Source organism: Bos grunniens, chromosome 7, assembly GCF_055505025.1.
Source record: "Bos grunniens cultivar Pamir isolate PY7600 chromosome 7, Bosgru_T2T1.0, whole genome shotgun sequence".
NCBI classification, from domain to species: Eukaryota; Metazoa; Chordata; class Mammalia; order Artiodactyla; family Bovidae; genus Bos; species Bos grunniens.
Genome location: NC_141171.1, coordinates 60,027,760 through 60,171,938, shown reverse-complemented (window position 1 = coordinate 60,171,938; position 144,179 = coordinate 60,027,760). Strand labels below are relative to the sequence as shown.

The 144,179-nt window shown below is 40.6% G+C and overlaps 1 protein-coding gene and 1 long non-coding RNA gene across 2 annotated transcripts in view; one reads left to right on the top strand and one right to left on the bottom strand.

The window, feature by feature from the left end:
- Window positions 1-978, bottom strand: part of ADRB2 (adrenoceptor beta 2) — a 2,038-nt gene extending 1,060 nt beyond the window's left edge. Inside the window, exon 1 of the mRNA XM_086412336.1 lies at window positions 1-978. This exon is cut by the window's left edge and continues 1,060 nt beyond it. Coding sequence (XP_086268462.1) covers window positions 1-747 — 747 coding nt within the window. The 5' untranslated portion in view covers window positions 748-978.
- Window positions 979-84,333: 83,355 nt separating this feature from the next.
- LOC147369643 (uncharacterized) lies at window positions 84,334-124,063 on the top strand. Its single transcript, XR_015167671.1, has 2 exons — window positions 84,334-84,508; window positions 123,590-124,063. It is a non-coding gene; the product is annotated as an uncharacterized LOC147369643 (long non-coding RNA).
- Window positions 124,064-144,179: the final 20,116 nt, after the last annotated feature.

Here is a 144,179-nt window from a genome sequence, read left to right as displayed (position 1 = left end):
CTCCACTTGACTGACGTTTTGGGCATGGAAGCGGCCCTCAGATTTGTCGATCTTCTGGAGCTGCCTTTTGGCCACCTGGAACACCCTGGAGTAGACGAAGACCATGACCACCAGGGGAAGGTAGAAGGACACAATGGAGGAGGCAATGGCATAGGGTTGGTTCGTGAAGAAGTCACAGCAGGTTTCCTTAGCATAGCAGTTGATGGCTTCCTTGTGGCTGGCCCGGTACCAGTGCATCTGAATGGGTAAGAAGGAGGTAAGGCCAGACACGATCCACACCATCAAAATGACCACCCGGGCCTTATTCTTGGTCAGCAGGCACTGATACTTGAAGGGTGACGTGATGGCTAAGTAGCGATCCACAGCGATCACGCACAAGGTCTCAATGCTGGCCGTGACGCATAACACGTCAATGGAAGTCCAAAACTCACACCAGAAGTTGCCAAAAGTCCACATTTTCATGAGGATGTGGCAGGCCCCAAAAGGCACCACTGCCAGGCCCATGACCAGGTCAGCACAGGCCAGGGAGGTGATGAAGTAGTTGGTGACCGTCTGGAGACGCTCAAACTTGGCAATGGCTGTGATGACTAGCACGTTTCCAAACACGATGGCCAGGACAATAAGCGACATGAGGATGCCCATGCCCACAACCCAGGCCTCGTCCCGTTCCAGCGTGACGTTTTGGTCCGGCGCGTGGCTTGTGTTGGGCGCCAGCAAAAAGACGCTGCGGTTCCCGGGCTGCCCCATGGCGCGCAGGCTGGCAGGTGAGCGCACAGGCTGCCGGCGCACCAGCCGCCCTCAGCGAGCGGACCTCCGGCGGGGCGCTGCGGGCAGCAAGCGAGCACCTGGAAGACTCATTCAGCGGCCGTGGGTGGGTGTGGGTGTGGTAGGGGTGCGTGGTGCACTCAGCTCCGGGGCTACTCTGGGCTCGCAGTGCCTGTCAGTTCAGCCAGTTCCAGCTTGCGCTCTGGAGAAGCCGTCTCTGAGTGCGCGCTGTCCGTTATGTGCCCAGGACTTTAGGGGAACTGCCCTCCCCGTGACGTGCTACAACTTTCAACCAATAGAACGCGGGAAGCCCCAAAGGGGCGAGGCCCACGCCCTCTCCCGCCCCTTCCCTCCCTTCTCCTGCCTGCTCCTGGGGCTGGCCCGGGCGGGACCCAACTGCTCTAGGAGGGCGGGTCGGCCACCATTCCCTCGGGGCTCTCTCGGCTGGCCCCGGAGGCTGAAGCCGGCTCTGGCGAGCGTACCAGCCAACTAGAAGGTGCCAGTTCTTTCGTGACTGCTACCTGTCTGCCTGGGGCGCCTGTGCGGCTTGGTCTCAGGGTAGATGGCAATACTCCGGCACTCCCTCGCATTCGGAAATAGATGATCGTGCCCACCGAGACACGCACAGGCAGGCGCACTGTACCCCGACATACATGCTTAGACTTATACGGAACCACAGCCACAGACACTCAGACACACCCATCCAGCGCACTAACGAGCGCGCAGGCACAGAAGCCGACTGGCACAAAGTCACCCCTGTCCAACACAAAAGACATGGCCAGGAGCAAACCAGGAGCACCCGGAAGCATAAAGACACGGACATACAGACAAAAAAAGTAAACAAATAGCATACAAACGCCCACTTGGAGGCAAGCAGTGTGCCACAGAGAAGGACTTCCCCATCTGGATATTCCAAACTCTTTACCCTTGCCCCCTGGACATCCACTCCATCTTCCCCAGTACACAGGACTCATGGTATATTCCCTTTCAGACATTTGGCAAGACCACAGGTGGTGACTTTAGCAGCAGCCAATTTCCTCAGCATGCTTGCTGTCCAGTACTTTTGGTGCCCTCCTTGGGAATTTGCAGGGGTTGAGACCTAATTTTACTCTTGGGATTTCATTTGGAGCTGGGGTATACATGTATGTGCTTGAGGATAGGAAGAGAACGTTGTATGCTTTAATTCTTAATTCTAGGGAGTGTGGCATCGTTCCTTCCTTCTCCGTTAAAATGAGAATATGTTGAAAATGAAATAATTTTCAAGTTCAACTTCTTCAATAATCCCTTTGCAACTAGAAAAAATCTTCTGTTCGGTAGTTTGTTGATCTGTTGGGCTGAGCCATATGAAATTGCCACTTTTCTGTGGTATCTGACTTTAAATAGATGACAATTTCATATGGCTCAGATTATTAAGAAGGTGTTAACATTAAGAAATGTTTTGAAACCACAGAAAGCAAAAGATAACTTCTCTTAAAAAACTAGAGTCTTTGTCCATGAAATACTATCCTTTGCATGTGGCATATGAATTTACTGTTTAAAAAATTAATTTTCAGGGTTTGATTTCCCATGTATCATTTGTGTCTTTGAAACATGGAAAGTATTTTATGCAGTGTAACTGAACATATTTTCTAGATTACATAATAACATAACAATGGTTAACATTTATGGAACGTTCTGCTATGTGCTTTTAATGCATTATTCCATTTAATCCTTCCCACAGTCCCATGGTGTGTGTTGTTAGGGTGGGGTGGGGTATAACTATTTTTAGCTTAATTCACAAATGGGTCTCAAAGAAGAAAATAGCTTGCCCATGGGCACAAGACCAGGCAGTGCCAGAAGCAGAAGCTGAACTCAGTTCTGTTTGACTCTAAAATCCATCTTTTAATCCTTTCAATGTACCGTGTCACCACAGTGCAGAAAGGAATAGAGGATGGGGAAGAAGGACCACAACTGGAATTGGAATACCAGGTTTCAAATTCTCATCTTAGAACTTTCTAGCTCATATTCCTTAGGCAAATAAAAAATGTGGAGCCTAATTTCCCCTATGTCTAAATGAGGAATTAAGTCACTTCCATTGTGCTGAATGAGAATCAGATGATATAATGACAAATGTAATTATGATTTGCACTTATAAATGCCACACAAATAAAGGTTATACATAAATTTATATAAATTACTTAGTAGTTTAGAAGATATTGTTCATATTCTCTAATAGAACACTAAAATGCTTTAGGACAAAAGTAACATGGGCATTTACACAAGAAGTATAACTCAGAAACAAAATTTAAACTACATGCTCTTTTTAACTTTCTTCACTAGCAGAAATTGTTTTTGCATGACAGATGCCTTAAAATAACAAATATTTCCCATAAAAGCCACACATATTAATTAAGAATCTATTATGTTCACATAGTTTTCAAAATATACCCACCCCATATTTGTGTTTTCCAAAATTGGCTCTGGTATGATGCATTTTAGGAAGAGGCAGTGTGCATTATGCAATTATGCAATATTTCTTTAAATATATATCTACCCCAAATTGTGAAACTGGGCCATTTAAAGCCTCCTTCCTGTTTGTGAAGCTATGAAATAAATAAGCATATTGTTTAACCTTCTTATAACAATAAAGGAACAAAGAAAGCCCTTATAGGACAAACATTAATTGATCATTTAGATATACATGTAAGTCACTTAAAATTTTAACATTGATTATTTTGGGAAGCACCTTTTAAAAAACCCACAAACACTAAATCCAGAAGGGAGGCTGCTATGTCAACAAAGTTCCAGGCCTTTGCCTCATCAGCTTTGCCAAGCGGGCACCCCTCTCAATCTCTTCCCCTTTCTTTTTCTTATATCACTGTGGCTGATAGAAATTTCAAAATGTCTTCATGCCAGGAGTCTTTTACCTGACCTCCTTTTTTAGAATTGTAAGATTAAAGACAGAATGGAAAAGAGTTTAATAGATCATTTATTCTCTCCACGCTTCCAGTTTGAAAATTAGGAAAGTGTCTGGTCGAAGGTGACAGGGAAGACTGGGAGTCCAGGTCTGTTCCTGGTCTCACGTGTTTTCACCGCCCAACATTGTAGCTTCATTTCCCAGTGGAGGAGTGTGACTAGCACTGCTTACTGGGCTTGTGGTCTTAGAGTGTTAATGTTTTAGTTGAACTGGAAAGTTCTAAATGTACCTTTGTTAGATGTAAGGAAAAGCAGGCTCTTTTATGGTGATTGATAGTGTCTAACTACATATTTTATCAATCCCTTACAACTCTGATTTGTCATTTCCTGCCTGCCAAACAGGAAAAAAAAGTCACATTTTGATTTACCAAACAAATGTTTAAAGAGAGTAAGGCTCTGTGAGCCAAGGAATGCTCTCACATGAATATCTGGATGCCTTAGGAAACTCTTAGACTGGTCTTGGCTTAGGCAAGATTATTTCCATCTTTTAAAACATTTATTTTTATTGTTGAGGTGTAATTGATATATAACACATCAGTTTCAAGTGTACAATGTAATGATTCAGTAGTTGTATTCATTGTGAAGTGATCACCTCAGTAAGTCTTGTTACCATCCATCACCATGCATTAAAAGTTAACTTTTAAGATTTGCTCTCTTGGCAACTTTCAAGTATGCTCTACAATATTACTGACTGCAGTCCCCATGCTATACGTTACATCCCCATGACTTATTTATTTTATAATTAAATGTTTGTACCTCTTGACCCCCTTCCCCTGTTTTACCCTTTCCCTATCACCCTTCCACTCTGGCAAACACCATTTTGTTCTCTGTATCTATGACTTCTGTTTTGTTTTCTTTTGTTGTTCACTTGTATTATTTTTTAGATTTCACGTGCAAATGAAATCATATGCATTTGTCTTTGTCTGACATTTCATTTAGCATCATTCCCTTAAGGTTCATCCACATTGCTGTAAATGGCAAGATTTCATTCTTTTTTATGATGTAGTGGTATTCCATTTATGTGTGTGTATCAGATCTCCTTTATCTACTCATCTATCAGTGTATATTTATGTTGCTTTCTTATCTTGGCTGTTGTAAATAATGCTGTAAAGAACATGGGGGTACACACATCTTTTTGATTTAGTGTTTTTGTTTTCTTCAGACAGACACCCAGAAGTGGAATAATTGCATCATATGTTAGATCTACTTTTAATTTTTTGAGGAACTCAACCCCATACTGTTTTTCATAGTGGTTGCACCAATTTACATTTCCTCCAACAGTGCGTGAGAGTTCCCTTTGGTCCACATCCTTACCAACGCTTTTTTTGTTTTTGGTAATGGCTATTCTAACTGATGTTAGGTGATAGCTCATTGTGGTTTTGATTTGCCTTTCCCTGGTGATTAGTGATGTTGAGCTTCTTTTCATGTGTCTGTTGACTCTCTGTATGCTTTCTTTAGAAAAATGTATACTCAGATCCTCTGCTCATTTTTTGAAATCAAATTGTTTGCTTGTTTACTATTGAATTTTATGAGTTTTTAATATATTTTGGATATTAATCTCTTATCAGATATATGATTTGAAAATATTTTCTCCCATTCAGTAGGTTGCCTTTCCATTCTGTTGATTGTTTCATTTGCTGTGCAGAAGCTTTTTAGTTTGATGTAGTCCCACTTGCTTGGTTTTCATTTTATTGCCTCTCTTTTGGATTCAGATTCACAGATTTTTTGCTAAGATCACTGTCAAGTAGCTTACCACTTATGTTTTCTTCTAGGAGGTTTATACAAAGTAGATACAGAAGGAATGTACTTCAGCCTAACCAAGGGCACATATAACAAGCTCACAACAAACATACTACATGGTGAAAGGTTGAAAGTTCTTCCTCTAAAATCAGGGACAAGATGGCAAAGATGTCCGTTCTTTGGGTAATATGGTCATTTTAATGATATGAATTCTTCCACTCCATAAGCACAGAATATTTTTCCATTTCTTTGTGTCTTCTTGAATTTCTGTTATCATTGACATCATTTTTGGTGTACAGGTCTTTCTTTCACCCCCTTGGTCAAATTTATTCCCAGGCATGTTATTCTTTTTGATGCAGTTGTGAATGGGGTTTTCTTAATTCCTCTTTCTGATAGTTTGTTGTTAAAGATATAGAAATGCAATTAATTGTTCTAACAATGACATGACTTTATGTAGAAAACCTTAAAGATGCTACCCAAAACCTGTTAGAACAATTGAATTCAGTAAGGTGGCAGGGTACAAAATAACATACAAAAATTAATTGCGTTTCTATATCCTTAACAACAAACTATCAGAAAATGATGTCAATGATGACAGAAATTCAAGAAGACACAAGGAAATGGAAATGCAATTCCTGTCAAGATCCCAACGGGATTTTTCATAGAAATAGAACAAACAATCCTAAAATGTGTTTGGAACCACAAAGACCCCAAATAGACAAAGCAATCTTGAGGAAGAAGAATAGATTGGAAGTCATCAAGCTCTCTGGTTTCAAGCTATATTACAAAGCTGTAGTAATCAAAACAAACACATAATTAATGGGACAGGGTAGAAGACCCAGAAATAAACCCTTGCATATATGGTCAATTAATTTACAACAAAAGAGGCAATAATATTCAGTGGAGGAGAGAACAGCTTATTCAATAAACAGCATTAGGAAAACTGGACAGACACATGCAAAAGAATAAAACTAGACCACAATGATACACCATATGCAAGAATTAACTTAAAATGGAGGAAAGACTTGAATGTTTCCTAGAAGAAAACAGATGGTAAGCTACTTGACATCAGTCTTTTTTTCTTTTTTAAAAAATTTATTTATAATTGGGGGATGTGCTCAGTTGCTTCAGTCGTGTCTGACTCTTTGTGATCTATCAACTCTTTGTGATCTATCTATCAAACCCACCAGGTTCCTCTGTCCATGGGGATTCTCCAGGCAAGAATACTGGAGTAGGTTGCCATGCCCTCCTCCAGGAGATCTTCCCAACTGGAGGATAATTGCTTACAATATTTTTGACCTCCATCTTGAAGACTTTTTCCATCTTTATGATCCTCTAAACTGAGAAAATCTATAGTTTTTTTTTTTAATGATGATCTCAAATGTTTGTCTTTAGTATGATCTCTGTATGGTATTACCTCATTAAGTTTACAGTAAATGAGACTAAATGCATGCAAGCTTAGCATATTGCCTTGGAAAAGAGATAGCTATTATTGAAATCTTATCTTTGAATCAAAATGTATTTAAAGAATGTATGTCTTATCAGATCACATTGTGAAAGGCCACTTTGAATATAAATAATGAGTAATTTATTTTTAATTTGAATTTTTGTGAAAAAGACTTTTGAAAGGAATAAAACTTGATTCCTTAGTAAGAAAAATGATGATGAAAATGACTTTCATCATTGAGTTATATAGCTGGATGGGATGTTAGTGACTTTTGAATGAAGCATCTCTTAGCCTAGGTAGCTCCTTACATAGTGCATCTGCCAAAATTCTTTGACAGCTATCTCTAATGAAAGCAAGCACACCAGTTCTTTTCATTGGTGTACGTTTCTCCAACTATCCAGATATTGAACTGAAATCCATCTTCTGATAATTTCTACCCATGGATCTTAAGTCTGCCCCCTTGAGGGCACTTGAACAAGTCTACTCTCTCTTTCAAGATTGTCCTTGAGATTTTGGTAGAATCCCTTCGAGTTCACCTGAGTCTTCTACTCTTTAGGTTAAATATTTCTGTTCCTTTGGGTCTAGAGTCTTCTTCACCATCAGATATCTTACTAGTCATACTTGGGCTTGTCAGTGTCTCAATATCAATACCTAGAGTGATCCTAGAGCAAGTCATCAAACAATCAATTTACAATTACCTTGGCAACCATAAAGCAAGCAGAGCAAACAGCAAAGCTTTCAGAGCAGCTAACTGTATCAGATTAATGTAATTTCCTGCTATACCGGTGTTTTATGAGATACATGCTAATAAATTCTCTGCATCTCAGGGGGACTGAACAAAAAGAGACGGCATTAAATTAAAACAGGAGGAACTTCAGATGGTCATATGAAGGACTTCTTGGCCGGAGGTCAGTCAGTCATCCAAAGGGGCTAGCCTCTAGCAGCTTTCCTCCATTGGGGTTTTATAAGAGAATTAAATCCCACAGAAAAGTGTTTGAGTGCCTGTTCCTCCCAGTTTTCCCAAGGGTGGTACATAAGTATTACCCTCCTAAGACCTTGCAGTGTAACAGCTGCTTTAGGGAATGGGGCTTAATTTCCCTTACTGAATCCGACCAGAATTTCTGGGAGTCTCCTTTAGATCTGGGAATGAACAAGGGTGTGATGGTAAGTGAAAGTCATCATCAGTTTGATGCAGAGGAGAGGGCATGAATTGGGCATAAGGAGACCTAGGTTCTGGTCCCAGGACAACTATAATACTATCAGTCAGTCAGTCAGTTCAGTTGCTCAGTCGTGTCTGACTCTTTGCAACCCCATGAACTGCTGCACACCAGGCCCCTATCCATCACCAACTCCCAGAGTTTACTCAAATTCATGTCCATTGAGTCGGTGATGCCATCCAACCATCTCATCCTCTGTTGTCCCCTTCTCCTTCCAAGTTCAATCTTTCCCAGCATCAGGGTCTTTTCCAGTGAGTCAGTTCTTCTCATCAGGTGGCCAAAGTATTGGAGTGTCAGCTTCAGGATCAGTTCTTCCAATGAATATTCAGGACTGATTTCCTTTAGGATGGACTGGTTGGATCTCCTTGCAGTCCAAGGGACTCTCAAGAGTCCAACACCACAGTTCAAAAGCATCAATTCTTTGGCACTCAGATTTCTTTATAGTCCAACTCTCACATCCATACATGACTACTGGAAAAACCATAGCTTTGGCTAGATGGACCTTTGTCAGCAAAGTAATGTCTCTGCTTTTTAATATGCTGTCTAGTTTGGTCATAACTTTTCTTCCAAGGAGCAAGTGTCTTTTAATTTCATGGCTGCAGTCACCATTTGCAGTGATTTTTGGAGCCTTCCAAAATAAAGTCTGTCATTCTTTCCACTGTTTCCCCATCTATTTGCCATGAAGTGATGGGACCGGATGCCATGATCTTAGTTTTCTGAATGTTGAGCTTTAAGCCAACCTTTTCACTCTCCTCTTTCACTTTCATCAAGAGGCTCTTTAGTTCTTTTTCGGTTTTTGCCATAAGGATGGTATCATCTGCATATCTGAGGTTATTGTTATTTCTTCCAGCAGTCTTGATTCCAGATTGTGGTTCATCCAGTTCAGCATTTCTCATGATGTACACTGCATGTAAGTTAAATAAGCAGAGTGACGATATACAGCCTTGACGTATTCTTTTCCTGATTTGGAACCAATCTGTTGTTCCATGTCCAGTTCTAACTGCTGCTTCTTGACCTGCATACAGATTTCTCAGGAGGCAGGTCAGGTGGTCTGGTATTCCCATCTCTTGAAGAATTTTCCACAGTTATGATCCATACAGTCAAAGGTTTTGGCATAGTCAATACCACAGATATAGATGTTTTTCAGAACTCTCTTGCTTTTTCGATGATCCAACAGATGATGGCAAGTTGAATCTAGTTCCTCTGCCTTTTCTAAATCCAGCTTGAAAACATCTGGAATTTCTCAGTTCATGTACTATTGAAGCCTGGCTTGGATAATTTTGAACATTACTTTGCTAGTGTGTGAGATGAGTGCAATTGTGTCATAGTTTGGGCATTCTTTGGCATTGCCTTTCTTTGGGGTTGGATAGCTTTAAAAAAGTCACCTTTCTTAGAGCTGTAGTCTTTGGCCATTAAATGGGAGGTAGGGATAGATGACATCTAAGGGCCTTCCTATTCTGAACTGAACAAGCCTGTAGTGGGAAGGAAGCACATTGAGGGCCATTGAGGAGATGAGTTCCTGCTCTGAAGAGCTACCAAAGAGTTGGCAAGCAAAAACTGTCACTACCCCACAAAGCAACTTGGCTATGTTTGTTTGGTTTCTTTTTGGCATATTTCACCATTGAGATTCCTGCTATTCTGAGTAGGAGGTGTACTATTACTTACTGAATACTTTTTTTTTGATGCTGACTTATTTCTAAAACTCAAATACATTTATTTTTAAAGAAAATTTTGTACTATTGTCACAACTGCACATGGAAAACCAGTGTCACCAGCCATAAATAGAAGGTAACCATGAACACAGAGCAATGTTAATAAATTCTAGCTAGATTTTGTTGCCTTCCAAGTTCTAAGCCTGAAGCCTGCTTTCATTTTACTGAAAAGTAAGATTAGCAAGTTCCAGGGAGAACTTAATGGTGTTCTAACATTCAGTAGGACCTTCTCCATATTTTAAAAGATCGAAAGAAAATTGAAAAGGGTAAAAATAATTCCTACACTGTTATTAAGTGTAGCGTTACTGAAGTGTTTAAAATAATTCCTTAGTATACCTTTGGTGTCTCAGCCCTAGGCCACACTAATGGAACACACAGCTGTCGTGCAAAGAACCTGGCCTTTGGAGCCAAGTGGACCTGGATTCCAGTCCTGATTCTGCCCTTAACAGAGTGCTGCACGTAATATACTTGAGGTCTCTGGACCTCAGAATGTTTGTGTATAAAATAAGTATAAAATCTCTTGGCTGACTGTTAAGGGAATAGAAAGAATGTATGAAAAACTGGGTTTGGAAAGGGAGGGAGAGAACCAAGAGACCAGACAACAGAAGAAATCAGCCCAAGTTGGATTCTGGAGATTGAGGAGATGAATCAAAGGAGTGGGGGCCATTGCTAAGCAGAGGTGAGGAGAGCAGCTTAGCCTAAGTGTTTGTAGGATAGGAAGAAGTGATGAATTTCAATATAGCCATATTGAGTTGGAGGTTTTGGTTGGACATCAAAATGAAAGTTAAAATGTTTAGGGACTTCCCTGATGGTCCGGTGGTTAAGACTTTGCACTTCCAATGCAGGTGGTGTAGGTTTGATTCCTGGTCGGAACAAAGATCCCACATGCCACATGGTCAAAAGAAAAATAATAATGTTTGAAAGATGAGTAGATTTGGGGTAATGTGTCTGTTGGTGGTTGTCATTATAGTGTAAGCATTCCCTGAATAGTGGTGCTCTCAGAGGATGCTTTTGATGGTTAAAGGAAATAATACATTTAAGGAACTTAGCGCAGTGCTTCAGAAAAAGTGTTTATCATTGTCATCATCATCATTGTTGTCCTTATTGTCATCTTACATTTTCTAGTGCAGTTTCAATTTCACGACATATTTCTCTAAGGGCAGTCGTTTAAATGAATAAATAAATTTATCCAACATGGAAAAAATCCTTTGTACATATCAAACTACTAATAGTGGTAACTTTTGGAGTGAATAGTTGGAAGAAGTCTCAGGTTGGATTTCCTAGCAGCAGCTGCTGAGATGAGGGTTTGTGTGCAAGTAATTGATGAAGGATGGGCTCCCAAGAGAAACCAGTCAGGGAGTGGCAGAAGCAAAGCCAGTCAGTGATGGTTTCAGACAGAAGCCCAAGCATGACTTGATCCTGTGAGACACTCTAGAGCATCTCTGGAGCCAACTGTTTGGTTTGAAGCCCTGCTTCTTCCAATTCTTAGCTGTCAAACTCCAGGCAAGTTACTTAATCTCCCTGTGTCTCGACTTCCTCATCTGTAGATTGGGCCTACTGATAACAATATCTTACAACCCCTTGCAGGTGTTTAGAGGAACAAATACGTTAATATCTGAAAAATGGTTAGAACTGCCCTGCTACATAGTAAGTGCTGAATTAATTATTAACATTAAACCTAGAAAAGCCATGGAAAGATCTGTTAGCCACAGCACTCAGGAAACCTCTCACAGGAAAGAGATTGTGCATGAAGTCTCTTGGGCTGAAGACCCCCTAACTGCAAATGGCCCAGCACTGGAGCCCAAGGAAAGAAAGTGAAATTGTGTGCCCTGCAGGAAAGTGGAGATGAAATGATTGGAGGGATCAAGAAGTATCTACTAGAAGAGAGGAAGGCAAGACGTAGGGGTGACAGTGAAACCGTGGGCGAAGGTAAAGCCAACTGTAGCTGGGGAGGATGGGCAAAGAAGGAGAAATGCCTTCAGGAGCTTAAAAGGGAGCAGGGCTGGCCTCCCGCCAAAGGTGCCTTTTGCTGGTGCCACAGGGGAAAAGACTTCACTGGTTCAAGAGGAGGAGGTGCAGGTACTCAGTGGAGTCTGGTCACTGTGGGGTGGTGAAACACATGCTGGCCCAGAGGAAGAGAGTCTAGCCTCACATTGTACAGTTGCCCCTCACTGGGCCTCAGTTTCCTCATCTGTAAAATGGGAAGGTTGAGTCAAGCGATCTCTTCCTAGTCATTTATTTGGTGATTGTGAAGGGATCTGAAAGGCAGCAGGCATAGGTTTCATTTATTATGTGTGTACTCTACATACCAGGAGCTGGCCATAGGCACCTTACATACATACTCTCAACTTTTATCTCATCTCATAGAGCATTATGAGGTGGCACACTTATTCCCATTTCACAGATGAGAAAACTAAGATTTAAAGAAATTAAGCAGCCTGCCACAGATTACACCATAGGTAGATGGAGGACTAGAAGTTCTTCTGACCCAGCTCTGTCTGATCAAAAGCCTGATTCTGAACGACTTAACTCATATTTCAGACTCAGTGAAAGGACTGCATATTCAGGCTGCTGAGGTAGAACCACCCTGGTTGTCAGGGTCTCTGAGCTAGATTCTACCATACCGCTGCAGGCTGCAATGAAGAGGCAGCACTGTCCTATCGCAGTAGGGAGACTGGTTGGACGTTATCTGCGCTGAGCCTCTGGGCTTCATCCAGCCTCTTTCCTCCACTCATGGCAGCCTCTTTTGACTACTATACTTCCTTCCCTTCTCCCCTCATCTCCTGCATGGTCCCCACTGCCAGCACCACTCACACATTTATTCATACTTTGTCAGCTTCCTCCAGGAAGACTTGCTAACTCTGAGAGCAGGATAGATGTCTCTAGTATTTGCTTTTGCATCTCCCCAAACAGTAGCACCTATCCTATATTAGCATCATTCCTCATTGCTTTCTAATACTAATTTATCCATCTTTGTATCCCCAATATCCCAACACAGGGTCCAGAATACAGAGGGCAGATACCTTACATATATGCGTGTGTGTGCATGCATACACACACACACACAGGCCCATTTACTTAGACATCCTTAAAGTATCAGATCAGATCAGATCAGATCAGTCGCTCAGTCGTGTCCGACTCTTTGCGACCCCATGAATCGCAGCACGCCAGGCCTCCCTGTCCCTCACCAACTCCCGGAGTTCACTCAGACTCACAACCATCGAGTCAGTGATGCCATCCAGCCATCTCATCCTCTGTCGTCCCCTTCTCCTCCTGCCCCCAATCCCTCCGAGCATCACAGTCTTTTCCAATGAGTCAACTCTTCGCACGAGGTGGCCAAAGAGCTGGAGTTTCAGCTTTAGCATCATTCCTTCCAAAGAAATCCCAGGGCTGATCTCCTTCAGAATGGACTGGTTGGATCTCTTTGCAGTCCAAGGGACTCTCAAGAGTCTTCTCCAACACCACAGTTCAAAAGCATCAATTCTTAGGCGCTCAGCCTTCTTCACAGTCCAACTCTCACATCCCTACATGACCAGAGGAAAAACCATAGCCTTGACTAGACAAACCTTTGTGGTAAAGTAATGTCTCTGCTTTTGAATATGCTATCTAGGTTGGTGATAACTTTCCTTCCAAGGAGTAAGCGTCTTTTAATTTCATGGCTGCAGTCACCATCTGTAGTGATTTTGGAGCCCCCCAAAATAAAGTTTGACCCTGTTTCCACTGTTTCCCCATCTATTTCCCATGAAGTGATGGGACCGGATGCCATGATCTTCGTTTTCTGAATGTTGAGCTTTAAGCCAACTTTTTCACTCTCCACTTTCACTTTCATCAAGAGGCTTTTGAGTTCCTCTTCACTTTCTGCCATAAGGGTGGTGTCATCTGCATATCTGAGGTTATTGATATTTCTCCCGGCAATCTTGATTCCAGCTTGTGTTTCTTCCAGTCCAGCATTTCTCATGATGTACTCTGCATATAAGTTAAATAAACAGGGTGACAATATACAGCCTTGACGAACTCCTTTTCCTGTTTGGAACCAGTCTGTATAGGTTTGGAGAATATAAAGAAATGAAAGAGGCAAGGTTCTTGCAATTAAGAAACTTACAGGGTAGTAGTGGATGTTAGTATGTAAGCTTCATTTCCATGTAGTTGAAGTAAATGCTATGAGCTAGGAACTTGCTATTATGAATAGAAGAGGACTAATTCAGCTCTCCATCACCCCAGATAAACACTGGGGAGAAGGCATGGGGAAGTCTTCCAAAAGAGCAGAGAGCATTGGGTAATAGAGTCTTTAGCCAAGGGACTAATAAGATTTTTTAAAAAAGAAAATATATTGATACAGCTGTTTCGAGAGTAATTTGGTAGAATTTATTAAAATGTATATATCCCTTCACCTAGCAGTTCTGTTGCTGGAAATTTGTTTCTTAAATGTCAGGTGTTTATGTAAAGATACTGTTTCACTTGTGATGAAAATGAAACTAATTGTTCAGAAAGGGAAAATCGTTCACTGAATTAAAAGAAACATATTATGAATTGTAGTTATTAAAAAGAATGAAGTAACCAAAACTTGCAGACTCAGAAAGTTGTTCGTGCTTTATCACTGAGGTGTAAAAGCAAATTATATGAAATGATTGCATTTTTCTCATGTTAAAGACATGCATATGGGAGTTTTGGTGGCTGCCTTACTATAACTGCAGGTACTGCTGAAAGCTCTGGGGGACACAGTTAGCTGCCTCCCAAAGATTTACTGTAACACAGTGAAGTTAAGTAGGAAAATTATGATATGATGGACTGTGTGACAAAGGCTACCAAAAAGGTATAAAGGAGATCTGAAATCAACAGAGGGCTGGTCTTGTTCGTTATGTGGATGAAGATAAAGAGAAATTATAATGTATCATTCAGTTGGTGACCATGGAGCTTGGCTTGAGGATGGATGTGATTTGGGTCACCAGGGAGCAGAAAGAGAGAATACCATAGAGGAGAGATGATGTGAATGAATGTGGAAGTGGGAAACCTTGAACTATGTTTGAGGAACATATTGCAGGAGAATAGCTTTTGCAGGACAGCTGATAACACCTGATATATCAGGAGAGGAACAGTAAGATGTGAGTCAGGCTATGTATTTTGAAAACCCCTGAATGCTGGGATAAGCAGTTGAGGTTTAAGAGAAATTAAAGAAGGAGGCAGGCAGGCCATGAAAAGGTAAAATCTAGAAAAAGAAGTTGATAGTGGGATAAATGAGGCTATTTCACAGAAATTTGCCTAGCAGTGCTGTGCCCAAGGAGCAGATAAGGAAAGAAACCCCGGCACTGCTCCTGTGGGTCTTAGGGTAACAGATCTTTGTTTCCATATTTGTAAAGCAATTTTACTCCTCTCCCACCTGCCCTCAGACCCTGGTGGTGAGATCAAATGCACTATGTGTATGCAGTTGTGGGGCTGGGTGCCTGCAAAGGGCTGATTTTCTATAGAGGATTGTGATTAACACTGCGAGAAAATACAGGACAGACCTCACAAGCAGAGAATTCAGGTTGACACAGGGAGAGGGACGTGTGACAAGCTGCGGGAGCATATGGTGTGGTCATCTGGGCAATGAGGGAGGAAAGGAAGTGAGTAGATTGACATGCAAAATCCAGAAACAAGAGCAAAAACCGTTTTTTATCTCCCACGCTGCAAAATTGAGTGCTTTGCAAAAACTCGGGGTTGGAACCAGACTCAGGTAGACACTGTTATTGTCTCATTGAAATTTAAAATGCACATATCTTTTGACTCAGCAATTGCACTGCTAGGAATCTAGAAATTTCTCTTGGAGATATACGCACATGGATATGCAAAGGATATATATAAAGAATATTTTTTGCAGTGTTGTTTAGCATAATTAAAAAAGCTGCCAAACTGGAAATAAACTAAATGTTTGTAAAAAGAAAATGGCTTAATAAATTTGTATGCTGACATTCAATGGATTATTATGCAAACATGGATGTTTGTAGCAGCCGTGTTCATATATGCCAAACTTGGAAGCAACCAAGATGTCCTTCAGTAGGTAAGTGGGATAAATATACTGTGGTACATTTAGACAAAGGAATATTATTCAGCACTAAAAAGAAATTAGCTATTAAGCCATGAAAAGACATGGAAGAAACATAATGCATACTACTAAGTGAAAGAAGCCAATTTGAAAAGGCTACCTATAACTCCAATTCTATGACATTCTGGAAAAGGCAAAATTGTGGAGACAGTAAAAAGATCAGTGGTTCCTGGGGTGAAGGGTGAGAGAAAGATGAATAGGCAGAACTCAGGATTTTTAGGACAGTGGAATTAGTCCATATGTTACTACAAGTTGGATACATGTCATTCTACATTTTTCAGAGTCCTTAGAATGAACTGTGTAAGAGTGAAACCTAAACTGTGGATTTTGGGTGATGATGCTTTATCAGTGTAGCTTTATCAGCTATTAACAAATGTAGCACTTGGTTGGGGGAGGCTGTGCGTGTGTGGGGCTGGGGGCACATAAGAAATCTTTGTGCTTTCCTCTCAATTTTGCTATGAACCTAAAATTGCTCTAGAAAAAAACTCTTATCACATAGAGGTAGCTCTGTACCAGCTGATATGAAGCAATATCCAAAATATATCATAAAGCAAAAAAGCCAATAGAACAACAGCGTAACATGTCCCCATTTATATAAGCAAACTATCATATGTGGCATCTTCCCCAAACACAAATATATATCAGTAAGGAGATGTGTAAATTGATTAAACAAATTAGGGTAACTTTACAGTGGACTTTTATGCTGCAGTTCGAAAGGATGGGATAGATAAATGTGATAAAGATTTCTAAGATATTAAATGAAAAGAGTTGAAACAAAACAGTATGTGTATCACCTTTTTGTATATATAACGTATATTTCTATTTTCACAAACATTTTTGGAAAAACACTTAGAAACAATTACGCTTACTCCTTGGAAGGAAAGTTATGACCAACCTAGATAGCATATTCAAAAGCAGAGACATCACTTTGCCAACAAAGGTCCATCTAGTCAAGGCTATGGTTTTTCCAGTGGTCATGTATTGATGTAAGAGTTGGACTGTGAAGAAAGCTGAGCGCCGAAGAATTGATGCTTTTGAACTGTGGTGTTGGAAAAGACTCTTGAGAGTCCCTTGGACTGCAAGGAGATCCAACCAGTCCATTCTGAAGGAGATCAGCCCTGGGTGTTCTTTGGAAGGAATGATACTAAAGCTGAAACTCCAGTACTTTGGCCACCTCATGCGAAGAGTTGACTCATTGGAAAAGACTCTGATGCTGGGAGGGATTGGGGGCAGGAGGAGAAGGGGACGACAGAGGATGAGATGGCTGGATGGCATCACCGACTTGATGGACATGAGTTTGAGTGAACTCTGGGAGATGGTGATGCACAGGGACGCCTGGTGTGTTGCGATTCATGGGTCGCAGAGTCAGACATGACTGAGTGGCTGAACTGAACTCAACTGAAGTATATAGAGGGCCAGGGACTGGGAGATGGGGCTGGTGGGGAAGGTGGGATGTATAATTTTGCTTTCATTTTTTTACTCATTTGCTCTATTTGAATTTCATTCTGAGTACTATTAAAAAGTGAGTGTGTGTGTATGTTAGTCGCTCAGTTGCCTCCGACTCTTTGCTGTCCTATGGGCTATAGCTGGCCAGGCTCCTGTGTCCATGGGATTCTCCAAGCAAGAAAACTGGAATGGGTAGCCATTCCCTTCTCCAGGGGATCTTCCCAACCCAGGGATCGAACTCGGGTCTTCCTCATTGTGGGCAGATTCTTTGCTGTCTGAGCCACCAGGGAAGTCCCATTTTAAATGTGTAGTTTTTTTAAAAAATGTAATACCCACAGAATTCTGGTATATATTGTCATGGCCATAAGAGTCTGTCCCTTTGACTAACTTTTGTTGGTGAAGAAATTGAGATGCAATTTAAGCAAAAGTTAGTGTATTCTCTGTAATTTTGGACACTGAGGGTGGGTGTGGGGAGGGGAGGTACAATAGATAACATCAAAGGAGTAAAAGTAGAAATGATTAGAATTTTTTAGTAACTTCTTTAGAGGGGAAGAGGAAGGATGTGAGAAGAAACCAGGAAATGAAAATAAAGATGGCAAAAAAATTTGAACTAATGAGGAAGCAAAAAGAGAGAAGACAAGGCTTGTTAAAGCAGTTTCTGGGGCTGGCCTGTCTTCTATTTGGAGGGTACATGAGTGTGTATCTGGGGCTTCCCTGGTAGCTTAGCTGATAAAGAATCCAACTGCAATGCAGGAGACCCCAGTTAGATTCCTGGGTCAGGAAGATCCACTGCAGAGGGAATAGGCTACCCAGTTTAGTATTCTTGGGTTTTCCTGGTGGCTCAGCTGGTAAAGAATCTGCCTGCAATGTGGGAGACCTGGGTTCGATCCCAGGGTTGGGAAGATTCCTGTGGAGAAGGGAACGGCTATCCACTCCAGTATTGTGGCTTGGAGAATTCCATGGACTGTATAGTCCGTGGGGTTGCAAAGAGTCTGACACTACTAAGTGACCTTCACTCACACTCACTGAGTATGTATCTCTACTGATGTGGCCATTTTTGACAGTATGATGAGTTAACAGGACTATGAACCATTCCACCTTGCAATGGGAGTGCCCTCAGGATGGCCTAGCTCCGTGGAGCCCCCGCTTCAGTAGAGGACCTTCAGAGGCAGCCACAGACACAGGGAGGTGGTGGGAGGTCCTGTGTCCCCACCCCAACCAGTGCTGCTCCCCTTGTAGTTGCTTTTCTATATCCTGCCTCTGCAGAGCTTCCTTGGTAGCTCAGATGGCAAAAAAGCTGCCTGCAGTACAGGAGACCCAGATTCAATCTCTGCCTTGGGAAGATCCGCTGGAGAAGGGAATGGCTACCCACTCCAGTATTCTTGCCTGAAGAATTCCATGAACAGAGAAGCCTTTTGGGCCACAGTCTATGGGGTCACAAAGAGTTGGACACGGCTGAGCGACTAACATTTTCACTTTTTTCCTTCATCCTGCCTCTGCATACAATTAGATTTGTACAAACCTTCCATTGCTAAAAAGATATCCATTAAAAAGCTATTCCAATCCTCTTATAGTATGAGTGGGGAGACTGAGACTTATGATAAGAAAGAAAGTTGAGAAACATTGCAAAGATGGAGGAATGGGTTGGAAGCTAGGGCTTCTGATTCTCAATCTTCCTTCTCACTTTTTATTCTTATGTTTTAGTTGAGACTGAACAGGAGAGGAACAGGCATGTAGGCTAGCTTAAATTTCAGTGGCTTAAGTTGAAAATGAATATTCCTAGGGGAAGGGAAAAAAAAAAAAACAGAACTAGACTCACAAAGACAGAGAAAAAAAATCAGAATGACAGAGGAGAGTAGACAAAGAAGGGTAACTTAAGCCTAAATATGTTTGAGGATGAATTGGACCATAAAGTGGAAACTTACAGAATTGAACAGCAGGGATTAAAAAATATGTTAGCTGGTGCAACCAACAAGTATGTTTTGATTACCCACTCTGGCCCAGTTTCTTTTTATAGCTGATATAATGATGAATAAATCAGCTGCAGTTCCTGTACTCAATGAATTTGCTGTCTAGTGTACAGCTTGGCAGTTTGCACAAAACAAGACCATGGGTTCATTTATGTAAGCTTTCATTTGACATATCCTTGTGACCTACTGATTATTTGCAAAGAGCTGCAAAGTCTGCTGTGTGTCTGGCATAAAAAAGATATTGGCTTCAGCCTCTATGAAGTCCCTTGTCAAGAGAAACTAGCCCTTAAGGGTGGCTGGAGAGACCTAAGGCATTACTTACTGGTTATGGTTACCACGGGAAAGTGGAGGAGGGCCTGGGTAAACAGAGCAGCTAGGAGAGCAAACCAGAGTGTTGCTAAGAGGAAAGGCAAGGAGGAACAACAGAGGCTCCTGCCTGGCTGTGGAGATGACAGGCTGATGGGCTAAGTGGGAGAAGGAGCCAGTTGGTGCCCACCCAGCTCAGAGGAAGCAGTACAGATTCTCAGACACTCAGAATCCTAGAGCCACCTGGCTCTCACTGCATAGAGGAGGAGCCTGAGGCCTTTGGCGGGAAGGAGCTTGTCTATGTTGCATAGCAAGTCAGAGGCCATACTGGGAGCAGAACGCAGGGTTTTCCTTATTGCTCCATCCTGCCCCTGAAAGAATGTCTCGAGGCTTAAAATGCAGGATGTTTTGGGGTCATGTAGACCTGGGTCTGCATCCTACTTCTCCCACTTGCTGCTGGCTTTGTGATCTTGGCAGCTTTCTTTCTTGGCTTCAGTCCCTTCATCTGTACAGTAGTATTGTGGTGTTTTATCTCCAACACAGTCATCATTGATTCCTTCCCTCCTTTATCCACATGCATTGCCCCATCAGAAGATGGGCTTTATTCTTTCATCCCTTTGAATCTGGTCTGACTTGTGACTGCTGTGACCAATGGATACATTAGCAGTGACACTGCGGCATATTGGGGGCTAGTCATCATAAAGACTGGCAACTTCTGTCTATCTCTCCTGAATGACTTACTCTGGAGGAAAACCTCTGCTCTATAACTGCCTGGAGATCTCATGTGAAGAGGCAGTCCAAGCTAACTACGAGGTAGAGAAGCCCCTTGGAGAGATATGCCTCTTGCTCTTCCAGCCATTCTAGCTCAGCCCCAGCCACCAGCTGGCTTAAAATGCATGACAAGCCCCTAGGAAGATCCACCCAGCTGAACCCCGTTCATAGTCAAGAGAGGGGATGATAAAATGATTGCTGTTTAAGCCAGAGTTTGGCAGAGTTTGTTACACAGCAGTGGTTAAGGGCACATGTACTTTCTGAGGCTATTGTGTAGACTCATGAGACAGTTATTTAGAACAGGGTCTAGGACGTGTGAAACGAACTGAATTTTTATTTTAACTAAAAGCAAACAACAGATCCTAAGCACCCCCATCAGTTTCTTATGGAAAGTGTGTCCACCCCTAATGGATGCATCTACAGACTGCATAGAACAAACCTTGTCTTTCTTCCACTCAACAGCCCTGTGGACCTTTGAAGACAGCCCCCATGTCCCTCGTCGGTGCTCCCACCACACTGGCCTCCTCAGTCCTTCCTGTGAGTTAGGTGTTTGCACGTGCTGTTCTAGAAGCCTATAAGCCTTTCCTCCCCTATGTTTTTATCACTAGCGCTTACTCAACTCTTAGTTCTCAGATGAATCATCATTTCCTATGGAAGTACAGGTCCCCACCCTCTGGGACACACCCTCAGAACACTATACCCTCCTCCTTCCCATCACCTGTTGTTTGTGAGATTATTCAATCAATATCTTTCCAGAAGACTCCCTTAAGCACAACATCAATTTTATTTGTTTTTGCTTATCACTGTTGCCCCAAAACACCAGCACCAGCTAAAACCCTGACACAGGCAGATGCTCAGTAAATACTTTTTTGTCGACAAACCAGCCAATTACCATTTCCTTTGTGCCTTTTCTTCAGACTAAGCATCCCCAGTCCCTTGAAGGTACAGGACTTGGTCTGACTTTGTTCCTCCTTTCTTCTCTTGACCTCTGATCCAGACCACTCAGCCCACGTGCCCTTCCCTTTCTGCTACCTTCTCAGCTCTTCCCTCAACCCCACTAATGGGTGGCTTACATAGTCGTTTTGCTATTTTGGGAGGAGGCGTCTCTAATACTAAGCAGTTCCTCCTCTACAGTCGTCTGTTATCAAACAAGGCGTTTCCTTCCTCAAACTTGAACAGTGGTTCCCCGGGGCTCTAGGCAAAACTGCAACACTGGTGCCCCTCTTAGCATCCCAACCCCTCCCTGCCTCAGTTCTCTCGAAACTACCGACCATCCCCCCAGTTTCCACTGCTCCAGTAAAGGCACCAGTCATTACTCACCTGGAATATTGTCTTTCTAATACCTCTAGTTTCTTCCCATTCCAATCTCTCCTTCATACCAGCTGCCTCAGAAATTTTCTGTTCCAGTTACTTCCCTGGCTAAGAACTTCAATGTACCCACCTCTACTCTCTTTGTCTTTAGCAGAGGTTTCAAACTGAAAACCATAGACCACATTTGACCTGCATATGTCTTTGGTTTGGCTTATAGAGTTAACACATTATTTAGGCACTAACGTTTGAAAATTGGGGGCTTCCACATATTTATACACTCAACTTCTCTGGCAATATAGAAGAATGAGCTGGAGCTAAGTAGCCCTTGGGGCACATGGTCTGGAGTTGCCACAGCCGATACCACTCCCCAACAGTCCCTTCCTTTCAGGCCAGTGTTCTGCTGCCATTTATCATCACACTTGTAATGGTGTTTCACTTGATATCCCACCTTTGAGGTTTCTATAGGCCTTTGCATTGCCACCTGGCTTACAAGAATTTTTGATTCTTGAATCTGTTAAGAAGTATCAATAGAGAAGAGGAAAAAGAATAAAGAACACTGTCACCGGTCAGACCCTCCTGGTCCAGTAGCATTTGTAATTTACAGAGAAATATTAATTTTGTGTATACAGGGGTGACATTATAATTAATTTTTATTTTCTTCTCTGTGCATTCCTATGGTTCCCAAGTTTTCTGCACTAAACATTCATCCTTTTTGTAAAGCTAGAATAAAGTAAATGATCTACCTACAGAATTTTACCTATGTCTATAAAATCTAGAGTATTTAGCTCTGTGTTATAGAGTTACACTATAGGCTTTATTGGGGCTTCCCTGGTAGCTCAGTTGATAAGAAATCTGCCTGCAATGCAGGAGACCCGGGGTTGATTCCTGGGTCAGGAAGATCCCCTGGAGAAGGGATAGGCTACCCACTCCAGTATTCTTGGACTTGCCTGGTGGCTCAGATGGTAAAGAATCCACCTGCTATACAGGAGACCTGGGTTCAATCCCTGGGTTGGGAAGATCCCCTGGAGGAGGGCATGGCAACTCACTCCAGTATTCTTGCCTGGAGAATCCCCATGGATAGAGCCTGGCAGGCTGCAGTCCATGGGGTTGCAAAGAGTCGGACACAACTAAGCACGGTACAGTATAGGCTTTGTTATCTAAGTAGATCATTTCTTATCACACAATACTATTTAATTCATAAACTAAATTTAAACCACCTTTTTACTTCTTACAGTTTCACTTTTTTGGGTCATTGTTTTATTGAAGTAAAAAGCATACATGTAAGTGCAAAAATCGTAAGTATACTTAGTACAGTTTTACAAATGCACTTTAATGCTTTATGTGTTTTTTTTTAAACAACTATACTTTTATAAACAGTACCCACAGTGAGCAGACTCTTCCACACAGTTTAGCTCATTTGATCCTTACGATCATGAGAGGCAGGCAGAATTGCAGGCAAGGAAAATAAGGCTCACAGGAGGCAAAAATAAATGCCTTGCTTTAGGTCTCCTGACTAGTGTGTGGCTGTGCTGAGACTTGAACTGAATCTTCTACATCATGGTTGAACTCCCAGCAAGACCATGCATGGGAGGCAAAGAGCAAGGCCAGGCCAAGAGGACTGGAGAAATATTGTTACTGTGGATCAGACACATAGTAGACTTAGGCTTTGTGTGCACAGATACGCTTGCCATTTTTACTTGCCTCCTCCCACTTGCTCCTCCCTACCCTGACCTCCCCACCCTGCATTTCAGTTACTTGATCACTTAACTAAATGGGAAACGTTCCCTTTAATGGCTATTTTGGGATCAGTTTGTCTAAGAGAGTCACCATATTGGAGAAATGCAGCCCTAGCTTCCTTCCTCTGCCTTCTTTGGATCATGTAAACAGTAGCTGCAGAATGGGAAAAAGGAAATGTCATATTTATGTGATGGCTAAAGCCTGAGATTGGATCCTCTAGAGTAACAACATCATTCAGAAACCCCCAAGAACTCCCTGGTGCTTCTGCTGTCAAATCCCTGCTCATACTTAGAAAGTCCCTAGGGGATCATCAAGTTCCTTCCCCCTTCCATGGGTGGGCAGCCTGAAGCTCAGCAGAGGGAAGCTGCTTGCCAAAGGACACAGTCAACTTGTGACAGAGCTGGGATTTGAAACCTGTTGGCAGGAAATCTTTCGTAATTATGTGAAATCAGTTTATCTTTATATCAGGTTCTTGGTTTGTGCTTTTTATGTATCCATTGGCTCTCAGTTCCTATCCCACCTTCTTATCCCTGCTCTGTGATGCTGGGGCTAGGAGTCTGCAAACTACATTGCCTGGATACCTTGTTGGGTATCTTGATGTTTTCGTCTGACAGCAGTGGACAGTCATGGCTGTATCTCCAGCAACCTTTGCTGCCGCTACTGCTGCTAAGTCGCTTCAGTCGTGTCCGACTCTGTGCGACCCCATAGAGGGCAGCCCACCAGGCTCCCCCGTCCCTGGGATTCTCCAGGCAAGAACACTGGAGTGGGTTGCCATTTCCTTCTCCAGTGCATGAAAGTGAAAAGTGAAAGTGAAGTCACTCAGTCGTGTCTGACTCTTAGCGACCCCACGGACTGCAGCCCACCAGGCTCCTCCATCCATGGGATTTTCCAGGCAAGAGTACTGGAGTGGGGTGCCACTGCCTTCTCCAGCAACCTTCAGCACATCCTGTATCTATCACCCATGGTGTTGTCCAAATCAGAGGTCCAAGCTACAGCCACAGAGATTAAGCCATGCCTGACACCCTCCTCTAACTCTGAGTTTTTGGTAACATTTCCATTTCCCTTCTATTCCCTCAGCCCTATTGGTAGTAGCTGCTTCTTGCAGTCATTAATATCTGAATTTTCTCTGCATTCTCTTTTTGCCTTATGTTTCTTCCAAAAACTGTGCAACTAAGTTCCTATGTTAAATACCTTTTATTGGAAATAACTATCATGGATACCTATCTTCAAACTAAATTTGAACTGACATGCTGCTTTAAAAATTTTGCTTTCTATTTTTTTTTTTTTTTTGCAAATTTCTTCCTCTAAACATCCACAGAAACAAAATAGGTGATGCCCAGAATCTGGAAAGAGATCTTAACATTCATTAATTCAACAAAAAATTGTGGTCTAAGAAATAATTTTAGGGAATTTTTGTTGAGAAGATTCTTGAAGTCTGTGGTGAGACAAGCAGTAAACAGGCAAGAACAGTGCAAAGAGATAAAGTTTGTGGGAGGCAAAAGCACAGGGACTCTAGAAGAATATGAAAAACACTCTACTATGATTGATGGATTTGCAAAACATTAGGAGGAATCCTCCAAGAAAGCACTATCTAACTGAAACTTGGGGGATGAGTAAGAGCTTGCCAAACAAATTGGTGACTACTGTAGTTTGTTGGAAAAGATATTATGGGCAAAAATAGTAAAAGAACATGGCAGAGCCTGTTATAGATTGAATTTTTTCTCCCTAAAATTTATATGTTGAAGTTCCAATCTCCCAATGTGACCGTATTTGGAAATAGGATTGCTGTAGATGCAAGTAGTTAAATTAAAATGAGGTCATACTGGAATAAGGTAGATCCCTACAATATGAATGCTTAGTCACTCAGTCATGTCCAATTCTTTGCGACCCCATGAACAGTAGCCCACCAGGCTCCTCTGTCCATGGGATTCTCCAGGCAAGAATACTGGAGTGGGTTGCCATTTCCTTCTCCAAAAAATATATAGCATATCAAATACAAAAATAACAGGGTGATTTAAGAGTAGGTTACATATTACAGAAATAAAAGATAAGTAACCACGAAGACATAGTAAAAGAAACCACATGACCATATGGAAGCACAGAAAGAAAAAGACTGAGAGGGGAAAAAAAAAGCAGTCTTATTCGCTTGTGGGAAAATATTAAGCCTCTGGACACACATGTAATAGGAGTAAGAAAAGGAAAAAATGCAGACAGAAATTAAAAAAAAAAATTCTCACAAATTTTCCACACTTGAGGAAATTTTAGACCTATACATCCAAGAATGTAAAAGAAAAAAAAAAGGCAAGAAGGACAAACAAAAAGAAAATTGCACTAAAACATATCAAAATCCAATTGCTGAGCACCAATGATAAAGAAAAATCTGGAAAGAAGCCAGAATAAAGATATATATATATATATACACACACAAAACAATTAGATAAACCCCAGAGCCTGTATCAGAAATTAGACATGAAAATGGGACAGCACCATGAAAATACCAAAGGGCAAATATTAAGGTGAAACTAAAATGCTGTCTCCATCAAGGGAGAGAAGGGGCCAAGATGGCAGAGTGGAAAGACCCTGAGCGATGTGGTGTCCTTATAAAAAGGGAGAAATTTGCAGACAGCAAAAATGCCATGAAAAGATGAAGGCAGATATCGAGGTGATGTATTGGTAAGCCAAGGAATGACAGAATGCCAGAAAACCACCAGAATTTAGGAGAGAGGCCTGGGACAGATTCTCCCTCCCAGCTCTAGGGAGGGACCAATATCTTGATCTTGCCAACATCTTGGCGACACCTTGCCAACATCTTGATCTTGGACTTCTAGCCTCCAGAACTGTGAGGCAAAAATTTCTGTTGCTTAAGCCACTGAGTCCATGGTGCTTTGTTATGGCAACCCTTTCGAACTAATATAGATTCTAATCTTGAAGAGTATTATAAGGTTTGTTAGAAATACTATATATTTAACAGAGCCTGTTCTAAGTGCTTTATAGGAGTTAGCTCATTTAAACTTCATGACAACTCAAAGATGTAGGTAGTATTATTACCTCATTTTGACAAATAGAGGGTTTAAGATTACACAGTTAGTAAGTGATATTATGAGGCTGGACTTTGAATTCAGGCTGAGAAGGAATATCTAACCTGCTATGTAATACCATCACCCTGTGAAAAGTTAAATTTTCACCTGGAGAACAACGCCTATGATAGAGATTTTTAAAGTCAGATTTATTGAGATGTAGTTTACACACAGTAAAATTTACTCTCTTTAGGTGTGCAGCTCTATGAATTTTGGCAAATGCATGTGAATTTGCAACCACCACCATTGTGAGTGATGTAGCCACCATTCGGGGGACTTCAGGAGGACAGTAGCATGATAACATTTCCATTTTAGAAACACAGCCCTGGCCACCGTGTGGAGAATGAATTGGAGGAGGGTGAGCATGGAGGCAGAGACGTAGGATGCTGATGGCCTGGACATGAGCAATGGTGGTGAACATGGACAGAAATAAATGAATGTTAGAGACCTGTAAGAGGGAGAATCTGTGGACCTCGAAGACCATTTCTTGGATCAAATGCAATCTGAATGACCCCAGATCATCTGCAATCTTTCAGTAAAGATATTTTTAACCCAATTGACTAACATACCATCCATTGTTTCTCCTTTTCTGTAACCTACTCTGGCCAGGAGTCTCTAAAATAGGCTTAAAACAATGAATATTTATGATTAAACCTGAGCAAATTATATAATTTGAGACCACATAATACTAAAATTATGGTGGCTCAGACGGTAAAGCGTCTGTCTACAATGTGGGAGACCTGGGTTCGATCCCTGGGTTGGGAAGTTCCCTGGAGAAGGAAATGGCAACCCACTCCAGTACTATTGCCTGGAAAATCCCGTGGACAGAGGAGCCTGGTGTCCATGGGGTTGCAAAGAGACGGACACGACTGAATGACTTCACTTTCAATACTAAAATTAAATTATGAAGCTGGATTCAGGATGAAAGATTTATTGACAGAGAGCACAGGCGTAAACCAAGCTTCCATATGCATCTAATTTAAATTTGAGGCATTTTCAATAGTTTGTCACTTTCAATCTATCCTTACTTTATTTTCTTCATGGGCTTATCTTTTTCTGAAACTTTCAACTTTTTAATTCTGTCTTCCTCACCTTCTCAACATGCCTAAAATACAAGCTCCATGAATATAGGAATTTTGTTTATATTGGTTATTGTTACATTCTCAGTGTCTGGAATGGTGCCTGGCACATAACGGACATGCAATAAATATTTGTGGAATTAATGAATAAAGCTGTGGCTCACTAAGAAATATCTCAACATCCAGTCATTTGGATTTGCAGATGAGGTAATTAGGGCCTGCTGCTGCTGCCGCTAAGTCGCTTCAGTCGTGTCCGACTCTGTGCGACCCCATGGACTGCAGCCTACCAGGCTTCTCCATCCCTGGGATTCTCCAGGCAAGAACACTGGAGTGGGTTGCCATTTCCTTCTCCAATGCATGAAAGTGAAAAGTGAAAGTAAAGTTGCTTAGTCGTGTCCGACTCTTAGCGACCCCATGGACTGCAGTCCACCAGGCTCCTCCATCCATGGGATTTTCCAGGCAAGAGTACTGGAGTGGGGTGCCATTGCCTTCTCTGGAATTAGGGCCTTGGGAGATGCAAAGATATGTTTGAGGTTCCAAGCAGGTTCATGGCTGGCCCAGATGTCCCCTAAGTTCCCTGATTCCTGGCTAAGACCTCTTTCCACTGCTTTATATGACCTCACAGGCCTGTTCAGTCACACAAACCTGTTCAGCTCACAGCAGAGCGGGTTAAGAACATGGACCTCAAAACCCAAACTTTGGTTTAAATCTAAACTCTACCACTTGGGGAGTTGTTTTACATCTCTGGATTTGTCTTCCTCGCCTGTAAGTCAGGGAAAAAAATAAAACCTACCTAGTAGCATTGCTGTGAGCCTTAAATGTGATAATTCAATTGAAGTGCTTTCAGCAGGTAGCCTGGAATAAATAAATTCCCCCTAAATATTAGATATTTCTATTCTTATAGGAGAACCACCCATGGGCATCATATCTTTCCTAACTTCTGGTGAACTGGAATAATTTCTCACTTAACTTTTAAGCTGTCAATGACAGCAGAGTACTAGAAGATATGTTAATGTAATGATGAAAGAAAAAGGATTCCACCAAATGTAAGGGAGACATGCATATGGAGAGAACTAGTCCCTTCTTCAATGAAATCTGATTTTCCTCATCTGTAGAGTGGAGAGCTGAACTCCATAATATCTATGACATGTGTCTGGCATCCTATGATTCATATCCTGAAAATGGAATGAGATTAAATGGTTCATGCTTAATATGAGTGTGAAGTTGAAGGAAGATAACCTGGTATTTCAACCTTTTCTTTTTTTCCCCCCTAACAATAGTGGATTGTTTTGAAATTCATTTCTTTCTTAATTAATAGTCACCACATGTCAAGGACGTGCTGAGCCCTGTGATGAACCTGAGAATGACTTTGTCTATGAGAATCTGAAAGGAGGGTTTGTCCCATTCCCTGCAGGGACAAGGGTGCTTCTGGGCCAAATGCTGTCCAAACCACTGTATTAGTTTCCCTGAACTGTCATAAACTGGGTGTCTTAAAATAACAAAAATTCATTGTCTCACAGTTTGGGAGGCTGGAAGCCCAAGATCAAAGGGGTTAATTCCTTCTGAGTACTTTGAGGACGAATTTGCTCCTCTTTCCTCTCAGCTTGGTGGCAATCTCTGGCATCCCTTGGCTTGTAGATACTTCATCCTGATCTCTGCCTTCATCATCATATGATGTTTCCCCAGTGTGTGTGTTTGTTTCTGTGTCCAAATTTCCTTTTTTCATAAGGATGCCAGTCATACCCAGTTAGGATCTGTCCTAATGACCTTAACCATAACTTTCTCATTGGCAAAGACCTGGTTTCTAAATAAGGTCCCATTCACAGGTACTGGGGATTAGGACTTCAACTTCTTATGTGGTGGACACAATTCAAGCCATAACAAGCACCCTTCCAGCCTTAAATAGCAACCCTGAGCCTTTCCTGCAGAGTCCAAAATATGTTTTCTTGGCTTTGACTTCCCATGGAATTAGGCTCTCAGCTCCTGAAAACTGTGAGCCCATGTGTACAACCCAAGATTCTATTTGTGTTTCTGGCAGTCACCTCTCATCATGGGCTCATGTTGAGCTTGTGGTCAATTAAAATGTAGGCCTATATTTCTTTCATACTAGTTGACAAACCAGTTCATCACACCCAGGGCTTTAACAGCTGATTTATGAAATTAAGTACCAAACTTTACAAATTGCTAAACAGTTAATCTTTGAAGGGCTCAAGCTAGTATCATGAGAAATTAAGTTATTAACAACTTTAGGTCCAGAAACAATTTCTTTAGTTGCTGGTTTCCTGTGGCCCCAGGACCCAGTTAGAGGTCTATTCTGTCTAAGCAATTGGTCCCATTAATCATAAGCCTGTAGCTCCTTATGAGCAATATGTCCCAACACTGAAGACTTGTAAGGTCTCTTCAGACCCAGGTGGAGGTCCCCAGACAGGGCTGGAATGAGGGTGGGGTGAATGAGGCATTTGCCTCGGGCACAAGTTAATGCAAACATATCCACGATGAGCAAAATCCAAATTTTAAATAAAGACCAGAATTAGAGTGAGGTGAGTGAAGTGAATCATGCAAAAGCAAGGTCGGATACTATCTTGATTTAAAATATAAACATTTTGTTCCTTTTAAATGTTCTGTATTAATTTTGATTTTTAAAAAATATTGCATAAAAATATTATCTTAGTGTTCCATTAAAAGGTGCCCTTTAGGTGAGTGCCTCATCCAACCCACCCTGGTCCTGGCTTTTGGTCCTGGTGTGGATTCTGTTGGGGGAGAGTAGAGTCTGGGATCAGCCTTATAACTGGAAATCAGGATTCCTGGGTCATATCAAGTTCTACTATCAATTTATTGTGTATCATTGAGTAAGTTACTTCCTCTTGCTGTGTCTCAGTTTCTTCAACTGCTAAATTATGTGTATAGACTATGATTTTTAGGTACAAACTAATCACAAGAATCTGTGATGTTAACTAGAGTTGTGACTAGGGATTGGGAGACTCTTCTCTGAGCCTGTGCTATTAACTGACTGTGTAACCTTGGGCAAGTCACTTCCCAATCAGACACAGACTTTCTTCTCTAAACTAGCTAGGGTGTAGTTGAAATGATGGGCAAAGCTCTTTTGAGCTCTGTATCTCTCTGATCCTTTTTCTGCTTAAATGTAAACAAGAATATCCAAACACCACAAGATACCAGCAACTAAGCACCAGTTATAAACAACTGTATTTTATCAAATGGACTGACTCAAGAACAAAGTTTATATATATAAACTTTGGCAAGATATATTTGGCAAGATATCAAGAAACTTCTCTACAAGGAAAGAGAATTCAGTGTCAAACAGGCAATATCTAAGTATTGTTTAATTTTGAAACACCCTCATTAGAAACTTGAGCTAGTGTGTTTTGCTGTTGAAGAGGAAAGTACAGATCAGGGTACTGTATTTTTGTTGACATGTTGTCATTTCATGCAGTGATGTAGAGAGGGCCCTCATGGAAGCTCAGTGTGAGTGCTGAGTAACCTTGAGAAAGGCTCCTGACTTCTGAGAAATTCTTTTAATTTGTTGAATACGGACAGCAAGACCTGCTCATGGGGGTGGCCACAGAAATCAAGTAGGGTCTAGGTATAGGAGAAAGTGCAGTGTAAGCTAAAGAGTTCACAAAAGTTATGAAATCTCAGTCAAAATTGCCATAGAACAATTTGAAAATGTAAATCAAAGATGTTTAAAATGACTCAGTAACTCAACCTCCAGGTATTATGTCTGTGAAACTAATTAAGAATAAAGATAAGATATCGTTGCTGTGTCTTTATTGCAGCACCTTTATAATGAAACAAACTAGCAAAAATGAGCTTTCTAAATTAATAATAGAGGGTTGATTGAGCATTGGTTGTAATAGCTCCATTTGATGGAATGTGTTGAAAATGACTTCATGGAAGCCCATTCATTGCCCTGCATAGATACTCAGAACATACTGTTGAGTAAAAATTACAAAGTAGTGTATATAGTCTAAGCACATTTTTGTAAAAATAGGTATGGGTTGTTTCTGGATGGTGATATGATAAGCTTTATTTTTTTCCCCTTTTTTGGATTTTAGCTACATTTTCTGATTTTTCTACAATGAATATATATGACATAACTTTTTAAAGGCTATCCTCAAAAAGATATGTTCAAGAGATTGTTCTTTTGAAAGTAGTATTGATCACATGTTAAAACAATTTAATAAATATCAGAGATATTTTATAATTTTTTAAGGAAATGATAATAGTGTGAGATCTTGATCTAGATTATGTTCATAGACCAGATTTTCCTGCTCTATATTTTTTTTGCCGAGTCCTCTGCATATACTCATTCACTCATTCATTCATCTTGCCAACATGTATTGAACACTTATAATGGTCTGGAGAGTGGGCTAAATAACAGTTACTGCTGCATACAGTTAAGGTTTCATAATGATTGACTTGCCTTTTTGTTCTATTCTTTCTCAATTTCCCCAATAGAAACTTCGGTAATCTCCAGAGCTCCTAGGCTTGGAGCCCTCATTCATTCCATTCTACGTCCACTGTGTCATAGCTGCCACAGCTGACCACCTCTAGCTCCCTAATAGCCTCTCCTGCCAAATGCCACTCCCATCAAGTCCCTGATTTTAGTCCTTCTTCACTTTCACAACCATATCTTGATGCAAGCACCGTGCATCTCCTTTTCCAGTCATCTAATCTAGCAACCTCCAAGATTTTTGTGATCAGACATACATCCTTATCCGTAACATTCAAACCCAATGTGTGTATTTATAAATCATATGTGCTACTTACAACCCATGTATTAAGCATTAGAATATTATCTTCTTTTATGGGTTTTTGAAACAGTATAAAACTGACATGATATTTTTTCTTCCCACATTCCAGTGGATCATCTTGCAAACTCTGTGGAATGTTTGGAGACCTTGCTCTACCTATAGTTCTAAACAGGACACCAAAAGTGACCTTCTCATGTTTTTATTTGTTATGAGCTCTGGTAAGTTTCCATTAGCCTTATATTAACCCAAAATGCCCAGCCCCTGGATTCAAGGTCTGTTACTCATTATATCCCTTCAAATAGGTCTTAGCTGGTTTTAAGCTGAAGTTGTTACCCTTTGGTTTTCCAGTGCATGTTTTATGTGAAGAGTCCTGCGGTTGAATTAGGTCATAGAACCCTGCCAACTTCGGTCTTGTTGCAGTCCTTATGTAAATGAGCACCCTGAAGATTCTAAGAAAGCTCTAGTGAAAAGGAAAACGGAGCATTTCTCAGGCTGACCCTACCATTTACTGTGTAACATTTATTCACACACCTTGAAACTACTGTTAGCATAAGATTCTTTGGGAAATACTAAGTTACACTGCTTACTGGCTTCTGCCTGCATCACTACATGTATTTGCCATCACAAAATATGGCTTCCTCCTTCTTGTGTCTTTTCTGCACTGGGATCCATGATCTGAGATCATCTCAGATGGATCATGACAAGCACAAAACTTTATTATTATTTTAGAAATCACCTGGTCTTTCATGGACAGCTCTGTCCATGAAACAATCAGTAACAATCAGTTATACAGTAGCCTTTAAAAAAATAAATTTGTTTATTTATGGCTGCACTGGGTCTTTGTTATCACACATGGGCTTTCTCTAATTGTGGTGAGCAGGGGCTACTCTCTAGTTGCAGTGAGTTGCAGGGTTTCTCATTGCCGAGGCTTCTCTAGTTGAAAAGCATAGGCTCCTGGGCAAGTGGGCTCAGTAGTTGTGGCTTGTGGGGTCTAAGCATGGGCTCAGTAGTTGTGTATATGAGTTAAGTTGTCCCGTGGCATGTGGTATCTTCCTGGACTAGGGATCAAACTCATGTCCCCTGAATTGGCAGGTAGACCACAAGGAAAGTCCGAGTAGTCTTTTAAAAGTGTAGATTGCATGGTCTTCCTCTGCTCAGAACCCTTCAATGGCTTTCCAAACCGTACAGAAGAGAATAGAGCCTCCCTGGAGCCCAGTGATCTGCCCCATCTGCTTCTCCAACCTGATTTTCATCCCCTTCTTACGTCTTTCCAGTCACACTGGCTTTCCCTCAAGGATGCCAGTTTACTCTTGTTTGGGGGGTCTTTGCACTTGCTCTCCCCTACACCTGGGATGCTTACATTCCCCACATGGCTCACTCCCTCTTTTTGCCCAGGATTCTCTCGCAGATCATCTTTGCAGTGACGTCATCCTAGACCTATGGACCTCAAGCCCTAGTCCCTCCATTGGCTACTTTCTGGCTCCATGTACTGCTGCTTTTTCTCCATAGTTTTGCCACTACCTCTGTTGTGCCATACTATCATTATTTATTTCTTGTCTTCCTCTCCCACAAGAATGTAAGACCCAAAATGGAAGAGACTTTGCTTCCCTTCTTCATCACTCTATCCCCAGAGCCTGGAAGAAAGGTTGGCACATGGTAGGAATTCAAGAAATATTTATGGGATAAGTGAATAAATAAAAATGCTTAGTCAAGGTTCAAATGGTCATTTGCATGGTTTAGTGAAATGACTGGTCCTCTTATTTATGTTTCTCTCCCACACAGCTAATTGTTTTAATAGATAGGACTGCCTGAGCATTTTTATTTTTTCACTTAGCTCAGTAACCGAACTGCTAGACTATACATTTGGGAAGAAAGGGATGGTATTTTATTTATCATTCCATAGCCCACTGACACAAAGCAAAGGCACATAAACTTGATTCCTCCTAGTTCTGATTAGCACAACTCACTAAAACTTTGAGGTACTTAACTTTCTTTGGAGTATTTCAGTTTGATAGTAATGAAAGCTTTATTATGTTTACTATTATTATTTTTAAAGGTGAAATGCTATTTTAACCTTCAGCATGCCAACTTTGTTCCTTATGAAGAATCTATAGTCTCCATGGCTCCTAAATATAGGTGTAGGTGTTCTTTACTGTTGTTTGTATTGAATTTTAGGCATTTTCTGGTTTGCAGGCAGTGGGACAAAGGTACTGAGGCTAGAAAACCATAGACTACATAGTCACTTGACTTACTGAAGCATCTGCAGTCATTTTTAGGATTCTGTTGATCTTGAGTGAGTCTTGGGGGAAAAAAGGAGATGAGAGGCCTTAATAAACACTGAGTTGAATTAATTGGTAGATTGAAATGTGCCCAGCCCTAATATTCATTTCTGCTGTGATAGTGAACCACGTTTACAAAATGGATATAATGGGTGTATACTTGCTGCATATGGCTATTATGAAGATTAAATGAACAATGCACATAAGATGTTGGGCACATAGATACTATTCTTTCATTTTATTTTATTTTTCCTGCACTTATTCCATTGCCTAGCACATAATAAGGATGGAGAAAACGTTAGCTATTATTCAGATGCTTCCTTTTTCCTAAAGCTTGCAGATAGATCCTTTACCAATCAATCAGTGCATATTTTAAGAAACTTTTCCTGTGTTTGGCACTCTATAAGGCATTGTCAGAGGGTATGTAGACATATGAGATATGTACTTGAGATGATTTTAAGTCAGTGAATAAGCATAAATGTATAATCATATCATTTGAAAACTGGGAAGACTTGAACATGGACTCTAAATGATGAGACACCTGGACAAGTCTTGCTCTGAAGGATAAATACTACCTGACATACAGGGAGAGGAGAGGGCTCTCCAAGGATGGAGAATATGGAGAGAAAAGGGGCAAGATCAAAAAGGGAGCGATGTGGTGATGAAAGAAAGGAGATTGATAGCCAGGAGGATTGTGAGATGTTCAAGGAGAGAAAAGCCAGGGAGGCAACATGGGAAGAATCATGGGGACTTGGTGACCATGAATGTGTAAAGTAGAGGCAAAGGACAAAGATGGATTGTCAGGGTTCAGCCTGGGCTACCAGCAGGGGGTCGTGGTGTCTGTAACAGAGATGGGGGTCCAAAAGGAGGAGTGAGTGTGAGTAGGAGAGGAAGTAAATGATGCTGAGAAGAAGGAGAGTAGAACTGGGACTAGGTTCCTTCAGGAAGGTGGAAAGGATTGAAGAAATGGATGGTTTGGCTTGAGAAAAGAAAAAGAGAGAGAATGCTTCTCCAGAGACTGAAAGAAGGATGGGGGAAGAGTAATACCAATGATTGAGTTAGATATGCATAAAAGTACATTGATACTAGTTATCAGATTATGTGCCCTTGTCAAGTATTATCTCCTTTAATGTTCATAATGGTTCTGTAAGACAGATTCTTTGAGGTTTACATAAAAACCAAGTAATAAAGTTTGCTTGTCCAGGGTCACACAACACCTAAGAACAAAGTCTAAATTTTGGTTCAGGATCAGACTCTAGAACCCACTCGCCAAACCTTTTGCTGAAGGCTGTCCAAGGACAGGGAGGGCTGTGATACATGCAGGGGTGAGGCTGGAGTTAACTGAGGAATAAGTCATAAGCTGAGAGAAGAACTGGAAAGTGGGTTTGGGGGTAAAGGAGAGAGCAGAGTACTGCAGGGTGAGTTGTGGTTTGAAGGATAGAGGTCCATAAAAAGCACTGTGGGAAAATATATGGAGTAGAAAAATGAGAAAGAAAAAGGAGACCTAACTCAGAGCAGCACATTTGAGATGAAGCCTGGAGACACACAGGAAGGCTTTTATCCTCATCTCTAGGGCAGTCTTTTAGAGTTTGGGAAAGGGGTTTTCAGACTCTCTTCTGTAGACTGAGCATTGCTCTTTCCTGAGTGGGGAACTCTGAGATCTGGATCTGCTTAGGGTTCAGTAAGGTTGTGACTCCATGAAAGCAGGGTCCTCAGTGGACCTGAGAGGCAGAAGAGATACAGGTTCAAACTCAGCTCCTCCCCTTACTGGCTGTGGAGCCAGGGGCCAGGAATCCTCATGCCTCAGTTTCTATAACAACCAGCACCCACTTCAGAAGAGCATTGTTAGAATTAAGTAAAGTTTCTAATGTAGGGCTGCTGCAATTTCCCTAACATATACATTAGCATCCTGAAAACTATAAATAGCTATACAAAATAAAGAGAAAATGACAAACCATGGCTACTTGTTATTGGTTTAAACAGAATTATGTTCCAAAAACTTGATATAAGCCATAGAACTTTAGCATTATGTAGATAGTTTATTAGTATTATTACTTGCTATGAGCCAATGAATGATTTTAAATTAATACTAGACCCAGCTCATTAGGTTAGCTTTTGGCTTGTTCTTTTCCCATCTCTGTCATTCTCTTATTCACTTTTCACTGAATGACACTTAGCAATTTATACAAAGTGCTTTTTGCTTACATTATTTCATTTTTAAAGCAAACCCATCAAGTAGATGAGTTTATTACTCCTATATTATAGATGAGGAAAACTTCAACCACATAAAAGAGGTAATATGTTCAAGGCCACATGGGTTTTCTATCTCCAAAATCTTTTTTATGTGAAATATAGTCTGCTAACACCCATCAAAGAACTGCTGTGTTGATAAAATAAGAGAGGTGATTATGCCTTGATCATGTGAAAGTGCTATAGTAGGGTGTGGGGTTTGGGAAGCAAGGGTGGAGGACAGAGGAAACCAGGATGACAAGTCTTGGAATCCTGACTCTACTCACTTGGGCAACTCACCTAACCTCTTCAAAACTCCATTTCCGGTTACTTATAATCTCTGCCCCTTAGCTTCTGAAAACATAGAAGAATCATTTTAACTCATGGAGTTGTTATGAGAATTAAAATATGTTGTGCATCTGAGCACTGATCCTAGCTTCAGTTCAGTTCAGTCACTCAGTTGTGTCTGACTCTTTGCAACCCCGTGAATTGCAGCACGCCAGGCCTCCCTGTCCATCACCAACTCCCAGAGTTCATCCAAACTCATGTCTATCGAGTCAGTGATGCCATCCAGCCGTCTCATCCTCTGTCGTCCCCTTCTCCTCCTGCCCCCAATCCCTCCCAGCATCAGAGTCTTTTCCAATGAGTCAACTCTTCGCATGAAGTGGCCAAAGTATTGGAGTTTCAGCTTTAGCATCAGTCCTTCCGAAGAACACCCAGGACTGATCTTCTTTAGAATGGACTGGTGGGATCTCCTTGCAGTCCAAGGGACTCTCAAGAGTCTTCTACAACATCACAGTTCAAAAGCATCAATTCTTCGGTGCTCAGCTTTCTTCACAGTCCAACTCTCACATCCATACATGACCACAGGAAAAACCATAGCCTTGACTAGACGGACCTTTGTTGGCAAAGTAATGTCTCTGCTTTTGAATATGCTATCTAGGTTGGTCATAACTTTCCTTCCAAGGAGTAAGCTTCTTTTAATTTCATGGCTGCAATCACCATCTGCAGTGATTTTGGAGCCCCCAAAAATAACGTCTGACACTGTTTCCACTGTTTCCCCATCTATTTCCCATGAAATGATGGGACCAGATGCCATGATCTTAGTTTTCTGAATGTTGAGCTTTAAGCCAACCTTTTCATTCTCCTCTTTCACTTTCATCAAGAGGCTTTTTAATTCCTCTTCACTTTCTGCCATAAGGGTGGTGTCATCTGCATATCTGAGGTTATTGATATTTCTCCCGGCAATCTTGATTCCAGCTTGTGCTTCTTCCAGCCCAGCATTTCTCATGATGTACTCTGCATAGAAGTTAAATAAGCAGGGTGACAATATACAGCCTTGACATACTCCTTTTCCTATTTGGAACCAATCTGTTGTTCCATGTCCAGTTCTAACTGTTGCTTCCTGACCTGCATACAGGTTTCTCAAGAGTCAGGTCAGGTGGTCTGGTATTCCCATTTCTTTCAGAATTTTCCACAATTTATTGTGATCCACACAGTCAAAGGCTTTGGCATAGTCAATAAAGCAGAAATAGATGTTTTTCTGGAACTCTCTTGCTTTTTCTATGATCCAGTGGATGTTGGCAATTTGATCTCTGGTTCCTCTGCCTTTTCTAAAACCAGCTTGAACATCAGGAAGTTCATGGTTCACGTATTGCTGAAGCCTGGCTTGGAGAATTTTGAGCATTACTTTACTAGCGTGTGAGATGAGTGCAATTGTGCAGTAGTTTGAGCATTCTTTGGCATTGCCTTTCTTTGGGATTGGAATGAAAACTGATCTTTTCCAGTCCTGTGGCCACTGCTGAGTTTTCCAAATTTGCTGGCATATGAGTGCAGCACTTTCACAGCTTCATCTTTCAGGATTTGAGATAGCTCAACTGGAATGCCATCACCTCCACTAGCTTTGTTTGTAGTGATGCTTTCTAAGGCCCACTTGACTTCATATTCCAGGATGTCTGGCTCTAGGTGAGTGATCACACCATCATGATTACTTGGTCGTGAAGCTCTTTTTTGTACAGTTCTTCTGTGTATTTTTGCCACCTCTTAATATCTTCTGCTTCTGTTAGGTCCATACCATTTCTGTCCTTTATCGAGCCCATCTTTGCATGAAATGTTCCCTTGGTATCTCTAATTTTCTGGAAGACATCTCTAGTCTTTCCCATTCTGTTGTTTTCCTCTATTTCTTTTCATTGATCTCTGAGGAAGGCTTTCTTATCTCTCCTTGCTATTCTTTGGAACTATGCATTCAGATGCTTATATCTTTCCTTTTCTCCTTTGCTTTTCACTTTTCTTCTTTTCACAGCTATTTGTAAGGCCTCCCCAGACAGCCATTTTTGCTTTTTTGCATTTCTTTTCCCTGGGGATGGTCTTGATCCCTGTCTCCTGTACAATGTCACGAACCTCCGTCCATAGTTCATCAGGCACTCTATCTATCAGATCTAGTCCCTTAAGTCTATTTCTCACTTCCACTGTATAATCATAAGGAATTTTATTTAGGTTGATCCTAGCTTAAGATCAGTGAATTAATTATGAATTCCTTCTTTTGTATCATATAGTCTTTCTGGTTCACAAACCAACTGTTTATCTTTAATGCAAGGACAATGTCCTTGCATTGGCAAGGACGACCTCTTGCCAGCTTGTTGTAGATCTAGTAAAATCCCTAAAATCTTTAGGAGCTGGATCTAGTGTTTAGAAAGCAGAGTCTGAGTCACAAAGTCCATTTCCAAAGTGAGTCACTTTGTAGCTAGCGTTTTGCCTCAGTAAGAGTCAGCTGGGGAGGAAAGGAGACCCATCAGTGGGGTAGGGGTTAGGGATGGGACTTCTGCTCTCCATAGAGAGCAGCTCTGTAAAGACCAAGTGGTGTTTCACTGGACAAATTATTTCAGTTTATCATTGCTTCCATTGTTTCCATGTTCCTAGCTCCTTTCTTGTTACTTCGCAAAAACTTGCCCTTGGAAAAACATCAGTTGTACTTGCTATGTGCCCCTTGGCCAGTCTCTTTTCCTCTCTGTGCCTCACTCTCATCTGTTAAGTGATGGGATTGTGTTTGATACCCCTAAGATTCATTCCTCTGTTGCATTCAGACCCTCTGGGGTAGGGGGTTGGAGACTCAGGTGTGTTCTTCCTGTGCCAAGGAGAAAGCATGACACCATCAGCACACCCATATTTTCCTGGACCCTGACACATCCTGTAATTTCTGACTGGCTCCCAGGGCGCCTCATGCCAGACAGTTATTTTCCATCCTCCCTACAACTCTGCCATTCTCTGACATGAGGAAAATGGTGCTGGTGCTAGAGACATGTAGAATTTTAAGGGGACCAAATACCTCAAGGCCCACTTGCTTCTTTAAGCCCCCAGGTAATAGCTCAGGAGCCACAGGGATGGCTTCAACAGCAAACAAAACCGTTCATCAGGAGCCACTTTCCATTTATGGCTGGTTGTTGTGGTTACCAAACAGATGGACATACATGGAATTGTATTTTTCCCCTCTCTCTCTCAAGTTTTTAATAGTGAGGTGGGGCTATCGTGGGATTAGCTTAGAGCTGTGAGTCACTGGGTACAGGGCATGTTCTTATTTGCCTTAGTGTTTTATTATTATTATTGAATTGTGTGAGGCCCCGTGGGTACTGAGCCCTAGCTCCACCACTTCTCCAGATGGTCTTCATGTTCCCATATGCATCACGAGTGTGATGAGGAATAGCTATGTAGACATTCAGTACTGGAAGACACGCCTGTTGAAGTTAGGCCAGAATTCTGCATACCTGGCAAGTTTGCAGGGTTATAATAATTGAAAAGATTGGATAATTTTCAGAATGGGGAAAATGGAGAGAACATTGAATAGAGAACCAGGAGTTCAAGCTCAATTATTAACCATTGTATAAATCATGGTCAATGATTTCATGGCTTTAAGAGAGCAGAGTGATTGGGACAGACGGAGAAAATAAAGTTTGTCTAGTTTGCCAGAAACAGTTAATTGATTGTTGTTGTCTGATGTGGCATGCTAAGAACTATGTGGCATGATTTGGGCTCCAGGGTAGAAGACTCTGAGCACTCGGGCTCTGTGTGCAGATAGATGAATTCAGTTAACAATGTTCACGTCTGGTTCTAGGAACAAGAGTGTCAGGGAAGGCGGGTGTTTGTCATTCAGGTACTAGATGGTCTCTAAAGTTCCCTTTAGCTCCAAACACTTCATAATTAGAAACTAAAGAAAATAAACTTGTCCTAAATCTGTCACCACTTCAATTTTCTCAGTGGGACTTGATCACCAGCGCATCTAATTGTCAAATATAGCTACATTATAGGAAAAGTCAGTGTTCTGGGATTTTTGTTAAATACACAACACACGTTAGATTTGATTCTAAATAAGAACTATAAGAATTTCAAGTCATTATAAAAAGTCCTCTCTAATTCTCAAGATGACTGAGCATAGAATGGGTGAACAGTGTGTGCAGTTTCAGAAATTCAGAAGTGTGTTCTCAATATTTACTGTTTAGTATTATAAACCTCAAAAAAGCAACCTTACCACCTCCTCTTCCCTGACACCCCTTTCACATCTTGACTCATATTTGGGGCATGTGTTTAGAAGGGGTAAGAAATATTGCCAGTCGTAAAGCTGAGGCAGCTTTTTGAGAAGAGTAAATGATGTTTGGATGCAGAGTGCAGTTGCTGGCTTGACAGAAAGTGATGTAGGAGTCTTTGGTAAACACAAGCTCTAATAAACCAACTAGATTTTTGGGCTGCTAAAAAGCTGAGCTAACCTTAAGCTAAATTAATAGAAGTACAATCAGTGTAAAATGTCTCATACTCTAGCCTAACAGGTCTGCTGCTGCTGCTGCTAAGTCGCTTCAGTCGTGTCCGACTCTGTGCGACCTCAGAGACAGCAGCCCACCAGGCTCCCCTGTCCCTGGGATTCTCCAGGCAAGAACACTGGAGTGGGTTGCCATTTCCTTCTCCAATGCATGAAAGGGAAAAGTGAAAGTGAAGTCGCTCAGTCATGTCCGACCCTCAGCGACCCCATGGACTGCAGCCTACCAGGCTCCTCCGTCCATGGGATTTTCCAGGCAAGAGTACTGGAGTGGGCTGCCATCGCCTTCTCTGCCTAACAGGTCTACATATGGACAATTACATTCACACCTGAGCATCCCATGATCAGGATGGTAAGATACCAGCTGTGATTACACACAATTAGAAAGTCACAGAGAACTGGGGAACCAGAGTTTTATTTGGGTTCCCTCTGGGTGTCTCCCATCTCAGCTGTCACTGCTCAGCCTCATTTCCTCCTTCTACAGTTAGGGTTCCTCCATAGTGACATAGGCCAGGTTTTCTGGGAAAACAGACTCTAAGATGGAGATTTGTTTGTAGTGTTTTTCAAAACAACAGCTCTGCAAAAATGAAGGAAGTGGGGCTGGGTTAAGGGAAAAGTTGGGCTGCAGTGCTTTCACAGCAAAGGCCTTAGCCCACTTACCACTTAGGGGCTCCGAAAGCTGGGGAAGTTCTTTAGGGTTGTCAGGATTGAAGCACAGGAGCCAAGTCTTTATACTCTGTATTAGCCAGTCACTGGATATAGGCTGGTTGCACTTGGAGAGGGTGTATCACGCTTAAGAGGACATATCCTGAGTTCCCTTAGCTCAGAGGAAATGCTCAGCTGTAAGCCTCCAGCAGGTAACTCTCACAGCATTAGGGGAAGTAAATGCAATGTGTCAACCCTAAATCTGGTAGCATGTCTGCTGGGCCATCACAGCATCCACTACAATGAGGCCAAACACGTGGCCACCAGTAGCCCTAGATTTATATTTTCACAAAGCTATGACAGACCTAGACAGCATATTTAAAAACAGAAACATCACTTTGCCAACAAAGGTCTATATAGTAAAAGCTATGATTTTTCCAGTTGTCATGTACAGGTGTGAGAGTTGGACCCTAAAAAAGACTGATTGCCAAAGAATGGATGCTTTTGAATTGTGGTGCTGGAGAAGACTCTTGAGAGTCCCTTGGACTGCAAAGAGATAAAATCAGTCAAAACTAAAGGAAATAAATCCTGAATATTCATTGGAAGGACTGATGCTGATACATTGGCCACTCGATGTGAAGAGCTAACTCACTGGAAAAGACCCTGAATCTGGGAAAGATTGAAGGCAAAAGGAGAAGGGGGCAAAAGGGAGCAGAAGGGGGTAGAAGAAGAGATGATTAGATAGCATCACTGACTCAATGGGCATGAATTTGAATAAACTCTTGGATCTAGTGGGGGACAGAGGAGCCTGGTATGCTACAGTCCAAGGAGTTGCAGAGTCGGACATGTCTTAGTGACTGAACAACATAAGCCCTGTGACTTCAGAGAAAATAGTCTCAATCTTGGCTTTAGCTTTTAAAAGTCTTGGAGAAGTACCCTGAATGGATTGGCTTGAGTCACCAGCTGTGGCCAGTAGTTGAGGAATTATGACTGATTTTTGAACGTGGTTGACCATTGTGGCAAAGTGGATGGAACTGGTTAGCAAAAGGAAGAGTGACAGCATACTGTGGGAGCAGTCAGCTTTGTCACGTTGCTTGTCCAGAAGGAGGGAGCTCATTGGTTCTGCATAGGATTAGACGGAAAGTTAATTCTCTGTTGTGTGTGTGTGTTAGTCGCCTAGTCATGTCAGACTCTGCAACCCAAAGGACTGTAGTCCACCAGGCTCCTCTATACATGGAATTCTGCAGGCAAAAATACTAGAGTGGGCTGCCATTTCCTTCTCCAGGGGATCTTCCTGACCCAGGGATCGAACCCAGGATTCGATCTGGGTTGCAAGCAGATTCTTTACCATCTGAGCTACAGGGACATCCCCAATTCTCTGTTAGTAACTAAACATGTTCTCTTGGGAATTTCCCAGCTGTCCAATGGTTAGGACTTCATGCTTTCACTGCTGAGGGCCTGGGTTCAATCCCTGGTCAAGGGAACTGAGCTTTATCTGTGGGCCCATAACTAGAAACATTCCAGCAAAGCTTTATGTCTCTTTCTACTATTCTGTAGAATTTTTATTTTATTTTTTTGTATTTGGATCATATCAGAATTAAATGAAGACCCTTAAAATGATACTAATTGTTGGACTCTGTTATTAGAAGTTCTGATTCAGTATGTCCGGAGTGAAGACTCCATTCCAGGACTCTTAAGTTTTAAAATCTGCCTATTTGATTTTCATATGCTGCCAGGTTTGGAAATCTGAGATATGAAGCAGATATTAACAAACCTGCTCTGGTTGAATTGTTTGTGTAGTTGAAGCACCAGAGGAAGATGTGGGAGGCAGGTAGAAACAAATAAACTGAGTTTGCTTATTCACCCTGTTACCGTATTCTCATAAAGGTGGTAGCTAAGCCAGCTATGTGGGACAGAATTTAAAATCCACTAGTCTAAAATGATCTTAGTCAAAAAAGGTCTTAATGACCCAGATAACCATGATGGTGTGAACACTCACCTAGAGTCAGACATCCTGGAGTCTGAAGTCAAGTGGGCCTTAGAAAGCATCACTACGAACAAAGCTAGTGGAGGTGATGGAATTCCAGCTGAGCTGTTTCAAATCCTGAAAGATGATGCTGTGAAAGTGATGCACCCAATATGCCAGCAAATTTGAAAAACTCAGCAGTGGCCACAAGACTGGAAAAGGTCATTTTTCATTCCAACCCCAAAAAAGGAAATGCCAAAGAATGCTCAAACTACCACACAGTTGCACTCATCTCACACGCTAGCAAAGTAATGCTCAAAATTATCCAAGTCAGGCTTCAACAGTATGTGAACTGAGAAATTCCAGATGTTCAAGCTGGTTTTAGAAAAGGCAGAGGAACCAGAAATCAAACTGCCAACATCCGTTGGATCATAGAAAAAGCAAGAGAGTTCCAGAAAAACATCTACTTCTGCTTTATTGACTACAACAAAACCTCTGACTGTGTGGATCACAACAAACAGTGGAAAATTCTTAAAGAGATGGGAATACCAGACCACCTTACCCACCTCCTGAGAAATCTGTATGCAGGTCAAGAAACAACAGTTAAAACCAGACATGGAACAATGGACTGCTTCCAAATAGGGAAAGAAGTACATCAAGCCTGTATATTGCCACCCTGCTTATTTAACTTATATGTAGAATACATCATGTTAAATTCCAGGCTGGATGAAGCATAAGCTGGAATCAAGATTGCTGGGAGAAATATCAATAACCTCAGATGTGCAGTTGACACCACCCTTATGGCAGAAAGAGAAGAGGAACTGAAGAGCCTCATGGTGAAAGTGAAAGAGGAGAGTGAAACAGTTGGCTTAAAGCTCAACATTCAGAAAACAAAAATCATGTCATCCAGTCCCATCACTTCAAGGCAAATAGATGGGGAAACAATGAAAACAGTGACAGAGTTTATTTTCTTGAGCTCCAAAATCACTGCAGATGGTGATTGCAGCCGTGAAATTAAAAGACACTTGCTCCTTGGAAGAAAAGCTGTGACAAACCTAGTGAAAATGAAATCACTCAATCATGTCTGACTCTTTGTGACCCCATGGACTGCAGCCTACCAGGCTCCTCCATCCATGGGATTTTCCAGGCAAGAGTACTGGAGTGGGTTGCCATTGCCTTCTCTAGGGCATCTTCCTGACCCAGGGATCGAACCTGGGTCTCTCACATTGTAGGCAGATGCTTTACCCTCTGAGCCACCAGGGAAGCCTAGACAGCATATTAAAAAGCAGAGACATTACTTAGTTGACAAAGTTCTGTCTAGTCAAGGCTATGAATTTTCTAGTAGTCATGTATGGATGTGAGAGTTGGACTGTAAAGAAAGCTGAGTGCTGAAGACTTGATGCTTTTGAACTGTGGTGGTAGAGAAGACTCTTGAGAGTCCCTTGGACTGCAAGGAGATCCAACCAGTCCATCCTAAAGGAAATCAGTCCTGAATATTCATTGGGAGGACTGATGCTGAAGCTGAAACCCCAATACTTGGGCCACCTGATATGAAGAACTGACTCATGTGAAAAGACTCTGATGCTGGGAAAGATTGAAGGCAGGAGAAGAAGGGGACGACCGAGGATGAGATGGTTGGATGGCTCACTGACTCAATGGACATGTGTTTGAGCAAGACCCGGGCATTAGTGATGGACAAGGAAGCCTGGCGTGCTGCTGTCCATGGGGTCACAAAGAGTTGGACATAACTGAGTAACTGAACTGAACTGAGTCTAAAATTGTCGACTCTCTTCCAGCTCTAAAAACTCATTGAGCCCATGGATATTCAAGGTAAAATAAAGCAATATCTTTGCTTTTTGTTCTTTACTGTTTCAGATATTTTCAGGCATTTCTGAACTGAGGTTTATTTGGTTAAAAGAAGTTTGTTAGATCTGTGTTATTTATGAATGTTTCCTTAGCCTTGCATATAGCACAGCTAATGTGGGCACAAGAGTAAAAAAATGAGTTACATTTGGAAGTTGTAGAGGTATGCTAAATCTTCTGATTTAGCAGAGGGGATAATTTGGAAATGGCCAAAGATAATTTTCCATCTTTAAAAAAAGTTTATGCTTATGTAATACTAGGAAATTAAAAACAAAAACAAAAACAAAACCCTCTTTTTAAACTATTAAGCTATTGACTCCTTGTCTTTCTTATCTCTGTTTTCTTCGTGTCATTATCAAGGTGCACATGGAGATTTTATTTGGCTCCACATGGGTTTATGCAATCTATTGTTTTATTTTTTTCCACTTGGCATTATTTTATATATGCATCTTTATGGCCTTGTAGTTCTTTCTTTAATGGTTGTGAGGTACTTCTTTGTTTTAATGTCCCATAGTAGACTTTATCTGACTCTAATTTGTCGTTATGCATTTGAGTGGCTTCCATTTTGTCATGGTGCGTTGTGTTGCCATGTACCATCTGGTACTCACCCTCACCTGTAACTGCCCCACCTCGAGAATTCCTGGCTCTGAAACTCCTTTCCCTGACTACAAATTCTCTCTGTTCTCTATTGCTATTTAAGGCTTTTCACTTTAGTATGTAAGGATTGCTCAAGAAATGACAGCTATTATAGTAATGACTATGATGATAATTATGATTATTGAATTCAGGGTCAGTGTCTTATTCATCATTATCCAATTCACTACCTAAAAGTATCTGACTCATAGACATCATCCCAAAGTTATTTGCTCAATGAATGAATGATTTTAATGTTATTTTTTATCGAATGTTCTTCCACATGTTAAATAACAATTCATTTTACCTTTTCAGTTCAGTTCAGTTCAGTCGCTCAGTCGTGTCCTACTCTTTGCGACCCCATGAATCGCAGCACGCCAGGCCTCCCTGTCCGTCACCAACTCCCGGAGTTCACTCAGACTCACGTCCATCGAGTCAGTGATGCCATCCAGCCATCTCATCCTCTGGCGTCCCCTTCTCCTCCTGCCCCCAATCCCTCCCAGCATCAGAGTCTTTTCCAATGAGTCAACTCTTTGCATGAGGTGGCCAAAGTACTGGAGTTTCAGCTTTAGCATCATTCCTTCCAAAGAAATCCCAGGGCTGATTGCCTTCAGAATTACCTTTTACCTTTTTTTAATTTAAAAATATCACATTAAATTCCTGGAGGACAGAAAACACATCTTATTTTTCTGTTTATTCCTAATACCAGGATGCTTTCTGTCAAAGTTTGATAGAGAATTTTATCAAAAGTATTTTTGATGGCTTCTGTTCTTCTTTACTATGCTAGTAGATTTCTTTGAATTTTTCCAGATTTGTTTTGGTAAGATAAATTGTATTTAACCACAGAGAATAATTTTTTTTACTATATGGATGAATTTTACTTGCATAGATTCAATTTAAAATAGTTTCATAATAAAACAAAATGTTTATAAAAGTTTTCTGTTACTTATGAACAGAGAATTTTTTAAATGAAAATTTGAAAAATATCCTGTAATACCAACTGTCTGTCTGTAATATCACTAACAGTTCATTCCGTTTTTTCCCCAATTTTCTCTTGGTTCTTTAGTAAATTTACACCTTGTTGTTTCTTTTTGATCATTTTCTGTCATTTTTAGTTTTGTAAAGGCTCAAATGTGCCACTGACAATTCAAAATTCAAATATATTAGCATGACACTGAATAATACTAACTTCTTAAGGTACTTTTTCCTTTTTCCTTAAGAAGTAGGGAGATAATAGTAGTAATGCATATGTACATACATATGTACATACATAATGCATATATACATACAAAAATGTATGTATTTTTAAAATTCAAGCTATTAGTTTTTAATGAGAAAAAATCCTCTGCCCCACATATTTGTATCTTATTAATAGCTTCAACTCCCAGAGCCAACCACTTTCAACCCTTTTAACTGTAACCTCTATTATCTTTCTCAATATTTCTGAATAACCTAGTTATGCTGCAATTAGTTTTTCAAGTAATTTACATGTGTTTTGTGCGTGTGTGTGTGTGTGTGTACACTCAGTTGCTGAGTTGTGTCCAATTCTTTGTGATTCCATGGACTATAGCCTACCAGGCTACTCTGTCCATGAGCTGCAGTCCATGAGGTCGAAAAAGAGTCAGAGACGACTTAGACACTAAACAATAAAAACAAAATGTGTTTTGGTTTCACCCTATTCTCACTCTCACAAATCCTGGGGCCTAGTTCCTGGGTGGCTGGCTTTACCGCTGCCCTCTCCTTCCAAGATTTTGTTGGCATTTTATGTTGGAGACTGTCTTCTTGTCTCTTCTTTTTGACTTTCTTTGTTGACTTACTACTTTAAAAAAAAATGTCTTGTTCTATCTCTGTAGTAGATGTCAGGAGGAAATAGAGATAAATGGTATTTACAACCTGCCATGCTTAACTAGTAGTCTCTATTAACTTTTCAAAGAATTCAGTTAACTGATAAGTTAGTTAATTATGATAGATAAACTAGTCTCAGTGCTCAAAATTCAAAAGGTATAAAAAATTTTAGAGTGAAAGCATTCCTTTTACCATTGCCTCTGGCCAACCAATTCTCTGCAACCAATATCAGTGGTTTCTTGGACAGCCTTCAGAGATACATTATGCATGTATTGTGCAAATATACACATGTGGTTATGTTTATTTAATCCCTCTATACACAGAATTCTGCACACTGTTTTGTTACCTTCACTTAGCAATATGTCTTGGAGAATATTTTTAATCATTATATAAACAGCTTTTTCATTTTTTAGTGGCTACATAATATACCATGATTTATTTAAGTAGTTCCTCTGTTAATGTTCACTCATATATTTTCTAATATTTTGCCCTCATGACCAATGCTGCAGTAATTTACCTTGTTTTTTTGGTCATTTTGTAAGTATGTTATTTGATTTGTAGGATAAATTCCCAGAAATGTAGTTGCTGTGTCAAAATAAACCCATTTGTCACTTTGTTAGAATCTGCTAAATATCCCTCCAAATAAATTGTTCAACTCACGCTGTTCATCTTGGCAAAGTGGTGGCTCAGACAATAAAGAATCTGCCAGCAATGCAGGAGATCCCGGTTCAATCCCTGGGTTGGGAAGATTCCCTGGAGAAGGGAATGGCTACCCACTCCAGTATTCTTGCCTAGAGAATTTCATGGGCAGAAGAGCCTGGCAGGCTGCAGTTCATGGGGTCACAAAGAGTCAGGCATGATGGAACAACTAACACTTTCACTTTCTTTCACTGTGGGTAATGTGGATCATCTTTTCATATAATCAAGAGCTTTTGAATTTCCTTTTCTGTGAATATTTCATCTATTCTTTCCCTACTTTTGTAAGGAGTGTTGTTCTTTATCATTTATCATATATATGTTAGGGAAATGTGATTGATCATATGAATTACATTTTCCCAATGTGTCATTTGTCTTTTAATTTTGTTCATAGTTTATTTTGCTGTCTAGACATTTTTAAGTTTTATGTAGTCAAATTGTTCAAATACCAAGCCACAAAGGATTTTTTATAGACCGTGAAACCCAGTGGAATTTGCATCTTGGGTTTTAGATGTGTTGGGTACCAGAGGCCATTTTATTTCTCCCATTTCCCGCTATGGGAATGGGAATGTCTATCCTAAACTCATCCCTGCATTTTGGGAGCGGATCTAGTTGCATAAGATTACAGATAGACAGAAATTTTGTCCCTGGATGGATGAAACCCAGAGTCTCAGTCATGGTTGATTTAAATAATTTAGGTCATGAGATTTAGAGCTTTTTGAGTTGATAGTATTTGGATGAGATTTGAGATGAGTTGATGGAATGGATTAAGACTTTAGAAGATGTTGGGATGGTGTGACTATATCTTGCACATGTGATGGACATGAATTTTGAGGAGCCAGAAGGTAGATTGCGATGGGTTGAATAGTGTCTCTCCCAGATTCATGTCCACCTGGAACCTCAGAATATGACTTTATTTGGAATAAGGGTCTTTTCAGAGGTAATTAAGGTGAAGGTTGAAATGAGATCATACTGGATTAAAGTAAGCCCCAAATCCAACCCAGGGATTGAACTCCATGTCTCCAAGAGATAGAAAAGGAGACACAGAGAAGAAAGTGATGTGAAAATGGACGCAGAGCTTGGAGTGTTGCATCTGTAAGTCATGGGACACCAAAGATTGCTGACAATCACCAGAAGCTAGGAAAGTGGTATGGAACACTACCCTTAGACCCCAGGAGAAGTCAATCCTGCCAGCACCTTGATATTTTAGACTTCTGCCCTCTTGAGCTATGAAAGAATAAAGTTATGTTACTTTAAGCCACCCCGTTTGTGGTAGCTTGTTATGGCAGCCCAAGAAAATGAGTAAATTCTTATTTAGAATATAGAGCTGGGTTTCCCTAGTGGCTTAGTGGTAAAAAATCTGCCTGCCAATGCAGGAGATGTGGGCTCAATCCCTGGGTTGGGAAGATCCCTTGGCAAAAGAAATGACAACCCACTCCAGTATTCCTGGCTGGGAAATCCCATTGACAGAGGAGCTTGGAGGGCTAAAATCCATGGGCTGGCAAATGAGTTGGAAATGACTTAGCGACTAAACAAAAACAAAGAGCTGGCACTGTATGGAAACACTGAGGGATGGCGTTTAAAGTCAAGGTAATTTGTAGTTTCAGTCATTCAAAAAATATTTACTCCCTAAAGATTTGAACTCCTCTTTGGTGTATATCTTCTAAATACTGGGATAAATCATGTGTGTGTGTTTGTGTGTGTGTGCGTGTATGTATAACAGTATACTCACATCCTGAGATGCCCAGGTTGAGAAGGGCAAAAAGATGCGATGAAAGGCAAAAAGATGAGATGGTGAGTCTTAGGAAATACCATAATGAGGGCAAGACTGAAAGAAGAGTTGAGGAAGGAAACAGAGGAGTCTTTGGGGACACAGAGGGAAATTGATGGATCTTTATCACTGAGGCCAGGAGGGGAATGGTTGGTGGTGGAAACTGCAGAAGGAGCCATTTGAATTGGGAAGCATTTTGGATTAGACAGTTGAGGTCATAGATGACTTAAAAGAATGGTAAGGGCCTTTAATGTGTTAAAGTGTCATTTATCTGAAATCTCAGAACTAATATCTTCCTCACAGGTTATTGTCTTTTATTATCTGTTAATTCATTGCCCAAAACCTAAGCCAATATTGCTCCAGTACAGGGGTACAGTGAGAAACAAGAGGACATGGTCTCTGTCCTCTTGGAGCTTAAATTGCATTCAAAGAAATAAGTATTAACCAATAAAATTATGGAAAGTATTGTTTTATTTCACCTGCAGCAAGTGTTATGAAGGAAAGTGTGTTGGAAACATACGAAAGACTGTTCTCAGTCATGTCTTGCTCTTTGCAGCCCTATGGACTGTAGCCACCAGGCTTCTCTGACCATGGGATTTCCCAGGCAAGAACACTGAAGTGGATTACCATTTCCTTCCCCAGGGGATCTTCACAACCCAGGGACTGAACCCATGTCTCCTGCATTGGCAGGCAGATTCTTTACCACTGAGCCACCTAGGAAGCTGAAACAAGGCCAACCTCGCCTAATTTTCTGGGGGAACTAAATGAAGTAGCTTTGTCATGAGAGCATGTAGTTAAGATGTACCAGCTGATACTAAAAGAAATCTAACATTTTTGCTTTAAAGCTGAAGAAACTTAGGCCCAGAAAAGTTTAGCGATTTGCAATGTGTTGTTAGAAAAGCTAGGATTATAATTTATATTTCATTCCTAGTTAGTGTTCTTCTCTATACTATACTAACTCCCATAAAATACTCACACACACACACACACATACATGCACACATGCAAGTGTGAATCTATATCTATGTCTCTATATACACATATATGATGTATAATTTATGTTATTAAAAAGTAAAATTTGTGAAATGTGAGTGAATTTAAATTTTGGATTGCACCCATACATGAAGAAAACATTGTATATAATCCCAGCTCTTTCTTAAAATAATTTTTATTATTTTTTAGCTACACTGTGTGACATGCAAGATCTTTATTCCCCAACCAGGGATTGAACCCATGCCCCATGCAGCAGAAGCATGGAGTCTTAACCACTGGACTGCCAGGGAAGTCCCAATCCCAGCTCTTTACCTATATTGTCATAGGTTACCCAGATTCTTCCTAGAAATGGATGAGTTATATATCATTAACTATAGAGTGTTTCTTTCATTTGTGGCATGGGGATTCTCAGCTCCTGAGCCTTTAGGAAATGCTTCATTGATGCTGTTACTGTTGTTGGGGATGTCTGTGTCACAGGCTTCCCTGTAGAGCTGGAGAGGATTTTTGTGGTGAGAATGTTTTATTTACTTGACATCCCTCACCCTTGGTAACTCACATGACTCAATTGCCGGGATATCAGTTAAGACTCTCCACAGGCCAGCCAGGGCCTCCTCATGCTCAGCAACGAGGTAGCTCTCAGTAGCATTTGCAGCCTCTCCTCTGAGTTGGGGCCACTCGGGAAATCCATGTTTATGTGTACAGACAGTGCATTCTCTTCACTATCATGCCCTCCTGGATACCGTGTTGAAAAGAAGATTGCAAAACAGCAGGCTTAATTTTCCCAATAATGTTATCACTGATTCTTTGTTGCTAAACAAGGTTTCTACATCAAACCAGTCAAGAGAAGGACCAACAGTAGGTCTAAAAAGCAAAGATACAGCTATTCATCACCACTAGAATGTTATGCTTACTTTCAAATCTAGGAAAGAAGTCATAAATACATTGTGTCCGTTGATTATTACCTGGGACATCTTTTGCTATAAATAATATATGCTGGACATGAAATTTTACCTATGTCATTCAGTTCAGTTCAGTTCAGTTGCTCAGTCATGTCTGACTCTTTGCGACTCCATGGACTGCAGCATGACAGGCCTCCCTGTCCATCACCATCTCCTGGAGTTAATTCAAACTCATGTCCATCGAGTCGGTGATGCCATCCAGCCATTTCATACTCTGTCATCCCCTTTTCCTCCTGCCCCCAATTCCTTCCAGCATCAGAGTCTTTTCCAATGAGTCAACTCTTTGCATGAGGTGGCCAAAGTACTGGAGTTTCAGCTTTAGCATCATTCCTTCCAAAGAAATCCCAGGGCTGATCTCCTTTAGAATGGACTGGTTGGATCTCCTTGCAGGCCAAGGGACTCTCAAGAGTCTTCTCCAACACCACAGTTCAAAAGCATCAATTCTTCGGCGCTCAGCTTTCTTCACAGTCCAACTCTCACATCCATACATGACCACTGGAAAAACCATAGCCTTGACTAGATGGACCTTTGTTGGCTACATAGTGTCTCTGTTTTTCAATATGCTATCTAGGTTGGTCATAACTTTCCTTCCAAGGAGTAAGCGTCTTTTAATTTCATGGCTGCAGTCACCATCTGCAGTGATTTTGGAGCCCCCCAAAATAAAGTCTGACACTGTTTCCACTGTTTCCTCATCTATTTCCCATGTAGTGATGGGACTAGATGCCATGATCTTCGTTTTCTGAATGTTGAGCTTTAGGTCAACTTTTTCACTCTCCTCTTTCACTTTCATCAAGAGGCTTTTGAGTTCCTTTTCGCTTTCTGCCATAAGGGTGGTGTCATCTGCATATCTGAGGTTATTGATCTTTCTCCCAGCAATCTTGATTCCAGCTTGTGATTCTTCCAGTCCAGCGTTTCTCATGATGTACTCTGCATAGAAGTTAAATAAGCAGGGTAACAATATACAGCCTTGACGTACTCCTTTTCCTATTTGGAACCAGTCATTAGGCTGACAATATTTTTCTTACTGTGGAAAGGCAGAAAGCAAATGAATTTTGAGACCAGGTGTATTGAGTATGAATTTTGGCTTTATTAACTTCTAGCCCGGAGAAGGCAATGGCACTCCACTCCAGTACTCTTGCCTGGAAAATCCCATGGATGGAAGAGCCTGGAAAGCTGAGGTCCATGGGGTCGCTGAGGGTCGGACACGACTGAGCAACTTCACTTTCACTTTTCACTTTAATGCATTGGAGAAGGAAATGGCAACCCACTCCAGTGTTCTTGCCTGGAGAATCCCAGGGATGGGGGAGCCTGGTGGGCTGCCATCTATGGGTTCGCACAGAGTCGGACACGACTGAAGTGACTTAGCAGCAGTAGCAGCAACTTCTAGCCAGATCACTTGGAAAAGTTACATACTGTCTTCTGAGACTTCTTTTCTTCTTCTGTATACTGGGAATGATTTCTGCATTGAAGGCATATTATGAAGATTAAAGAAAGTAAAGAACATAAAACACCTATCATAGTGCCTAATATTGTTGACATTCAACAAATATTAATTTGCTTAAGTCTGCATTTTCCCTTAATTTTTCAAATATAGAAGATCTGGAAGATAGTTTGAATGACTCAGATCTCTGACATAAACTACTTTGATAATTTTGAATGTTGTGGGAAAAATAGTTTGAAACATACTAAGCCAGTTGTTTTTTTATTTCAAGCTACCCCTACTAGTTTCTAGACTTTGTATAGCCTATGATTAAATAATACAAAATATGATAGGAAACTGTTGATTTGCACAAAGGAAAAAACTGTTAATTTCCTTATGAGAGGGAAAATATTTCTTAAATATGGGTTTTACATGTAAAGAGCTAAGCCAGGAAAATCACCGCATAGATTTTATGTCAACCATGAATTAGAAGAATGAAGATGAGAAATAAGAGCAACTCCTGGGGATGAGTGGTATATTAAAACCTGGATTGAGGGTGGGAGACATATGGAAACACCCCAGAAGATTTGGGGGATACCCTGAAACAGGTAATAGATGCAAGGAAGTAGCATGGGAAGGATATAACCTTCATATTTGGCAAGATGCATGGCACTTCTATCCAGGTGGCAGAAGAGTATAGAGAAGCAATGCCAAATGGAGATGCCTAGATGAGGGGGTTGGGTATGGGAGGAACCCTGATGATTTCAACTTGGTGAGTGTTTCCTGGAGCCCCAGAGAGAAGCGTTAAACAGCTGAGTGCTTTGACAGACCAGAGGGACTGTGGTTGAACAGTTTACTTGACATCCCTCACCCCTGGTAACTCTCATGACTCAATTGCCAGGATGTCAGTTATAACTCTCTCTACAAGCCAGCCAGGGTCCTAGGTGGCAGGGGTTTGGCTGAGAAGGTCGTAGATCTTATCTCATGATCAGATCCGTAGTCAACGGACATCTATAGTGGATGCCAGTGCCTTGCCCTCAAATCCAGTTTGAGGAATCACGTTCAGCTGAAAGCAGTGGAGGGTGCCCAGAATCTGGGTCAAAAAGATCACTTAAGTTCTGGATTCCAGCCTCCAGTTTTGATATTCCTCACTCCCTAACCCTAAGATGCTATGCTTGCTCCCCTTCCCCATGCACTGCCGATGCCTCCAAGATGCCACTTCAGGACAGAAGGCAAGTGGAGAACCTTGAGTGGGGTGAAATAGTCCTGGTATGGAAATTGAATTATATTGATACATTGTTTCAGCTTTCAAAAGCAGAGACATTACTTTGCCAACAAAGGTCCATCTAGTCAAGGCTATGGTTTTTCCTGTGGTCATGTATGGATGTGAGAGTTGGACTGTGAAGAAGAATTGATGCTTTTGAACTGTGGTGTTGGAGAAGACTCTTGAGAGTCCCTTGGACTGCAAGGAGATCCAACCAGTCCATTCTGAAGGAGATCAGTCCTGGGTGTTCTTTGGAAGGACTGATGCTAAAGCTGAAACTCCAGTACTTTGGCCACCTCATGCGAAAAGTTGACTCATTGGAAAAGACTCTGATGCTGGGAGGGATTGGGGGCAGGAGGAGAAGGGGACGCCAGAGGATGAGATGGCTGGATGGCATCACTGACTCGATGGACGTGAGTCTGAGTGAACTCTGGGAGTTGGTGAGGGATAGGGATTCTGGGCACCCTCCGCTGCTTTCAGCTGAAGGTGATTCCTCAAACTGGATTTGAGGGCAAGACACTGGCATCCACTATAGATGTCCGTTGACTATGGATCTGATCATGAGATAAGATCTACGACCTTCTCAGCCAAACCCCTGCCACCTAGACGTGCTGCGATTCATGGGGTCACAAAAAGTCGGACACGACTGAGGGACTGAACTGAACTGAACTGACTGAAGTTCAAATTTAACTAAATTTCTGAAAATATTTTTTAGAGAGGAGGATGATTTAGAAAGAAAATTAAATTCTGTTAGAAAAATAAAGAAATATCCATTCCTGGACATTTGATTTTTTGAGTACGATTTTTGTACCTGATCCAAACACAGGACTTCATCCCTTCTAAGCTGATCAGCAGGAAGAGGACATCCAAACCCTTCATTAGTATAGCACATAGCATCTTTTTTGCTTACTTGCCTGTCTCCCTACTAACATGAAGGAACCTGAGGCCAGAACTGTATGCTGTTCATTTTCACCAGTTTGGATAGAACTTGGTATATGACAGGTGCTCAATAAATATTTGTACAGTCATTTAGCATAACTGGTTTTATTTTTGACACATGAAATGTGCTTTTTCTAAAATAACTGTTAGGAATCTTTTGCATGGTCTAACTGTACACAAAAGCATCTGTAAACAAATACATTAAAATTAAACCAGAGGCCTATTTGAGAAAGGCTGGAATGAATGGAGCAAAGTGACCATCTTGGGTGAGCAGTGAAGTTTCTAGAAATCAGAGTGCTTTTAATAGAACAAGATTGCATACTGCTACGTTAAACTTGAAAAAAGCATTTAAGCTGTGTTAAGCCAGATGTCATCTGATACTAGATTTTAATATAGACCAGAATTGTCGGAACTAGCAAGCATAAAATATCTAATTATTAAAATTCAGAAGTTCTGTTTGCTAAATATAAGTGCTTTACAAAATACAGTAGGCAAACAGCTGGTGGAACACATCTTTTTGCTTTGGGTGAAGTAATATCTGAGTGTAAGAGGTGAGCTGATTTGAGGAACAATGTAGAGACACCACTGAGTGACTGAGCATACACACACATGAAGTAAAGAAGAGTACAGGTGGTATGCTGCTGCTGCTGCTGCTAAGTCGCTTCAGTCGTGTCCAACTCTGTGCGACCCCATAGACGGCAGCCCACCAGGCTCCCCCATCCCTGGGATTCTCCAGGCAAGAACACTGGAGTGGGTTGCCATTTCCTTCTCCAATGCATGAAAGTGAAAATAAAAGTGAAGTTGCTCAGTCGTGTCCGACTCTTAGCAACCCCATGGACTGCAGCCCACCCAGGCTCCTCCAGCCATGGGATTTTCCAAGCAAGAGTACTGGGGTGGGGTGCCATTGCCTTATCCGACAGGTGGTATAGTTATGGCAAAAAGCACATCGTTAGTACTGAGATCACAGAGCTTTGGCATACACAACATTAACAGTTTTTATTAAAAAATTCAGTTATTTCCCAGTTGACTTATTTTGAGGTGGATTAGACAGAAGGGGTGGATTGCCTGCTTTGGAATTTCCTGGTTCTCATCAGAGGGTAATTCATGTTGGAGCAAGTTAAGGGGCTAGAATCCTCATTTCTTAGATGCAGAGTTTGGACTGAGTCAACAGTTTTGAGACTGTACTTCTTAAAACTAGGGTTCCGTGCTTCCCAATTTGCCCAGGGCAGTCCCAGTTTACATCTGTTGTCACACCACAGTTATTAATGGAGTTTCTTTTTGTGCTTTAAAGTGTCCTGGTTTGGCAAAGTATCATACGGCCCCTTTACTTGGTGTCAACTCGAAGCACTCCAAGCTGTGGTCCAGGGCTGGGCACCAGGGAACTGAGCAGGTGCTGCTCAGGAGTCCCCGTTTCACATGGAACAGTTGTGCTTTTATACGGTAGGTTTTTTCCTGAGATCTCATTTGAGGGAAGAAAAGAGGAGGATTACAAAGATAACAAATAAAGATGAAAACCTCACAAGATGAACTTCAAGTTCTTTTCTCCTCTAGCTCAGTCTGACATTCAGTATAGTCAGTCTGCGGGGCTCAGTCTGGAGATTCATAAATGAACGAAAGAGCAGTGATTTACATCACTGTATGCAAAGTCTCAGGAAACAGCAAGCCAACTTTCTGCTTTACCATCAAGGAGGTGAAATGACGAGCATTGTCGTTTGGCTTCCTACTTCTTTTGATCCCGGGGGTCATCAGTACCAACAGACTGAAGACGTGTGCAGAATATCAAGGTCCTTCCTCCACAGTTAATTACTCAGATAACATGGCTTTATGAGACTGAGATAATCTTAATCTCATGACTTCTTTGACATTTCACATTTCCTTTTAAACATCATTATATAAAACTGTATCTCCTAGGCCACAGGGCATAAAACTGGGGTCATGATAACAACAGAGGACAGTGTGTCTCTGGCTCTGCCCCTCTGTCCTTTTTTATGGAAACATCAGTTCTTTTCAACTTTTCTGTATTGTTTTAGGAGTCCCCAAGACTGACTCTTTAGATGGCCGAGTAGAGTCTGCCATTTCTCTTGCTGAGTTGATGTCTGGTTGCTGCTGAACCTGTTGGAGGCAGTTATGTTACCAACAGGGCTGGAGCGGAAAGAACATCTGCATATCAGATACTGGGTTCTCCTCACACAGAGTCACATACACAAGTACAGAACTTGGGCTCTAGCTTCAGAGTGTCTAGAACCAAATCCTAGTTTTGCTTTGGTGGTTATCCAACTTCTCAGATGTCAGTTTCCATGGGGAAAACAATGATACCTGCTGGACTGGACTGTTTAAATGAGATGATCATATAGAGTTTAGTACTTTGCCTTCCTTATATGTTACTTATTTCTCTTATTACTACTGTGATTTTAATTCACTTTCTCCATCCTTCTCCAGACCACTTCTCATGAGACTTTTTAGTGTTCCATGTAAGTAACTTTCCAGCAGACCTGTTGTACAGTTCTTTCCCTCAAATCCTAAAGAAAACACAACTTGGGCTCCAACGGTGTGTCTGCAAAGAATGGATTAAATTACAGTCATTTAAAAGTTCAGTTATGTATTTTAAAATGAATTTTATTTCACTTATTACATAAATTATCTTATTTGTTTATATGATTATACAAATGGTACAAGCACATGATACTTAGGCAATACAAAAACATTTCCAAAGAAAAATGGACCTCACCCTCTCCCTAGGTCCTCAGTCTCACTGCCTCGAAGCAACTGCCTTCAGCAGTTTCTTGAATGTTCTTCCAGAAATGTTTTATGTAAATATTCTAATGTACATGTGTAATTGGAACAGGCCTGGGTTTGTTCCATTATTTTGGTATAACAAGTATCTTAGTTGCCCAATATGAAGATCTGTAGTAAATGAAATCTGTATTGCTTGAGAGATTTGCCTTCCTTAGGGTGGTGTGAGACTCTTAGGAGCTTAAAAGGTATGGAAAGTAGGGGAGGCTGGGTCCTAATAACATTGCAGGTGCCCACTTGTGACTCCTGCTGCAACTGCTCCATGCTGCTGGCCAGCACTGATTCTCCAGATGGACTCGGAGGGGGCCCTCATCCCGTTTCTCTGTATTGAGCCAGGCTTAGCTGCAGAGACCCTCCCGGCTTCTCTCAGCAACAGTCTATGATCCACAGACATTTAACAGTCAGTATTTCAGAAAGTTCTCTGTAAAAAAACTTCTGAACTGCCATAATACTACTTAATCTCAGATAGGCTATCTCTCAGGTAGAACTTTCCTTCTCTTTAATGCTAAGCCTGAGCTCCCATCCCTTCTGGAAACACTGAAAAGGATCCCCTACATGCCTAGAAAGGGCTGGGTGTTTTTTCATCTCCTAATCCAACAACTTTTGATTTTGACTGTAAAACCGAGAGCTACTGAAAACCCTCTAGAGCAAGAATGCCCTAAAATCCTGTCTGTGAGAAGAAATATGTGTTGGCAGAGCAAGGAATACAAACACAGAGACACAGTTATTTCCTTCCTAGTTTACTGTCTAGCATAGAAGAAAGACCAATGGAAGACTCTAAACAGTGGGCTAAGCATCGGTGTGAAATATGCCCAGATGCAACGAGACAGTGAAGACCTCTAAATTAGGCTCGCGGAACATCTTGGAAGCTTCGTGGAAGAAGTGGTGATTAGGTGCAAAAGTTTTAAAACATCATTTAAAAATAAGGCATTTTTGTATAGCATGAAATGTTTAGACATCAGAGTTATTAAAACTATAATATATAAACTTGAGCTGGCATTCTTGGCTTTACCATTTGTCAATTCTATGATGCCAGGCAGGTGATATACACATTAATTTAAAGTTTTGCTTCATTATCTATAAAACAGTGATGAAAATAGAACTGACCTCATTTTTTATTGTGAAAATTAAGTAACATAAAGTACGTACAGTTCTTTAATCTAGTTTCTGGAACATATTTGTGTGTGCCTGTGTGCTCAGTTGTGTGTTACTCTTTGCAACCCCCTGGACTGTAGCCTGCCATGCTCCTCTGTCCATGGGATTTTTCCAGGCAAGAATACTGGAGTGGGTTTCCATTTCCTTCTCCAGGAACATACTTACTATTCAATAAAATTTGTCATTTTATTGTTAGTATTGTTTCACACATTAATCAGTATATGGGTCTGATCAGTTTTTCTAAATATTTGGCCCTCTCTATATTTTCAGAAATGTTACAGAAAGGCTTGGTCCTTTTATCAGGGGAGATCTTGGGGTAGAGGTCGCAGATGCACTGGGGTATGTGAGAAATTCGTTAGAAGGTGCCAGAGAGGAGGCTCTGTGGGACTCTGGATGAATGCCAGTCAATCATGATTTTAATCTGGAAACCTCCCTATAATTTGGAAATGAATCTGGAAACCAAGGTGGGAAGGGGTGGGACTGCTCTGGGATTTCAGCAACCCTAAGTACTTCACATCTCTTCCCAGCTTGAGTGCATGGCAACATCAACAATGAGGCAGGCACCTACCCCACCTTCTCTGGACTATCTTCTCCATCTCCAGAAAAACACAAACAGAATGGAAGGAAGGAAAAGACACAATGGGCAAAATGTTAGGAAACACTTTCCTTTTAGAGTTCCTGGCAGCAAGCAAGTTTTTCTGTTTTGGGGTACTGTTATTTGGACATTTAAAATATCAGAGGATCATAGAATGAAAACTTTATGGAGATCTGACAAGACCAGTTCATCTACCCATTTTATAGATGAGGAAACTGAGGCCCAGATGAGGAAATGAAAAGAATCAAAGTGGATGAGACCTGGAATCAATTATTCAAGGGGTTTCTAGAAAGAACAAAAGGCTGAGTGAGGACCAATGGGTGATGATGTCAGGAGACACGATTTATTAAATAAAGAAGGTTAATTAATAACTTTCAAAGCTGCACAGAGATAAAAGAAGGACACCCTGGAAGGCTAGGCCACCACCCAATTGGAGTGTCTCAAAAATTAGAGGGTGGAAGTGGTGAACAGAGAAGAGGAATAGTGGGTCTGATGACCTAGGAACATGTTCAACCCTGAGCTTCTAATGTACCTAAAAGCAGCCAATGACAGTTAAGATTCTTTTTATTTGGTGACCTAGTAATTTACATCTCAGCAAATTCAGTAGATTTCAGATACTTTCAGTAAATTGCAAATTAACTTACCTGTGTTTCTGACTTACTCATGTTCTAGAGGTGGAAATAGTAAAGAAAGGCATATGGAGTTCAGACACATCACCAATTATTTTCTGTATACCATTAGGAAAGTCACTGCCTTAGTCTTTGTGTTCCAGTCTGGAATTTCACATGATGCATTCTGCATAGAAGTTAAATAAGCAGGGGGACAATATACAGCCTCAATGTACTCCTTTCCCAATTTTGAACCAGTTCATTGTTCCATGTACAGTTCTAACTGTTGCTTCTTGACTTGCATACAGGTTTCTCGGACACAAACCTGAGGGTGCCTGGTGGTCTGGTACTCCCATCTCTTTAAGAGTTTTCCATAGTTTGTTGTGATCCATACAGCCAAAGACTTTAGCATAGTCAATGAAGCAGAAGTAGATGTTTTTCTGGAATTCCCTTGCTTTCTCTATGATCCAATGAATGTTGACAGTTTGATCTATGATTCCTCTGCCTTTTCTAAACCCAGCTTGTACATCTGGAATTTCTCCGTTCATGTACAGCTGAAGCCCAGCTTAAAGGATTTTGAGCATTTCCTTGCTGAAATGAGCACAATTGTATGGTAGTTTGAATATTCTTTGGCATTGCCCTACTTTGGGATTGCAATGAAAACTGACCTTTTCCAGTTCTGTGGCCACTGCTGAGTTTCCCCAAATTTGCTGTCATACTGAGTGCAGCACTTTAACAGCATAATCTTTTAGGATTTTAAATAGCTCAGCTGAAATTCTGTCAGTCCCACTAGCTTTGTTCATAGTAATGCTTTCTAAGGCCCACTTGACTTCACACTCTAGGATGTCTGGGTCTAACTGAGTGACCACACCATCATGGTTATCCAGGTAATTAAAACCTTTTATTTACAGTTCTGTGCATTCTTGCCACCTCTTCTTAATCTCTTTTGTTTCTGTTACCACTTCTTACTGTTTTGTCCTTTATCATGCCCATCCTTGCACAAAATGTTCCTTTGATATATCCAATTTTATTGAATTGTTCTCTTGTCTTTCCCATTCTATTTTTCCTCTGTTTCTTTGCATTGTTCACTTAAGAAGGCTTACTTATCTCTCCTTGCTATTCTCTGGAATTCAACTCAATGCAGGGCACAGCTAGAATCTTAAATGATTCATGTCTTTCATGTGTGCACAAATCAGAGATAATCCCCAGGTTTCCAGGTGAGAAGTTTTCTGTAACTGGGAGGGAGCTTGCAGAAAAATGCAGTACCTGAAATAAAACATTTGCTGAATTGATTTAACAGCTGATGAGAGATGACAGAAGGGGGAGTCAATGAACTTGAAGACAGAGCAATAGAAATAACTCAATATGAAGAACATAGAAAAGGACTAAAAATAATACGACCTTTGTGATTTTTCAGGATCACATCAAAAAGATGAACAAATATATAAGTGGAATCTTAGAAGGAAAGAATTAAGGAAATAAAACAAAATAATCTTTGAAGAAATAAATGTACAGATTCCAGAAAAACAGTAATCCCAAGTAGGATAAATATAAATAAGACCATAAGTAGATACATCATAATCAAAATACTGAAAACAAGACATGAAATATGTCTGAGAAAAGTGGCACATTCCATAAGAGAATAACAGTACGATTCATCTCAGACTTCTCACTAATAACGATGGATTTCAAAAAAGAGTGAAACTACATCTGAAAGTGCTAAAAGCAAGGGTGGGAAGGTGGTTTGGGAGAAAAATAAAATATAAACTTCTCAACTTGGAATTCTATATCACTAAAAACATCCTTCAAAAATTAAGGTGAAATTAAGATGTTTTCAGAAAAAAGAAAACTAGATAATTTATCACCAGCAGACCTACACTTCAAAGAAAACCAAAAAATGTTTTCCAGGCTGAAGGGAAATCATACCAGACTAAAACATTGTTCTTTCAGTAAGAAAAGAAGTATATCAGAAATGATAAACATGTAGGTAAATATTTTTTAAAAATTATTTTCCTTCTACCTAAAATTACATATGACTATTTAAAGTAAATATTTTAGTGAATTGTGGGATGGAAAACACTTATATTGTAAAATCTATGATAACTATAGCAACCAATTTTGGAGATGGGTAATTAACTGTATATGGTTGCAAATTTCTTTCATTTAACATAAAGTAACACAATATGAAGTGACTTAGCAACAACAGCAACAACAACAACACAATATTACCTCTAAGCAAACTGAAATGTTAAAAATAGATGTCGTAGGACTCCTCTGATGGCTTCGCCTTCCAATGCAAGGGGTACCAGTTCGATCCCTGATCAGGGAGCTAAGATCCCACATGCCTCAGGACCAAAAAACCAAAACATAAAGCAGAAGCAGTATTGTAACAAATCTGATAAAGACTTTAAAAAAAAAAGTCCATGTCCAAAAATGAAACAAGACAACAAAACAAAATATATGTTGCAAACCCCTAGAGCTATCACCTGAATAATGAAAATAAAATAATAATAATGCAAACACATATAGCTAAAAAGTCAACAGATAGAATGGAATTCTTAAAAAAATATATAAACTAGCCCTAAGAAAAGCAGGAAGGGAAAAACAGAAGAATAAAAGACAAATGAAACAAATAGAGAGTAAATAGTAAAACAGTAAGCCTAATTCCCCATCAGCATGTCGACTCCAGAGAGGCGAAGACCATGTTCATTTTTGTTCATGATTTATCTGAATGAGTAGGTGAGGGAGTGAGTGAAAAACCATATGCTCTGAACAACTCCTCCCATCCCGGGGTCTCCTCTATGACTTCTTGTGATAAACAGGGCATTTGTTGATGTTCTATTCACCAGAAAGTTTTCAACAAGTTTCAGTGTGTGACTTTTTGAGTAAGTCTTTGAAATGTGTGGAAAGACATGGGCTGAAACTTGAATTGGATAATCCTTCATGTTGAAATCAGTCCCATTTCTCTACGTGGGATTTCTCTACATGGGAACTTGCTGTAGAAAGGGTGTTGCCTAAGGCGGTCCACCAGGGTTTGGTGGGTTACTTTTGCTTTTGATGTGAGACATAACTGTTGAAAAACTAAAAACAAATAATTTGACTATATGACCAATTTTGATTTGGTGGGGATTCCAACTGTAGGGAAAAGTAGAAAGACTCCAATCAAGTTCAAGGATTTCATAGAGTGAAAATGAGAAGTAGGGATCCTTCTAAAGACTGAGATAGTCTAAATATTTCTGAATTTTTAAATTTCTGAGTTTAAATTTTTAAAATTTATGACATTTAAATATTGATACTTCAAGATTTTTTTTTTAGTACTCTAAGGGACTCTTATTTTGAGGATAACGCCTATTTGATGAGTTTCCACTGAGGATAGTTTTCCCATCAGAAGTGGTGTAGGAGTAGAATGAATGACTAATATATTTTACAACTATTTATTGAATATTGATTGTGGCCACTTAATATTTTAATTTTTTTATCAACTGAAAAAATATGACAAATGGGGGGACTCACTTTAATAGAAGCTACGTATAGAGAGGAACAGATTGGAAATGGGAAGAGGGTCCTTATTCACCAGTTATTTATGTAATGTCTGCTTTCTCAAAGGAATTTTGGAATTCAACAGGAGACCTGCGGTCATGAAACCTCATTTCAACTCCCGCTCTGTGACTTCCCTGGTGGGTCAGTGGTAAAGATTGCTTGCTAATGCCGGAGACAAAGGGTAAGTCCCTAGGTCAGGAAGATTGCTAATGCCGGAGACAAAGGTTCAATCCCTAGGTCAGGAAGATCCCCTGGAGAAGCAAATGGCAACTGACTCCAATATTCTTGCTTGGGAAATCCCACGGACAGAGGAGGCTGGCGGGCTACAGTTCGTGGGGTCACTAAGAGTCAGACACGACTGAGCGACTGAACGACAACTGCCACTTAGCAGCATGTTCCCCTGAAACAAGCCGCGTAGCTTTTCTGAGGCTGGGCTTTCTTCTCTGTAAAGTGGAAAAGTAATTTTTATAACTTAATTTTCTACAGAAAAATGACCTTTTCCACAGACCTAAGAAGAAATGAGAAATTAGATGTGAAACAGTGTAGTGCTAAGTGAGTATGAGAATAATCACAACCAAGAAGAAAAATGTAAAGGAAAAGAATTACCTTTAAAATTTATTTGCTCTTTTTACTTTTATGGAGTTTGACGCAACACTAAATGGTTTACATGTTTCATTTTGATATCTTCCATATGCTTTTGTTAGTGATAGTGCCATGTTAAACAGCAAACCAGTCAGTAATACACCCAGATGCATAGGGAACTAAATATTCAATAAAGGTAGTATTTAAAATCAGTAGAAAAAAGGATTATTCAGTGCACAGTTTGGGGAGATATAAAGTTCAATTCTTGCCCATATAAATTCTATAAGCATATAAAATTTAAATTTAAAAATGAAATCATAAAAATACTAAATGAAAACGTTGATATATATCTTGCTTGGAGTGAGGAAATTTTTTCAAAGAAAGACAACAAAACCTAGCAGCTATAAAATGTGTGATTCATTTACTCATACAAAAACCTGCTACACAGAAAAATACATTGCAACACATAAGAAAGAAGAGATGCTTTTTTTCTTTCTGTTAAAGAGCTATAACAAGTTTGGAAGAAAAACAATGAAATTGGATAAATGATATGAACAGGAAATCCACAGAAAATAAATAAAATGGATTCTAAATGTATAAATATGTTCAACCTCATTCATTATTAAAGAAATGTAAATGGAAACAAATGGAAACACAGTTTTCCCACTCATAAGGTTGACAGATATTGAAAAGAATGGAAGTGACGCGGAGATTCACCTTCATATGCTATGTGTGAGAGTCAGTTTGGTGCAACTTCTTTGAACAACATTTGACAAAATCTGCCAAACTTCTACTTTCCCTTCCCTTAGACAGCAAAGATATCTATACATGATCATTTACGATAATATTTTTTTAGTAACAAGAAACTGAAAAAATACCTTGATTGTTCATTAGTAGGGAATAATTAAAAATTTATGGAACATCTGTATAGTGGAAAAGTGTGAATCCAGAAAGGAAGACTGAATTAGAGCTTTATTATAGCTCTAAGATATATTGTGATGAGATTAGAGCAAAATCCTAAACAACAGGTATAGTATTTTGCCCTTTGGGTTATAAAGAAAAAAAACATTTTTGCATATTTATATTAGTAATCTCAAAGGAATTAAAAGGCAGCTACTCAACAAATGTTCTTTAAATGGATTAATTCATTTGCTTTAATCTATGACATAATAGGCTCTGGCTGCCTTTGAGGAAGCCATGCTTTTCAAGGCTTAAATCTCTCAGAATTCCTCTTTATTAGTTTTTAGTGTGTTCAGAAGAATCCTCACACACACACACATTTGTATATGCTTTCCTTTAAATGATGAATAAACATGAGGGAATATATCTGCTAATGAATTTCTATAAGTAACAATTAACAATCAATGGACCTTCTAGAAATCAAGACTTTTCCAACTGTAAATGACATAAGCTAAAACCAAACTATCCTATGCAAAAGAGGGTATTTATAGGTCTTGCTTTATGCACAGCCATATTGAGAGGCTCAAATGATGTCATCAAAGCATGACTTTTCTCCCCTTCTTTCAGCTCTCTTTTTTTTCCACGGTTTGATTTCATTCTTTCCAAATACAGCAGGTGGGCATCTTTCATCTGTGGGGCTATAGGCTGTAAGCAAACTTGGGTTCACATTGTTTTACTCCTTGAAACTAGAAGGTGAAGTAAACTCTCATTCTGTTCCAAAGTAGAAGATCTCAGGCATGGACTTGGATTGATCCAGTTGAAGTTGGACAGACAGGGGCGAGGTACTGCAGACTCTGGGCTGTTGACAAAGACTACCATGACTAGTAGGGCCGCCAGAATCACATAATTCAAATCACATATTTTCTTACAATGGTTCCATTCAAGTGGACCTATTGAGCATTTTTCAGCACTGTTGATTAGGTTACAAGCCATTCCTTATAGATATAACATGGTAAATGCGAACTCACAATTCTTTTCATGAAGGTCAATTGGTATGTGTTGAGAAATAAAGAGGACCACTATCTTTTTTTCTCTCTTAATAGCTTCTTCCTTATATTGGCTAAAAATAAAAACCTGGACTTTGGTCCAAATCAGGGTTTTCAACAGAGGCACCTATTTGATGAGTTCATTAAGAGATGGATCATATTTGACAGGCTTGCTGTTGTGCCCCAGAACCTGGTACATAGCTTGGGATATAGTAGTTGCTCAATGAATATTTGTTGGGGCAAAGAAGGAAGGAAGGGAAGAAAAGAAAGAAGAAAGGGAAGGAGGTAGGCATGAAGGGAACTGGTCTAGCAACATACAAGGTTAGATGCTCAATGAAAATCTTTTGACTTTAATGTGAAACTTTTGATGCTAAGATTCATGGGTAGTCTTATCAAACAACCAAACTATAAAGACTGAAATAATTTTTTTAATTTAAATTTATTTTAATTAGAGGCTAATTACTTTACAATATTGTATTGGTTTTGCCATACATCAACATGAATCTGCCATGGGTGTACATGTGTTCCCAATCCTGAACCCCCCTCCCACCTCCTTCCCCATACCATCCCTCTGGGTCATCCCAGTGCACCAGCCCCAAGCTTCCTGTATCCTGCATCAAACCTAGATTGGAGATTTGTTTCTTATATGATATTATACATGTTTCAATGCCATTCTCCCAAATCATCCCCCCCTCCCTCTCCCACAGAGTCCAAAAGACTGTTCTATACATCTGTGTCTCTTCTGCTGTCTCGCATACAGGGTTATCATTACCATCTTTCTAAATTCCATATATATGCGTTAGTATACTGTATTAGTGTTTTTCTTTCTGGCTTACTTCACTCTGTATAATCAGCTCCAGTTTCATCTGGCTCATTAGAACTGATTCAAATGTATTCTTTTTAATGTCTGAGTAATACTCCATTGTGTATATGTACCACAGCTTTCTTATCCATTCATCTGCTGTAACTCCTGCAGCTCAATTCCAGAAAAATAAATGACCCAATCAAAAAATGGGCCAAAGAACTAAATAGACATTTCTCCAAAGAAGACATACAGATGGCTAACAAACACATGAAAAGACGCTCAACATCACTCATTATCAGAGAAATGCAAATCAAAACCACAATGAGGTACCATTTCACGCCAGTCAGAATGGCTGCGATCCAAAAGTCTACAAGCAATAAATGCTGGAGAGGGTGTGGAGAAAAGGGAACCCTCTTACACTGTTGTTGGGAATGCAAACTAGTACAGCCACTATGGAGAACAGTGTGGAGATTCCTTAAGAAACTGGAAATAGAACTGTCATACGACCCAGCAATCCCACTTCTGGGCATACACACTGAGGAAACCAGAATTGAAAGAGACACATGTACCCCAATGTTCATCGCAGCACTGTTTATAATAGCCAGGACATGGAAACAACCTAGATGTCCATCAGCAGATGAAATCATTTTTAAGCAGAGATTGATAATAGTTAAGGTGAGAGAAATAAAAAGTGTGCCTCATATAGGTATTTTATTTAGCATTTGGATTCTCAAGAACATTCATTTCATTTTTAATGGTTATGCCATTTTAGTAAATTTTCCAAAGCATGTTATTCTCATTTTTGGTTACCTACACCATCAGGAACTCTGTCCATCTGGACAATGAAATTGAAGCCAATGCATCACCACTTACCTTGCCCTTGGATGAAATACCCAAGAGATATCCTGAGAATATTTTGGGCAGAGCTTACAGTGGAAACATTTGGATAGCATTAGGAGATAGCACATAATTTGAAAACTATCAAGTATGGAAATATAGACAAATTCCAATAGGTGTTATGAATAATGGGAATGGAATTAGGATGGCTATGGACTGGAACTATTGGCAATGAAAATATTAATAGGATTTGGAGTAGTTGAGAAGAGTTCATAAAGAAAAATAATAATGGGGAGGCAGAGTCAAGAGCACCAGGAAAGACAGAAAGGTACAGGATGTGCTTGGGACCCAGTAAAGGAATTCCAATTGCTGGAGTACAGACCATGAGAGAGGAAAGCAAAGCAGGCATAATGGGCCAGGCTCAGAACTTGCATGTTAAGGAGAGATGTTTGATTAGCCACGGGGAAGCTATTGGAAGTTCTTGAGTCTAGGACTGACACGAAGAAAGTATGTAAGGAAGATTAACTCTGTGTTGGGTAGATTAAGAAGTAGACAGACCAAAAGCAGGAAGGATTGGAAGGTATTTTAGGGCTGTGACCACAAAAGAGTGGGCAGGTAGTTCTATAAGAGATACTACCAGGATGATTTTTAAGCTTGAGATGCTGACCAAGCCCTTTAAGGGAAAAGAGAAGTATTATGGTTCCCAGTGTTGACATGTATCTTTTAGTATAATGTTGTCTACGTGTACACTAACATAAATGTAGGAATAAATTGTTTCTTTCATGGCTTGGAAACAGCAAAACAAAGTTATAAACTAAATGCAAATAAAATTACAAAATAACTACAGTTTGGGAAGACAAATTTAATTAGGTGTAAAGGGAAGTTCTGTTTAACTGAAAATAATTCTCTATTTACACCTGCTCTGACAAGGTCCTTTGAAGTTTGACTTGTCTGTACTCACTTGAGTCTCAGATCTCCCATCACAGGTTTTCCATTTGCACTGTTGCAAAACTTTTGTTGTATGAAGTTCTGTGATGTCGTTAGACTTTCATTTGCTGTGAACAAATCACTTATTTATTAAGATTTCTCATTTTTTTTTCATTAGCCATGACAACTAACTATATCAGGCTCCTCCGTCCATGGAATCCTCCATATAAGAATACTGGAGCGGGTAACCATTCCCTTCACCAGAGATCTTCCCAACCCAGGGATTGAACCTGGGTCTCCTGCTGATTTCTTATCATCTGAGCCACCGGGGACGCATTGTATTACTTTGGAGCCAATGCCAATTTGCTTATAAACACAACAAATATAGGCATTTAAATCTCATAAGGTAGTAATACAGGTGACCCAAGTATTAAAAGTGTTTGAATGGTTATAAAAGTCAAATGAAAAATTTTAATTTTATCATAGGATGCCAAAGAATGTGTGGATCTCTGAAACTCCACTGAGAAGTAGAAAACCTGTAGAAAGGTCTCCTGGGCCTACAGCCTCTTTCTAAGGGAGCTGCCTTTTCTAAACCTCTGCTGCTTAAGTGACCATGTCCTGTGCCTTATCACCCATTTGCCTTTCTCCACCCGCACCCTCTCTGGCCACTGTGGGTTGGGTCAGGAAGGGAGGGTGCACTTGAGCCAAGGATATGCAATCCACTGGCTGGTCAGTAGCCAGAAAGTTTTAGACAGCAAAAAGAGAGTTGGCTGCATTTCCTCCCTCCCACTTCTCTCCCCGAAATATGGAGAGAATTTGCCAGTTGAGAACACATATAAATACAGAAAGGTGATGTCAAAACAGGACTAGAGACCTCTGTTGCCCATGAACAATGTGTAGTTATGGAGAAATGGATATCATGAGTATTTTGAATCACTCCTCAATTTCCAACATCAATATATCCAGCACAAGTTAGGTTAAGCAAAAAAGGAAATGTATTGCTCCAAGGTAGGAAAGTCAATCATTTCACTTGGACCAAGTTTTTCTCCTCCCAGGAGTTCTCCTTTCCTCTATGATTGCTTCATTTCCTGATACTGTGTGATGGTAAGAAGGAAAGTGGATATACCTCTCCACCAAATAAGAAAAGTCTTCTTGTATTTCATTAACTCTAACCAAATCTATAGGTCCATCCCTGAAGAAATTAATGGGACCTAGTATTGTGATTCACATGCCCCATCCTAAGAGTGATGAATGGTGTTGTCAGATCTTCTTGAAGTACATGGACTGAAAACAGCATGTTTTCCAGAGGAGAACTAGAAGGGTGGAGGTAAGTTTAAGAACAACATTACTTATCCACTACACATCCTTTCTCTGCACCCAGTTTCTTTGTAAAATGGTGATAGGAATCCTGCTCTGCCCTCCACTCAAGGCAGTTGTGAAAATAAAGTGAGGCAGTGTGTGTAAACACATTTGTCAACTATAAAATACATACAACATGAAGTAATATTTCTTTAAAGGATTTTTATCCCCCCTTGCCAACATGTGCTGGATCATTGAAAAAGCAAGAGAGTTCCAGAAAAACATCTATTTCTGCTTTACTGACTATGCCAAAGCCTTTGATTGTGTGGATCACAATAAACTGTGTAAAATTCTGAAAGAGACGGGAATATCAGACCACCTGACCTGTCTCTTGAGAAATTTGTATGCAGGTCAGGAAGCCACAGTTAGAACTGGACATGGAACAACAGACTGGTTCCAAATAGGAAAAGGAGTACATCAAGGCTGTATATTGTCACCCTGCTTATTTAACTTCTATGCAGAGTACATCATGAGAAACACTGGGCTGGAAGAAGCACAAGCTGGAATCAAGATTGCTGGGAGAAAGATCAATAACCTCAGATATGCAGACGACACCACCCTTATGACAGAAAGTGAAGAACTAAAAAGCCTCTCAATGAAAGTGAAAGTGGAGAGTGAAAAAGTTGGCTTAAAGCTCAACATTCAGAAAATGAAGATCATGGCATCTGGTCCCATCACTTCATGGCAAATAGATGGGAAACAGTGGAAACAGTGTCAGACTTTATTTTTCTGGGCTCCAAAATCACTGCAGATGGTGATTGCAGCCATGAAATTAAAATATACTTACTCCTTGGAAAGAAAGTTATGACCAACCTAGACAGCATATCAAAAAGCAGAGACATCACTTTGCCAATAAAGGTCCAGCTAGTCAAGGCTATGGTTTTTCCAGTAGTCATGTATAGATGTGAAAGTTGGATTATAAAGAAAGCTGAGTGCCAAAGAATTGATGCTTTTGAACTGTGGTGTTGGAGAAGACTCTTGAGAGTCCCTTAGACTGCAAGGAGATCCAACCAGTCCATCCTAAAGGAGATCACTCCTGAGTGTTCATTGGAAGGACTGATGTTGAAACTGAAACTCCAATACTCTGGCCACCTGATGTGAAGGGCTGACTCATTTTAAAAAACCCTGTTGCTGGGAAAGATTGAAGGCAGGAGGAGAAGTGGATGACAGAGGATAAGATGGTTGGATGGCATCATCAACTCAATGGACATGAGTTTGGGTAAACTCCTGGAGTTGGTGATGGACAGGGAGGCCTGTCGTGCTGTAGTCCATGGGGTCACAAATTGTCGGACACAACTTAGTGACTGAACTGAGCTGAACTTGTCAAATACACAAGAACATAATCAAGCTTCCTGGGTACTCCCCACCCTATTGACAGCAGATTCAATTTTTCTGGGACCAGTTCCTCTAGCAGAATTCCGGGATATTCCCCTTATTTTATTTTGGGCAGCATTTGTGTGTCATAATATGCAAATATTGCTATTTTAATGGCAGCTGCTAGAGGTTTATAGGACTTCCCTCGTGGCTCAGATGGTAAAGAATCTGCCTGCAATGCGGGAGACCTGGGTTCAATCCCCTGGTCAGAAAGATCCCCTGGAGGAGGGCTTGGCAACCCACTCCAGTATTCTTGCCTGGAGAATCCCCATGGACAGAGGAGCCTGGTGGGCTACAGTCCATGGGGTCACAGAGAGTTGGATATGACTGAGCGACTAAGCACAGCACAGCACAGCACAGAGTTTTATAGAGTCATTAATTTTAATAGTCTGAAGGTTTTCTCATTATCCAGAGTCGTTCACTTCACAGCTTAGAAGACATGTACTACTTTCATTTTTACTGGAGTTTGGGCTGGCAGACAATGGTCGTAGCTCCAAAGAGGAAGGGCACTCTAAGAAAGATGACAGCTTCTGCATATTAAACGCTTCCTTGATTTTGAAATGTACGTGATTCAGAGAGCCAAAGAATATTACATTCTTTGTGTGTATTCTTTGGGACAGTGCACAGTTTGATGCAAGAGTTGTTAGGGTAGTTTGGTATTTAGATAAGCAACCCCTCCCGAGGGATGGCCATTGACGAGAGGGGCAACAGATTTGGAGCCCAGAAAATACTCTCATGCGGCAACAATGAGAGCTAATCAACAGGACCTACTTGCTGGGTTTCTTTGATTAGAAAACTGAGCCCAGATATGCCTTAAAGAAGCTGTAAAATAAGGCATAGATGGAACAATTCTAATAGGACTTTGTCTTCTAAATTGGAAAAATGTAGGTGAACTTCTTGAATTCACATCACTGTGTTGAATACAAATCCCATCATCAATTCCAAGAAAATTCAATATGTACTTTTGGCTGCATTTTCTGTATAACCTGTCAACATAAGGGCTATAGAATTTGTTACTAGGTAACATTGGAGGAAGATGGCTTGGAAATACAGCAATTACTCTGCAGTTTTCAGGCCACTCTGGCACAGAGTGTCTTTGTATGAATAACAAAATGGCGTCTGCTCCAAATGGACCAAGAACAGGAAAGCTCTTTCTCCTCTGTGCTAATAAACACAGTGCTTTCCCAAGGCCCATGGCTGGCCCTGGCAGCCCCTTGGCCGGCGTCCTGTGAGCAGGCACAGGTTATACACTCCCAGGGAGAACACCTGGCAAAGTATGAATCCTAGTTTGTTAGAATTAGAGGGAATAGGAGGGGCAAAAGTCATATTTGTTGTTTTAGTTAGCATTTCTGGGGTGCTTCCTTGGAGCAGAGGTTCTTAAGGAAGGATCTTGATAAAAATTAACTGAAGATATGTTTTAAAATTTGGGTGTGTAGTTCTCAACCCAAGAAATTCCTATTTAGGATGAGTGGATTAAGGACTAGATATGTGCATCTTTTTTTTTTTTTTAATTAAAATTTTTTTTGGCCGCCCTGGGTCTTCATTTCTGCATGCCGACTTTTTCTAGTTGTACCAAGCAGGGGCTACTCTCTAGGTGCTTTGCACGGGCTTCTCAATTGTGGTGGCCACTCTTGTTGTAGAGCATGGGCCTCAGTAGTTGTGGCCTACTGGCTTAGTTGCCCCACAGCATGTGGGATCTTCCCGGACCAGGGATAGAACCCATGTTCCCTGCATTGGAAGGTGGATTCTTAACCACTGGACCACCAGGGAAGCCCTAGACATATGCATCTTGAGAAGACTTCCTGGAATATTCTGATGCTCAGTCCTGACACTATCAATTATTTCTCTTTGGAATTACTGGAGGCTCTCTTTCTTCTCCTCATTCAGTTCAGGGGGTCCTTAATATGTGGCCAGAAATAGCCCTATGAGAAACCCCTACTCCCTGCGTACAGCTTTGCTATGTAGTCATTCCTGCCTCCTCTGAACTCCTTCAGTGCTTTGTCTTGCTCACACAACACTTATCACCATGTTCTGTATTGGAGTTATCTATGGACATGTCTTATATCCTAACATACAAACCCTGAAAAGGCTAAGACTCTGTGACACCCACAGGTCACGCACTGGGGCCCTTGGGTCGCATGCCATCTATCAATATGTTTTCCTTGGCCCTTAGAGTATTTAAAACTTTTTTTCAATTACTTGCCAGCTTTTAAAATCATGGAGGCTTTCCTCCAAACCCTGAATTTCCCCCTAAATATGATGACCATTGTGCAACAATTTTTCTGTTGCAATATCTGAAGTCCTGTCAACATAGGCTCCACATTCTTGCATCATTAACTGGAGCTGAGTACGTATCCCCTTTCAATTGGGAGTCACCCCCTTCAGTTCGCCGCAGTCCCCACCACTCCTAGTCATCTTACACTAGACTGCTTCTTTCATTACCTTTCTCACCTGGCACCAGTTAAGTATTCGAATTTGTAACCCCATTAAAGGCTTCCCTGGTGGCTCATTGGTAAAGAACCCACCTGTCAATGCAGGAGATGCAGGTTCAATCCCTGGGTTGGGAAGATCTCCTGGTGAAGGAAATGGCAATCCATTCCAGTATTCTTGCCTGGGAAATCCCATGGACAGAAGCAGCCTGGCAGTCTACCGTCCATGGGGTCTTAAAAGAGTTGGACATGACTTAGCAACTAAACAACAACACCAACCCCATTAAGCAATTCTGATTTCTTCACAGTATCTGACTTTTTTAGGTGCTTTGTAAATATTTGTTCAATGGCAAAATGAAAGCATAAACTGCTCCAGGGGGATGGGTGCTTAAGTGGGATTCCTTCTCTGAGCTGCAGATATGAGTTCATAAGAAGAACAAAATAGTGTATTATATTAGATTTTGTATTGTGGCTTTCCCCAGTAAAGAATCAGGAGCTGGTTCCTCATTTTCAGGAGCTTTATCTAAATCTCTTTACTTATCAGCTGCCAAGCAGCTAAGCAGTCTTTCTCAAGCTAGAGGAAATTGATACTAAGCATGTGAATTTGAGTGAGCAGGTTGTTCTCACCAGGTCTCTCCCTGGATTTTTGTGTGGTAGCCTGCTATTTATCAGGGTTTTCAAAATTGGCTTCATATTTCTCTCCACTGGGAATCCCTTTGGGCTGAGCAGTTCTTGCCCAGGAATATCCTTTTTTTATGGCTTCCAGGATCATTATCATGGTTTTTGGGAGATATAAATAAAATAGTGCTTTCAGCAATTGTTTCGGAAGTGCAATCTCATCTCTTTAGCTCTATAATTAAAATTCCTCATTCCCTTCCCATGTCTTATGTAGGATATGAACAACTTGACAAAATATTAGGAGACGTGATAATTTTACAGTTTTATTGGTCTTGTGCTCATTTTTACCTATTCTTAATGGCAAATGATACTGTTTTTCTTTATATAATATTGACATTATTGTTAAGCTTTCCTTTAAAATATTTTACATAAAAGTTAAGTTTGTTGAAAGAAAAATAAAGAAATAATAGTTCTGATGGAATGAGGCTGTCACAGAAATGATAAGTTTGCTATGGCTTTGACACTTGTTCGGGAAAAATTAACTTTTAAGATAAAGTCTGAAGTCTTCCACAACAGGATGCTGCCCATCTCTTTGGCCTCAGCTCCCACTAATTTCTTTCTCCCTTTTCTACTGTACATCCTAATGGAACAGGAACTTTTTACTGTTCCTCAAATATATTGGGAGGTTTCCCCACCTTTCAGAAATGGTGTCACGATGGCTAAAGGTTTTCTTCCTGGAAAGCACAGGGTATTCGCTCTGCTAAAGGCATCTGCTGGACCCCCACTCCAGCCTCACCATCTTGTTCCTGTGACTGATGCTTTTCAGCCTTCATTTGCAGCTGCAGTGCAGCCCCCTCCAGAGTCTTGCTGGACCAGCCTATATAATACAGGCCTTGCTTCCTATTTTCTTCATAGCATCCTACTTCTTTCCTTCCTAGTTCTTTATAAAAACTATTAAAAAAAAACTTATTTCCTCTCCTAGCTATTAAAAGTCTCTCCCACTGCATTATGAGTTCCTTGAGGACAGGGCCCTCACATCCTACTCACTGCTGCATCCCTAACAGCCAGCAGAGTGCCAGGCAAACATAGATAGTTTCTCAGTAGATATCTGATGAATGTGCAGATGTTCTTCTTGCCTTTGTACCTTGGTGAATTCCTTCTCATCATTCAAGGTCCATCTAATTCATGAACTACTCACCCGAGGACTTCTGCACCCTTCTCTACCAAGACAGAATAGTTTCTCTCTTCTCTGGGTTCACAAAGCATCATCTCCACATGATCATTATAGTATCAAACACATTGTAACTGAGTTAAAGGTCTATTTACCCAAAAAGACTGTGAGCTTCTTGAATACACAATACCTCTCTCCTGGCCCCACCATCTAGTATTCATCCTCTGTTTCTAACTGTGGTGCTACTAACACCAAGGGAAACCATCTCCTTCTAATGACATTGTGTCTAGAACTGACTGGGGTGGAAAGTGAGGAGGGAGAACAAAGACAATGAGAAAACATTCTTGGTGTTTGTGGGATGTTCAAGCTAAGTATGCATGGCTTGTAGAAATGCCCATAAAACATCTTAATAAAAGGTGCTATTTCTTTAGAGAATTGTTTTTGTTTTAGGTAAATCCTCCCACTCAGAAATCTCCAACATGATGCTTCCATCTGCAGAAAAGAACAAAAACAAAAAAACGAAACTTTACCACCTAGTGGTAGAAATCATGAACTACAGACATACATTTGTCACTCATTTATCCTTTCTCCCACTCAGCAGCTGTTTACTGACCACTTATTATGTGCCAATAATTGATGCAGACAAGTCTCTGTCCTTATTTAGTCGCTCATGTAGTGATCACTTTCTTTGGACCGTGAGTCATGTTTTTTGGAGCTTTGGTGTCAACCTGTTTAGATAAATAGGGAGGCCAGGTTTGTTGGTACAAAGGTCAAACGTTGGCACCTCAGGGCTCACACAAGTTGATTTTTAAAAATATAAACAAGTTGGAGAGGCTTACGTACACAGAGAGACTACATGTACTTCTTGCTTCTCTGGCAAACAGTGCCTTGCTTTCTTGCGTTTCAACAATTGGCTGGAACTGAGAAGCAGCTTGTCCTTCTGGCTGGGGTGACTCCATCAGCCCCACACTGGCTCTCTTGTTCACTTACTCAGTTGTGTGTGATCTCTTTTTGGACATTCAGATGCTTGGTAGATTTGTATTCTCTTTTATTCTTACAGAAGGACATCTCCGAATCTCTACAGTACTTCCAAGAAGGCCCCTCTTTCCAGCAAAGGCAATTATAACTGAACAATTATCAAGGAGATAATATGCTTCTTGATGACCCCTAGATTAAGGACCATTTAGTTTTCTGGGTTTCTGTCCTTAGAAAAAAACCTCTTTGCTCAGATCCTGCCCCCTACCCCGCCGCCATACTTGGTTATTTCCCTTTCCTACCTTGCTTGGCGAGGTAGAAGATTGTTGTGAAGATGTTGAATTTTTCTCCCACTTCTTTGTTCAACAGAGACTTAATGGACATTTCCTAAGGGCCAGGGCCTCTACTTCATGTGGAAGATGTAGCCGAGGATGCAACACAGGCACTTATTGGAGTGGCAGTGTGGCCTTCATAAAAAGGTCCACGATGCCATGGGAATGTATAAAAGGAACTCTGGACCTAATGTAGGGGTGGAAATGGGATTGGAGAGTGTCCCTGGAGAAAGTAACATTGAACCTCAACCTTTAGGGTCAACAGGAATTAGCAAGGGAAAAGAAAACCTTCACAGAGGCCCAGATTCAAGAAAACTGTTGGATGTGGAGAGATACATTTCGTAGTACCTGTGAGGTCTGTGGAGAAGCACAGACTTCATTCTGTGGGAGATAGGGAGCAATAAGAACCCACAGTCAGGGGCTGTATGTACATGTTCACATCTGTGCTTTCAGAAGATCCCTCCACCCAGAAATCCATTTTAAGAGACTTGGCTGAGAGCTAGGACTGCTGGTTCTCTTGGACCCCTCCCGTTCAGTTTCGTACTGGACAGTCTGGTGGTGAAGGACTCGGAGGAGCACCCCTGGCACCCTGCGGGCACAGCACTAGTGGCTACCGTCCCATCCCTGGGCAGCTCTTGTTTCGCCTTTTGAACTCTTGTTTTTCAGTCTCCACTTTCCTGGGAGTTCTCTGTTTTCTCCGTAGTTCCTTGCCACTTTCCATGTAATTCAGGCATCTTCCTGGAGCTGCTGTGGGTTTGTGGTTGCCTGAACCACAGCAACAAGGTCCTGAACTCCCCACTCACCCCAGGGAGCCCTTATATCAAAAAGTTAGCTTCAAAGCCTAGTTGGAAGTTGTTGATATGAAGCAAAAAGTCAACAAATATTTCCCTGGAGTCTTGGCACCGGAAGGTCTTTTTCTTTTTCCTTTTGCTCAATTCGCTGTCGGTTAGCAGCCTGAACTTCTGCCTACTCAGCAGATCCCCATGGCAGCTCCCAACTGGGCTGTAGTGGTGCCTGTGGAGCTGGAACGTGATCCAACCCCCTACCTCATCCAGGAGCCCTTCCCTTTCTGACAGTGGGCCGGTCTTCTTTCAAAATGAACTGGTGTAGGCGCCCAACACACCCACATTCTGGTTTGAACTGCTGTAGCTGCTGGCCGTGTCATTTCAGGAAATTTATTCCACCACCTTGTGTTCAAGTTTCCTTGTCTGTAAAACGGGAAGGGTAGTCCCTGTTCTGCTTACTTCATATAGTCATTTTGAAGAGGAGAAAATGACTACAGATCATTCAATCACATACAAAACATTTATTGATTACTCAGCCATGTGCCGGCTGATGGGGCATGAAAGCTCTTGTTAAAATGCGACATGCTACACAAATATGACATTCTCAGATGCAAGAGTTCACTACCAACTGGGTTGGACTGGGTGTGTTTGTTCTACTTCCCTCATCTGTCTTGCTCCACGTAGAAGCAACCGCTAGCTACCCAAGTACAGCCCATCCATAAGCATTCATGGCAAAGCTTTAGCAAGAGACAATAAACAGAAGATATCAGCTAGCAATTGAAAGATCTTTGGTGACAAACCTGGTGTGTGTTTGGAAGCTTGATTAAGTCCTGTACCAGATGTTGTAAGAGGATGGTTGGCCATATTTTGCCTATTGCTCCAGCATTGACAAACAGGGCCCAAACAATGGACAAAGGAGTTAGTTCCTTATTCTAAAAAGAGTTTTGAACAGCTGGGGCCAGCCAGGACAGCCCTCTGCCCACAGATCTTCAGGGCTTCCTAAAAGCCAAAGCCAGCCTTGCTACCATCCTCTGTCCTCCCCTCCAGGTGACATAATAGAAGTCTAGAAGAGGAGGACAGAAAAGGAAGGTGCCTACAGGGTCATTTTCATTGGGAGTGACGTGCTCATGAGGTGTGTGAGGATTAGGGTCCCAGGGAGAAACAGACAGGACCTCACATTATGACAATCTAGGGAAGGTTTATCTATGGAAAGGAACCGCAAAGGCTCACGTGGTCCAGCGGGGGTGGGAGCAGCAGAGCTCTCGCCACTTCTAGGCACAAAGAAATTAGGAGAAGGGACTGAAACCAGAACCCGAAAGGAGAGAAACCTCCTCAGATCAGTTAGAGATCTCTTCAATGGCTGGTTAGGATATTGATGGCCCCCGGGAGTGCTAAAGAGAAAGGTGAAAATATGAGAGCTGTTTGGAAGACAGACTTCAGGAGGCTTGCAGATGGAATGGATTGTGAAGGAAGGAGGAGAGGGGAAAGGGAAATTTACAGGTTTCAGGTTTGGGCAACTGGGTGAATGATGGTGCTGTTAATTCTGACTGGGAACAAGGTGGGGATTGGAACATGGAGGATCAACATTTTGTTTGGGACCTGTAGGTTGTGATGACTAGAACGTCTAGATGGAGGTATCCAGTATTCAGTTGGATATGGCATCTGAGTTTCAGAAGAGACCTCAGCTAGAAATACAAAATTATACTATGTGTGAACAATTGTAATTACATCTATTAGAGGCTTCTGTGCAACATGTTCATGAGAACATGAAATTTGATGCTTACTAGGTGAAGAAATCAGTTCTTGGCATTTTGAAAAGTTGTTTTTGCTACCACCCTGGAATTACGGCCACACCTGGAAAGGTAATACCATTATGCTGGCCTATGCTAATTATTATCCATAAAATGGCTATTTTACAGTAGAAGGAATTATTCCCAGAGAAATGAAGTATAGTAGTTAGAGTTACTATTCTTGCAAGTTAGCAAAATCTCAGGTTAAAGCAGCTTAAATAGGCAGATTTATTGGCCCAGATCCAGGGGTGCTTTTTGACTACAAGCACAGTTTGATCTCAGTTGGTAAAGAATCTGCCTGCAATGTAGAAGATCCTGGTTTGATTCCTGGGTTGGGAAGATCCACTGGAGAAGGGATAGGTTACCTTGTCCAGTATTCTTGTGGCTCAACTGGTGAAGAACTCGCCTGCAATGTGGGAGACCTGGGTTCGATCCCTGGGTTGGGAGGATCCTCTGGAGAACAGAAAGGCTACCCACTCAAATATTCTGGCCTGGAGAATTCCATAGAGTATGTAGTCCATGAGGTTGCAAAGAGTCGGACATGACTGAGCAAACTTCACTTTCACTTCACAGTTTGATCTAGAGGCTCAGAAAATGTCACTGAGGCACAGTGTCTGTACTTTTCTATTCTGCTTTTCGTCATGCATTTGTTGGCTTCATTCAGACTGGCTCAGATTCATAATAGCGAGATGGCAATTGCGGCTCCAAGCCTCACAAGCTCATGCCTTTAAATCCAGTGAACAGATACCAAACCTATCTCTTCCAGAAGCCCTTTTACAGGTCTCAGATCTTCTCATTGGCTCTAACCAGGTCCTGTTCTTAGCCCTGCTCCGTCACTGTGGCCAGAGGGATAGGATATCCCAACTGGATTGAGGCCTTATGAGCTTACTTGAGAGCTGGGAGAAGTGTCAGTCCCCCGTACACACTAGGATTTCATAATAGGAATGTGTCCACAAGTGAACAGGGTGCTTCCACCTGCGAAGAGATGCTGGAGAGGGGACAAAAAAATAATCACAGGAAGAAGGACCTGTTTGAGGTCACTCACCTTGTCAGCATCATAGCTGGGGCTCAGGTTTTCACCCTATCTTACTTTCTTCAAACTCTCCTGCCTCTTGAAAACTTTGTTTCCACCAGTGTTCCCAAAGACGTACGGTGATCAAAAGTCAGGAATGGGTTAATAAGAAAAACGTGTGTGTGTATGCTCAGTCACTCAGTGGTGTCCAGTGCTTTTGCAACCCCATGGATTATAGCCCGCTAGGCTCCTCTGTCCATGGCATTTTCCAAGCAAGAATACTGGAGTGGGTTGCCATTTCCTTCTCCAGCAAATCTTTCTGATCCAGGGATTGAACCCATGTATCTTGCACCTCCTACACTGGCAGGCGGATTCTTTACCATTGAGGCCCCTGGGAAGCCTCAATAAGAAAAACAGTGGTACTGAAAAGCATTAGAGGAAGTCACAAGTCCTTCAGGATCTTTCTCTGGCCCAGGGTAACAAATTGGTCAAAGTTGTCTTGAGAGTAACAAGAAGGAAGACACCGCCCCAGATGGCAGGCAGGAAAGCAGGCTGGAGAGAAAAGCTACTGCTAACCACTGCCCCCGCCCACAGTCCCTCGGCCTGGAAGAAGTCAGACCACAAGCAGCCAGGAAACTTTCAAGGCCTGCAAAGAGCTGTTTAGGACCAGGTCACAGTAGTTTCTAAAACCGTCTCCAGTTCATTATTCACTGTCAAGTTACTCCACGTGACTTTGTCACTCTTTTCTCTCTGCCTTCTCCAGTCTCACAAAGTTTTGCTGGTTCTGGTTATTTTTAGCTCAGTATGGCCCTTGGGGATCACCAGATCCAACTCTCTTGTTTTGTAAAAGAGAGAAATGAGACTCAGTGTTTCTGAGTTATTAAGGTCACGCACTTCCTATCAGAGTTGGTCGCCCTACCGGGGTCTCCAGGCTTCCCGCCCCTGGGTTCCATGGACCTGGTTGCTTCCTTTTTGTGGTCTCAGCAAGGTCCCCAACTGGGCTTTGCCTTATTAAAGGGCCGAATGTTGTCCCAGCACTGACAGATCCAGGTCACTTTTATCTTAGAAGTAGAATGGGTTCTTGAAGATTTGCACACTGATTTTTGAGAACTCAGGCACAGTCCTCCTAAAAAAGGGATTTTGTTTTATAGGTTCTCAGTCTCACAAAATTGGGCTTCCCAGGTGTCACTAGTGGTAAAGAACCCACCTGCCAATGAGGGAGACATAAGAGATACAGGTTCGATCCCTGGGTTGGGAAGATCCCCTGGAAGAGGGCATGGCAACCCACTCCAGTATTCTTGCCTGGAGAATCCACGGACAGAGGAGCCTGGTGGGCTACAGCCCATGGGATCGCAAAGAGTTGGATACAACTGAAGCGACTTAGCACACACCAACACAGTCTCACAAAATCCACTGGACCTGAGATACCATAGACCAATAGTGAAAATTAGTTAATTCCTATTTCTACTCTTAATAACTGGATATTAAACTTCACTTTGGGACTTCTTTTTAGGAAGGCTTTAGGGACTCCACAGGGTGCTGATTCTTTGCCAGTTTGTTTTCAGTTAGTCTGTAGTAGTGAAGTCACTCAGTTGTGTCCAACTCTTTGCAACCCCATGAACTGTAGCCTACCAGATTCCTCCATCCATGGAATTCTCCAGGCAAGAGTACTGGAAGTGGGTTGCCATTTCCTTCTCCAGGGGATCTTCTTGAACCAGGGATCGAACCCAGGTCTCCCACATTGTAGGCAGACGCTTTACCGTCTGAGCCACCAGGGAAATCCTGGGTGGAATTCCAGTTAGTCCAGTCCAGTTAGTCTGGGACCCACTTAATTTTTCGCTCTTGAATGATGGCTTCCCTTCTTTCTCAGAGCTGGCTTCAAGGGTTTGCAATCTGTGTAGTTAGTTGCACAGGGGCCCACACTCAGCAGGTCTTGTGTTTAGTTTAATGCTCTGTTGTGGCTATCTTGAAATTCTTAATCATTTTATCTTTGAATTTGTGTTTTGTAGGTAAAGTCCAATGGGACAATGGAGTGATCATGCATGTGAGCAGAGGAGATACACATGTAATATACATGTCCACTGATGATCCTTGAAGCCCAGTTTGCATATGACATTCATGATGTCCCATGAACACAGAATTCAGCAGCACCCATGATGCATGGAAGTTCATCAAGACTCACGTGAGTACCAGGCAAGTGTGCTATATGTACCACTGAGAGGCTATGTCTTTGTTCAAATCAGAACTTGCTTTGAAAACAGAAGGAAGACGGTGGCATTCTAAGAACCACAAGTGGCCAAGGGTCCCCATCATATCCTTTCTTATTCATGTTACTTCTCTGTATTAGACAACACTTAGGCTGAAAATTAGGACATAGGAAGAAAGGACGTTTCCTTCCTATAATTCCTTTCTTCTTAGTCCTTCCTTACTCATAGGTAAGATGAAGATAGGCAGTGTTGATAGAATATACAGGTAAAAAGAAGTGAAATAAAAGTTGAGTTAGTATTTCTGTAGCATTTCCATTGTTCAGGTAAGAAGGAAATGTGTGAACCACAAAGATACATGTTCAGCATGTGGATTTGGGGGAACACAATTCAGCCCATTACAAGGGCCTTTACACTATTTCTTCTTATAATAACCTTGAGGGAGCAGTCAATACACATATTAGCTTACTAATTGCCAAGCTCTGGTAAGCTGCTAAAGATACCAGAGAAGACAGGCAGATACTTGCTCTCATGTAAATTAAGCTCCAGTGGGAGATGGGCAAAAACAATTAAGTAAGTAACACAGTTGCAGATAGTGATAAGTACAAGTAAGACCACACATACAGTTCAGTGATAGAAAATAAAGTGGTATACTGTATTGATGTTTTTCCTTCTGGCTTACTTCACTCTGTATAATAGGCTCCAGTTTCATCCACCTCATTAGAACTGATTCAAATGTATTCTTTTTAATGGCTGAGTAATACTCCATTGTGTATATGTACCATAGCTTTCTTATCCATTCATCTGCTGATGGACATCTAGGTTGCTTCCATGTCCTGGCTATTATAAACAGTGCTGCGATGAACATTGGGGTACACGTGTCTCTTTCCCTTCTGGTTTCCTCAGTGTGTATGCCCAGCAGTGGGATTGCTGGATCATAAGGCAGTTCTATTTCCAGTTTTTTAAGGAATCTCCACACTGTTCTCCATAGTGGCTGTACTAGTTTGCATTCCCAACAACAGTGTAAGAGGGTTCCCTTTTCTCCACACCCTCTCCAGCATTTATTATTTGTAGACTTTTGGATCGCAGCCATTCTGACTGGTGTGAAATGGTACCTCATAGTGGTTTTGATTTGCATTTCTCTGATAATAAGTGATGTTGAGCATCTTTTCATGTGTTTGTTAGCCATCTGTATGTCTTCTTTGGAGAATACAGTATACTAATGCATATATATGGAATTTAGAAAAATGGTAACAATAACCCGGTGTACGAGACAGCAAAAGAGACACTGATGTATAGAACAGTCTTATGGACTCTGTGGGAGAGGGAGAGGGTGGGAAGATTTGGGAGAATGACATTGAAACGTAAAATATCATGTAAGAAACGAGTTGCCAGTCCAGGTTCGATGCACGCTACTGGATGCTTGGGGCTAGTGCACTGGGGCGACCCAGAGGGATGGTATGGGGAGGGAGGAGGGAGGAGGGTTCAGGATGGGGAACACATGTATACCTGTGGTGGATTCATTTTGATATTTGGCAAAACTAATACAATTATGTAAAGTTTAAAAATAAAATAAAATTAAAAAAAAAAAGAAAATAAAGTGGTTGAGATTTTTGATAAAGTCATCAGGGAGGGCTTCTCTGAGGAGGTGACAGTTAATCAGGTTTAAACACTGAGAAGGATTCTTTAATGCGAACGAGCTCAGGAGAGGAAAGAGATCAGCAGGGGAAACAGCGAGTGTAAAGGTGCACAGGTGGGAAAGAGCTTAATAGGTTCTAGGTATTGACAAAACGCCAGTGTGCTGGAGCATAGGGTATATGTGGTGGTGCAATGACGTGGCAGGAGTGGGAAGAGGCAGGGCTCTGCTCAGCCTCGGTTTGGGAGTGTAAGATTGATTCCAAGTGCAGCAGGGTTGCTGCCAGGACAGTGGCCTGGCCTGCTCTGCAGTGTGGAGGATGGCTTTGTGGCGGGCAGGAGTGGGAGGTAGAGAAACTGAGTCCCAGAGGTGTTCAGTGACTGCCATTCACACTACTTCTGAAAGGCAGGGCGAGGCAGGTACACATTCTCGTTTGAACTGCTGTAGCTTCTGGGAAGTGTTATACAATCCCATAAATGTGGAGAAGGGTGCCCTCTGCTGTTCCAAGTACTCTTTAATTCTCATTTGATTTGAAGGCAGATCTAGGAACTGAAGAAAGGAATCTCCCTACTGTTGATTATGAAATTCTCCAATCACATTTTCAAAACAGACATATCAACATTTTTAAGTGAAGAGAAAAAGGGGGTGAAGAAGCTACCATCCAGTAGGTTCAACCTTCTAAGTAAAGCAGGGTTGGAAATGGAATGAGGTGGCCCTTTTATTTTTTCAGTCAGTTCAGTTCAGTTCAGTCGCTCAGTCGTGTCTGACTCTTCGTGACCCCATGAATCGCAGCACGCCAGGCCACCCCATCCATCACCAACTCCTGGAGTTTACTCAAACTCATGTCCATCGAGTCGGTGATGCCATCCAGCCATCTCATCCTCTGTCGTCCCCTTCTCCTCCTGCCCCCAGTCCCTCCCAGCATCAGAGTCTTTTCCAATGAGTCAACACTTCGCATGAGGTGGCCAAAGTACTGGAGTTTCAGCTTTAGCATCATTCCTTCCAAAGAAATCCCAGGGCTGATCTCCTTCAGAACGGACTGGTTGGATCTCCTTGCAGCCATGGGACTCTCAAGAGTCTTCTCCAACACCACATCTCAAAAGCATCAATTCTTTAGCACTCAGCTTTCTTCACAGTCCAACTTTCACATACATACATGAATACTGGAAAAACCATAGCCTTGACTAGATGGACCTTTGTTGGCAAAGTGATGTCTCTGCTTTTGAATATGCTATCTAGGTTGGTCATAACTTTCCTTCCAAGGAAACCTTTATTTTTTAGGAGTAATTAATCACTTTACTGTTTGGTTTTTAATTGCACATGCTCATTACAAAATAATTCAAGCAATGTACAAAGGTAAAAAAGTAGAAAATTACTCCAGATCTTACCACTTAGAAGTAACAAGAATTAACATTCAGTGAACATTATTTTAGACATGTGCATGTATTCAGCTACACAGGTTGGATAAAAATGTGCTCAATAAAGATCCCTCCACAGTTAAAACAGTTACTATAGCAGCTTGAAAGACACAGTCATTTTTAAAGTTACATGTTTTGATTGTAGTTATATGAATATATCTATATAACTTATTTATATATTGATATTATCTGTGTTATAAAACAAGTCAGCAAACATTTTTTTTTGCAAAGGGTTACAATCTTTTTGGGGCCTCCCTCGTGGGTCATTGGTAAAGAATCTGCCTGCCAATTCAGGAGATGGGCTCAGTCTCTACTCTGGAAAGATCTCCTGGAGAAAGAAATGGCAACGCACTCCAGTATTCTTGCCTGGGAAGTTCCATGGACAGAGTAGCCTTGTGAGCTACAGGGTCACAAAAGAATCAGACATGACTTGGAGGCTAAACAACAACAGCACAACCATTCTGCTCTGCCATTGTAACAAGAAAGCAGTCAGAGAATACTTAATGACTGAGTGTGACAGTGTTCCAATAAATCTTTACCTATTAGCAGGTGGTGGGCTGGGTTTGGCCTGAGGCTGTAGTTGGTTAAACCCCTACTACTAAAGAGAAGAGAAGTGCTATGCTTACTTTTCCTCACACCTCACTTTTCCAGATTTTACTTATAATAGTTTCACCTTGTTAAGGCTTATTTTCTTTTTATGCTTCCTTCATGTCAATACATGATTAGCTTTAGCTCTGAAATTAAGTAACCTTGATGTTTATCTTAGTCCATTTGGGCTGTTATAATACTCACAGCTGGCTGGCTTATAGACAAGTATTTATGTGTAACAATTCTGGAGGCTATGAAATCCAAGGTGCTGGCCTTGTTAGATGCCTAATGAGTGCCCACTTCCTACATGGCCATCTTTTTGCTATATTCACACATAATGGTAGGAGCGAAGGATCACTCTGAGGTCTCTTTTGTAAGGGCATGAATCCCATTTATGAGAGCACCACCCTCATGACCTAATGTCCTCCCAAAGGCCCTGTCTTCTAATACCATCGCCTTGGGCATTAGGATTTCAACATATGAATTTTGGGTGGACACAAGTATTAGGCTATAGCAGCATTTCACAATAGTTCTCTTTTTCATAGTTTTTTCACTCATGAGTTCTTTATTATTGTTCAGCTGGGATTACAGTTGATTATTGAACAATGTGGTGGTAAAGGGTGCTGAACCCTGTGCAGTTGAAAATCTTTGTGTAACTTTTGACTGTACTTAAACTTAACTACTAATAGCCTACTGATGACCAGAAGCCTTACCAGTAGCATCAATAGTTGATTAACATATTCTCACAATAAAGCAAACTAGAGAAAAGAAAATGCTGTTAAAAAAAGTCATAAGGAGATAAAATATATTTACCATACTGCATTTTTTATCAGTATTGTATTTACCATAAGTTTACATCATCTATTTACAAGATGAATAGTCTGTCTGTCAGCACCAACATTACTATTGTCTTATATGATACAAAACACTGTAGATGTTATACATATTACTCCCATCAAAAATGGGAGTGAGTTTCAAAAGGCAGGGGACATATGTTTACCTATGGCTGATTCATGCTGATGTTTGACAGTAAACAACAAAATTCTGTAAAGCAATTATTCTTCAGTTAAAACACAAATAAAATTTTAAAACAATGAAAAGATAATACAAAAAGAAATGCATTTTTATTTACAAGTATAACAACCCATGCATTGATAACAGAGAAGTAGCAATTTAATTGCTTTATGGTAGCCTAGCTTATACACTAATGTATAATGTTATAAAATTTTTATGGCATGCAGCATTCCAGTCATATTCATAATGCAGTATTGGAAACATTGTAAACAGTTTTTAAAAAACCACTTACCTGGGATGGTAGGTTGATATGCAGTTTCTCTAGTTATGAGAGAGAGAGGGGCAAACTGTACAATAAAATTCTTTGAAAGCAAAGTGACAAAACAGTAAGAAAACTTTGCCTTTGTCTCCCTGAATGTCTGATGGATTTTTTTCTTTATCTTTAACATTTAATTATGTAACCAGGAAAGATGTCAATTTTGATTAGTATCAAATTTTCTTGACCTAAGGTGTTCCCTTCCTATCTGTGAATACAGTTCTTCATTTTAGGAAATTCTAGGTTATATCTTGGAATTCATTTTTGTTTATCTTTATACTCTAAGGATGCAAATTGTCATGTTGGATGATTTTTTTCTCTCTATCCTTTTCACCTTTCCTTTAATCACATTTTTTCTCTCTGAACTTTCTGTGATTGCACCCAGCTGCCTCTCTATGACATTTTCAGTTCCACTTTTCTTTTCTGCCAATTATAACTTATTAAATCTATAACAAAGTTGTTTCATTTCTCTGTTTTTTCTTAGCTCTATAGTCTCTTCTTCCATCTTAGTAAATTATTTTATGATTTTTCCTTGGGGTCTTGTCTTATTGAATTCATAGTTTAATGAATTCTCTGTAATGAAGCACTGAAAGGGAATCAGCATTTCTCTTTTGGGTTTTATTTTCTTCCTGAGCATTTTTGTTTATCGGTCTTGCCTGATATATTAATCATTTTCCTTGTGGTAGGCTTTTGTAATTTCTAAACTAATTCTTTTCATTTTGTTCGTGTTTAGCAATAAGTAACTTTGCTTATAGCTTTTCTGGTGTGGTATAGACGAATCCTCCTTCACACCCTTCCCACTTTACCTGGGACCAACTTGCCTACCTTCCTTCACAGGATGGTTGAAGAGCTGAGTCCAGCTTTTCCTTTCCTTTTCTTTTTTCTTTTTTTAAATTTATGTATTTTAACTAGAGGCTAATTACTTTACAATATTGTATTGGTTTTGCCGTACATCATGAATCTGCCACGGGTTCAATGAGACAATGCTGTTTTGAATTCCTAGTATTTTGTTGACTAATTCTGTTTTGGGGAGATGGGTGTGGCCTTAGGAGTTGTCCTGTCACAAGTGCTACTCCTTTCCTCTCTGGTTATTGCTGATTAATTAATTATTGGCCTTAAAGAAATAACCATTTCATCATAAATGCAAAGAAGTTTTTGTGATCTTGTTTTAGTCTGCTATCTTTACATGGAAGTGGTTGATGAAGCAGGAACTGAGTATAATTTTGGAAGGGTTAAATTATGAAATGGAACCGACTAGATGAATTTTAAAGTCCCACTTAGTTCCCGAATCTAAGACATGACTAATATAACAGCAGAGGTCACCCAACCATTAAAAATTGTCATAAAGTTAAAAAATAATTTAATGATGAGGCATAGCCATTTTTAGACCGCTAGAGGGCAGGACTTGGCCACAACGTGAAGTAGTTCCGTAGCATAGTAACTGTTGTCGAAAGAATTCTCTACTGGGTTTCCTGTCAACTTTTGTAAAAAGTGTGAAAAGGAAAAACAGGAAGAGGCATAGAGCTAGGATTATCTGGCAGGCAGAAGCTACTCACTTGTAAGATGGAGCCCATGTTTCTTTCTCTGTGCATCTAAATCCAACCCCTGTTAGGAGCTCACTTCTGTCAGTCTCCTCAGTCTTCCAGGCTTGCAAACTATTAAACCACACTCCAATTCTCAGTCAACTGCACTGTTTTCCATCTAGTGTACAGAGGTGAAGTGACTTGCCCAGAGTTACAGCCACCTAGTTTGTAAATTGTAAAGTTCTGAAGTGGAGTGCCCCCACATCCCAGGCTCCTGGGTCTTCTGCAGGTGTCTCCAGCAGAGCAAACTCTTACTTCTGATATTTTGTGTTCAGGATTGCATCCTAAAGAAAACCAGCACAAGTAAGAAATAAATCAAAGTCCTCCCTTCAGTCTCAGTTGTCAGTAGCTCCCTATGGCATTCTGCATTGTTACTTCTGACTGAGTCTTTTGTGGCCCAAGGATAAGCATCTGTACAACAAATATGATGGGAACCTGCCTTTGCTGGCAGCAGTGTAATATTTGTTTCTTAGACTAGATCTTGTTGCTGAAAGTACCAGTTGCCAGCATGAACTTTCAGCTTGTAGTTCACCAAATTCCTCCTTATAAACCTTGCAATTCTTCGGCAGGAAATTTAAGGATTAGTTTTTCCTTCTTGGTCTGCATACTTAGCCATGAGTCTTTAGTGGGTACATGTTAATCATATACGTGTAAGACAAACACCCACTCATTACTCAAGGAAACTCTGAACCCACTAAATCACTCAAATCATGCTTAAGATTTCAGGTTGGGATATAAGGTCAGTCCAGTTCAATTGCTCAGTCATGTCCCAACTCTTCATCGGACAAAGATATAAGGTACTCTATCATAACAAAAATTGCGAGTATCTTCAATAGGACTATGGCCTTACAGAGAAGAGGCATTTTATTTCTTATGTAGATTTAATTTGGTCTGTCCCAGAAAATCACACACACACACACACACACACACACGCCCCCACCTTAGGGAATTTGTCTGCTTAAATACTATTGTTAGGTTTTCACAAAACTAGATTTCTCCCAACAGGTAGCAGTCAGGTCTGATCGTTCCTTCAGGATGAGGTGTAAGCATGGGCTATATAGCTGCTGTGGTGCAATAGCTGCTGTGGTGCAGTTCATTATGGGTTAAAGTGTTCCGTACCCCCTCTCCACCCTCACCCCCCCATCTTTTAAAGCTGGATAAACATGGAGAGCATGACACTTTATACCACTAGAATTGCTCTTTTTGGGCGCTAGCATGGTGGAAACATGCTATTATTTTGATTCTTTGAATCAAAATAAACATGCTTTTATTTTGATTCTTTGAATGAAGAAATGAATAGAGCCTGGGATTAGAGGAGGGGGTGGCTCTGCTTCCTCCTTTCTCTGGGGCTGAAGGGAGTAGGTAAAAGCCTGGACTCAGAGGGCAAAAGAGAAAAATAAACAAAGCTCTCTTGAAGCAGGTGACCCAGTCCTTGGACTATAGTTCTGTGTACTGGGCAAGGAAATAAACTTTAGACCTGTAGATCCTAGAAGTTGTGCTGTCTGCTATCCAGTTTAAAATTTTCCTTTTCCTTGTATTATTCTCAAGATTTCAATAGTATATTATCATATATCAGAGCTGGCATGTGCTGGAATATAGAGAATTAGGACCGGGCTTGAACCCTCTTGGTATGGGCTATAACAAGACAGGACCAAGACAAGGACCATGTCCTTGAGGTTGTGCCCTTTAACAAAGTCTTATAGTGAGAGCTTGTAAAACACCTGTGAGATGGTAAGAGGTGACCAGCAGACATGCCCCAAGTGAGAGATGATAAATGAAGATCAAGGTGGATTTGTTACAGTGTGGAAATACTCCCTGAGGATTCTCAAGAATAACGAGGAGAAGCCCACACCCAATAAATATGGATATTTCATAAACAATAAATAAAATATAGGATAAGGCTGAGACAAAATTAGTTGGATATTAAGCATGGGGGCGGGGCTGCCTTGAACGCTAGAAAAACTTGAGAAATTATAGGTACATATTGTTAGAGCTTTCTTATTTGAACTTCCGCAACTTTCTTTTGTCCTAAAATAAACTCAAATAAAAAAGGCAGGGATCACCTTTATAAAGAAGTTCAAAGAAGAAAATGTATATATCTTAGGATCAGTCTTCGACTGGAGAGTACCTAAAGGAAAAACAGAGTGGAGTTCATTGCTAAGTAAACATACAGTTTAGCCCTAGAGGGAAGTGAAAGATGTTTACAATGCCAAAAATAAGATCATTAAAAATAGGAGCATATTTGTAGAGAATGGAGCTATGTAGGTAGTGCAATGGGGAAGTTTATTTAATTACTTTATAGTTCTGAAAAGTGATGGGCAATCTTGTGTCTTAAGTAGGAGTGAATTTAGTGTTTTAGAGAAACAATTACAAATCAACGGCATGAAAATCGAATCTCTTTAAAGATGTGGTTAGGTGTAGCAATGTATCCTATGTTTAAATAAAGTATTCTATATAAGGAAGATTGGAAACACTGATGAATAATAAGTGATACTGGGGGACTTCCCTGGGGGTCTAGTAGTTAAGACTTTGCTTTCCAATGCAAGGTGTATGAGTTTGATCCCTGGTCAGGGAGCTACAATCCCACATGTCAGAGATAACTCCTACATATAAGTTTTAAGTACCCCAAGGATCAAAATTTGGAACTATTGGCCAAAAAAACCCAAAACATTAAAAAAAAAGAAGCAATATTGCTACAAACTCAATAAATGCTTTTAAAAAAATGATCCACATCAAAAAAAAATTTATTTTTAAAGTGATACTGGGAATAACTGAAGAACAATTTGGGAAAAAATTATCTTAGCACGATACCTTTTACCATGATATACTGGAAAATTGTTTTTAAATCACCTAGAATCTATTTCTCCTTCCTGTGATAATAAATCTTAACCTCACTTGGGGGAAACCTCTCTTCTTTGTGTGTGCAGTGTGGGTGGGACTATAAATCAAGGTTCTTTGCCTTTTTCTGGTCAAGAGGTGGCTGTCACCCAAGTAAGAATAATCGGAGTCTGTCTCAAGAAACTGTGAATGGAGCAAAGGGGGAAAATGTATTGAGAACCTCCCATGTACCAGGAGAGGTCCCTGCCCCCATGGTGCTGGTGTTTTGGTGGATGAGAAGGGGACAGCTCCTTTCTTTCGCTGTCATATTCCTTTTATGTCTGATGAGTAGTTTTTTCTGCCAAGATTCCCAGAGCTGCCTGGTTATTCTCTCTCCAAGCCAACCTCCTCAGCTCTCACTTCAGTTCTGTAAAATCTCCCCAATCTTTCCAACAAATTCTCTTTTGGCTTAAATTATTCTGAGTCAATTTATTACCTATGAGCATAAATGCAAAATAAATTTCATATGGTTTAAATAAGTGATTTTCAAGCATCAGGTATAGAAGAATCACCTAGAGGACAGTTAAAAACACACATTTCTATGATCCTTCTAGAGAAATTTTAATTAATTAGGTTTGTCATGGATCTTACAGTAATTAAGCAAACAAAATAAATAATCTTTTGCAGATGATTTTCAAACTGCTCTTTGAGATTCATTAGATTTAAAAGTCAATTAATGTTTTTAAACATAGGAAGACAAACAGGAAATAAAATATTTATGACAACCATACAGTAATGGCAACTTTCTTCCTATTGCTTTGAAGTAATAGAGATAACTACAAAGGAAAACATATTGTTAGACTCATGGGAATAAACATTGAAATATCTGTAAATTAAAAATTAAAGTAAAGGATAAGAAGCAAAGCAGAAAATGTTTTTGTCAGATATGACAGACAGCAGTCTAATAGCTACAATAATTTCTGATAAGCTCTCAAACTTTTAACATTGATGTATTAAAGTTTTTTCTTTTACATGAAGGAAAGCACAAAAAGTAAAGAATGACAAAAGAATCTTTTAAAATAATCAAGAAAATGAAACCAAAGCAACATAATTATTATTTTACATCTGCTACATTAATGATGACAAAAAATTCAAAGAAATGCCAATAATGAACTGGCTAGGTGAGGCCACAACTGTCATTCTCATGCCCTGTTGGTGGCAGTTTAATTGGAGTTGAGGAAACTCTTACAAAGCTATATTCCCAGAAATGACCAAGGTGTTCTCTATTTTTGAGGTCCATGAAACCTAGAACATGATCTGCTTTTATAATTTATTGCTATAGAGAAGGGCTTTCCTTGTGGCTCAGCTGGTAAAGAATCCACCTGCAATGTGGGACACCTGGGTTCAATCCCTGGGTTGGCAAGATCTATAAAGGATCTATATAAAGGAATAAGTCCCAGCTCATCCCAACTTCTGGAGTCCCTTCAGTCCTTCTAACCTAAGGCCACTTGTCCTTTAAAGACATAAAGGCCAAAGTTCCAAAACTATTCTGTGTTAGGGCTGCCAGGTTTAGCAAAACTTAGCAATAAAAATTATAGAACATGCATTTAAATACTGTGCAGGATATACTTATACCAAAAAATCATTCATTGTTTATCTGAAATTCAACTTTAACTGAACACTCTGCATTTTATCTGACAAACTTATTCTAGGCATGCATATCCCATTCTTTCATCTTAAGAAGCTTGCAAAAGGACCCCCATTGAACAGTGCATGAAAACGTCCAGCTCCAGGCCTTAGTGGTACCTTAGTTCCTTAGACCCACAGAGCAAGGGCGTGACACTTTTCAAACTTTCAAATCTGATTACTCAATCAGGGACCTTTAATTCAGAAGCTAGGGTCTCTCTCAGCAGAGTCCCTTGATTCTTGACTCTCAGGCTGGATCCTGTAATCTAAAATGACTGTGGGAGTAGGTGGATTCTTGACCAGCCCAGAGAAAGACTCGGTCAACTTCTTCAGACTTTGGATTCCTTGTGTGTAAGGTAGTGTGAATAATACTACCCCCTTCATTGAAATAAGAATATATAATTTCATTTTTCTGTATGTCTGCAGAAACTAAAGAAAACAGAGGTAAACAGAGACAAATCAAAGTGATTACCTATAAGGATGAGACTAGAAGTGGGGTAAATGGCAGCAAAGATTAGTGAGGGGATTATTTCTCAGTTATAGCTTTTTGTATCATTTTAGTTAGGAACCTTGTGAGTGAAATAAGCACTTAAATAACCTCCCTTGCAGGGCTGTTCTGAGGATAAAATGTGGTCATGCAGGTACAATGCAGGTACAGCACACTCCGTGAAGTGAAGTGAAAGTTGCTCAGTCGTGTCCAACTCTTTGCAACCCTGTGGATTATACAGTCCATGGAATTCTCCAGGCCAGAATACTGGAGGGGGTAGCCTTTCCTTTCTCCAGGGGATCTTCCCAACCCAGGAATCGAACCCAGGTCTTCGCATTGCAGGAAGATTCTTTACCAGCTGAGCCACAATGGAACCCCCAAAATACTGGAGTGGGCAGCCTATCCCTTCTCCAGCAGATCTTCCTGACCCAGGAATCTAACTGGGGTCTTGTGCATTGCGGGCAGATTCTTTACCAACTGAGCTATCAGGGAAGCCCTCCTTTATAGCAATAAACTCTAAAAGCAGATCATGGTAAAATGGTGGTATCGTTTATTTCCACTGCGTTTATTTATGCTAACATTTATTTCCTATGGGAAACCTTGTTCCTGTTCTGGTACCCGATGGCCCATACACTAAGCAATGACAAAAATAATCATCTGTTTTCTCAGGGAATTGGTCTAATATTTATTTAAACCCTGAAGTTTATGGTGACTCTTGCTTTCTGACTTCTGCATTCTTTCCTTCCTGCCTTCCTCCACCCACATCTAGTCCAACTTGGGGCTTCATGATTTCATTCTGGCTCACTACTGCCCACCCCTTTTCACCACTAGTTAAATGCTACCTCTTGGACAGTGGGACTAGTAACTTTTTATGTCTTAGATCAGGCAACTATAAGAACAGCAGGTATCAAGAACCATGCCAAGGAAAGAGTTGGCTCTGAGTGGATGTGGTCATGTGAGAAAGCAATGAAGTGGGGTGATTTGGGAGGCATTTGGTTAATACCAGTAATTTAGAGATTCATTTGCCACTACTGGATTCCAGAAACCTTTCAGGCTGACTTCTTCCAGTTTCTGGGTGTGTCTTCTTCGGCCAGGATTTATTTGTGATGAGAGTCAGTTTCCAGGAATGAAAACAGAAGAAAGGAAGGACAATAGAAAAAGTTGTATTCCAGATTTATGAGAGGTGACTAGGGAATGAAAGAGGTAAGGACAGCTCTTTAGAGCAGGAGTTGAAGAAAATTCCTGGTATAAGTAGCCCATCTGCAGCATTCAGATGGGGATGTAAATCTTCACTGTGCTCTTGCTGTTTGTGTAATGGGTGACCCACATGTCTTTCTGTACCTGTAAAATGAAGACTACAGAAAGCCCTGCATACCTTTGGCCAGTTATGGTACCTCAAATGAGTCTACTTCACTACCTATAAATTTCTCTTAGAAAAAGCTACTCTTAAGAGTTAAATGAAATCATGAGCCAGTGATTGGAACTCTAGATTCAGAGAGCCAGGGTCATAATCCCAGCTATACTACTTGCTCTCTATGTGATCTGGAGGCAAGGATTCCAATCAGTTATTTATTCTAATTTCTGTATCTAAGAAACAGGGATAAAATATATTGAGCACATACTGTTGTTGTGAGGACAAATGGGATGATCTGTGTAAAACACAGAGAACAATAGTTTGGCCCGTAGTAATTGTTCAGTAAATGTTTCATGGAGTAGTTGTGGTAATGTTAGTAGTAAAAGGTAAGGCATATGAAAACATGTGCAAAGTCTGGTACATAATAAGCCTTAATTAGGTAGTATCTATTATCACTCCTGCTTCTCCTGCCTTCAAGACCTGCTCACAGCTGTGTCTGCCCCCAAGTCCTGTTCCAGTTCTAGCCTTTCCTGTAACAGGAACTCCATCCCTACCAGCAGGTGTGGACTGAGAGTAGTTTGATACTCTTTGGGAAGGGGGTGGTGGTGATATGAATGGGAACTTCTTATTTATCATAGCTCTGATTTTCAAGCTCTCAGGACTGTACTTGTGCCTGGTTTTCTGAGTTTATTACTATGTCTCTGCTACATCCAAAACCTGGCAGTGAATTCCAGTCTGTCCAGTAACCTGATTTATCCTTTGCTTGCCTTGTTTTATCCTGCTGCTGCTGCTGCTAAGTCACTTCAGCCGTGTCCGACTCTATGCGAACCCATAGATGGCAGCCCACCAGGCTCCCCCATCCCTGGGATTCTCCAGGCAAGAACACTGGAGTGGGTTGCCATTTCCTTCTCCAATGCATCAAAGTGAAAAGTGAAAGTGAAGTCGCTCAGTCGTGTCCGACTCTTAGTGACCCCATGGACCGCAGCCTACCAGGCTCCTCCGTCCGTGGGATTTTTCAGGCAAGAGTACTGGAGTGGGGTGCCATTGCCTTCTCCTACTGGGGTCCTATTTCAAACAAGCTGGGACTGTGATGCTACCACTCATGTGATGCAGAAAATTCTCTGGGCATGGATACTTGCTACAGAGCCCAACTCTCTGTATCAGCCACCTTCAATATCTGAGCCTGCTGAGACTGGGTGGAATTGTTGACAAGCGTGCTGCCCACCTCTAGGGGACCAACTCCTTACTTAGCCTAGGATGCTTCTCTTGATATTTTTGTCTTATGTTTCCTGTCTTCCTGGTCCCAGTTCAACAGTGTTCATGATACTTTCAATTATGAGGTTGTTACCCCTTGTTGAACTCCAGAAGCATATACTAATTTCACAAATAAGCCCCTGTGTTGTAGAAAAAGAGCATATGTCCAAGATACAGATGATCTTGGGTCAGAATTTCCTTTGAAGCTCAATAATGTAGAGGTATCTGGAGACATAGATTTAGATTTTTCATTCATTTCATCTTTATTTAAAAAACATTTTTTGCTGAATATCTGCTGGCACCTAGCAGAATCTTGGGACTTCTCTCTGTGAGTTTTTTTTTTTTTTTAACTCTTCTTGGGAAAAAATGCAACAAACTCAACTATCATAATGAAGAGCTTTAGGATGTGGCATTTATGAAACAAATGTGGAGAACCAGTACAAATCTATTTCTATTATGCTTCAGGGAAAAATGTTACTTGCTAATTTCATCTTCCAAGGGACATTTTAGAAGGTTTCATTGAATTGATCCATTAAATTAAGATCTGGACATGAAACCACTGAAAATTTTGACTTTTGAGTGAGGAATGTAACACTTAGAATACAAATTTGATTTTGTACCTTGAAATCACTCTATCTTTAGCTTGTGCATGAGTGCACTTTTGAATTGCTTGACTTTTATTGCTAGATGTAGAAAAACTAGCTATAATAAAACTGGGTTATTTGGGTCAGAGTTATTATCTCTATTTAGGTATATGTTTGAAAATTATTAGCATAAAAAGTTAAACATGCAGGTTGGGCAGTGCATGAGTGATTCATATTAATATTACAATTCTCTGCTCTCAGTGAACATGCAGTCTGGTGAGGAGAGAAGCTAGGAATAAGACAGTTACACTAATTCATGAAATTTGCATTGCCTACTAACACAAGACACTTTTCAACAAGTAATGGAGATAGAGAAATGAACAAAATAAAGTATCTACCCTTACAGAACTTACATTCTTACTTAATAGGATCTTATTTTATTCTTACTTAAAAGAATTTTGAGTTAAAGAATTCAGAGAAAGAGAATTTTTTTTTCCACCTGTGAATTGGTGGTTGAGAAGAATTTTGACATATGATGTAGAATGGTTCAAGACTTAAGAGTCTGAACAAGCGTACTGTAATATACAAGATGTACACAGAAACTTATGGCTATAGTAAGAAATTTTACTGCAATAGTAAATGGAAGAATGGACACATTATATGGAATACACTTAATTTTCATTTCTTTTTTTAAATTAAAAAATTTTATTGTATTTTTTTATAATATAAATTTATTTATTTTAATTGGGGCTAGTTACTTTACAATATTGTATTGGTTTTGCCATACATTGACATGAATCTGCCAACGGTGTACATGTGTTCCCCATCCTGAAAACCCCCCTCCTACCTCCCTCCCCATACCATCCCTCTGGGTCATCCCAGTCCACCAGCCCCAAGCATCCTGTATCATGCATTGAACCTGGACTGGCGACTCATTTCACATATGATAATATACATGTTTCAATATCATTCTCCCTAATCATCCCACCCTCACCCACTCCCACAGAGTCCAAAAGACTGTTCTATACATCTGTGTCTCTTTTGCTGTTTCGCATACAGGGTTATCATTACCATCTTTCCAAATTCCATATATATGAGTTAGTATACTCTATTGGTGTTTTTCTTTCTGGCTTACTTCACTCTGTATAGTAGGCTTCAGTTTCATCCTCCTCATTAGAACTGATTCAAATGGATTCTTTTTAATGGCTGAGTAATACTCCATTGTGTATACCACAGCTTTCTTATTCATTCATCTGCTGATGGACATTTAGGTTGCTTCCATGTCCTGGCTATTATAAACAGTGCTGCGATAAACATGTGTCTCTTTCAATTCTGGTTTCCTCGGTGTGTATGCCCAGAAATGGGATTGCTGGGTCGTATGGCAGTTCTATTTCCAGTTTTTAAAGAAATCTCCACACAGTTCTCCATAGCAGCTGTACTAGCTTGTATTCCCAACAACAGTGTAGGAGGGTTCCCTTTTCTCCACACCCTCTCCAGCATTTATTGCTTGTAGACTTTTAGATAGCAGCCATTCTGACTGCTGTGAAATGGTACCTCATTGTGATTTTGATTTGCCTTTCTCTGATAATGAGTGATGTTGAGCATCTTTTCATGTGTTTGTTAGCTATCTGTATGTCTTCTTTGGAGAAATGTCTGTTTAGTTCTTTGGCCCATTTTTTGATTGGGTCATTTATTTTTCTGGAATTGAGCTGCAGGAGTTGCTTGTATATTTTTGAGATTAGTTGTTTGTCCATTGCTTCATTTGCTATTATTTTCTCCCATTCTGAAGGCTGTCTTTTCACCTTGCTTATAGTTTCCTTTGTTGTGCAGAAGCTTTTAAGGTTAATTAGGTCCCATTTGTTTATTTTTGCTTTTATTTCCAATATTCTGTGAGGTGGGTCATAGAGGATCCTGCTGTGATTTATGTCGCAGAGTGTTTTGCCTATGTTCTCCTTTAGGAGTTTTATAGTTTCTGGTCTTATGTTTAGATCTTTAATCCATTTTGAGTTTATTTTTGTGTATGGTGTTAGAAAGTGTTCTAATTTCATTCTTTTACAAGTGGTTGACCAGTTTTCCCAGCACTGCTTGTTAAAGAGATTGTCTTTTCTCCATTGTATATCCTTGCCTCCTTTGTCAAAGATAAGGTGTCCATAGGTGCGTGGATTTATCTCTGGGCTTTCTATTTTGTTCCATTGATCTATATTTCTGTCTTTGTGCCAGTACCATACTGTCTTTTTTTTTTTTCTAATTTTATTTTTAAACTTTACATAATTGTATTAGTTTTGCCAAATTCAAAATGAATCCATCACAGGTATACATGTGTTCCCCATCCTGAACCCTCCTCCCTCCTCCCTCCCCATACCATCCCTCTGGGCCGTCCCAGTGCACCAGCCCCAAGCATCCAGCATCGTGCATCGAACCTGGACTGGCAACTCGTTTCCTACATGATATTTTACATGTTTCAATGCCATTCTCCCAAATCTTCCCACCCTCTCCCTCTCCCACAGAGTCCATAAGACTGTTCTATACATCAGTGTCTCTTTTGCTGTCTCGTACACCGGGTTATTGTTACCATCTTTCTAAATTCCATATATATGCGTTAGTATACTGTATTTATGTTTTGATGACTGTGGCTTTGTAGTAGAGCCTGAAGTCAGGCAGGCTGATTCCTCCAGTTCCATTCTTCTTTCTCAAGATTGCTTTGACTACTCGAGATTTTTTGTATTTCCATACAAATTGTGATGGAGAAGGCAATGGCACCCCACTCCAGTATTCTTGCCTGGAAAATCCCATGGACGGAGGGGCCTGATAGGCTCCAGTCCATGGGGTCCTGAGTTGGGCACGATTGAGCGACTTCACTTTCACTTTTCACTTTCATGCATTGGAGAAGGAAATGGCAACCCACTCCAATATTCTTGCCTGGAGAATCCCAGGGACAGAGGAGCCTAGTGGGCTGCCATCTATGGAGTCGCACAGAGTCGGACATGACTGAAGTGATTTAGCAGCACAAATTGTGAAATTATATGTTCTAGCTCTGTGAAAAATACCGTTGGTAGCTTGATAGGGATTGCATTGAATCTATAGATTGCTTTGGGTAGTATACTCATTTTCACTATATTGATTCTTCTGATCCATGAGCACGGTATATTTCTCCATTATTAGTGTCCTCTTTGATTTCTTTCACCAGTGTTTTATAGGTTTCTATATATAGGTCTTTTGTTTCTTTAGGTAAATATATTCCTATGTATTTTATTCTTTTCATTGCAATGGTGAAATTTCATTTATATAATGCTAAATCTAATGTTTTAAATAAGTCACTGAGTATGGGTAACTCCCACATATAAGTTTTTAAGTATCCCAGGGATCAAAATTTGGAGGTGTTGGCCAAAACATTTGATTGCATTGAGGATTTTTCAGGTAGAGAAGAAAAAAGTGGAAATGTTAATAGAAAGAAGGAAACTGATTGGCTGGTCTTCCATTTGATGGATTTAACTCACCCTGGGTTAAAATGACCTTGGGAAACACAATGGTACTGATTAAATTCCCACTCAAAACTGGCATGGCCAGAATTTTTACCTAGCCATGCTCAATAGGAGTTCCACCAGTCAGGAAAAGTAACTTGTCATTGACATGTAGCATTGATTCTTGATTAAAGAGTAATTTCAGATAGTTGGTCAGTATAGAATTAAAATGAAAGAAAGCTGAAAATTTTAAGCTCCATGCTGGAACATTTTGATAAGTTGTCATCATCTCTCTGGAACAAATCCTGTCTCACTCTCTGATGAATTACAAGCCTTTCCAGTGGGCAATGGTCAGTCACACTGACCATTCTTAACCAGAATTTGTCATTTTTCTAGACCTGTTTTCTTGGGCTATGAGAGAACTATATGTCAGGGATTATATTGTTTGAGTTACATTTTAATCTCCTCCATCATATATGAGAGGCATCCCTGTCTAATCAGCAACACATTCTTAGATCTTATTGCTGCTGCAGATGGTAATCTCATCTGCTTCACATGGCTTCTTTTGGAGAGTGGTGCCTCATTAAAAAAGAAAATTTCATTGCTTATTTTCTTAGTATAAAAGTCATACACATTTGATGTAGGAATTTTGAATATAAACATAAACAAAAGGAAAAAGCTCAAATCTTCTATAATTCCATACATACAAAAGGAAACATATTGTAGATAGCATTTGATAATTTGCTTTTGCTAAACAGTTAAAAAATCTTTCTGTGTAATTAAATATCCAGGTATGAGAGTCTTTTCCTTTTGTTGAAGTATAATTAATTTATAGTGTTGTGTTTGTTTCAAGTGTACAAAAAAGTGATTCAGTTACACACACACACACATTCTTTTCCAGATTTTTTTTCCATTATAGATTATTACAAGATATTGAGTATAGTTCCCTGTGCTATAAGTAGGTCCTTTTACCTACTGTTTACTTGTATTATGTACAATAGTGTGTGTATGTTAATCCTGAACTCCTGATTTCTCTCTCATCCATTCCCCACCCCACCCCTCCTCCCACCCCCACTATCCCCTTTGGTAATTGTAAGTTTGTTTTCTTTCTTTTTTTAAATCATTTTTGTCACTCTATTTTTTTTTGAATTAAAGAATAATTGTTTTACAGAATTTTGTGGTTTTTCTGTCATACATCAACAAGAATCAGCCATAGGTACACACATGTTCCCTCCCTCCCAAAATTCCCTCCCATCCTGCTCCCTGTCCCACATTTCTAGATTGTCACAGAGCCCCTGTTTGAGTTCCCTGAGTCATACAGCAAATTACCATTGGCTATGTATACGAACGAAGCTAGTGGAGGTGATGGAATTCCAGTTGAGCTATTCCAAATCCTGAAAGATGATGCTGTGAAAGTGCTGCACTCAATATGCCAGCAAATTTGGAAAACTTAGCAGTGGCCACAGGACTGGAAATGGTCAGTTTTCATTCCAATCCCAAAGAAAGGCAATGCCAAAGAATGCTCAAACTACCACATAATTGCACTCATCTCACATGCTAGCAAAGTAATGCTCAAAATTCTCCAAGCCAGGCTTCAGCAATATGTGAACCGTCAACTTCCTGATGTTCAAGCTGGTTTTAGAAAAGGCACAGGAACCAGAGATCAAATCGCCAACATCTGCTGGATCGTAGAAAAAGCAAGAAAGTTCCAGAAAAACATCTATTTCTGCTTTATTGACTATGCCAAAGTCTTTGACTGTGTGGATCACAATAAATTGTGGAAAATTCTGAAAGAGATGGGAATACCACACTACCTGACCTGCCTCTTGAGAAATTTGTATGCAGGTCAGGAAGCAACAGTTAGAACTGAACATAGAACAACAGACTGGTTCCAAATAGGAAAAGGAGTTCATCAAGGCTGTATATTGTCACCCTGTTTATTTAACTTCTATGCAGAGTACATCATGAGAAACGCTGGATTGGAAGAAACACAAGCTGAAATCAAGATTGCCGGGAGAAATAACAATAACCTCAGATATGCAGATGACACCACCCTTATGGCAGAAAGTGAAGAGGAACTAAAAAGCCTCTTGATGAAAGTGAAAGTGGAGAGTGAAAAAGTTGGCTTAAAGCTCAACATTCAGAAAAAGAAGATCATGGCATCTGGTCCCACCACTTCATGGGAAATAGATGGGGAAACAGTGGAAACAGTGTCAGACTTTATTTTTCTGGGCTCCAAAATCACTACAGATGGTGACTGCAGCCATGAAATTAAAAGACGCTTACTCCTTGGATGGAAAGTTATGACCAACCTAGATAGCATATTCAAAAGCAGAGACATTACTTTGCCAACAAAGGTTCATCTAGTCAAGGCTATGGTTTTTCCAGTGGTCATGTATGGATGTGAGAGTTGGACTGTGAAGAAGTCTGAGCACTGAAGAATTGATGCTTTTGAACTGTGGTGTTGGAGAAGACTCTTGAGAGTCCCTTGGACTGCGAGGAGATCCAACCAGTCTGTTCTGAAGGAGATCAGCCCTGGGATTTCTTTGGAAGGAATGATGCTAAAACTGGAACTCCAGTACTTTGGCCACCTCATGAGAAGAGTTGATTCATTGGAAAAGACCCTGATGCTGGGAGGGATTGGGGGCAGGAGGAGAAGGGGACGACAGAGGATGAGATGGCTGGATGGCATCACTGATTCAATGGACGTGAGTCTGAGTGAACTCCGGGAGCTGGTGATGGACAGGGAGGCCTGGTGTGCTGCGATTCATGGGGTCGCAAAGAGTCGGACACTACTGAGCGACTGATCTGATCTGATCTGATCTATTTTACATATGGTATTGTACATTTCCCTGTTACTGTCTCCATACATCTCACCCTCTCCCTCCTCCCCTCCCCCCATGTCCATAGATCTGTTCTCTATGTCTGTTTCTCCATTGCTGTCCTGGAAATAGATTAATCAGTGCCATCTTTCTAGATTCTATATATATGCATCAGTATACAATATTTATATTTTTCTTTCTGACTTACTTCACTCTGTATTGTAGGTACTAGGTTCATCTACCTCATTAGAACTGACTCAAATGCTTTCCTTTTTATGGCTGAGTAGTATTCCATTGTATATATGTACACCTGCCTCTTTATCCATTCATCTGTTGATGGACATTTAGGTTGCTTACATGTTCTAGCTATTGTAAATAGTGCTACATTGCACACTGGGGTACATGTGTCTTTTTCAGTTTTGGTTTCCTCAATCCCACTACTAGGCAATCCCACTATGCCTAGTAGTGGGATTGCTGGGCCATGTGGTGCCTTTATTCCTAGTTCCTTAAGGAATCTCCATATCATCTTCCATAGTGGCTGTATCACCAGCAGTGTAAGAGAGTTCCCCTTTCTCCACACACACCCTCTCTAGCATTTGTTTGTAGACTTTTTGATGATGGCCATCTGATTGGTGTGAGGTATAAGTTTGTTTTCTAGGTCCCTGGGTTTATTTCTACTTTGTATATGAGTTTATTTGTATCATATTCTTTTTAGATTCCACATATAAGTGATATCATATGATACTTGTTTTTCTCTGTCTTCAGTTCAGTTTAGTTCAGTCACTCAGTCATGTCCAACTCTTTGCGATCCCATGGACTGCAGCCTCCCTGTCCATCACCAATTCCTGGAGTCCACTCAAACCCATGTCCATCGAGTCAATGATGCCATCCAGCCATCTCATCCTCTGTCGTCCCCTTCTCCTCCTGCCCTCAATCTTTCCCAGCATCAGGGTCTTTTCAAATGAGTCAGCTCTTTGCATCAGGTGCCCAAAGTATTACAGTTTCAGCTTCAGCATCAGTCCTTCCAATGAACACCCAGGACTGATCTCCTTTAGGATGGACTGGTTGGATCTCCTTGCAGTCCAAGGGACTCTCAAGAATCTTCTCCAACACCACAGTTCAAAAGCATCAATTCTTTGGCACTCAGCTTTCTTTATAGTCCAATTCTCACATCCATACATGACTACTGGAAAAACCATAGCCTTGACTGGACGGACCTTTGTTGGCAAAGTAATGTCTCTGCTTTTGAATATGCTGTCTAGGTTGGTCGTAACTTTCCTTCCAAGAGGTAAGCGTCTTTTAATTTCACGGCTGCAATCACCATCTGCAGTGATTTTGGAGCCCCCCAAAATAAAGTCTGACACTGTTTCCACTGTTTCCCCATCTATTTGCCATGAAGTGATGGGACTAGATGCCATGATGTTCGTTTTCTGAATGTTGAGCTTTAAGCCAACTTTTTCATTCTTCTCTGTCACTTTCATCAAGAGGCTTTTTAGTTCTTCTTCGCTTTCTGCCATAAGGGTGGTGTCATGTGCATTATCTGAGGTCATTGATATTTCTCCTGGCAATCTTGATTCCAGCTTGTGTTTCCTCCAGCCCAGCGTTTCTCATGATGTACTCTGCATATAAGTTAAATAAGCACGGTGACAATATACAGCCTTGACGTTCTCTTACTTCACTTAAACAGCTGTATGACTTGTTTGTGTATTTTGGAACTCAATCCCTTATCAGTAGCATTGTTTGCAAATATTTTCTCCCAGTTCTTAAGTTGTCTTTTTGTTTTGTTTATGGTTTCTTTTTCTATGCAAAAGCTTTTAAGCCTAATTAGGTCCCCTTTCTTTATGAGATTCTTTTTTAATAACTATATAGTATTTTGTCGAGTGAATATTCTCTGGTTTACTTATACATGTTGTTGTATATTTAAGTTAAATATATTAGGTTAAATGTTGTGCTGCATCAAACATTCTTATAGTCTAATTTTATTTTTGTTAACTTTTCCACTCAGCCATGGTTATTTTCATGAGAAGTTTTTGCATGTAGAAGTGCTTGGTCGGTCTACATCTACTTCTTAAGGTTTTTGCTAGATATGGTCAAACTGCTCTCTTAGAAGGTTGTATAATGTATATTCTGAACTGCATTGTTTGAGGATGCTTGTTTTCCTAGATCAAATGTGTCCCTTTTGACTTTGTCTCCAAATTAGGGGGTTTTCAAATTTGGAACCTATAAATTATGTTGTAGATGATGACTGTGAGGGAAAAATAATGAATTTCCACTATGATTCCTGCTGATGTTTGTTACATTTGCTAAAAAAAATGAAGAAAATTGTTTTTAGATATAGTAGTACCAAATTCAAAGTCTTTAGTACAATGGAAAGGATTGAATATCAAAGTAAGTGACATGACTTGAATTCTCACTTTGAGGTCTTCAGTTCAGTTCATTCGCTCAGTCGTGTCTGACCCTTTGGAACCCCATGAGTTGCACCACGCCAGGCCTCCCTGTCCATTACCAACTCCCGGAGTTCACCCAAACTCATGTCCATCAAGTCGGTGATGCCATCCAGCCATCTCATCCTCTGTCATCCCCTTCTCCTCCTGCCCCCAATCCCTCCCAGCATCAGAGTCTTTTCCAATGAGTCAACTCTTCACATCAGGTGGCCAAAGTATTGGAGTTTCAGCTTTAGCATCAGCCCTTCCAAGGAAATCCCAAGACTGATCTCCTTTAGAATGGACTGGTTGGATCTCCTTGCAGTCCAAGGGACTCTCAAGAGTCTTCTCCAACACCGCAGTTTAAAAGCATCAATTCTTCAGCGCTCAGCTTTCTTCACAGTCCAACTTTCACATCCATACATGACCACTGGAAAAACCATAGCCTTGACTAGACAGACCTTTGTTGGCAAAGTAATGTCTCTGCTTTTGAATATGCTATCTAGGTTGGTCATAACTTTCCATCCAAGGAGTAAGCGTCTTTTAATTTCATGGCTGCAGTCACCATCTGTAGTGATTTTGGAGCCCAGAAAAATAAAGTCTGACACTGTTTCCACTGTTTCCCCATCTATTTCCCATGAAGTGGTGGGACCAGATGCCATGATCTTCTTTTTCTGAATGTTGAGCTTTAAGCCAACTTTTTTCACTCCCCACTTTCACTTTCATCAAGAAGGCTTTTTAGTTCCTCTTCACTTTCTGCCATAAGGGTGGTGTCATCTGCATATCTGAGGTTATTGATATTTCTCCCGGAAATCTTGATTCCAGCTTGTGTTTCCTCCAGCCCAGCGTTTCTCATGATGTACTCTGCATAGAAGTTAAATAAGCAGGGTGACAATATACAGCCTTGACGTACTCCTTTTCCTATTTGGAACCAGTCTGTTGTTCCATGTCCAGTTCTAACTGTTGCTTCCTGACCTGCATACAGGTTTCTCAAGAGACAGGTTAGGTGGTCTGGTATTCCCATCTCTTCCAGAATTTTCCACAGTTTATTGTGATCCACACAGTCAAAGGCTTTGGCATAGTCAATAAAGCAGAAATAGATGTTTTTCAGGAATTGTCTTGCTTTTTCGATGATCCAGCAGATGTTGGCAATTTGATCTCAGGTTCCTCTGCCTTTTCTAAAACCAGCTTGAACATCTGGAAGTTCATGGTTCACGTATTGCTGAAGCTTGGCTTGGAGAATTTTGAGCATTACTTTACTAGCGTGTGAGATGAGTGCAATTGTGCAGTAGTTTGAGCATTCTTTGGCATTGCCTTTCTTTGGGATTGGAATGAAAACTGACCTTTTCCAGTCCTGTGGCCACTGCTGAGTTTTCCAAATTTGCTGGCATATTGAGTGTAGCACTTTCACAGCATCATCTTTCAGGATTTGAAATAGCTCAATTGGAATTCCATCACCTCCACTAGCTTTGTTCATATTGATGCTTTGAGGTCTTAAACCAGTACAATTGCTATAAGCTTCAGTGTTCTCATCTGTACAATGACCATCCAATTGACCCTATTTATAGGTGAAATGAAGACCATGTGGTCTCGGTGTGATTGATTCCATTCCCACTTAGGGGGTAGATTTTGACTGATAGAAGCCCAAAAGTATAGTCCTGTGTCCCTTACCTGGCAAATGGTTCAGAGATGAACAACCCAATTTATCCCAATCAGCATAGCATTTGAAATAGATTTTGTTATGTTCAAAATATATCAAGCTCATCCCATCTACTAATGATCCTACCAAAAGATCTTATTCTCATCCAACTGACGATATACTTAGGCAGTGATTTTCTTTGCCCCATAAAATGTGGGTGGAACTTTCATATGTCATTTCCAAGTGGAAGTTTTGAGGGCCAGCTTGTAGTTCAGCTGTCTCTCTTCCCTCTGCCACAAGAGTAATATACCCTAGAAACTGGTTGTTCCTTCAGTGTTAGTCCCAGAATAAAGAGGACAAGGATGGAGTCTCAGCTCTTCCACAACTGCCAATATGCAAGTTGGATGAGAAGCAAACTTTTATTGCCTTGTAAAACACAAGGTCTGGTGGTTATTTGTTACCACAGCATAACTTAGCCAAGGCTGGCTCATACATTATTTTTTGGGCCAGAATGAGCATTTTCCAAGAGTGGGGACCTAACCTGATTTTGTCCTTTAGGAATGAACATCTGGGAGAAGAGGCTGTCTCTTTCTTCAGATGCTGTGCTATATTGTTGTGTCACCAGGAACTGCTGTAGTATTTTGTTATTATAGTAGATATCAGTCAGAGGAAAGAACAGACAGAGAGAACAACACAAAGAGAACTGCCGAGAAAGGGAACAAGAGCCCTAATCTTAAATTAATGCCTGAAGCTGACCTACCTTTGAACTCCTCAGTTAAATGAACCAGAAACAATAAATTTTTATAGTTTAAGATAATTTCAGTTGAATTTTCTTTTATTTGCAACCAAAAGCATTGATAGTGGCTGATTCAAATTTCTTTCACAGTATCCATTCAGAAGAATAGAATTTGAGAAGCTTGAAAACAGGACATTAACATGAGATGATAATTTCTGATAAGTATATGAACTAATGGACTTCCCTGGTGGCTCAGATGGTAAAGTGTCTGTTTACAATGCGGGAGACCTGTGTTCTATCCCTGGGTCAGGAAAATTGTGGCTGAAAAAGGACAAAGGTAAAACTCAGAACATTTCCAGAAGATGAGCAACTCTTGAGATTAGGTTTTCCACTGTGAGATGGTAGGCAAAAACTGAGTGGAGGATAGGATGAAGAAGAGATGGTCTGTTCTTTCACATATGCTGATTCTGTACCTTCCTGTTCCTACAGTGCTGGTAGTGCTTCTCTCTGCTTTAGCTAAACGGTGTGTGTTCACTCAGTTCTATCTGACTCTTTGCGACTCCATGGACTGTAACCTGCCAGGCTTCTCTGTCAAGGGAATCTTTCATGTAAGAATCCTGGAGCAGGTTACCATTTCCTCCTCCAGAGGACCTTCCTGACCCAGGGATAGAACCGATGTCTCTTGCATCTTCTGTATTGGCAGGTGGATTCTTTACCACTGTGCCACCTGGGAAGCCCCTTAGCTAACCTACAGGACTGCAAACACTGCCTGCTTAACTGGATATTAATTTCCACCCTACCCTGTTTTGTCACGGTCCATACTTTTAGCAGAGAGCCCTCTTCCTGTATTCATCACTAAACTGGTAGGGGGCTTAATTAATTAGCATTTGTAAGATGTTTCAGCTCTTTAGCGGATTATGGGTAATTAGGAAAGCAGAGCCAAGAGCTTTTATTATCTTCCTCTCTGCTGGTCTCTTTTCCTGCCTCTTCTGGAGAGACTGGCATTGATGTTGACTTGAATGAACTTGAACTTGTTATGCTATGTCATTTCATTTTTCATTAAATAAATTCAGAAATCTCCCAGGCCCCATGTGGGATACACTGTCCAAGGATCAGTCATTTCTCCTATAGACCAGGCAAATTCAACATTGATAAATAATGCAGCTTAAAATCGTCATAAAGGGCAGAGTGTTTGAAAGCCACAGGCAAAACCTGCTGGATCTTGCAGCTTTCTCTTATAAGAAACCCATCCACTAGTCAGCTTGGACATTATAGTTATCCCTTGGTATTCGTCTAGTAATTCCCTCCCCAGAAATGGACCATCCTCTGAAAACTAGAGAATTTTACAATGTTCTCCGTTTTTAACGTCCTTATTAAATTTGTTTTTTGCTCTGTTTTTCTTTTTTTTTACAACATGGAAGATGAATCAGTTAGGAACTGTATTTGAGGGCTAATAACAGAAACCTGAAATAACATGGTTTAACAAGATGGAGAGGTTTATTTTCTGTCATCCATAGGCAGTCTGGGGGCTGAATTTCTATAGTTATTACAGTTCTGTGACACAATCTGTGCCCTAAGCTTCTAACATTTTGTTCTATCATCATTCGCATGTGGCTTCCAACTTCAAGGTGCAAGGTGGCTACTGTAACTCCAGACATCAAGTCTATATTCCAGGCAGGAAGAAGGAGGAATGAGGAAAATGCAAAAGAGCCTCCTACCTAATTTAGCAGCCATCCTGAAAGCCTTATCTTAGTAGTTACCTGGCTACTGCTGTTTTAAGGTGATGCTGGAAAAAGTAGTTTTGCATCAGTGCATGCTGATGCTCCCGATAAGATCAGGTTTCATTATTAAGGGAGAAGTAACAATTGGTAATTATCAGCTTCTATCACACCACATTCCTGAAGTATGTCTTAAGTAATAAACCTTACCTCAGTAATAATTACTAATGTGTGTACAGTGTGTTAGGTTGTCAAAATTAAACCCTTCAATGGTTATGACTTCTTGGGGTCCTGGGTGATTTAAAAGAACACAGAGATCATTTTATCTGGAAGAACACAAGAAATTTTGTTTGCTACATGGTACTCAGCCATAACCTGTCTAAAAAAGAAGCAGAGGGAGAAACCTTCTCAAAGATTTTAATAAACTCAAACATTATACTGACTTCCCCAGACACCTCCCAGTAGTTTTACCTATAATTACTCTGGAGCAAAAGGGACAGAATATGAGGTTCTAGTGCTTCCTCTGCAGGAGCCCTGTTCAATCTCTTGCTCTTCTGCTTGGATTTATGTCATTTCCAATATCCAACAGTGTGTTTTCAAAGTGAGTTATTTAATGTGTTAGGCATCAACTGGAATGTATCCCAGCTCGGGATGCAGGAGGTCATTGCAGAATTCTAGACTTGGGGCAACAACAAAAGATACTCATTGTGCAACTATCTGACCACTGACCATTTTCAGAACTGTTCTGCCCTACAGATAAAGACAGATGGTTGCGAAGGGGTGGGCAGTAGGGGCAGTACAGAGAAGAGACAAGTAGAAAAAGATTGGACAATCTTCTGAGTTTGATGTTAGGAAAATACCCAGCAGATAGCAAGATAACAGGTGCTCACTCAGTGTTAGTTTCCTGGGCTCTTTGTGGTTTTGGGACTAGGAAGTTTAAGAACTGCCAGGGAGATGATCTCACGAACATAAGTTGGCGTTTCATCTCATCTTGTGCTATCATCCAGAAATAATGAGAGAAACTGAGGCCAAAATGCTGAGATCTTATTCAGACCAAGGGTTAGAATTTCCTCCACCACTTTTTTGGGATCATTTAGTATTTGTATGTTAGACCTTACCTAGAAGCTATTTCTGTCAGCAAAATGCAGCTTTCTTCTGTCCCACCACCCACTTCTTGCCCTGTCCTGCCTCCGCCAGCTGTTGTTTTCAGAGAGCAGAAAGCAGAACTAATACTCCCTTTGATTCATTTCTGGTGTCTACTGACGAGGTGTGGTTCAAGTATGTGAGGATGTCATTTTTCCTATGAGATCTCTTTGTGTTGTCTTCTGCTGATGCTATGTTAGAGCAGCCATCAGTATGCAAAGTTCAGAAGCATTGTCATTGTTTTGAAAGAGCATATGGAATCTGAATTTCACTTCTCCCCTGGGACATATGCTGTTAATTAAAGGCAGATTCTAAAGATTGTAGTCGGCGTATGCATTGTCACACAGGAGAGAACTGAAAAATCGACTAAATGTATTTAAGCTTCCTGTCAATCATTCTATATTTGAGTGAAAGTAGTGAGTTATTTGTTATATATCACATTTAACAGAGGTGGTTGATATACTGCTTAAAATCCTCCAGTGCATTCCAACTCTTTGATGAAAGCCTGAACTCTCTAGCATAGTCTCTACAACCTTTTGTGATCTGGTCTTTGGCCATCTGTCTTTTCAGTCTCATGTTTTAACCACCTTTTAATATGTACTTCATTATCTAGCCATATCAAGCAGATAATAATAAAAGCTCACATTTCTAGGGCCATCATCTATGCTGAACACTTAACATACACACCTCATTTAGCTCAAAGTAGGAATTTCTGGAAATGGGATTGCTGAGTAAATTAAGATCTCAGGGTTATGCCCCTTAGAGATGCTTGTATACATTGTTCATTGTTGATTGATGTTCTGGTCTTTGCAAGTTCTCTGAAACCATCATGTGTCTTTCATCACAGTTTCTACCAGTGTCCTTTAATTCAGTTCCTGGCTGATGCTCCTGGGCTGCAGGGCCATTCTTCCTGCTTCCCCAGGTCTGCCGTGAATGCAGATGCTGGCTTATCTGCATCCTCTGAGGAGCAGCCATTCCCTTGAGACCTCCTGGGCAGCTGTGACATTTGCATTTCAGCATGTAGATTGACACCTGTCCTTTGTTACGCTTAGGGGTGCCCAACCCTGTTACTACCCAGTCTTGGTCAGCTGTTACGGGTCAATGTTGCTTGCCAGAATGTGAAATAATGGCACAGAGGAAATTAACAGCAGAGTAAACTCTATATCTTGATCAATACCTTCTATGCAGGCTGTTCTTGAGCTCTCATTGGTGGAGGACAAAAGTGTGTGTATAGAGAGCACTGTGATGATTCATTATATGTAATTTACTATGAGGATTTATATCAATATGCAGTACATTTTAATAAAAATATATCAAAGATGACTTTATAACAAAACAGCATTTTCAATAGGGCCTAGCTGTACATGTTTTTTCATTTAGTTCTCACAAAAACCTGTGATTTTAATAACTTAGATTAAGTACTATTATTATTAAAGATGTGGAAACTGAGGCTTAGAACAGCCTCATTGATGTGTTTAAGGTGACATAGAGCAGAACAACTCAGCCAATGTATTGATACAAGAGGGAGTGCACTAATAGTTCTCAGGTTGCACTCAGTCATAGATTTTGCCAGAGAAAAAAGAGAAGGCACAGTAGACATCATTATTATAATTTTAAGGCATTTTAATAGACTAACAATTAATTTCACACATGCACCACAATACAGATTTGTGTTTCTGTTGAAAAGTGAAGATTTGCAGGAACACGAGGTCCTGCCTGGCACTGATCACTGGAGCCATGGAGGGCTGTTCTCTTTGAGTGCAGCACACCCTCCTCAGTTTCCACAGTCTGCAGTACTCCCCCTTGTCTTTCTCAGAACCCAACTAAGTCCACTCATTCATATTACTATGGCCGTTTGAGGTTAGAACACTGAATAACACACATACCCTCTCTCTGTAGCTCCTCCAAAGCACTCTAGTTTGCCCTTCCCCTCCTTTACAACTGCTCAATGTCCCATCACTTTAACTCAGCAATACAATCAAATTCCTTTCCTGACTCTTTTATCACTCCCGCTTCCCAACACTCTTCACCCCTACTAACAGATGCCTCTCTGAGCACTCTGGGCAGTCCTCTCTCTTTGTCCTACTATAGTGTACGGTTGTTGCTATTGTTGTTTAGTTGCTAAGTTACATCCAACTCTTTTGCGACCCCACGGACTGTATCCTGCCACACTCCTCTGTCCATGAGATTTCCCAGGCAAGAATACTGGAGTGAGTTGCCATTTCCTTCAGCAGGGGATCTTCCCAACCTGGGGATTGAGCCTGCTTCTCCTGCATCTCCTGTATTGGCATGGGGATTCTTGACCACTGAGCCACCAGGGAAGCCTGTGGTGTACTGTTATTGTCCTTAAATGCTGTTGTTCACACAGCTCACGGGCAGCTGAGAGTAACATAAAGTCTTTCCCCCTGAATCTTGAGGCCCAGCTTTCCCAGTAAGGATTTGAATGAGTGGATGAATGAATAAGTGGATGTATGGATGAATGCATGATTTATTGACCAGAACTACTTTCTACTCTCCTGTCCAGAGTAGGGGAGGTGAATATTAAAAGCCATTGGTAGTGACCTGCCCTTGACTTTTGATCAGAGCATAGTATGTGCTTGAACTGCATGTTGGTCGGGTCAGCAATTGCTTCTAAACCAAAAATATCCAGAAGGAAAGAATACGATGCCTTTTTCTTGCCAGAGGAACTCAGAGCAGTAAATATTATTAAATCACAGATAAAGCTGTATGGTCATTTAGTTTTTAAGAATTAAAAAGAACGAGTCTCTAGGATATTAGCACTGAATATAGCTGAGTGTCGAATTTAGCCTTAATTGGCATTGAAGACAATTCTAGTTCACTTAAGAGAAACAGTTATTAAACAAGACATTATTCTAGCCAGAAAGTAAAAACAACACAAAACAAAAGGCTTCTTTATCTGATCACATTGCTGAAATATTTTAGTTGATTCTTACTTCAACTAAGCATTCTGCCTTCTGCAAATAATGATATTGTATATACACTTACCCAACAGCTAGATTTCTTCCTTTGTAACCATTGCATTTGTACAATTCCCCAATCCAACATTAATTCTGAAGTCAAATGCCAACTTTGTCCTGGTCCTTTCTTAAAAAAGTCATCAAAGTAATACATTCATATGGGTAAAGATGAAGTGGAAGGCTCAGAATAAGAAGCAGCTGTCCCCTGTCCCTCCTCCTCAGAGTCTCTCTCTAGTAGCAATCATTTGAAACTATTTTTAGTTATCTCTTATTTTAACTAACTTAATATTTTGAAAGGCTTGCCTTTACTGCTTTTCTTTATTTATTTTAGATATTATATACTTGACTCCTTGTTAAAGAAGATGGTGACTCAACTCACATCACCCCGCTTCTACTTTGTCTCCTCATCCTCTCCATATGTAAACACTGTTATTTTAAAAACAAAATCTACATCCACTCTTTGTTACTTTTGCCTGAAATAGCTCCTCAAAGTCCCCTTGTTTCTACTCTTGCCTCCTTCATTCTAATCTTAAGAGCAACCAGAGAGCTCCTTCTGAAATGCAAGAAAGATCTTGTCAAGTCTCTGCTCACAACCTTGCGGTGGTTTCTCAACTTACTTGGAGAACAAAGCTCAAGTCCTTATAATGCCCTTCAGAGCCTGGTAGGATCTGATTCTCAATACCTTCTGATCTAGTCCCCTACTATTCTCTGCTTTGTCTACACCTTTCCTGCCATGTTGGTCTATTTGCCAAGCATCTCAGACTCATTCTTACCTTAGAGTCTTCACAAGGGCTGTGGCATCAGAATGTAACACTCTTCTCCTAAATGTTTCTATAGCCAACACCCTTTCAACCTGCCCCTCTCCTGACTCTTCTAGCATTTTTAGGTCCCTTCATTCTGTTAAGCCTTTTAATTTCTCAATAGCACTTATTACCTTCTAACCTACTGAGTTTATTTTACTTTATGTCTCAGTTTGTTTCTATATTCCTACTCCTTGCTAGAGTGTAAGGTCTGGGGCAACAAGGATCATTTTGTTTACAAGTGTATGCCATATAGCTAGAAGAGTGCCTAGCACCTAGTAACTGCTCAAAGAATTGGATAAATGAATGAATCAATATTATGATTAAATGTGACACAAGGCAATGCCAGGTATAGTACCATGGGGAGGTCATCACTTTTCTTACATAACTTTCTTTTTATCCAAGAGTTTATAACTACCCTTTTCTTCTCTTATCCCATATGTTACTCATTCACTCCAGTTTTCATTGAAATATTTTATAATATCAAAGTTTCACTTTTAAGGAGAATAATTAATGTTTCTCTAATAAAGTATAATTTTGTCTTTGGTGAAAGATTTTTTTTTATCCTGTTAAGAGAGCATTCTTATGCTATTTTAAAACAGCTTTTTAAAGATATAATTCATGGATCATACAATCAATTCCTTTAAAGTCTACAGTTTGATGATGTTATGGAAGAATTATGTCCCTCCAAATTTTATATTTTGAAGTCCCAACTTGCAAGACCTCAGAATGTAGCCATATTTGGAGGTAAAGTGTTCAAGGAGACAACTGTTTAAAGTGAGGCCACTAGGGTGGGATCCTAATTCACTATGGCTGGGGTCTTTATAAAAAAGAGAGACAACAGAAGTGCAGATGCACAGAAGGATGACCATATGTGGACAAAGAAGCTCGAGGGTGGCCACCTGCCAGCTAAGGAGAGAGGTCTCAGAGAAGACCAATCCTGCCAGCACCTTGTTTGTGAACTTCTAGCCTATATACATTTCTGTTGCTTAATTCAGCCAGTCTGTGATATTTTGTTATGGCAGACTTAGAAAATTAATACAGGTGTTTCTTTGGTATGTTCACAAGTAGGTGTACCCATCACCACAGTTGTTAACTTTAGAACAGTTTCATGACTTCAAAAAGAATACCCTTTAGCTATCATCACCTTCTGCCTTTTCTGTCTGCTCTAGACTTGGGCAACCACTAATCCACTTTGTATCTATTCCAAAATTTCGTATTGTAGATATTATATAATTTGTGGTCTTTTGTGACTGACTTCTTTCACCCAGCATGTCTTTAAGGTTCATCCATGTTGTAACATGTAAAAGTACTTCATTTTTGTGTGTGTGGCCTAACGCTATTCTTTGTATGGATATATCACTTTTTGTTTATCCATTCACCAATTGATGGATACTTTGGTTGTTTCCACCTTTTGGCTATTATGAATAACCCTCCTATAAACCTGTGTACAAACCTTTGTGTGGACATTTGTTTTTACTTTCTTGGGTATATACCGAAGAATGGAATTGCAGGGTCTAGCATATTCAAAAGCAGAGACATTACTTTGCCAACAACGGTTCATCTAGTCAAGGCTATGGTTTTTCCAGTGGTCATGTATGGATGTGAGAGTTGGACTGTGAAGAAGGCTGAGCACCGAAGAATTGATGCTTTTGAACTGTAGTGTTGGAGAAGACTCTTGAGAGTCCCTTGGACTGCAAGGAGATCCAACCAGTCCATTCTGAAGGAGATCAGCCCTGGGATTTCTTTGGAAGGAATGATGCTAAAGCTGAAACTCCAGTACTTTGGCCACCTCATGAGAAGAGTTGACTCATTGGAAAAGACTCTGATGCTGGGAGGGACTGGGGGCAGGAGGAGAAGGGGATGACAGAGGAGGAGATGGCTGGATGGCATCACTGACTCAATGGACGTGAGTCTCAGTAAACTCCGGGAGTTGGTGATGGACAGGGAGGCCTGGTGTGCTGCGATTCATGGGGTCGCAAAGAGTCGGACACGACTGAGCGACTGATCTGATCTGAAGGTACCTCTATGATGAACTGTTTGAGGAACTATCAGACTGCTTTCCAAAGTGGCTGTACTATTTTACATTCCCACTGGCAGTATATGAGTGTTCCAATTTTGCCACATTCTCACCAACACCTGTCATTATCTGACTTTTTTATTGTAACTATTTTATTAAGGGTGAAGTAGAATCTCTTTGTGGTTTTGATTTGCCTTTCTCTGATGGCTAATGCTGTCATGTATGCTTTTGAACTGTGGTGTTGGAGAAGACTCTTGAGAGTCCCTTGGACTGCAAGGAGATCCAACCAGTCCATCCTAAAGGAGATCAGTCCTGGGTGTTCATTGGAAGGACTGATGTTGAAGCCGAAACTCCAATACTTTGGCCACCTGTTGTGAAGAGCTGACTCATTGGAAAAGACCCTGATGCTTGGAAAGATTGAGGGCAGGAGGAGAAGGGGACAACAGAGGATGAGATGGTTGGATGGCATCACTGACTCAATGGACATGGGTTTGGGTGGACTCCAGGAGTTGGTGATGGACAGGGAAGCCTGGTGTGCTGCGGTTCATGGGGTCGCAAAGGGTCGGACACGACTGAGCGACTGAACTGAACTGAGCTGAACTGAATGCTGTCATGTATGTTTTTATGTGCTTATTGGCCATTTGTATATCTTGTTGGAGAAATGTCTGTTCAAGTCTTTTATCTATTTTTAAATTGAGTCATTCAACTTCTTATTGAGTTGAAAGACTTCTTTACATTTTCTAGAAACAAATTCCTAATCAGATATATGTTTTGCAAATATTTTATTCCATTCTATGGATTGTCTTTTCACTTTCTTGGTAGTGTCTTTTGCAACACAAAAGTCTTTAATTTTGCAGAACTCCAGCTTGCCTATTTTTCCTTTGTTACTTATGATTTTGGTGTTGTATTTAAGCATCCATTTCCAAATCTGAGTTCATAAAGATTTATGCCTATGTTTTTTTCTAAGAATTTTGTAGTTTCAGCTTTTAGATTTAAGCCTTTAATCCATTTTGAGTTAATTTTTGTATGTGATGTGAGGTAGGAATCCAATTTCATTCTTTTGCAGGTGAGTATTCAGTTGTTACAATGCTACTTGTTTAAAAAAAGACTAGTCTTTTTACATTGAATGGTCTTGGCATCCTTACCTAAAATCAGTTGACCATAGACATATGAGTTGTTTTTGGCTTTCAGTTCTTTCCGTTGATCTATATGTCTATCCTTATGCTAGTACTGGACTGTCTTGATTATTATTGTTTTCTATTAAATTTTAAAGTTGGGAAGTTTTAATTCCTCCTAGTTTGTTCTTGTTCAAGAGGGCTGTGAATATTCTGTGTCTGTTGCAATTCTATATGATCTTTTTTAAAGAAACTTTTAATTTGTTTTTGTCTGTGGTGGGTTCTCCTTTCTGGCCTGCGGGCTTTCTCTAGTTGCGGTGAGTGGGAGCCACTCTCTAGCTGCAGTGCGCAGGCTTCTCACTGCAGTGGCTTCTCTTGTTGCAGAGCATGGTTTCTAGGCACACAGGCTTAAGCAGTTGCTGCGTGTGGGCTCAGTAGTTGTGGCTTGTGGTCTCTAGAGCACTGGCTCGATAGTTGTGGTTCATGGGCTTAGTTGCTCCGTGGCGTGTGGGATCTTCTCAGGCCAGCTACTGAACTGGTGTCCCTTGCATAGCAAGGTGGATTCTTAACCACTGAGTCATGGAGAAAGCCCTCCATATGAATTTTAGCATCAGATTATCAATTTCTACAAAGAAGTCCAGTGGGATTCTGACAGGAATTGTGTTGCTTCAGTAGCTAAATTTGGAGAATATTGCTGGCTTGAAATATTAAGTCTTGTGATAATGAACATGGGATGTTTACCATTTATTTAGACTCTTTCATGGAGAAGGCAATGGCACCCCACTCCAGTACTCTTGCCTGGAAAATCCGATGGATGGAGGAGCCTGGTAGGCTGCAGTTTATGGGGTCGCGAAGAGTCAGACATGACTGAGTGACTTCATTTTCACCTTTCACTTTCATTCATTGGAGAAGGAAGTGGCAACCCACTCCATTGTTCTTGCCTGGAGAATCCCAGGGACCGGAGAGCCTGGTGGGCTGCTGTCTATGGGGTCGCACAGAGTTGGACATGACTGAAGCGACTTAGCAGCAGCAGCAGCAGACTCCTTCATATTTCTTTCAATATTGTTTTATAGTTTTCAGAGTACAAGTTTGCATGTCTTTTGTTAAACTTATTTTTCAGTATTTTATTCTTTTGATGCTATTGTAATTGAATTATTTTCTCAATTTCATTTTAGATTGTTCATTGCAAATACCATTGACATTGTTTTTTTTTCTCTGTGTTCTTTGGATTATATAATGTCTATAGATTCCTTCTGAAGGAGTCTTTGGGCCTAGAAAAGAAAACAACAGTCTCAAAGGCCCTTGCTGAATTATCTAACTTCAGAGAAAACAAAACAGAACTTTAGGTCCCACCCTGATGCTCCCGGCCAGTTGCATCTACCTGGGACTTATTACCCCACTACCCAGAAACCTTCCACCCCCTACATCTGCCTGGGACTTATCACCCCCTGCCCAGAGGACTTATCACCCCCTTCCCCAAACCTCCCACTCCCTGTTCAACTACAAATGCCATCTCAACTAAAGAATACCCAAAACATCCTGCCTGACTAACATTTCCCTTATCGCTTCCACAAACCTCCCTTTAAATATGGTTTCCCTGATCCCTCTCACGTTCAGCCTGGTCGTTAGGCAGACTGTCACCCCTCCTTGCCTGAATTAAGGTAACCTACTTCCGTTGAGGTGGTCTCTCTTTTTCTGCCTTGGCCTGATCTATACTTTACATCTTCATGTATGCTAATTCTTTATTTTGCAGTTCATTCTGCTGTTGAACATCTCTAGTGAAATTTTCATTTCCACTATTATACTTTCAACTCTAGAATGTCCATTTAATTGCTTTTAAAAATAATGTCTTTCTCCTTACTAATATTCTCTAGTCAATGCAGCATTGTCGTCATATTTTACCTCTTTAATCATGGTTTTCTTTAGTTCTTTGAACATATTTTTGATGGCTACTTTGAATGCTGTGTCTATTAAATCTGACAGTTGATTATCTCACAGGCAATTTATTCTATCTGCTTTTTTCCTCAGTGTATGTGCTGTATTTCTCTGTTTCTTTGGACATCTTTGCAGTTTTGTTGGAAACCAAATATTATAGGTAATACTGTAGCCACTCAGCACTGCCTTCTCCCCTGTTTCTTTTCATTGCTGCTTGCTAATTGACTGGCTTGATTATTTGGTGAGTTCTGTTTCCCTTACGCACAGTGTTAAGCCTCTGGTTGTGCTTCTTGGGGGCTGAAGCCGTGTACATGTCTGCTGTCATCTAGGGCTGATAGAGATTTTGGCAGGGCTTTTTTGACTATCGTTTTCTCTGTCCACAACCACTAAACTCCATTAACTACAGATTGATCACTGTGTGGTTTAAAAAAAATGCCCTGGGATATAAATTACTCTACAGATGAAACCATCCAAATTGTCTCTTTTGAAGAGATAATTTGTGATTTGTTCTGTCCCTACATGTCTCCGGCTGTGCCTTTCCCTGGTTCTCTGGGACAACTAGCTGGTTTACAGTTCAGGTTATAAATCGAAGGAATCCCCAATCTCTTCCCAATTGCCTTTAACTAGTTTCACTGTTCTTGAGAACGTCCTTAGGCTTGAACTTCTCTACGTTGTATTCCAAGTGAAGTCAGTTCTTTTGGAAAGTGATTAGGATCTATCTACTTTGTGGCCTGCTTCTTTCCTCAAGCAAAATATCTGAGGTGGTTCTGGACCTGAGGGTGGGGATAATGCACCTTTTTACCCTGAGCGATACCACCACTTTTTAGCTGAACTCCTGGTGGAGGTAGGAGCAGTAGCCCCGGTCTTCTCAGCTTGCCTCTCCTGCATGGACCTACCCCCTTAGGGCAAGGACTGTTGGGGCTCCACTATTCTCAGAGGCAACATACCCAACATAAAGGCTTCATACCACCAATGGAGGGTGAGTGGAGGAAGGAGCCCCCACCTCTCAGTGACATTTTCCTGGAACTTAGCCCTACCAACAGGTAGCCGCAGGCAGAATGAAAAGTGCCAACATGCTGCTCCTTCTGGGAAGATAGCCCTTTGACCAGGAGCCAAGGGAAAGGGAGCCCCTTTTTTCTGTCTGTGCCAGTCTGGAGCAGAGTTTCCATCTCATGATTTCAGAGGGAGAAGAGAGTATGTCTCTTTGAAATGCCAGATTGCTATTATTATCAAACTTTAATAGATTTTCAGTAAATTTCATTTGCTGTGTTTCCTTGGGACCATTTCCAGAGACTTTAAATTGTTGTTTTTGTTTTTATAAAATCTTCACCAGTTTCATTGGAGAGCAAGTCTATGGAGCTTGTCATGTTGTCATACTGCCCTTTACTATTTTTAAACCATCCAAAAATCAGGAGTGGGTCTAAGGTTCTGTCAAATGTATTGTTGGCCCTATCAATGTGATTTTTTGTGAAGAAGCTTTTGAAATGAAAATAGCAATTAGAATATATTTCTTTTTTGTTTTTTTCTTCTAGGATACATGTATTCTGAAGGAGATCAGCCCTGGGATTTCTTTGGAAGGAATGATTCTAAAGCTGAAACTCCAGTACTTTGGCCACCTCATGTGAAGAGTTGACTCATTGGAAAAGACTCTGATGCTGGGAGGGATTGGGGGCAGGAGGAGAAGGGGACGACAGAGGAGGAGATGGCTGGATGGCATCACTGACTCGATGGACGTGAGTCTCAGTGAACTCCAGGAATTGGTGATGGACAGGGAGGCCTGGCGTGCTGCGATTCATGCAGTCGCAAAGAGTCGGACACGACTGAGCGACTGATCTGATCTGATACATGTATTCTTCTGGCATCTTCTAGCATGTCATAATTTATTGCTTTATTCAATTTTCTTTTTTATTGAACAGTTTGCATCTATAAGGGGAAATCTCACCATTGGTGCATGTGTATGTGGATACTCTAATCACAGTTGGGAATAAAAACGATTTTTCCTTTTATAGTAATATGCTGTTATTTTCTTCTTGAGGAATGAAATTGGTAGTTAGGTTACTATTTGCTATTTGAAAGTTTAGATCTGAACAAGCTTATCCAGTTATGTGTGTGTGATGTGTGAACAATTTTTGAACATATTTAGTTACTAGATATGAAAATTTCCTCTTCCTTATTGTGACTATTCTGATATTTAACATTTTTAGGAATGAAAACATGGGAAAGTATTAATAGCATATAGGCCTTGCAGATCTGAATTTGAATTCCAGCTGCATGTCCTAGCAGTTGGGTGATCTTGGATACATAGCTTCATCTCTCAAAGCGTCAGTTCTTGTCCTTAAAAGGAGGACAAATATTTATTTCTTGGGGTTATCGCAGTGACAAAAAGATGGAATGAACATAAAACATTCAGTGCTATGATTGGGTGCTTACTTACTGATCAGTATTCAGTAAGTGATAATTCCCTTGCTTTTGAGAAAATAATTCATTTCACATAGAATTTAAAATAATTAGCATTTAACTGTGCAAAATATTTGCTGATAATTTTTTTCTTATCCTGGATGCTCTATTTCCTGCCTCATTTCTAATTTTATTAGTTTTCAAATTAGATTTGCTGTTTGTTGGCCATTTGTTAGTGTTTTCCAACAAGTTGGCTTTGGCTATATCAATCACTTCTTTACATTTTACTTACTATTAAACTAAGTTATTGTTCATTTTATCACATTTATGACTTCCTATCCTCTTTTTTACTCTTTTCCTCATTTTATATAATAGGTGAGAAGTTAGCTGATTTTCCTTTATTTTTAAAGAATAAAGACAAGTAAAGTTACAAACTCTCTCTACATATTGTTTTGACCACTTCCCATAGATTTTGATTCATAATTATTATTCTCTTTATATTCTGCAGCTGGATTCTGAGGATGTGATTAGAACTAGACGTTCAAGGATGGACTAAAAGTAGGGACTAGTTAAAGAGGCTATCACAACTGTGAGCTGGGAGGCCTTAGCCCACTATCTAGACTGGGGATGTCGTTGGGTGGCAGAATATCTGGGGCTTAGTAATAAAATCATCCAATATCAGCTGAATGCCAATTATGTGCTGAACACTTCTCCTCATAACGGTTTTGCATAGCTCCTTAATTATCACAAGTGTTGTGACACTTATTTCACTTCTTCTTTTCTGCAACTGAAGATACTGAAGTAGTCAAATGACTTGCCCAAGAGCACAGAGCAAGTATAATTCATTCATCAGGAATCCTGATTAGACATTCTCTGCACTGCTATGTCCTGTCACTCCATTATAAATCTCTCACAGGTTTATTCTTAAGCCAAGTCTTATTCTCCACACTGTCAATAGTGAACATTGTTATCTTTTAATTTCCTTTGTGGTGACAGACATGGGTTGTGTTTACTTTGCAGTGTTACTTAAGATGTGTTACCCTAAGAGAAGACAAGGGTGTCAATGGGAAGAGTTTTCAAATATAGGAGAAAGCTTACATGTGGAAGAGCTCACTTATCTATTTCACAAGACCCCAAAAGACCAAGCTAAGTAGAACAAGGTGTAAAACACTAGTTGCATGATAGCTCCAGTTAATTAAATAACTACTATGTGCCAAGCATTGTACTATAAGAATATTACATGCATTATGTCAATTAGTCCTTATCACAGTCCCAAGAGGTAGGTGTTATTATTACTATTCCTTGTTTATAGATTCTTCCTTATTATAGATTCCTTATTTACAGATTGGGATATTACCACTCCAAAGTATTAAGAAATTCATCCCAAGTTGCAGAACCAGGAAGTGACACAACTGGCAATTAAATTCAGGTTATCTGCCTCCAAAATCTTAAACCTTATTTTTTTTTGCTTAATTGTCTCTCCTGGAAGCTGTAAGAAGGCAGAATTGTAATCAATATAAAGGAAAATATTAATAATGTGCTACTTCAGGGGGTGATGGAGCTTTCATTTCTGGAAAGATCCAAGCAGAGGCTTGTGATCCTCTGACCACAAAAATAAGAGGGAACCTGTTACCTACAGGCCACAGTGGTACTGACCGTGAAAAATACTCTACAATAATTGTAAGAAATAGGATAATATGTGGTAGAAAAATCAGACTGTCTCGTGAGGTAGTGAGACCCCTGCCAATGAATCAGGTGGGGTAAATGCAAGAGTGTAGAAATAGAGTCTAAGTTTGGATGGATAATTTAATTCAATGGCCTTTTAATTTTTTCTGAAATCAAATATCTTAACCACTAAGTCTGATTTTGCCAGAAAGAGAAGTTATAACAGCAGTTTTCAGGTTTTTGAGTATGTGGCTTACATTCAAACACTAGAAATGTAGAGCTCCCCTCAAGGGATCAGGTGATTCAAAAGAAGGCTAAACAAGTCAACAGTGATTGCAATGTAAATACTAATTCCACATACCAGTGCCTCAGAGAATCTGTAGAAGCACCCTAGTTTGTGCTTTGTAACTTTATCACCCAGCACCATTAGGGAGCTCCTAGGGGACAGCCTTTTGTTGCTCTCTCCTGCTCCTCCTATACACACAGCCATGTGCCAGCATATATGCATCCTTTCTTAGACGCCAGCTAGATACCAAACTGTATCAATTATTCAAAACAAATTCTACCATCTCTACACTATTTCAAAAAACTATTCAACTCATTTTTATACCTGACAAACAGCCATAACAGTGTGAACCAACAGGTTAAGTAAAATTAAGTTTACACATTGAGTAACTGTAGGAGCACACCTGTGATGAAACTATAGAACAATTGCTATATGATGAGCATGATAGAAACGGTTGTATTTTGAGCACTAATGTTGCATGGGGTACAAACTGGTGGCTGAATTAAGCCTTTTACCATTACTGCCCATGATTTAGGTGTCACCAGTAAATCATGAACATATCCTAATTCAAAGGGAAGATCTGCCCCTTATTTAATTGTGGGCTGGAATAGCCTCTTATCTGAAGTCTTCAGAAGACAAGGCAAAATCTGACTGTGACTCAGTGGACATTGAGGCCCAAGGCAAACAAACTCCATGAACCCCTAAAAGCTCATCCTCTTCTGTTGACTTATTGATGTGCAATCTAGGCAAGTCAGTAAGCTGTTATGAGCCTCGATTTCTTTATCCATAAAATGGTGATATTGATAATGTTTTCTCTGTAAGATTGTACTGTGAAGGCAAAATGAAGTAAAGATCATTAAAGATCTTTATAAACTGTAAAGTGCCATGAAGGAAAAAGAGTAATTATTATTTTTAAAGTGATGTTCTAACAGAACCTGGACTGTAGCCGAAAGCAGGCTGACTCAGAAGCAGGTTTGTAGGGGAGCTGGAAGCCTGCTGGGGCATTGCTAAGGAAACCAGCAGAGAAATGTACGTCACTGAGCCCCATCCTTATCTGCCCACTGCATAGTATCTACCAAGAGCACAAACAGTGCAAGGGACTGGTCATGGATAATTTGGGGATAAAACACACATCAGATTCCATTTAAGGAAGGAGAGAAAGTGGGAGCAGGCTCCAAAGAAGGAAACTATTTCTTTTGGTTACGAAGAGGAAAGCACTTCCTGAACATTTCTAATCGACATGTATAATGCCATCTGGAAGGCAGAGGGAGAAAGCTGGCTCTTAGGTTTCCTTTCAGAAGGGGAAGCCTTTGACCTTGGCATCATTTGGATATTTGTAAGTAGATGAAGTTTAGTAGCATAAGCCCTGGGAGTCCCTGGGCTCAGCTGATGGGTTCCATTGTCAGCTTCTTTGTTGAGTATAACAAGTTGTGTAAAAATGAGTCTTGTGACCCTGGGAATGAAAACTGTGAAAAGTTCTCAATGTATCCCTTTGAATCTCTGCAACGTCTCTCATATGATCCCCTTGTTTGCCATGAATACTTCTGTCACATTCATGATTTCCATGATGTATTATTTCCTTGCTCACTTTATACCTGAAAGGAAGATACCTAATAAATATTCCAAATTCAACTTTCCTTAGTGGAACTCCGTATTGTCCATTCTCACCCTTAAGAGTGTTTCTCCCCAGCATTAGAATTTCCTCCACTATTGAACCACTTAAGTAACAAAAAGTTATTTTGATCCTTGTCATTCTCTTACCTAGTATAATGTCAAAAAATCCTACTGATTGTATCTTCCTGGGACTTTTCAAGTTCAGACCTTCGGCATGTCTTACCTGGACCATGGATTTAGGTCTCACCTCTATTTTTCAGTCACTTTACTACCTCTTCATGAAAAGGCTAAATCTACCTTTCCAAAAGGTAGACCAATGTGTGCTTTTTCCTTACTTAAAAGTATTTGATGACTCCCTGTTACAGAAGTACACACTCTTTTCTATGGCATTTGAATGAGTTCCTTTTAGGGGCAATACTGGGAACTATATGACCAAACAAGCAACTGTAGTATCAAGTGGGGCTTAATGCAGTGTGGTCTTGAGCTAAGCTCTTGGTATGATCAAGATTCTTCAACAGACAAGAAATTGTAGGGAATACAGAGAAGCACGGATATGTGATCCAGATTGTTTTTAAAATTGTGCTTTCTGAAAATTCCACTGGTCATTAGCAGCTGTGTAGGTCCCTGAATCATTTTTGGCCTGGATAACTAGGACTAACAGAGATGTGATAAATGAGGGAGGTATTAAATAAACAGACTAGAAAGTCTTTTCCATTACAGGTTAGTAGGCATGAAAACCGAACTTGGGGCCATCATTATTGAGAATAAGTGAGTGAGGTTTATTGAAGAAAGCCACTTATGGCTTGTTTTTAACAATGGATCACACTCAAAATTTATATGTATATTGTTTATTTTGCCTGTATATTCTTATTTTAATCACTGTCTCTGATTTGCGGCTTAAAAAGATTTAGAAAACAAAATATTCCTCTTAGAAACTTTTTTGGTGAGGCACCTTTTTCTAACCACTCTTCCATTTAGGGACAGACCTGGAAATTACATTGTAGGGCCTTCTGGGTGATGGACAGTTCAGATAGACACATTGAGAGAAGAAATGGGAACTGCAATGGCTGATCTTGGTTAAGAATAATCAAAAGTGGACAATACATACTCACATATGCTTAAAATATCCAATTGGATTACACATGGAGTGATGAACAGAGGTTCCTTCTGCAACTGAGTGATGCATTTTTACTTTGTATTTTACACCTTATAGGATTTGCTTAACCATGAAAAATAATTACACATTTATATTATTACAGATATGCAGAAGACACCACCCTTATGGCAGAAAGCAAAGAAGAACTAAAGAGCCTCTTGATGAACATGAAAGAGGAGAGTGAAAAAGTTGGCTTAAAACTCACATTCATAAAACTAAGATCATAGCATCTGGTCCCATAACTTCATGGCATATAGATGGGGAAAAATGGAAACAGTGACAGACTATTTTTTTAGGCTCCAAAATCACTGCAGATGGTGATTGCAGCCATGAAATTAAAAGATGCTCTACCTTGGAAGAAAAGTTATGACACCTAGACAGCTTATCAAGAAGCAGAGACATTACTTTGCCAACAAAGGTCCGTCTAGTCAAAGCTATGGTTTTTTCCAGTAGTCATGTATGGATGTGAAAGTTGGACTATAAAGAAAGCTGAGTGCTGAAGAATTGATGCCTTTGAACTGTGGTGTTGGAGAAGACTCTTAAGAGTCCCTTGGACAGCAAGGAGATCCAACCAGTCCATCCTAAAGGAAATCAGTCCTGAACATTCATTGGAAGGACTGATGCAGAAGCTGAAACTCTAATACTTTGGGCACCTGATGCGAAGAACTGACTCATTTGAAAAGACCCTGATGCTGGGAAAGACTGAAGGCAGGAGGAGAAGGGGATGACAGGATGAGATAGTTGTATAGCATCACTGACTCAACGGGCATCAGTTCAGTTCACTTCAGCCGCTCAGTTGTGTCTGACTCTTTGCAACCCCATGAACCGCAGCACACCAGGCCTCCCTGTCCATCACCAACTCCCAGAGTCCATGCAAACCCATGTCCATTGAGTCAGTGATGCCATTCAACCATCTCATCCTTTCTCATCCCCTTCGCCTCCTGCCCTCAATCTTTCCCAGCATCAGGGTCTTTTCCAATGAGTCAGCTCTTCAAACCAGGTGGCCAAAGTATTGGAGTTTCAGCTTCAACATCAGTCCTACCAATGAACACCCAGGACTGATTTCCTTTAGGATGGACTGGTTGGATCTCCTTGCAGGCCAAGGGACTCTCAAGAGTCTTCTCCAACACCACAGTTCAAAAGCATCAATTCTTCGGCACTCAGTTTTCTTTATAGTCCAACTCTCACATCCATACATGACCACTGGAAAAACCATAGCCTTGACTAGGTGGACTTTGTTGACAAAGTAATGTCTCTGCTTTTTAATATGCTATCTATGTTGGTCATAACTTTCCTTCCAAGGAGTAAGTCTTTTAATTTCATGGCTGCAATCACCATCTGCAGTGATTTTGGAACCCCCAAAAATAAAGTCTGACACAGTTTCCACTGTTTCCCCATCTATTTGCCATGAAGTGATGGGACCAGATGCCATGATCTTCGTTTTCTGAATGTTGAGCTTTAAGCCAACTTTTTCACTCTCGTCTTTCACTTTCATCAAGAGGCTCTTTAGTTCTTCACTTTCTGCCATAAGGGTGGTGTCCTCTGTATATCTGAGGTTATTGATATTTCTTCCGGCAATCTTGATTCCAGCTTGTGCTTCCTCCAGCCCAGCATTTCTCATGATGTACTCTGCATATAAGTTAAATAAGCAGGGTGACAATATACAACCTTGATGTCCTTTTCCTATTTGGAACCAGTCTGTTGTTCCATGTCCAGTTCTGACTGTTGCTTCCTGACCTGCATACAGGTTTCTCAAGAGGCTGGTCAGGTGGTCTGGTAGTCCCATGTCTTTCAGAATTTTCCAGAGTTTATTGTGATCCACACAGTCAAAGGCTTTGGCATAGTCAATAAAGCAGAAATAGTTTTTCTGGAATTCTCTTGCTTTTTTGATGATCCAGCTGCTGCTGCTGCTGCTGCTAAGTCGCTTCAGTCGTGTCTGACTCTGTGCAACCCCATAGACGGCAGCCCACTAGGCTCCCCCATCCCTGGGATTCTCCAGGCAAGAACAATGAAGTGGGTTGCCATTTCCTTCTCCAATGCGTGTAAGTGAAAAGTGAAAGTGAAGTCGCTCAGTCGAGTCCGACTTTTAGTGACCCCATGGACTGAAGCCTATCAGGCTCCTCCATCCATGGGATTTTCCAGGCAAGAGTACTAGAATGGCTTGCCATTGCCTTCTCCGATGATCCAGCGGATGTTGGCAATTTGATCTCTGATTCCTCTGCCTTTTTGAAAACCAGCTTGAACATTTATAAGTTCATGGTTCATGTATTGCTGAAGCCTGGCTTGGAGAATTTTGAGCATTACTTTGCTGATGTGTGAGATGAGTGCAATTGTGGGGTAGTTTGAGCATTCTTTGGCATTGCCTTTCTTTGGGATTGGAATGAAAACTGACCTTTTCCAGTCCTGTGGCCACTGCTGAGTTTTCCAAATTTGCTGGCATATTGAGTGCAGCACTTTCACAGTGTCATCTTTCAGAATTTGAAATAGCTCAACTGGAATTCCGTCACCTCCACTACTTTGTTCGTAGTGATGCTTTCTAAGGCCCACTTGACTTCACATTCCAGGGTATCTGGCTCTAGGTGAGTGATTATGCCATCGGATTATCTGGGTCATGAAGATCTTTTTGTACAGTTCTTCTGTACAATTCAATGGGCATGAGTTTGAGTAAACTCCAGTAGTTGATGATGGACAGGGAGGCCTGTTGTGCTGCTCTCCATGGGGTCGCAAAGAGTCAGACACAGCTGAGTAACTGAAGTGAACTGATATTATAACTGACTGATATTATTACTATGAAAAGGATACAAAATATATTGCAAATTGAAAAAAGTAAGTGCAAATATTGTATATTAATTAATTCCATTCTTGTGAACAAATATATATATATATGTGCATATATTTTCCACAGTCTTTATTTATATGTATATTAATGTTTAATCTTATATGTATGTATGTATACATACATGCTAGCTGCTGCTAAGTCGCTTCAGCCGTGTCCTACTCTGTGCGACCTCATAGACGGCAGCCCACCAGGCTCCCCTGTCCCTGGGATTCTCCAGACAAGAACACTGGAGTGGGTTGCCATTTCCTTCTCCAAGGCATGAAAGTGAAAAGTGAAAGTAAAGTGGCTCAGTCGTGTCCGACGCTCAGTGACCCCATGGACCGCAGCTTTCCAGGCTCCTCCATCCATGGGATTTTCCAGGCAGGAGTACTGGAGTGGGGTGCCATTGCCTTCTCCCACATACATACATATATTTGAATCAAATGAAATCTGAGTCCTCATTTTGTCAGGAGGACAAGATATTCAGTCCTCATGATTTTCAGGGTGTTTTGCCTTCTTCTTAGAGTCACATACAAATTACCTGGTCCCACTCTCCTATTGTGGCCACTGCTACCTATTTTGTCCATGTTTGCATGGGTCCTTGATTGGGCAATAAGTTGTTTTACATGCCAAGCTTGGAGGAAAATCTATACTGAGACTAGACTTTCCCTCTGAGAAAACCCTCTGAGGTCCTGGTCTCCCCTTGAGAGTGGCCCTGGAAATTGTAGCCTAAGTTCCTATTGCTTTTGGAATGCAAAGATCTGTGTCCTCTTGCCTGTCTTGAGGATTGTCGTATTTCTAGTACTCCTAATTTTAGCACAAATCACTCCATAAGTTCAAGGTCCAGAAGCAGGTTTCATTTGTAGGCATCTTCTTTTGGCTCTAAGTCAAAGAGACACAAAAGGCCTGGAATTCTTGGAACACTTCTCAGAGTTTTGTGTGTGTACTTGTATGTAAGGATTTGTGCGTATTCATTTGTCTAAATGCACATGTATAGGCTTCCCTGGTGGCTTAGTGGTCAAGAATCCACCTGCCGGTGCAGGAGATGTGGATTCAATCTCTGGATCAGGAAGATTCCCTGGGGAAGGAAATGGCAACTCACTCCAATATTCTTGCCTAGGAAACCCAATGGACAGAGGGGCCTGGTGAGCTACAGTCCATGGGGTTGCAAAAGAGCTGAACATGACTGAGCAAGTAAACATCAAGAACAACATGCGTTTACACTGATGCATGTGTATGTGGGGGGTTGGTCACAATAGAGTGAGAGTGAAACACAATTTACTATTTAATAAATCACTTTGCCACACTCACTTTATAGATGAGGAAATAGATTCTGAGAGATGAAGCAGCTCATACAAGTTTAAGCACTAGTAAGTGGCATGATAATTTTAAATCCTGATCTCTCTAGCCCCAAAGCTCATTCTAATTTCCTCAGACTTAACCATAATCACATTTTTACAGCATATACAAAGACTGGAAATTTCAGGCAGACTTTCCCAGATTTTCAGCTTTTTAGCTATTTGAAAACTTGTGGGGAAACACCAAATTGCTTGATTTTTTTCCCTTCCTTTTCAGACTTTATCAGAAGGGTAGATATTCTGGTTGAGAAACAATTTAAGTCCTAGGAAGACAGTAATTTAAAACCATGAGGTGCTAGGATTGGAGGAGATTTTAGGGGTCATCTAGGTTGTGGTTTTGACTTTTTTCTCTTCTAATAAGCTCTGTGCTAGGTTATTAACAACAGAAACCCACTCAGGTTTTAAACAATGGAAACCCACTCTGCCTAGTATATGCCAATGAGGAATTTATTGAGAGGATCTGGGGTAAGTCACAGATTCCAAGGGAAGTTGACATACCAGACCTTAGAAAGAGCAGGTCTGGACCTCCAAGGTGCAAAGCTCTGAAGCCGTCTTTTCAGTCTTCTCTTGAAGATTAATATGTTCCACTTTTTTGTACTTTCCTTGAATTCCATGTGTTAAACTTACTTTCCCAGAGACTCTGTCCTCTGATATGGGCATGGAACCACCCTAAGTCTGTAGAGGTTAGGGGCCCTTGACTAACACCCCACGAGACCATGCAAAGTGGGATTGGGGACACTTATCTTCGGCCCAAGTTGCCACCCCCACCCCCCACCCAGCAGCAAAACTGGGCAGAACAGAAATCACAGTCTAGACTTTCCAACTTGAACCCTGGGCAGCCCCTGCTTTTGATACTATGATTATTGTGCATTCCATCCTAAGTACATTCAAATTAGAAGCTATATTACATAATTTACTAGGGGTGTTTTTAGGTGCTAAGCACTTTTTCAAGGATTTTAAAAAAACAACCATATCCAAACACTCAAGAAGAAAAATTGAAAACATTGTGGGAAGTGATTATCATTCATCAACTGAGATCAGACATCCTGCAAAACTGTGTTGTGTGTGGTTGATCTGTTGCCTGATTAGAACTGGATGAAACCTGGAAACCTTTATCTGTCAGTTAGAAGAAATGGAGTAGCCACATGACTTGGCTTCATGTCAAAATCAAGTGTGGATTTCCGTAAGTCCTGGCTTTGGAGCTGTTTGACCTGGGTTGGATCCCAGCTTTGTGTCTACCCAGCTGTTTGACCATGTGAAGGTTGCTTAAGCTCTCCAAGCCTCAGTTTCTTCATCTTAAAATTCTGACAACTTTACTTTCAAATCACAAGGTTGTTGGAGAATTCAACAAAATCCTTTGTGGATTATATTTATCATCATGGCCTGGCATAAGTGCCCCCAAATCTTAGCAGTACAGCCCACTGGATTCTTCTTCCTTTAGCGTGGATTTTAGGCTTTGCAAAACCTTTTCACACATACACACCTCATCAATCTTCAGCAACCCAATAAGATCTCTCACAAAAGCTGGAATCCCATAAGAGCACAAAAGAGGTTTTTTCATGAAAGTAGAATTTCAGAAGTAAATTGGAATTGATCTGCTCTTAGAAATGAAAAGTGTTTGATCCAGGGGTTTACTATTATATTTAAATCAAACAGTGCTTGAAGAAGCAGTAGAAAATCTATCAAAAGCAGAGGAAGATTCCCTTCCCTTTGAGGGTTATGACTCCTTTCTGGCAGGAAAACAGCAATCAGCCAGGGAGCCACTATGTACCTGCTCCTTTTTGTGAATGAAGAGAGGCTGCAAAGCCAGGAACCAGAGCAGAGAGATGGCTAGTTGCTTTCTTCTTCCTTCCTGTTATCTAGAAGCCTCTTCCTTGTAGTATCAGGGCAAGAAGATGGACAGGCAGGTGGTAGGCCAGAAAGGCTGTGGCTGGCATGAGATACCCACAGAGCAGCAGTTCTCTGCCAGTACTTGGGGAAACCTGAGAGTTGACGTCAAACTTCCTGCAATCCTAGGAAGGGTCTGATTCCAAGAAAACAGGCTGTGATGAGTAAGAAACCAGTGTTCTGATCAAATATGCCTGCAGATTAAATAGTGAATTGTGCCAAGATTTGTGAGAAAGGTGACAACTTGTGAGCAGGTGTTTGTTTCGCCCAAGTTGTTTTGTGGTGAGGTGAAACTAGATTTGCCTACAATATTCACGTCTTTTCTAATCTTCAGTAGCTACTAACAGTGTTTTGCTTAACAGTTTTCTTTCTCCCTTCAAGGACCGATACTTCTGAAGAGAAGAAAGATAAAATTTCAAATTCTGTTAAAATATTTTTTTTTCAAATGCTCTCTCAGGTTATACTATGGGTTTTTATATTCTGATTAAGAAGTGAACTTGTGAGTTGCAGTCACTGGAACAGAATTAGTAGGAACAGCCTTACTTAAGCCCTGACTAGAGTTCTTTGTCATCCAACGTAGTTAGGTTAAACACCAACAGGGAAATATTACCAGTAGATAATTCTACAAACTGAAAAAGCAAGGGAATTAACAAAAGTGGTTTTTAAGAAACCTAGACTTTAAGTTTTTAGTCTCTTGTTCTGATCATCTCTTGCCATGTAGCCTAATTCTTCCCCTTTGTAAGCTAGTGGTACAAAATAACACCAGTTTATTGTTTCTGATTTGGGGAGTCAAGAAGTCGAGGGAAACTTGCCTCTGCTTCACAGTGTTTAGGACTTGAGCTGGAAACACTGAAAGGCCTCTAGTGACACAACAGTTGAGGGTTGGAATCATCTCAAGGCTTATTCACTTATATATCTAGAGGTTAGCTGTCCACTGGGGCCTCAGTGGGGGCTGTCAGCAGGAACATGTCTTGTGGTCTTTCCACGTGGTCTTCCTGCTTCCTCATAGCAATCTCAGAGGACCAGGTGGAAGCTGCAACCCTTTTTATGACCTACCGAGGAATTCATGTAAGGTCACTTACAGTCACAGTCTTGCCAAGATTCAAGGGGAGGAAAGACAGACCCCATCTCTCTCTGGAGGGATATCTACTTTACACTGAAAGATGAGCAAGTGGAATGGGATATTTGCTGTGACCATTTCTGGAAAGTATAATAAGCCATACATTTCAATACCTTCAATCAATTCCAGAGCTTAAAACCCTTCCATGATTTCTGATGACACATATGATGAAGTTCAATATCCTAAGAAAACCCCACAAAATCTGACTCCAACCTCTCTCTGACCTCATTTCCTATACTCTCTACCTTGGTCTTTGAACTCCTGCTATCCCAGGCTCCTTGCTGTTCTTCACTACATAAGCTCTTTCTTACTTGAGAACCAACAAGCATGCTGTTCCCTCTTCTTGGTACACTCTTCCCCTCATTACAATGTTCCTTCCCAAGGAAGGGACGATAGCAGGATTATTTTCTGTTTTGAACTTCTTGGCCCTGTTTCTGCAAATTCTCCAATTCACATGGCACCAAACATGTATGCTTTTTTTTTATTCACATCCTCTACCTGACCCTAACAGAGGGGTGTGGAGAATGTTAGCACTCCAAAAAAGAAAAATGCAACCTTCTTTATACTCTTCCTGTGTCTGAGCAGAAGGATGAAAGAAGTGAGGATCCTAAGCCCTGGCAGCCTTGGTGTCACCAGATGCTGGCTGTCTGCTTCTGACATGGGTGATGACAAGTCCCACAGGGATTTTTTCTTTTTCCAGATATGGCACTGCTAATGGAACTCACATGCCCCAGCCTCTGAAAGTAACTGCCTCATCCTAGCAGGGGCAAAGTGGCTTATGATATGGGAGTGAAGGCTTCAGCTGAAGCCTCAGTTATCTCTTAGGGACACCTGGGGCCAGAGAACAGGCAAGTCACTTTTCACATGGTGAAGGTACTTTTCCTGGAACCAATATAATTCCACTGCTGTAAACACTTAAATCCTTCCCTCAAGCAGCAACTTCAATACTGGCAATTTTGTCTTCTGAAAAGAAACACTTTCTTATAATCCACAAAAAAAGTTATGGCAAACTTTTTCTGTAAAGGGCCAGATAGCAAATATTTTAAGCTTTGCAGGCCATATAGTCTCTGTCACAGCTACTCAGTTCTGCTGCTGTAGCATGAAAGGAGTTGTAGACAGTGTGTAAAAGAAGGGGTGTGGCCATGTTGCAATGAGAGTTTATTTATGGGACAGAAATTTACATTTCATATAATTTTCATATGTTATGAACGATTCTTCTTTTGATTTTTTTCAATCACTTAAGAAAAACCAATCTTATCTCATGAGCTGTGAAAAAACAGGCAGTAGTGCCATATTTGGCTCACTGGTCCTAGCAATTTAACTTATTATGCTGGAATACTCAGTTCTCTCCAATTTAAGTTTAAATTATGAAGTCAAATTATTTGCCAGGAACAACCTGGCTTGATGGTAATGTCTTCTCAGTATTTATATCATGGCATTGTTCTTCTCTGCTTTGTTAACTATTACACATTCTTTCAATTTCAATTTGGTAGTTTTACTTTTTTCAAGGGACCTCCATACTGCTTTCCATAACATCTGTACCAATTTGCTTTCCCACCAATAGTGCAGAAGGGTTCCCTCTTCTCTATACACTTGCCAATGCTTGTTACGTCTTGTATTTTCAGTAATAGCCATTCTGACAGGTGTAAGGTGATAACCTCATTGAGTTTTGATTTACATTTCCCTGGGGATTAGTGATTTGACACCTTTTCAAATACTTATTAGCCATGTGTTTGTCTTCTTTGGAGAAATGTCTATTCAGGTCCTTTGTCCATTTAAAAATCATATTATTGCTTTATCTGCTATCAAATTGCTTGAGTTCTTTACATATTTTTAATATTTATCCCCTATGAGATATATAGCCTATACGATACATGGCAAATATTTTCTCCTACTGTATAGGTTGCCTTTTTATTTTTGTTAATGGTTTCCTTTGCTGTGCTGGAGCTTTTAAGTTTGATGTATACCCACTTGTATATTTTTGCTTTTGTTTTCTGTGCTTTTGGTGTCAAATTCAAAAATTATCTCTAAGATTTATGTCAAGTTGCTTACTACCTATGTTTTCTTCTAGGCGTCTTATGGTTGCACGTGTTACATTTTGGCTGATTTTGTGTATGGTGTGAGATAGTGGTCCTGTTTCATTCTTTTACACGTGGTTGTTTTTTAGCTTTGGAAAAGAAGGAAACCCTGTCCTTTGCAACAACATGGGTAGATCTGGGGGATGTTATGCTAACTGAAATAAGTCAAGCAGAGAAAGACAAATACTGTATAATCTCTCTTACATCCAGTATCTAAAATAATCAAATTCAAAGAAGCAAAGAGTAGAATGGTGAGTTCCAAGGGAAGGGAAAAATGGGGAGGTGATGGCCAGAGGATACAAAGTTGCAGTTAAGCAAGATAAGTTCTAGAGATCCAGTTTTCAGTATGGTGCCTGTAGCTAGCATTACTGTATTGCATAAATCTGTAAGAGGGTAGATATTTATGTTAAATATTCTTACTACACACACACACACACACACACACACACACACATACAAAGAACAGGGGGAAAACAAGGAGTTGCACACAACTGAGGGACTGAACTGAACTGAACTGAAGCTGTTTATACTAAATATGTAAAGCTTTTTAACATGTCAATAATACCTTAATCAGTTCAGTTCAGTCGCTCTGTCATGTCCAACTCTTTGTGACCCCATGAACCGCAGCACGTCAGGCCTCCCTGTCCATCACCAACTCCTGGAGTTCACCCAAACCCATGTCCATTGAGTCAGTGATGCCATCCAAGCATCTCATCCTCTGTCGTCCCCTTCTCCTCCTGCCCTCAATCTTTCCAAGCATCAGGGTCTTTTCAAATGAGTCAGCTCTTTGCATCAGGTGGCCAAAGTATTGGAGTTTCAGCTTCAACATCAGTCCTTCCAATGAATATTCAGGACTGATCTCCTTTAGGATGGACTGGTTGGATCTCCTTGCAGTCCAAGCGACTCTCAAGGGTCTTTTCCAACACCACAGTTCAAAAGCATCAATTCTTCAGCGCTCAGCTTTCTTTATAGTCCAACTCTCACATCCATACATGACTACTGGAAAAACCATAGCCTTGACTAGACAGACCTTTGTTGACAAAGTAATGTCTCTGCTTTTCAATATGCTAGGTTGGTCGTAACTTTCCTTCCAAGGAGTAAGCGTCTTTTAATCTCATGGCTGCAATCACCATCTGCAGTGATTTTGGAGTCCAGAAAAATAAAGTCAGTCACTGTTTCCCCATCTATTTCTCATGAAGTGATGGGACCGGATGCCATGATCTTCATTTTCTGAATGTTGAGCTTTAAGCCAACTTTTTCATTCTCGTCTTTCACTTTCATCAAGAGGCTCTTTAGTTCTTCTTCACTTTCTGCCATAAGGGTGGTGTCATCTGCGTATCTGAGGTTATTGATATTTCTCACGGCAATCTTGATTCCAGCCTGTGTTTCTTCCAGCCCAGTATTTCTCATGACGTTCTCTGCATATAAGTTAAATAAGCAGGGTGACAATATACAGCCTTGACATACTCCTTTTCCTATTTGGAACCAGTCTGCTGTCCATGTCCAGTTCTGACTGTTGCTTCCTGACCTGCCTACATATTTCTCAAGAGGCAGGTCAGGTGTCTGGTATTCCCATCTCTTCCAGAATTTTCCAGAGTTTATTGTGATCCACACAGTCAAAGGCTTTGGCATAGTCAATAAAGCAGAAATAAATGTTTTTCTGGTACTCTCTTGTTTCTTCGATGATCCATTGGCTGTTGGCAATTTGATCTCTGGTTCCTCTGCCATTTCTAAAACCAGCTTGAACATCTGGAAGTTCACGAAGTGGTTGTGAACTTCAGTTCTTAGAAAAGTCTTTCAAGAATCATAATGGGAATTCAATTATGTTTTCTCATATGTTCTTATACTTTTGGCCACTTATAATTTGCATTTATGTCTTTATTTGTGAGAGCAGGTGATTGCACTTGATCTCCTACAAAACTGTAAAGCATCAGAAGAGAAACCATACTCATCCTTTTCGCCACCCACTGTATCCTAAGCTCTGTCAAAGTGCTTGAAACATAGCAGGGACCTCATAAATGTTTGATGAATGAATGAAATATAGTTTCCTTTTGTCTGTTTTTGTTCCTGCTTTGAAGTGAAGCAGGCCCCCTAAAAATGGCACTTGAAAAGTCAGACCAACTGTGGAGGCAATAGGAGAATGTCTTGGTTGGGTCTTAAAGTGAAAGCCGTTGGAACTGAACATAAAAAAGAGTCTGAGTTGCAACAGGCAATCACTTCCCGCATTCTGAAAGCTTGACCTCTGTTAATCAGGTCATTGTTGTTCCTGCTACTGCTACTGCTAAGTCACGTCTGTTGTGTCTGATTCTGTGTGACCCCAAAGACAGCAGCCCACCAGGCTCCCATCCCTGGGATTCTCCAGGCAAGAATACTGGAGTGGGTTGCCATTTCCTTCTCCAGTGCAAGAAAGTGAAAAGTGAAAGTGAATTTGCTCAGTTGTGTCCAACTCTTTGCGACCCCATGGACTGTAGCCTACCAGGCTCTGCCGTCCATGGTATTTCTCAGGCAAGAGTACTGGAGTGGGTTGACATTGCTTTAATTATACATTTATTTGTGTGATCATCTTATTACTGTTTTCCCTCCATGACTGGAGGGACTATGTACAGTTTGTCTAAAAATTGTTAAAATAGGAAGACTTTTAAGACAAACATGGAACTGGGAAATTGCATTGGATAAGATAAATGAGCTGGAGAATGAGCTCATTAGATACTTTTATTTTGGTCAAAAACACAATTTTTGGTCAACTTCATTTTTCAGCTTTTAATTTTGTCTACTTTTTACATTGTCAGGTTAATATAACTCTGTCTGATGCTCTGATGGGTTTTAGAGTGTGTTTAACATATTGTTTTAGGGTAATAGCAAAGAAAGGCTGAGAATTTATTCATTCATTCAATGAATATTGAGAAATGCAAGATTACAAAAATATGTTCCTTGATTTAAGGAGGCACAACATGAAATGTGCATACCACTTCCCTTCCCCATTCCTATCCCATCCTTGGCTTGTTCTTGATTCTATAAATTGGCATTTGGCTCAGTTCAAATCTGGATTAATCCCCGACCAACAAGAAAGTTTGCTCTGGTTTCTGGCTGTCTCTCTGCTCCCAAGACGTTAGCATGAGTGAGGGGGTACTGTCAGTGTCTTGGAACCTCCACAGCCAGAGGATCCCCTTTCTTTGTCCCTATGTGGAATGAGACCCCAACAATGAAATTTGGCCACAACTCTGTGGGGAATTTCCTGCCAGTGAAAGAAGGAAGTCTGAAGGGTATTGCATGGCAATTTGGAAACTTTGGTTTCATCGTTGTTTCCTCCACAAACTCACGACATAACCCTAGGCAAATTACTTTTCTCCCTCTGGACTTCAATTTCCTGTAAGAACAAGAAAATGAAAGATTAGACAAATGACCTCTAAGATGTTATTCAGGGCTCACATTCTCACTTTATACTTATCATTGTACTCCTGTAGTGGAGAGACCACAACCAAGTCTGAGATGCATGGTTCTTAGTTTACTAACCATCTTGTTTTGTTCAACTTAATTTTTCAGGGTCGATAGAAAAAAAAAATCAAGTTCAACTACTTTATCATGTTTCTGGCTGAAAGCAGATGAAGATTAACAGGCTTTATCATATAAAGTTGCAATTGAAATTTTGCAGGAAGGAGAAAGCTTCATTTGATCTTGAGAATCCTTTTGGGCGACTTCTCTTTAGATGAGCCCCAGTCTGATAGCAAGCAGAGGGAGAGGGTTTTTATAGTTCAGAACACTTAACATTTATCGAGCATCTGTTAGATGCCAGGTACAGTCCTAATTGCTTTGCACGTATTACCCCTATTTGGGTTTCCGAGGTGGTGCTAGTGGTAAAGAACCCATCCGCCAAGGCAGGAGACATAAGAGACACAAATTCAATCACTGGGTCCGGAAGATTCCCTGGAGAAGGGCATGGCAACCCACTCCAATATTCTTTTTTTTTTTTAACTTTTTAAAAATATAAATTTATTTATTTTAATTGGAGGCTAATTACTTTACAATATTGTATTGGTTTTGCCATACATCAACATGAATCCACCATGAGTGTACACGTGTTCCCCATCCTGAACCCCTCTCCCACCTCCCTCCCCATACCATCCCTCTGGGTCATCCCAGTGCACCATCCCCGAGCATCCTGTATCATGCATCAAACCTGGACTGGCGATTCGTCTCACATATGAAATTATACATGTTTCATTGCCATTCTCCCAAATCATCCCACCCTCTCCCTCTCCCACAGAGTCCAAAAGACTGTTCTATACATCTGTGTGTTAGTATACTGTATTGGTGTTTTTCTTTCTGGCTTACTTCACTCTGTAAAATAGGCTCCAGTTTCATCCACCTCATCAGAACTAATTCAAATGTATTCTTTTTAATGGCTGAGTAATACTCCATTGTGTATATGTACTACAGCTTTCTTATCCATTCGTCTGCTGATGGACATCTAGGTTGCTTCCATGTCCTGGCTATTATAAACAGTGCTGTGATGAACACCTTATCTTTGACAAAGGAGGCAAGAATATACAATGGAGAAAAGACAATCTCTTTAACAAGCAGTGCTGGGAAAACTGGTCAACCACTTGCAAAAGAATGAAACTAGAACACTTACTAACACCATACACAAAAATAAACTCAAAATGGATTAAAGATCTAAACCTAAGACCAGAAACTATAAAACTCCTAGAGGAGAACATAGGCAAAACACTCTCTGACATAAATCACAGCAGGATCCTCTATGACCCACTTCCCAGAATATTGGAAATAAAAGCAAAAATAAATGGGACCTAATTGAAATTAAAAGCTTCTGCACAACAAAGGAAACTATAAGCAAGGTGAATAGACAGCCTTCAGAATGGGAGAAAATTATAGCAAATGAAGCAATGGACAAAGAATTAATCTAAAAAATATACAAGCAACTCCTGCAGCTTAATTCCAGAAAAATAAACAACCCGATCAAAAAATGGGCCAAAGACCTAAGCAGACATTTCTCCAAAGAAGACATACAGATGGCTAACAACCACTCCAATATTCTTGCCTGGAGCATTCCATGCACAGGGAGGCTGGCAGGCCACAGTCCATACACAGGGTCACAAAGAGTTGGACGTGACTGAAGCATCTTAGCACACATGCATGCACACCCCTATTTAATCCTCTCTGCAACCGTATGTCATTCAAACAGAAAATTGAAAGAGTTCTCTTCTAACAGTACAGCAAGGAGCAGGATGCTTAGCATCATGATGAGAGTGTTAAGGGAGCAATTAAGAGTGCATTTCTATGAATTCATGGCTCTGCTGTGAATTGCCAGTGTTTACTCACTAAAGGCTTTCTAGCAGTCTTCTTGGTCCAAAACCACTAGTCATCTCATGTCACTGTAGCTTAAATCCCATGGTTAATTGTAAAAGATAATAAAGAGGAATGAGGTGAGCCTACTGAAGAGAAAAAGCCTGAACAAGTAGGTGGATGGGGAATGTATGTTTGTTCTAGATTTATTAGCCCAGAGGATATTTCATGCAGTTATAACTGGAAGAGTAGTTTGGAAGAGTGAATCAAGGAAAATTAGTAGAAGGATTTCTTCTATGATGAAGTCATTGTGTTTGTGTGTAGGGGTCTCAGAAACCAGATTATGAGTGGTTGAAAGTGACAGATATAGGAAGTGCTAGTAGGCACCCATGGAAAGAATTAGGATATAGAGCCTGTTCTGGAAAAAAAAGAGGAGGTT